Source organism: Entelurus aequoreus, linkage group LG17 (assembly GCF_033978785.1).
Source record: "Entelurus aequoreus isolate RoL-2023_Sb linkage group LG17, RoL_Eaeq_v1.1, whole genome shotgun sequence".
NCBI classification, from domain to species: Eukaryota; Metazoa; Chordata; class Actinopteri; order Syngnathiformes; family Syngnathidae; genus Entelurus; species Entelurus aequoreus.
Genome location: NC_084747.1, coordinates 35,082,100 through 35,226,278, shown reverse-complemented (window position 1 = coordinate 35,226,278; position 144,179 = coordinate 35,082,100). Strand labels below are relative to the sequence as shown.

The 144,179-nt window shown below is 39.8% G+C and overlaps 5 protein-coding genes and 1 long non-coding RNA gene across 9 annotated transcripts in view; 2 read left to right on the top strand and 4 right to left on the bottom strand.

Moving 5' to 3' along the window:
- The window catches only part of ark2cb (arkadia (RNF111) C-terminal like ring finger ubiquitin ligase 2Cb), a 33,706-nt gene extending 29,398 nt beyond the window's left edge, over positions 1 to 4,308 (bottom strand). Inside the window, exon 1 of one of the 2 annotated variants that reach the window (XM_062025579.1) lies at positions 4,072 to 4,308. In XM_062025579.1, the coding sequence (XP_061881563.1) occupies positions 4,072 to 4,132 (61 nt within the window). In that variant the 5' untranslated portion in view covers positions 4,133 to 4,308. The remainder of the gene's footprint in view (positions 1 to 4,071) is intronic. The other variant, XM_062025580.1, reaches the window with a different exon arrangement.
- A 31,987-nt stretch (positions 4,309 to 36,295) lies between these two features.
- Positions 36,296 to 45,866, top strand: LOC133632835 (ATP synthase subunit alpha, mitochondrial-like). Its single transcript, XM_062025576.1, has 11 exons — positions 36,296 to 36,451; positions 36,912 to 36,987; positions 40,615 to 40,784; positions 40,852 to 41,025; positions 41,116 to 41,282; positions 42,289 to 42,589; positions 42,658 to 42,882; positions 43,279 to 43,386; positions 43,455 to 43,599; positions 45,438 to 45,588; positions 45,663 to 45,866. The coding sequence occupies exons 1-11, from the start codon at positions 36,392 to 36,394 to the stop codon at positions 45,739 to 45,741; spliced, it is 1,656 nt and encodes a 551-aa protein (XP_061881560.1). The 5' UTR covers positions 36,296 to 36,391; the 3' UTR covers positions 45,742 to 45,866.
- A 9,199-nt stretch (positions 45,867 to 55,065) lies between these two features.
- LOC133631995 (phospholipid phosphatase 1-like) lies at positions 55,066 to 94,095 on the bottom strand. 2 transcript variants are annotated; one of them, XM_062024213.1, is made up of 8 exons: positions 93,980 to 94,095; positions 91,102 to 91,272; positions 88,544 to 88,695; positions 86,168 to 86,448; positions 80,359 to 80,416; positions 78,569 to 78,745; positions 78,362 to 78,498; positions 55,066 to 55,267 (listed from the first exon to the last, which is right to left on the bottom strand). In XM_062024213.1, exons 1-7 carry the CDS (start codon positions 94,041 to 94,043, stop codon positions 78,373 to 78,375), a joined length of 1,029 nt encoding a protein of 342 aa, XP_061880197.1. In that variant the 5' UTR covers positions 94,044 to 94,095; the 3' UTR covers positions 55,066 to 55,267; positions 78,362 to 78,372. The 2 variants fall into 2 exon arrangements, with proteins under 2 accessions (XP_061880197.1, XP_061880196.1); XM_062024212.1 differs by lacking the exon at positions 55,066 to 55,267 and having other exon boundaries at positions 77,943 to 78,498.
- A 1,409-nt stretch (positions 94,096 to 95,504) lies between these two features.
- Positions 95,505 to 113,822, bottom strand: LOC133631993 (chondroitin sulfate N-acetylgalactosaminyltransferase 1-like). Its single transcript, XM_062024211.1, has 9 exons — positions 113,338 to 113,822; positions 112,579 to 112,679; positions 105,047 to 105,225; positions 103,696 to 103,912; positions 103,512 to 103,613; positions 103,262 to 103,443; positions 99,068 to 99,156; positions 98,892 to 98,973; positions 95,505 to 95,779 (listed from the first exon to the last, which is right to left on the bottom strand). The coding sequence occupies exons 1-9, from the start codon at positions 113,698 to 113,700 to the stop codon at positions 95,505 to 95,507; spliced, it is 1,590 nt and encodes a 529-aa protein (XP_061880195.1). The 5' UTR covers positions 113,701 to 113,822.
- Positions 103,561 to 105,821, top strand: LOC133631994 (uncharacterized). Its single transcript, XR_009821640.1, has 3 exons — positions 103,561 to 103,832; positions 104,771 to 104,826; positions 105,179 to 105,821. It is a non-coding gene; the product is annotated as an uncharacterized LOC133631994 (long non-coding RNA).
- A 12,554-nt stretch (positions 113,823 to 126,376) lies between the features above and the next one.
- rnf122 (ring finger protein 122) overlaps positions 126,377 to 144,179 on the bottom strand; it is a 55,696-nt gene continuing 37,893 nt past the window's right edge. The window contains exons 3-6 of one of the 2 annotated variants that reach the window (XM_062025574.1): positions 133,596 to 133,641; positions 133,473 to 133,514; positions 133,308 to 133,390; positions 126,377 to 129,934 (exon numbers count right to left, since the gene is read on the bottom strand). In XM_062025574.1, coding sequence (XP_061881558.1) covers positions 129,820 to 129,934; positions 133,308 to 133,390; positions 133,473 to 133,514; positions 133,596 to 133,641 — 286 coding nt within the window. In that variant the 3' untranslated portion in view covers positions 126,377 to 129,819. The remainder of the gene's footprint in view (positions 129,935 to 133,307; positions 133,391 to 133,472; positions 133,515 to 133,595; positions 133,642 to 144,179) is intronic. The other variant, XM_062025575.1, reaches the window with a different exon arrangement.

The window sequence follows — 144,179 nt, the reverse complement described above, 5'->3', positions numbered from 1 at the left end:
AACTTGATGCAAGTTATAACACTTTTATTTGATTTATTATTGAACTTGATGCAAGTTATAACACTTTTGTTTTATTTATTATTGAACTTGATGCAAGTTATAACACTTTTATTTGATTTATTATTGAACTTGATGCAAGTTATAACACTTTTTTTTATTATTATTGAACTTGATGCAAGTTATAACACTTTTGTTTTATTTATTATTGAACTTGATGCAAGTTATAACACTTTTGTTTTATTTATTATTGAACTTTATGCAAGTTATTTGATTTATTATTGAACTTGATGCAAGTTATAACACTTTTATTTGATTTATTATTGAACTTGATGCAAGTTATAACACTTTTTTTGATTTATTATTGAACTTGATGCAAGTTATAACACTTTTTTTGATTTATTATTGAACTTGAAGCAAGTTATAACACTTTTGTTTTATTTATTATTGAATTGGTGCAAGTTATTTTATTTGATATTGAACTTGATGCAAGTTATACCACAGCTGCACAGTTATTGTATTTATTATTGAACTTGATTTTATTTTATGTTATTGAGTTTGAATGTATAAAACTTGATGTTACTTGATGTTCGATAAATTTGAAAATGTTAAGCTTGGCATTAGCGTTCTGTTGGGGCGATGGGGGCAGGTGGGGCTTGAAAACTCCCCCTTGTCCAAAGTGGGGGATGACAAAAAAAGTTTGAGAACCACTGCATTAAAGTCAGCTCTGGTTACTTCGGTTCATTTGGTCAAGTGTGAACACAATCACATGAACCCAAGCAAGTCAACCAAAAACGGGTCTCTGCCCGCTTGCAAGAGAGCACTGATGCAGTTCAGTACACTTGGTAAAGGTTTAATTTATTTCCATCATGCAAAACAATCTAAAAGGCAATACATTGCTACCTTGAACAATCCAACCGGAAAAGGAGTAGTAAGAAGTAGAGCTAATTGAATCAATCTATTGTTCAGCTACTGATAACAGTTGTTCACTTCCTGTGTTGAATAATGAACTCGTTTTATAGTACAGTTAGAGCTAGGGAATAACAAAATCTGTCATATTAATGAGTGGATGAAAGTACTTAGATGATAATAAATGATATAGTAAATATATTAGAAAATATATGGTAAGTAAATAAATATTGAAGCGCAGATGTAGTAGTATCTAGTATCTTTTTATTGTATTTTTGGTGCTGAATGGAGTACTGAACCAAAAGTGTGAAGGGAGCCTCCTTCTTTGTCTCATTTTGTCCACCAAAAGTTTTATACTGTGTGAATGCACAAAGGTGTGCTTTGTTGATGTTATTGACTTGTTGGGAGTTCTAATCAGGCTATTTAGGCTAGCTGTATGTACATATTGCATCATTATGCCTTATTTGTAGGTATGTTTGAGCTCATTTAATTTCCTTTACTTTTATCCTCTTTGTACATAATTTAGTTTTGCATGTTTCATGACACATTATCTGTATGTAATATTGGCTGCATTTTAGATAGTTGTGTGCCATGATGTTCCAGACCACAGCAAGCATTAGCCAAAGATTGTAATAAATATATAAAAGACAGCCTGCAGTCCAGTAATTTCCAGAAGTTATCTCACCTTCTAAGTAGTCTCTGATTTACTAATGGTTTTCTAATGTTGTAAAAATGTGTAGAATAAATATTACATTTCAACATTTCTGTCAACTAAGATTTGCTTCAGCCTGTGACACAGTCATTTTGATAGTAGGCTAGTATAACGTCATGTGTTGCCTTCATTATAACACTAATATACGGCTTTTAATTTTTTGCGGCTCCAGACAGATTTGTTTTTTAGTCCAATATGGCTCTTTTAACGTTTTGGGTTGCCGACCCCTGGGCTAGCTTATCTTATCATTAGTGGTTTAACAGAACACATTGACACATTTGACATTTTTAAATATTTTTCACAATTACTAAGTTAATGTATTTTTTTTTTTTAACCGGGCGGGATGATTGGTGTTTATGGCTGTCACTCACTCGGTTTCTTCAACACGTATGCACAGGGAGCGCGTGCACACATACAAAAGCAGTCAGAGATAAGCAATAGTCATGTTGTTGTAGTGTAGATATAGCCTAAGCCAGACCTGAGTAAATTAAGGCCCAGGGGCCACATGCGGCCCGTTAAGCTTTTCAATCCGGCCCGCCGGACATTCCCCAAAAATTATTTTAGATCTTTAAGATGTAAACTGTAGCTGCCATTATGATCTGCAGTGATGTTTTCACTTCAGATTTTTACAACAAAGTTCTAAAGCTTAGTGATATCAGATATATCAGATTGTAGGTGGGGTTTGCGTTCATATTTCTTTGTGTTTGTTGCATTTTTGTTGCATTGTTTCGCTTGATTGTAAAATATGTCTATAGAGAGGGGGTGTGACGTTCATATGTTGTCAATATTCAGTGTTTTATCATTCATAGTTAATATCGTAGATCCCACATTCTCTATTTTCATGTACATTTTGGATGTCCCATTTAGTAAAAAAAAAAAGTAAAATTCCATTCCGTTTTTTAAGGCGGTCTGTCATAACGTTTTTAGCATTCAATCAGACATTATTGTGAGGTTTTGTATTAGTGTTCCTAAAAATAGATATACCGGCCCCCAGGCACATTTTTTTCTCTAAATGTGGCCCCCCGAGGCAAAATAATTGCCCAGGCCTGGCCTAAGCGAATCATACCAAAACGCACCTAGTATCTTTTATTTTATTTTTGGTGCTGAGAGGAGTACCGAACCGAAATTGTGAAGGCAGCCTAAACTTTTTTTGCTCAATGAAAAGACGTACACTGCACCTTGAGTGAAGGAGAAGATGAGCCAAATTCTGGTGTTCAACAATGCAAGTGCAGCCGTTGTTTTTTGGTTTTTTTAGATCATGCAAAAATGTATCCACTTTACAGGAATTTACAGTGTGTTGTCTATCAAAGACTGGATGGGAAGGTACACAATGACATTCAATTAAAACACAAAAAAGGAAGCTAAATGTCCACTCGGGGTGCTACTACAGCAAATCTGACAAAAAATCAAAGACAAAAAAAGGTGCTCTATGATGTTAGCTATGTTTTTTTTTTAGTCGGCTTGACATGGTTGGAATACATCTTGAGTGGGGAGGAGGAGGAAGAAAGAGGGAACAGGAGGAGGAGAGGGGTGCTTTGTTTTGTAATACCAATGTCGTCTTCTGATGGAAAGAGGAAATGAAGAAGGGGTTCACAATACAGCTAAATGCAGAGAACAGGCAGAGGCCACGCCACACCACACAGCAGCAGATGATCATTAGCTACACAATGGGGGGGACGACAAAGATCTGATAAATGCAGAATGTAGAGCCAGCCTCCATACTATGAAACAGGGAAATAAGAACAGAAATAAAAGCACAATGAAAAATCACTGATGCCACTGTTGTCAAATTAATGTTACACTGGAGCTTTTACGTGTGTTTTTTAGCCGCTTGCTCGCAACTGTGATTCAATTTGTCAGAAAAATATATTAGGTTAGGAGCCAATTAAAATTAAAATATCGTTTTAAAAATCGCGGTGGTGACAGCAGATGATCTTCAAATGACATCATCCAGGCACAGATAAGCTCACTGGCTGTAGCGGCTTCGTGTATTTTGCGGTATTTTTACGGCTCAAGCACACCGTATTGTCTAAAAAAAATGATGTGTGTATTGTCATCATGTGTCACTAGAGCGATACAAGGACTTTAACTAGAGAATGAGTCCTGTGCAGGAATGTGATTAGCAAACACATTAGCGAGCGCACAACCGGCGCCGTGCGGAGTCCTTTGTGACAATCGATTCAGGATGTAGCCAGTTAGCCAGTTAGCATATCTGTAGTGGCGGTACTTATCGGGAAAATACAGCCGCCAAAACACACCATTCGGGTGGTTTACGCTCATCTGCAAACGATTTTAATCGTAGCTACGCCGAGTTGCGTTCGCTTTAGTGAGCAATTTGGAGCAGAATGTCATAGCTAGCAAGCTGGCTAAGTTGCGGCTAGCTGGTTAGCAAGCCGACAGCTGCAGTGCATATTAAGATAAACAGGGCAACATATGAACAAGCTACAGCCTACCTCGGTTTCTTACTGAGCCGAATACGGGGAGAACCAGGTATCCGACATGCACTAACACCATCCTGGGATCCTTATCTTACGACTCCGCGGGGTTATTAGGACGATGGCGTGGTAGTAGCCCATGCGGATCTACATTCAGGCGGCTGGCTGGCTAGCGGCACACGGTCAGAGCGAAGCCAGGCAACCGTCTGACTGACTTCACAAAGGCAGACATGTCATGGCGTCGACCTAGCGACGGAGGCGCTGTTTTGTCGCTAGACGACCCCATTGGACCCACACTGGGGAAATAACCACATACTGTACAGCAGTGGTTTTCAACCTTTTTTGAGCCAAGGCACATTTTTTGGTGTTGAAGAAAATCTAGAGGAGGTGCTGATTCTCCTCTAGCACCTCCAAGTCCGAGTCCGGGGGGGGGGGGGGGGCCTCACCTCCCAGGGGGTGAACAAGGGGATGGGTCAAATGCAGAGGACAAATTTCACCACACCTAGTGTGTGTGTGTGACTATCATTGGTACTTTAACTTAACTTTAACTTTACACATACAAACTGTAGCACACAAAAAAGAACATTTAATTAAAAAAAAACGTTATTATGGTCTTACCTTTGCTTATAAATGAAGTCCATGCGCCGCTCCTTCTGAACAAACGCATCGATAACTTGTTTATAGAAGTCTCCTTATCTTTCTTCAGTTTTAAAAGTCTCTCTGTCTCGATGGAGAGCTTCCTTTAATTATTACCTCCTGCTTCGATTGAAAGTCCAGTTTAGAAAACTGTTTTATTTTAGATATGTAATCCTCCATGTTAAAAGTCCAGGCGAGAGGAAAAAAATAAACTATCGCTGCTAACTGTTGCTGCTTGTTGTCACTTATTCTGCAGCCGAGTAGTCACAAGAATGATCCCTGGGATCACTAGCGCCCTCTACCACCAGGAGGCGGGATTACTGCGAGCCTCACCCAATGCGTCTTCGCAGCCGTTTTATGATTGCTCAGCACAAGAAATACGTTACACACATACAGTTGTTGACAAAATACACTGTACATTATATACCTCAGCTAACTAAACTATGGAAATGTATAATATAATTCATATAGCAATACGGTCTCACTGCACAGCAGGCCAGCAGTTAGCAGAGTCATTGCGCAATCCATGGTGAGGCTCAACTGGCTGGTGACTCACCGCAAGTCTCTTCTCAGTATTTGAACGGCAAATGTGAAAATTCAGCGATTTTGAATAAAAATAATCTAAAACTGGTGAAGTTAAATGGAAAATAACTTTATAGTATAATCACTGATACATATAACAATTGATGGCACGTGAGGCCCCGCCTCACCTGCCTCCCCTGACTGCACGTCACTGATATATATATATATATATATATATATATATATATATATATATATATATATATATATATATATATATATATATATATATATATATATATATATATATATATATATTTATTTATATATATATATATATATATATATATATATATATATATATATATATATATATATATATATACATATATATATATATATATATATATATATATATATATATATATATATATATATATATATATATATATATATATATATATATATATATATATATATATATATATATATATCCAATCCAATCCAATCCACTTTATTTATATAGCACAATTAAACAACAAAAGTGTTTCCAAAGTGCTGCACAACAATATTAAAAACAATATTCAAATATTATCCTTAGCTCCACCAATGACTGAATAAAAACAAAAATTAAATACATATTAAAATAAATATGATTAAAAAACGATTTTAAAGGGTAAAACCAATTAAAACAGTAAATAGAAATCAAAATGTATAAAAAATAAACAAGACTTAAAACACTCCACTGTGGGAGCAGTTTGAACATGGAGGGGCAGAGTGTTCCAGAGTTTAGGGCCGACCACAGAGAAGGCCCTGTCTCCCCTGGATTTAAGTTTGGTTTTGGGCACCACGAGCTGGAGCTGGCTCTCGGACCTCAGAGCGCAGGAGTGTGCATTTGGATGAGGTCCGAGATATACTGAGGTGCCAGTCCATGTAAAGCTTTAAAAACAAACAGCAAGGATTTAAAATCAATTCTAAAATGAACAGGGAGCCAGTGCAAACTCTGAAGAATTGGGGTTATAAGCTTGCATTTCCTGGCCCCTGTTAAAAGTCGTGCTGCCGCGTTCTGGACTTACTGCAACCGGGAGAGAGCTTTTTGTCTAATGCCAGCATAAAGTGCATTGCAGTAGTCCAGGCGACTTGAAATAAAAGCATGCACGACTTGTTCAAAAAGGTTAAAAGATAAAAACGGTTTTACCTTTACTAAAAGAATAAGATGATAAAAACACGATTTTAAAACGCCATTGACTTGTTTGTCAAGTTTAAAATCGCTGTCTATAGTGACGCCAAGGCTGGTGACTTTGGGACGCACATAATTTTGCAATGGCCCCAAGTCAGTGAGGGCCGGACCAAAAACTTAAATTTACATTTTCCGTGATATATATATATATATATATATATATATATATATATATATATATATATATATATATATATATATATATATATATATATATATATATATATATATATATATTAATAATCCGTTCATGAATGAGTATATCCGTTCGTCCACCGTGTTCAATGGAGAAGTCTGATCTACAAAATTTGCAGGCAGCATACCCCTTTCCATTCGAGTAGAGATGTCAGATATTATCGGCTGATAAATGCTTTAAAATGTAATATCGGAAATTATCAGTATCGGTTTCAACCTCCGGATTTTCCCGGGAGACTTTCGAATTTCAGTGCTCCTCCCGAAAATCTCGCTGGCAACCATTCTCCTGATTTCCACCTGGACAACATTATTGGGGGCAAGCTTTAAAGGCCTACTGAAATTAATTTTTTTTTATTTAAACGGGGATAGCAGATCCATTCTATGTGTCATACTTGATAATTTCGCGATATTGCCATATTTTTGCTGAAAGGATTTAGTATAGAACAACGACGATAAAGTTCGCAACTTTTGGTCTCTGATTTAAAAAAGCCTTGCCCCTACCGGAAGTAGCGTGACGTAGTCAGTTGTTCGCCTCCTCATATTTTCCTATTGTTTTCAATGCAGCTAGAGCGATTCGGACCAAGAAAGCGACGATTACCCCATTAATTTGAGCGAGGATGAAAGATTTGTGGATGAGGAACGTTAGAGTGACGGACTAGAATGCAGTGCAAGACATATCTTTTTTCGCTCTGACCGTAACTTAGGTACAAGCTGGCTCATTGGATTCCACACTCTCTCCTTTTTCTATTGTGGATCACGGATTTGTATTTTAAACCACCTCGGATACTTTATCCTCTTGAAAATGAGAGTCGAGAACGCGAAATGGACATTCACAGTGAGTTTTATCTCCACGACAATACATCGACGAAACACTTTAGCTACGGAGCTAACGTGATAGCATCGTGCTTAACTGCATATAGAAACAAAATAAATCAATCCCTGACTGGAAGGATAGACAGAAGATCAACAATACTATTAAACCAGGGACATGTAAATACACGGTTAATGCTTTCCAGCCTGGCGAAGGTTAACAATGCTGTTGCTAACGACGCCATTGAAGCTAACTTAGCAACCGGACCTCACAGAGCTATGCTAAAAACATTAGCTATCCACCTACGCCAGCCAGCCCTCATCTGCTCATCAACACCCGTGCTCACCTGCGTTCCAGCGATCGACGGTGCGACGAAGGACTTCACCCGATCACAGATGCGGTCGGCGAGACGGAGGAAGTTCGGCGGCTAACACGTCTGCTATCCATCTCTGTCTTCCTGGTTGTGTTGCTGCAGTCCGCCGCTAATACACCGATCCCACCTACAACTTTCTTCTTTGCAGTCTTCATTGTTCATTAAACAAATTGCAAAAGATTCACCAACACAGATGTCCAGAATACTGTGGAATTATGAGATAAAAACAGAGCTATTTTGTATTGGATTCAATGGGGTACCGATACTTCTGTTTCACTGGCTACGTCACGCGCATACGTCATCATCCAAAGGCGTTTTCAACCGGAAGTTTAGCGGGAAATTTAAAATTGCACTTTATAAATTAACCCGGCCGTATTGGCACGTGTTGCAATGTTAAGGTTTCATCATTGATGTATAAACTATCAGACTGCGTGGTCGGTAGTAGTGGGTTTCAGTAGGCCTTTAAAGGCACTGCCTTTAGCGTCCTCTACATCCTGTCGTCACGTCCGCTTTTTCTCCATACAAACAGCGTGCCGGATCAGTCACATAATATATGCGGCTTTTACACACACACCAGTGAATGCAAAGCATACTTGGTCAACAGCCATACAGGTCACACTGATGGTAGCCGTATAAACAACTTTAACACTGTTACAAATATGCGGCACACAGTGAACCCACACCAAACAAGAATGACAAACACATTTCAGGAGAACATCCGCACCGTAACACAACATAAACACAACAGAACAAATACCCAGAACCCCTTGCAGCACTAACTCTTCCGGGACGCTACAACATACACCTCCGCTACCACCATAACCCCCCCCCCCCCCCCCCCCATCACCCGAATTCGGAGGTCTCAAGGTTGGCAAGTATGCTCTAGTATACTCTGGACTGAAGCTGTGTGCCTTCATTGTTTTTGTAGCTGTTGTTTTGAGGCATATTTAAAAAAAATAATGCACTTTGTGAAAGTCAAAGTATAGTATTTCCCATTGTTGTAGTGGGTATCAGGATTATCTCAGGAAGAGCATGTCCCAAATTCCAAGCTGCTGTTTGAGGCATGTTAAAAAAAAAAAAAGCACTTTGTGACTTCAATAATAAATATGGCAGTGCCATGTTGGCACTTTTTTCCATAACTGGAGTTGAAGTTGTTCTCTTATTTTGGAAAACCTTGTTTTCGATTGATTGATTGAAAACTTTTATTAGTAGATTGTACAGTACAGTACATATTCCGTACAATTGACCACTAAATGGTAACACCCGAATAAGTTTTTCAACTTGTTTAATGCATCCAGCGGGGCATCACAACAAAATTAGGCATAATAATGTGTTAATTCCACGACTGTATATATCGTATCGGTTGATATCGGAATCGGTAATTAAGAGTTGCACAATATCGGAATATCGGATATCGGCAAAAAAGCCATTATCTGACATCTCTACCTTCTAGCTTTCCTGGATTAACTGAAATATTTTTTTCCAATCATTTTGTAACTTGCAAGCGTACGTTCCATCTTCAATCAACACACCCGGCACTGATGAGAGGGACGGCTACTTAAACAACCGCCACCAGAGATCCTTTGTCAGAACGTAGCAATCTGTACATCGTACCGTAAGCTCGTCTCCAGCTTCCTAGTTGCCTGATCTCTGTGTTTTTTTCCCTGCGCTAATTGTCGTGTCCTCCCTCACCCCGCAGCTCCCTGTGTGCGTCCCCGAGTCACGCTGTGTGTCGTGCGCTACTGGATCTTCCCTGTCTTCCTCCGTGCCTGCCTACTTTATGGGTTATAGATAAACTATGGATAACGGAGACATATATAATAGTCTCCTTTTCAGGTGAGAGAAGACGCTAAAGGCAGTGCCTTTAAGGCACGCCCCCAATATTGTTGTCCGGGTGGAAATCAGGAGAAATTCGGGAGGGGCACTGAAATTCGGGAGTCTCCCGGGAAAATCGGGAGGGTTGGCAATAAGGCTGCAGCTAACGATTATTTTTCTATCGATTAATCTATAGATTATTTTTTAGATTAATCGGTTAATTTATATCTTCTTTTTTTTTCGATTAATCCATAGATTATTTTTCCTTTTACCGATTATTTTTTTATTCAAAATGAAGAGGAAAAAATAAATGTAGGCCCGTTTTTTCAAAAGGCATGGTTTTTATTTACAAAAAAAAAGAAGTATGGCCACTCAGTCAACATTGACAACAACATGACTAAATATTCTGTAACAATGTAAACATTTAAAACTTTTAACATTTAACAAAATTAAAAGTAGCTTATTTGCTTTTTAATGTGCAAATATAAAAGTCAACATCCAGTGCAAATCTTAATATTCTGCAATAGTATAAGCATTTCAAAAGTAAAAGTATTGCTTATTTTTGCTTTTTAATGTGCAAAAATAAAGATAAACATCCAATACAAAAAAGTGCAAAACGAAATATTCTGTAACAACAGTGTAAACATTTCAACAAAAGTGAAAGTATTGCTTATTTGCTAAAATGTGCAAAAATAAAGATAAACATCCAATACAAAAAAGTGCCAATCTAAATATTCTGGAGCACTGTAAACATTAAGTATTGCTTTTAAAATGTGCAAAATAAACATCCAGTCCAACACAGTACACAATAACCAATTCTACTCATTCCAGTGAGTGACTAACAGTTGTAATGAAGAAAGGTTAGCATGTCTACATGCTCTGCTTCTTTTCTTGTTTACAATATTCCCAGCAGCTGAAAATAGGCGCTCAGAAGGGGTCGATGTGGCTGGAACTGAGAGCTAATTAGCCTTCACCTCAAGCCAGGACTGCGAGCGAGCTGAGCTGCAGTTTATATTTCTAGAAGGTCAACAGGCTCATAGTGATGTTACTAGTAGTTGACTGGGAGGTGTTTATTATCATTTGGGGAGAGTCCGCTGCCTGATGCTCACCTGCTAAACACCTATCTGCTCGACGCTGAAGCGCTGACTACATGCGCTCTGAATACGCACTGCTGATTGGCTGATATTGCTTCGTGTGTACCAATCAGATGGTTGTGTGGGTGGGACAATGCTGCGTGTGTACCAATCAGATGGTTGTGTGGGTGGGACAATGCTGCGTGCTGAGACAGAGGCAGAGGAGCGAAGCAGCTTGTTAAGACTTTAGCAGCTAAAGTTAGCTTTAGCTTAGAAACTCGTTCGGTACACCCCCGTACCGAACCGAAAGCCCCGTACCGAAACGGTTCAATACAAAACACGTACCGTTACACCCCTAGCAGATACAAATGACACATTCATGTTTTTGTGTAATGATGACAACGTATGCTCGCGCGGACGATTGACTAGTTGATGGTTTTCTTTTAAAATGTTCGTTCATAGCCGTTGTGCTGCTATGATAGGCCATTTCCGCTCGACACAGTGTGCATACAACAACATTATTAGGCCGTTTATTGAAATACTCCCACACTTTTGACCACTTTTGGCATGCTTTTCCCCCCTCGCTCGCACCGCTCTCATCGTCTGCTTTGATCGTCTGCTTTGCGCTTCGCCATGACGGTAGTGTGACGTAAATATGCAACGCGTCGACGCACAAAAACGGCGTCGACGTATTTACGTAACCGATGACGTCGACTACGTCGACGCGTCGTTTCAGCCTTAGTTGGCAAGTATGGTTGGGGAGGAGACCCTGCCCCAAGTGGAGGAGTTCAAGTACCTCGGAGTCTTGTTCACGAGTGAGGGAAGAGTGGATCGTGAGATCGACAGGCGGATCGGTGCGGCGTCTTCAGTAATGCGGACGCTGTGTCGATCCGTTGTGGTGAAGAAGGAGCTGAGCCGGAAGGCAAAGCTCTCAATTTACCGGTCGATCTACGTTCCCATCCTCACCTATGGTCATGAGCTTTGGGTTATGACCGAAAGGACAAGATCACGGGTACAAGCAGCCAAAAGGAGTTTCCTCCGCCGGGTGGCGGGGCTTAGAGATAGGGTGAGAAGCTCTGCCATCCGGGAGGAGCTCAAAGTCAAGCCGCTGCTCCTCCACATCGAGAGGAGCCAGTGAGGTGGTTCGGGCATCTGGTCAGGATGCCACCCGAACGCGTCCCTAGGGAGGTGTTTAGGGCACGTCCGACCGGTAGAAGGCCACGGGGAAGACCCAGGACACGTTGGGAAGACTATGTCTCCCGGCTGGCCTGGGAACGCCTCGGGATCCCCTGGGAAGAGCTGGGTGGCTGGGGAGAGGGAAGTCTGGGCTTCCCTGCTTAGGCTTCCCTTCTTAGGGGCACTCACCTTTTGTTTATTTTTGGTTTAAGCATTAGACACCTTTTTACCTGCACGCTGCCTCCCGCTGTTTCCGACATCTAGAAAGCAATTAGCTACCGGCTGCCACCTATTGATATGGAAGAGTATTACACGGTTACTATGCCGAGCTCGAGACAGCACCGATACTCAACAATGACACATAATTTACAGACTATAATTACTGGTTTGCAAAAAATATTTTTAACCCAAATAGGTGAAATTAGATAATTTCCCACGGCACACCAGACTGTATCTCATGATGTGCAGCGGCACAGTGGTTGAAAAACACTGCTGTACAGTACTGTACTGCATTTTTCATGATAATATTAGATAAAACACCAAGCTAATAAACTCAATTGTTATTGGGGGGCAATGTTTTACAATTACTTCACCCCTCTGACTCAGGCACGTACACGTTTTGTGTGGCGCGCAAGACACGAAAATAAGTTTGGTTCCACCCCCCATTTCTTTACGAGGATTATGAGTCATACTGTATCTAAATGTGAATCAATGAGCATCCTAGCAGTCGGCATCCTCATGACAGCAGACATTGCTGTCATGAGGATGTCACTCGGGCTGCCAGGCGCAAGTGTAGGATGGCAGAGAGAAAATGGAAAAAAAGACAGGCTGCATGTGTCCTTTGACATTTTTAAAGAAAGCCTGTTATCCTTTCAGATGACTGTAAAAGCAGAGATGAATATATATCTATCTCAGATTATATCTTCTAACTGTAACAACCCCAGAGTTCTGTTCAAAACTATCAACACTGTCATTGATGCTCCCAAATCTGTTGGTTTTGATGCTTCTTTTGAATTCTGTGAAAATTGTCTCCATTTTTTCACTGACAAAATTGTGTCAACTAGAGCCAGTTTATCTCAGCCTTCATATGACCCTTCTGTTCCTCTGCATTTCTCTTCTGTTTTCCATCAGTTTGAGCCGGTGTCCTTTTCTTTTTTACATGACACAGTGTCACGGCCCAGACGCACACTAGTGCGCAATCATCTGGGAGCCGCGCTGTCACTCAAGCTGCTGCAGGCAGCTGCGTACGTTCAATCTTCAATCAACACACCCGGCACTGATGAGAGGGACAGCTACTTAAACAACCGCCACCAGAGATCCTTTGCCAGAACGTAGCAATCTGTACATCGTACCGTAAGCTCGTCTCCAGCTTCCTAGTTGCCTGATCTCTGTGTTTTTTCCCCTGCGCTAATTGTCGTGTCCTCCCTCACCCCGCAGCTCCCTGTGTGCGTCCCCGAGTCACGCTGTGTGTCGTGCGCTACTGGATCTTCCCTGTCTTCCTCGTGCTTCCTGGTTCTCGACTCCTCGCTTGCCCCCGGACTACGACGACTCTCTCCTGCCTCCCGACCACGCTTCCGCCCCTGGACGAACCCTGCCTGCCTTCCCCTTGTCTGACAGCACCGCTCCTCTCAACACGCACCTCCAACACTTACGGTAAAACCCTCCAGTTAAATTCTACACATAGTCTGACACCCATTTCCTGTATGGTTACATGCACATCTGATATATACATATATTGATATATATAATATGTAATATAATATAATATGTTATACAATATAATATATTATGTAAATTATATATATATAATAATAATATATATATATTTATATAGAAATATAGAATTTTCCTTTTGAATAAATACGCCACAGGCTAAACGCTCTCCAAGCCTCAGTGCCGTCTCCTTCTACCCGGTACCATCACAGTACGTTCTGGCCATGTCGGAACCAGACGGCACAGGAAGAGCTCGCTCCACTTCCTCTCCCCGACCCCCCACAAAACCCGATCTTCCCACCGTGTACACTATTGTCCGGCAGCAACAGTCTCGCTTCAATCACTTGGAGACCCAGCTTAATGCTGCTTTTGCCAACCTGCTGTCAAGGCTGGACACCATTGAGCCAAGAACCCCCCCTACACAGGCGCTGGATACGGGTGCCTCCGCGGCTGCCTCAGCGGCTGCCACAACATGGAACACCTCCCTCCCCAGGGAACCCAAGATTGCCACACCCAAGACATTTGAGGGAGATTTTGAACTCTGCCGGGGATTTTTGGTCCAGTGCGAGCTCATATTTCAGCACCAGCCCTCTCGCTACTCGTCTGATGGGACCAAGATTGCCTTCCTGTTTTCCCTCCTGTCAGGCAGAGTGCTGCGATGGGCCACAGCGGCAATCGACCAGAGCAACGGACTTGGTACTGACTACTCAGCCTTCCGCGCCGAGTTCCGGGCTGTTTTTGACCACCCAGTGAACGGGGGAGATGCCGCCTCCCACCTCCACTACATTCAGCAGGGATCCCGCTCCGTTGCTGATTACACCCTGGAGTTTCGCACCCTCGCAGCTGACAGCGGGTGGGGGGACAAGGCACTCCAGAGCGCGTACCGACGCGGCCTCAGTGACTCAGTGAAGGACGGACTTCTTCGGGACCGACCAACGTCCTACCGGGCCTTAATTGACCTCGCTCTCCAGATGGACCAAAGACTAATCGAGCGAGCTGCAGAACGAGCGCACAGCAGGTCAAGCCCAAGTGCTCGCACCAGAACGCCCGCTGTCATGTGGCCACCACTATCGGCCCCTGGGGCCACCGGCACGGATGATCCCATGCAGCTAGGCAGATCCCGCCTGGCAGCCGAAGATCGGGAGAGGCGTTTCCGGCAACACCTCTGTCTCTACTGAGGGGTGGCAGGTCATGAGATTAGGAACTGCCCGATACGGCCAAAAGACAAGGCTCACCAGTCAGGGGAATCCTGGTGAGCCATACGTCCGTGCCCCACAAGCGGAAGAATCCAGGCATCCTCTTCCCAGCAACTTTATCATGGAACTCCAAGAACTTAACCATCGGGGCCTACTTGGATTCTGGAGCGGACGACAGTCTTATGGATCGGGAGTTCGCACAACAGGCTGGTATACAGCTTCTACCCCTTGAGACCCCCCTACCGGCTCAAGCCCTGGACGGACACCCCCTCGGTCCCATAACCCACCGGACGGAACCCCTCTCACTTACACTCTCAGGGAACCACACTGAGACCATTAGTCTCTGGGTTCTGGATGCCACCATTTCCCCCCTAGTCCTTGGTCGCTCTTGGCTCTGCAAGCACGATCCCCACATTGCCTGGTCTACAGGCAAGATCCTGGCCTGGAGTGCTACATGCCACGCTAACTGCCTTGGATCCGCAGTCCCACCGAGTGGCAGTCCCAAGGCCACCTTACCCCCCACAGACCTCTCTAATGTTCCCCCAGTCTATCACGACCTTGCCACGGTCTTCAACAAGGAACAGGCACTCTCCCTTTCCCCGCATCGACCATATAATTGCTCCATAGACTTAGTTCCCAATGCTGTCCTCCCATCTGGCCGTCTATACAATCTGTCCCTGCCCGAGAAGAAGGCCATGCAGGACTACATTTCGGACTCTCTCGCCTCCGGCATCATTACTCCCTCTAAGTCCCCGGTGGCAGCAGGATTCTTCTTTGTGGGCAAGAAGGACGGATCTCTACGCCCCTGTATTGACTACCGCCAACTAAATAACATCACGATCAAGAACAGATACCCCCTCCCCCTCCTGAGTTCTTCCTTCGAGCCACTCGCACCCGCCACAGTTTTCAGTAAATTGGATCTCCGCAACGCGTACCACCTGGTACGCATCAGGAAGGGGGACGAATGGAAGACAGCCTTCAATACGCACCTGGGCCACTTCGAGTACAGGGTAATGCCCTTCGGCCTGACAAACGCCCCGGCGGTTTTCCAGGCCCTGGTCAACGACGTACTGCAGGACATGTTGGACCAGTTTGTGGTGGTGTACCTTGATGACATTCTTATATTTTCTAAAACCCTACAAGAACACCAACAGCATGTCCGACTGGTCCTGCAGCGTCTACTGGAGAACCGCCTGTTCGTCAAGGCCGAGAAATGTGAGTTCCATAATTGTTCAGTTAACTTTCTTGGTCACATTATACAAAAGGGACACATCAAGGCGGACCCCAAGAAGGTTGAGGCAGTAATGGAGTGGCCACAGCCCTCCACACGGACGGAGTTGAGACGCTTTCTGGGCTTCGCAGGATTCTACCGCCGCTTCATAAAGGACTTCAGTAAGGTGGCTGCTCCTCTCCATAACCTCACTTCCACCCTCATCCCATTTCAATGGACCAAGGAAGCCAGTGTCTCCTTCCAGGGGCTGAAGAGGAGCTTCATTTCCTCACCTGTGCTCGTCCACCCCGATCCTGATTGTCCATTTATCGTCGAGGTGGACGCATCAGATTCGGGTATCGGGGCAGTACTCTCCCATCGTGCCCGAGAGAATAATGTCCTGCATCCATGTGCATTTTTTTCCAGAAGACTCACACCATCGGAGCGCAACTACGATGCAGGAAATCGGGAACTGCTGGCAGTACACGACGCCCTAACTGAGTGGAGACACTGGCTGGAGGGGGAAAAATATCCGTTCCTGGTACTCACCGATCATCACAACCTCATCCATATTCGCTCTGCCAAGAGACTTAATGATCGTCAGGCACGATGGACACAATTTTTTAGTAGATTTGACTACAAGCTCTCATTCAGACCAGGCTCCCGCAATACAAAGGCTGATGCCCTCTCCAGACAGTTCTCGGTGGAGACCATCAGCACACACTCAGCGGAACCCATTCTTCCCCCTGCCCGGGTGGTGGGGATGGTCACCTGGGGGATCGAGGCACTGGTAAAAGCGGCACTCATCGTGAACCCGGGACCGGGTGGTGGACCCCCCAACAGACTGTTTGTTCCACCTGACCTTCGATCCAAGGTACTGGACTGGGGTCACTCCAGTATCTTCGCTTGCCACCCGGGGGTCCACCGCTCGCTATCATTTATCCGACGCCAGGCCCGGCCCTAACCAATCTGGCGCCCTTGGCAAGATTTTAGGTGATGCCCCCCCACATCGGCAGTGAAGTGTATATACTCACAAAAAACCGAATAGCTTTGTCTTTGACCTTTTTTTTACTTGAAGAAAGCAAATTAACAATCAGAATAGTTAACAAGATAAAAAAAAAAAAGAATAAATAAATGAATACAAAAAATAAAAAATGAATATCTAACAATCAATTTATTGTTATCATTACAGTGAAATGCTGAATAGCAGAATGCAAAGTAACAGTATAAAATATTATATGAGAATGTTATGTTATGATTATCTTTAACCGAATCACAGCAGTGCTCAAATTAAAAAAACAGCATTCCCTCTCATGTAATATTGCTTAATTAACATTAATGATGTGCACTTTAACAACTAGACTTACAACTATACCTAATATATAAAGGGGTGGAAAAGTGACTATTACCTGCAGGGCAAACATTAGCTAACCAGAAGGCAATAACAATGTAAACAAAAAACACCTGCTTAAAAGATCTAATACAAATGTCTCTGAGGAATGTAAGGTGGGAGTACTGTAATTACCTAACGTTACATTATTATTTTCCATAACAATTTAGCCCCCTCCACAATGTTAACCCGACGTTAAAACAGAACTAGCTATTTATTGATTAGCAATTGCCAAATCATGTAACATTAGCTTAATGCTAAAAAGCCAGGTTACTATCACATTCTGTAACAGACAAATCATTTCATGTAGGCTAACGTTACCTACCTGCTACCTCTGTCTTTTTCTCGTTTCTCCTCCTCTTCTTTTCTACTTTTTCTTCCCTGGGCACCTGACAGTTTTGGCCGTTTTGACATCTTGTGTTGATTTTTTGATGAGGTGACGTCCAAAAAGAGTCATGATACGGGAAGGGAGGGGGGGCGTAATGTAACAAATAATATTTCTATTAAATAGGCTTTACTTTGCATTTTAATTAACGTGGGATTATTTTTTGTATTTAGAAATAATAGTACCAACTTTTCTTTTTGTTTTGTTTTTTTCTCCAACATTTGTGGCACTGGCGTGGCGCCCCCTGATGGACGGCGCCCTTAGCATTTGCCTATAAGGCCTATGCCACGGGCCGGCCCTGTCCGGCGCTCATTCTGGTGGCCATCTATGGAGACCGACACCAGAGAGTTCATCACCGCTTGTTCCACGTGTGCCCGCAACAAGGCTTCCCACAGCCCTCCGGCGGGACTCTTACACCCCCTACCTATTCCTGGTCGACCCTGGTCTCACATTGCTCTGGATTTTGTGACCGGATTCCCCGCCTCCCAAGGTAATACCACTATCCTAACCATAATTGATAGATTCTCCAAGGCTGCACATTTTGTCACCCTCCCCAAGCTTCCCTCCGCAGCTGAGACTGACGATTTACTCATCCGACATGTGGTCAGACTCCACGGCATCCCCCAGGACATCCTTTCTGACCGTGGCCCCCAGTTCACCTCCCGTGTGTGGCAGTCATTCTGCAAGGGAATTGGGGCAACGGTCAGCCTCACTTCTGGATATCACCCACAGAGTAACGGACAAGCAGAGAGAGCCAACCAGGGGTTAGAGACAATGCTCCGCTGCGTCGCCGCCCGCCAACCCTCTCACTGGAGCAAATACATACCCTGGGTGGAGTATGCCTTTAACTCCATGACCAGTTCTGCCACAGGTATGTCCCCTTTCGAGTGCTCTCTAGGCTACCAACCACCCATGTTTTTACAGCAAGAGGTCGAGGCAGCGGTACCTTCCACCCGGGCCCACCTTAAACGCTGCCAGACCATTTGGAGGACTGCTCGGGCTGCCTTAGTGAAGACATCGGACAGGATGCGCCGCACCGCATCCCGGCACCCTCCTATCAGCCCGGGCAGCAGGTGATGTTACGGGCCAAAGACCTCCACCTCAAGGTACAGTCCTCCAAATTGGCACCCCGCTACGTGGGACCTTTCCCCATCAACGCCATTGTCAACCTTGCTGCCGTTCGTCTCTCTCTTCCATGAAGATCCACCCAAGTTTTCATGTGTCCCAAATCAAGCCTGTGTCTATCAGCCCTCTCTCACCCCTCACCCCTGCCCCCCCCCCCCCCCCCCCCCTCCTCCCAGGGTCCTCAATAGCGGTGATCGGGTTTGGACAGTTAAGGAGAACCTCAGGGTTCGTCGGCAGGGTAGAGGGTTGGTCTACCTGGTCGACTGGGAAGGCTATGGACCGGAGGACCGATCCTGGGTGCCGGCCTCCTACCTCGCGGACCCCTCTCTTCTAGAAGATTTTTACCATGCCAACCCGGATGCACCCCGTAGCTCGTCTGGAGTCTCGCATAAGGTGGGGGGTACTGTCACGGCCCAGACGCACACTAGTGCGCAATCATCTGCGCTGAGCGCACCTCCAAGCGTGCTAGCGCGCGCATCACTCAAGCTGCTGCAGGCAGCTGCGTTCCATCTTCAATCAACACACGGATGAGAGGGACAGCTACTTAAACAACCGCCACCAGAGATCCTTTGCCAGAACGTAGCAATCTGTACATCGTACCGTAAGCTCGTCTCCAGCTTCCTAGTTGCCTGATCTCTGTTTTTTTCCCTGTGCTAATTGTCGTGTCCTCCCGCAGCTCCCTGTGTGCGTCCCCGAGTCACGCTGTGTGTCGTGCACTCCTGGATCTTCCCTGTCTTCCTCGTGCTTCCTGGTTCTCGACTCCTCGCTTGCCCCCGGACTACGACGACTCTCTCCCGCCTCCCGACCACGCTTCCGCCCCTGGACAAACCCTGCCTGCCTTCCCCTTGTCTGACAGCACCGCTCCTCTCAACACGCACCTCCAACACTTACGGTAAAACCCTCCAGTTAAATTCTACACATAGTCTGACACCCATTTCCTGTCTGGTTACATACACATCTGATATATACATATATTGATATAATATATAATATGTAATATAATATATTATGTAAATTATATATATATATATATAATAATATATATATATTTATATAGAAATATAGAATTTTCCTTTTGAATAAATACGCCCCAGGCTAAACGCTCTCCCAGCCTCAGTGCCATCTCCTTCTACCCGGTACCATCACACACAGTGAGTCATATGAAGCCCTCTGGTTCTCCTGCAGATGCCCTCCCACCTCGCCTGTTTAAGGAGGTACTTGCTACTATTGGATCAAGTGTCCTTAACATTATCAATAGTAGCCTCTCTTCTGGAATAGTTCCAGTAGAGTTTAAACATGCAGTGGTACGACCTCTACTTAAAAAACCAAGCCTCGACCCCTCTCTCCTCTCTAACCTTAGACCTATCTCTAATCTTCCATACATTTCCAAAATATCAGAGAAGGTTGTCTACAGTCAGTTGTTGCCCTTCTTAGAGGATAATGGTATCACTGAGCTGTTCCAGTCCGGTTTTAAAGCCCTCCACAGCACAGAGTCAGCGCTTTTAAAGTAAATATGTTGTCCTGGTGCTTTTAGATCTGTCTGCTGCGTTCGACACCGTCGACCACGCCACCTTAATCACTCGTCTTGAGAACTGTGTGGGCATTAAGGGCGCCGCCCTCAACTGGTTCCGGTCGTACCTAACCGACAGGAGTTTTTGTGTAAAAATAGACAGTTTTATGTCTTCCACAGCTCCTTTACGACATGGGGTTCCCCAGGGCTCAATCCTTGCCCCAATCTTATTTGCGCTTTACCTTCTCCCCCTTGGTTCTATTTTTAGGAAGTACGATATTTCATTTTCATGCCGATGATTGCCAGATTTATTTTCCCATGGCACAAAAGAACACGGTTCAACATCTTATTGGCTGCCTGCACGACATCAAAGCCTGGCTTTCAGCTAACTTCCTGAGCCTAAATGAAGACAAAACAGAAGTTGTTGTTCGGTCCAAGTCGCTCTCCCTCCCCCAACGTTGACCTCGGCACTCTGACCCCGTATCTCAGTGACTGTGTCACAAACCTGGGGGTAAAGTTCGACTCAGATTTTAAATTCGAAAAACAAATCAGCAGTGTCGTTCAAAAAAGCTTTTATCAATTACGCCAAATAGCGAAAGTGAAACCGCTTCTATCAGGACATGATCTCGAGAAATTAATCCACGCCTTTATCTGGACTCGTGTAGACTACTGCAATGCCCCGTATGTAGGCATTAGCCAGGCCTCCCTCGCCCGCCTGCAGCTCGTGCAGAACTCTGCTGCGCGTCTGCTAACACAGACCCGCAGACGTGAGCACATCACCCCTATATTAGCGTCCCTTCACTGGCACACTGTGCGTAACCGAATCAATTTTAAACTCCTTTTATTTGTTTTTAAATGTCTAAACAACCTCGCACCAACATCTCTCCGACCTCCTTCAGCCTTACTGCCCCACCCAATTCCTAAGATCAGCCGATCAGCTGCTACTGACGGTCCCAGACACAAGGCTGAAGCTTAGAGGTGACAGAGCTTTCGCCGCTGCTGCTCCCAAGCTCTGGAACGACCTACCTCTTAGTGTTAGACAAGCCTCCTCTCTTCCTGTTTTTAAATCTCTCTTAAAAACATACTTTTATTCCATGGCTTTTAACACTGAGTGATATCCATCCTGCAATGGCGCCCCATAATACACCTGCTGTGAACCTGTTTTTATGTTTTATTTATTTATTTATTTATTTTTTATCGTGTTCTGGTTGTGTTGTGTTTGCTCGGTTCTCGTATTATCTTTTAACCTGCCCATTGTACAGCACTTTGGCTACCCCTGTGGTAAATTTTAAATGTGCTTTATAAATAAAGTTGATTTGATTTGATTGTATAGTAAGTGATGTTATGTTTGTTGACTCCTATTAATTTTGCAGTGAGTAGTAATCAGGAATGTTGTTAGAAAAAAGCAAACGTTGTAATGCGTATTTTAAATTAATGCGCCACGTATGCTTAAAATATGTAGATATTAAATGTTAATATAAATGTGCTTGTTACTACATTTAATATATACTTACATCATGTACTGTATACAAAACTTTAATGGAGGTGTTTGGATGTTGTTTAAGGGCTTTATAGGTAGAATAGAGCGGCTCCCATAGGCTCCATTGTAAGTCGACATTTGATCCCATTTATTTGCTATTTAAAATGCTTTTTTTTTTTTTTTTTAAATACATCTGACCTCATGTCTTTCATAATGATTGTGAACAATAGGCAAAATTCCCCAAAAAAGTGTAGTTCCCCTTTAAGGCATCCACATTTTGTGGTATTAATGCATAAAACTGGTATCTAAACTGAAGTGTAGCTCCTTCTCTGAATGCAAGTGCTCCTTGAACATTATTATTGTATATTTTTTTAAATTGTTTTACTGTTTTCTGTTTTGTCTAATTTGTAAAACAGTATAGCTGTTGTAAAATTATTTGCCTACCTAATTAACATGGAGGCCTTGTGAGCGCCGTAGAACCGTTTGGAGAAGAAATGTAACAAGAACTCTAATAAATGCGTCATCAGATATCAAAATATATTTGGGTGGAAATAATGACAGAGAGTAATTTTTATTCATTAATAAATGGAGGGGGAAAAAACGGCTCCAGCAGAAAGGGCATTTTTCCTCATGCAGGGCATGAGTGTCATTTGTGCACATGCCTGCACTTACTGCTGTCCTTGTTTTGAATGTAATATTGACTCCTAATATATGCATGACCCCTTAAAATGTTACCTTACCAAATATATAATGTACGATGGTTCACAGGGGCAAACGCAAAACAACATCCAAACACTCTGGAAATCCAAAAAAAAACACAAACACCATCAAACAAACGCAACGGAAAAATGCTGCAACTGAGAAATGTTGCCAACTCATAAACGCTGCAAGATAATAAAATGCAGCCAAAAATGCTGTGAATGCCAAAAACACACACACAAAGCCCAAAAACAATACCCAAAAAATCTGCAAATTATTTTCTGAAAAGTTTACTAGCCTATTGGAGCAGTTAGACCTAAGGGTATCAGTTCAAAACCTGAGCAGAATGCACAGAGGAAAGTTGTCTTATTTTTTGAAAATGCAGAATAAAAATGTTTACTTTTGTTTGTCTTTGTTGAACATTTGCCGTGATATTTTACAATAATAAAGAGCAACCAGTTCACGTAGCTAACATTAGCGTAGCATAGATTGGATGGATGAATATTTGTGTGGGCCATATGTGTGTATCAGATCCTCTATCTGTGATTTCCAACCATTAATCTGCTGTAAAATATCGCATGATTATGCAATTTCTCATAATTGGTACAAAAATAATTTATTTACTACAAATAATGTACAGCGGAACCTCGATGTACAAACCTAATTGGTTCCTGAACAAGGTTTGTGAATTGAAAAGTTCGGATGGTGAAGCAAATTTCTCCATAAAACATAATGCAAATATGAATAATGGGTTACAGCCGTGAGAAAAGTCCATATTTTAGTAAAGGTTTGTACACTTTGAACATAACATGCAGCTGAGATAGGCTCCAGCGCCCCCCGCGACCCCGAAGGGAATAAGCGGTAGAAAATGGATGGATGGATGGATAAAGTGCAATACAGTACTGTATATCAAACAACATAACAGCGGGGTGATGGATCAACTTTCTCTTTATTTACAAAACCCAAAACCAGTGAAGTTGGCACTTTGTGTAAATCGTAAATAAAAACAAAATACACAATTTGCAACTTATATTCAATTGAATAGACAGCAAAGACAAAATATTTAACGTTCGAACTGAGAAACGTAATTTTTTTGTTGTTGCAAATAATCATTAACTAATGGCAGCAACACATTGCAAAAAAGTTGGCACATGGGGCGTTTTTACCACTGTGTTACATGGCCTTTCCTTTTAACAACAGTTTGGGAACTGAGGAGACCAATTTTTTAAGCTTTTCAGGTGGAATTTTTTCCCATTCTTGCTTGACGTACAGCTCAAGTTGTTCAGCAGTCCGGGGTCTCAGTTGTGGTATTTTAGGCTTCATATTGCGCCACACATTTTCAATGGGGGACAGGTCTGGACTACAGGCAGGCCAGTCTAGTACCCACCAGAGGTGGGACCAAGTCATTGCTTTGCAAGTCACAAGTAAGTCTCAAGTCTTTGCCCTCAAGTCTCGAGTCAAGTCCCGAGTCAAGACAGGCAAGTCCCGAGTCAAGTCCAAAGTCAAGACTGGAAAGTCTCAAGTCGAGTCCCAAGTCCTGCATTTTGAGTTTCGAGTCCTTTCAAGTCCTTTTAACCACAGACTAATATTTTTACACAGATTGTGTATGCTTTTAAAACGCTGTATTTATTTATTAAAACAAGTGCATTTGAAATTGCAAGAAAAAAAATAGTGCTGACATTGCAATTCATAATAGCACTATTAACAGTAATTTTAATAGTTTAAACAATTTTAAACATTTAACTTATTCCTTTACAGAATAAACACATTTGCAAAAACGAACATTAACATACTATTGGTTGTATTTTATGAAAATAATATTACCACAGAGTTGAGAAGGAGCAAAGATCTTCAATATTTGTATGTGAAAATCACAAATAAATCTTCTGGGGGAGGATGACGCCCCTACAGGGGTTTGGTTTACAAACTTTCAGCCCCACCTAAAACAAAATTCACCAGCCGCCACTGATTATGATGCATTCTCATTTTAGGCAAAATATAAGACAATACTTTCTTAACAGTATAATTGTAACCAGGAATAAGTCTTCAAGTAACAATATTCAAATACCAACATTGTTGGGTAAAACAGCATTTGGTTTTATTCTGAATGTAGTGAAACAAATTGGTGGTTTTAGCTGATATATATATCAGCTAAAACCACCAATTAACACATATTAACATATATAAACACCTGAAAGTCTTTACAAAGACTTTCAGGTGTTTATATATGTTTAAGTATTTGGCAGACGCTTTTATCCAAAGCGACATACATAAAAAATACATACATAACAATCACTGTAAACATGATCATTTAAGGGAAGAATGTAATATAAAATATCAATACAAAGTGTCAAGACAGAATAAACTCTCTGCTGCTGCAGCAACAGAGATACAGTCTATAGGTCCCTAAGATATATAGATATCTAATGTATTCATACATTGTTTATGTAGGATATACGCATGTATATATAACCTAATCATATTGTTTCTTCAATTTAAAAATATCTTACCGTTTTTTCCCCCTTCTCTGGGATTATATTCCCAGTTTTGATCTCGGACGTCTGGTCACTTGTAGCGTATAAGAATATTATATTACTGTTAAGCAAACTATGAATAATAAAACTTGCCCTGACAAATGAATTGCACTGAGTGGAGCGGATCACCACTCCAAGATGGCGGCCCCGCGTCTCGTCTGCGCCAGTAGGCAGTAGCGCTCCATGCTGCGTACCCTTAAAACATGTCTATGGTTATAACGTTAGCAGTGAGTTTACAGCCTCACTGATTTAACTACACAGCAAATAAAAGTCATGTTACTTAGCCAATAAACGTTATCTTACATTCAAAACTTACCCTTCTTTGTGCAACTTCAAATGTCGAACGAAGTTGGAAGTTGTTGCGTCTCCGTCTGTAATATTAGAACTGCGTGATTTGCATACGCAATTCGTTTTTTGTTGACCAAGTCGTAGTTTTTATACCCGAACGAAACCAACTTTGGCATAATTGTTTCTCTCTGCCGCATTGTTTGACAACTCTTGTTCGGTGGTTGTCCTGCAATTTGATTGGATGAATGCTGTGTGATGAATACAACGTATAACTAATTTGATTGGCTGTTGTACTGACAGCACACCAGCTGACAGGCAGCACACACGCTGATAGACAGACAGACACGTACAAAATGAAAGATACGGAGCGCTCCCAAATAACTTTTTAAGCTTTAGGTTTTGGGGAAAGTAGCAAGTAATGTCAAGTCAAAAGGCTCAAGTCCAAGTGAAGTCACAAGTCATTGATGTTAAAGTCTAAGTCGAGTTGCAAGTCTCTTTACATTTTGTCAAGTCGAGTCTAAAGTCATCAAATTCATGACTCGAGTCTGACTCGAGTCCAAGTCATGTGACTCGAGTCCACACCTCTGGTACCGACAGTCTTTTACTATGAAGCCACGCTGTTGTAACACGTGGATTGGCATTGTCTTGCTGAAATAAGCAGGGGTGTCCATGAAAAATACGTTGTTTGGATGGCAATATATGTTGCTCCAAAACCTGTATGTACCTTTCAGCATTAATGGTGCCTTAACAGATGTGTAAGTTACCCATGCCTTGGGCACTAATACACCCCCAACCATCACAGGTGCTGGCTTTTGAACTATGATCCTATAACAGTCCGGATGGTTCTTTTCCTCTTTGGTCCAGATAAATGGCTTTCGCTTTGCATAGTAGAGTTTTAACTTGCACTTACAGATGTAGCGACCAACTGTAGTTACTGACAGTGTTTTTCTGAAGTGTTCCTGAGCCCATGTGGTGATATCCTTTACACACTGATGTCGCTTTTTGATGCAGTGCCGCCTGAGGGATTGAGGGTCACGGTCATTGCCGCTTACATGCAGTGATTTCTCCAGATTTTCTGAACCTTTTGATGATATTACGGACCGTAGATGGTGAAATCCCTAAATTCCTTGCAATAGCTTGTTGAGAAATGTTGTTCTTAAACTGTTCGACAATTTGCTCACGCACTTGTTCACAAAGTGGTGACCCTCGCCCCATCCTTGTTTGTGAATGACTGAGCATTTCATGGAAGCTGCTTTTATACCCAATCATGGCACCCACATGTTCCCAATTTGCCTGTTCACCTGTGGGATGTTCCAAATAAGTGTTTGATGAGCATTCCTCAACGTTCTCAGTCTTTTTTGCCACTTGTACCAGCTTTTTTGAAACATGTTGCGGGCATCAAATTCCAAATGAGCTAATATTTGCAAAAAATAACAAAGTTTCTCAGTTCGAACGTTAAGTATCTTGTCCTTGCAGTCCATTCAATTGAATATAAGTTGAAAAGGATTTGCAAATCATTGTATTCTGTTTGTATTTACGATTTACACAGCGTGCCAACTTCACTGGTTTTGGGTTTTATACAAGCCAAAACGACAAGTTGCTGTCCTCTGTATACACTGCTGTGCCATACACACAGAGGTCGCTTTGGTGCACACAAAAAACAATCAGAATTCACAAAAATCCTTAAGTTTACCAACTATATTGCTATGATAAACGTTTTAAAAAGTAAAATTCACTTACATGAACATTGGCTAAGGAGCAGCTGACGAGGAAGGAGCAGACGGACAGAAGGAAAGAATGGAGGGATGGGGGGGACGGGACCGTGTGTGTGTGTGTGTGTGTGTGTGTGTGTGTGTGTGTGTGTGTGTGTGTGTGTGTGTGTGTGTGTGTGTGTGTGTGTGGTGCTGAAAGAGACTTCTCCGCTGTGAAACAAGGTTGCTTTGGCATATTTTTCCAGAAAAGTCCAGTCTCATCACATTTAAAACTTGCTGTAGTATGAAGCCTGCTTCATTGATTCTTCCATACTTGTCAGTGCCATTAATGTACTCATCGCAAATAGTCTTTTTTTTAACTCCTCAGTGATCTCATCCTTCTTTCCATGCTGGTCTGTTGTCTTTTTATGACTCATATTGAGCTAGCACAACGGACAAAAATTTTCTAAACTAAAAAGAAAAGGCAGACACGCTGAAGCGCTGAGAAATGACTGAGCAGCAAGTTACTCGGAGGTGCTGCGCCTCCCCAAAAAGGCTACATCCTGATTTTTGCTTGCAGGCGGCACACAAAATGAATGCATGGATGGAGCGTTCCTATCCAGAGATATGGTTCGCACATGGAGGCATAGTTAGCTAGAGCAAAAGTTTGTTAATCAAAACGTTTGCAAATAGAGAATAGAATAGAATGCCTTTTATTGTCACTAAACACAGGTACAATGAGATTAAAAGCAACTCCAGTATCAATGCGACAGTCTACAAATATGCAAAACATAGGAAGAAAAGAAAGAAAAATAGTGCAAAAGGAGGTAAGGTGCACAGTCCAGTCCTGAGAACGAATGATCAGAATGTGTTGTTTACAGGAATAAATATTATACTATATATATATATATATATATATATATATATATATATATATATATATATATATATATATATATATATATATATATTAACAGAAGCATTCAGATTGTGGGTGGAAAGTAAAAATTGCACACAAAGAGGTGCTAAACTATAAAATCAGTGCCTATGAGAGTTCACCGTGGTAAAAAACTGTTCTTGAGTCTGTTTGTCTTAGACCTGATGACCCTGTAGCGCCTTCCTGAGGGCAGCGCGTGAAACAAGGGGAGTTTAAATTGAAATTGAACTGTATATTTTTCATGTATGGCATGGATGACAAAAGATTCTATGCCAACGACATACAGTGACAGGCAGATCTCTAAATGCTTTTTCACTAGATGGAAGAAGGTATATAATTAATCTCACTCGATGCCAACTTGCCATTTATACAAGAGAATACAGTTTGTGGTGTATTACAATGTAAAATGTGTGCCTTGGTGCAACAAAGTTTGGGAAAAACTGTACTAAATGAAAGGACTTCTGCTGTTTTATGGGCCTACTGCCAAAAAAAGTAAAGATGCTATGTTTGTAACGGCGCAGTCTCGAACCCGCAATTCGCCGGCTGCGGGATCTTCCAACACTCTGCCTGGCAGCGTGCCGTGACACGCCCACGCAACGCAGCAGCTGCAGACTGTCAGCAATCTGCGCACCTGGAGATCATCAGCGTGGCAGCATAAAGACCAGTCGACCCTTGCAGTCTACGCCGGAACGTCGTTAACTCTCAGTAGTAAGCATTACGTTTCTGGTTTTCCCTCTGGATGTCCCTTTTTGTCTCGTTTACTCATGTCCCTTGTCTCCCTCGCAGTGCCCGCCTTGTTCCGTGTGCTCGAGCTCTGTGCCTCGACCGTCATCCGGATTTTGGACTGACTCCCTCGATCCTCGACCCTTGCCTGGACACGGACCTTGTCGCTTCTCTCCTACCCTCGACTTTCTCCCTGCCCCCGGACGTCCGTTGTGCCTCGCCCTCTTGGACTGACGAAGATTTCATCCATCACGCATGTACAACATCCTCTTGTATTATTTATATGGCTAATTTCACACTTAGCCCTGCAACCAACACATAGAGTAGCATACACCTACCACACAATCACCAAAGGTTACAATAAACCTGGTAACCTGAGCTTCTTCGGGGTGTCGTCTCCTTCCACCCCTCACGTACATAACAATGTTGTTACTAAAACGTGACAATACAAAAGAAAACTTTAGTAAGTGATTTAGTGAAAACTGTTACATTCATATTAATGGATTAGAATTTTACAGCACTTTTCTAGACACTCAAAGCGCTTTACCCATCATTCATTCACTCCACATTCACACTTTCATGGTAGTAAGCTACATTTTGTCCTGGGGTAAACTGACCAGAGAGCCCCTCCGGCCTCCGACCACCACCAAACATTCATTCACATTCATACACCGGTGTGAGTGGCACTGGGAGCAAGGTGGGCGAAGTGCCTTGCCCAAGGACACAACGACCGTGACTACGGTGGAAGATGGATTCAAACCAGGAACTCTCGAGTTGCTGGACGGCTGCTCTACCATCGGAGCCCTGCCGCAAGGTTTAGCAAGGCACAGAAGTGGCGTTCATCGGGCTCTCTGTCGCCACTCATCAGAGTCTTCAATAAAGTTAAAAAGTTAAAGTACCAATGATTGTCACACACACACTAGGTGTGGCGAAATTATTCTCTGCATTTGACCCATCACCCTTGATCACCCCCTGGGAGGTGAGGGGAGCAGTGAGCAGCAGCGGTGAAAGCTAAAAGAGATGTTTAATGTTCATTTATGGATTTAATTCTTGATTTATTTGCATTTTGCATTCTTTCGGTGTGTAAAACTACAAATATTCCCTGTAAAAAATTGCATTTTGTTAACATTTTTGGGTGTCTGGAATTGGATTTACATTTTTTTTTATGGTTTTGTTTTTCATTTTATTCGGTTATTAACTGACCCTTTGAAATGGATTACTAATTTCTACCGATTATTTACTTCTCTATAAAATTTTAACTATATAAAAACATGTTTGGCCTTTTTACTCTTGTGTACATTTAAATTAGTTACATTTTCAATTGAGGAGATTTTTACACCTTTGTTTTACTAAACTTGGACTGTATTAATATATAGTCTAATTGTAATGTATTATTCATGTATTTCATGTCATTTTAAGTAGATTGTTTTGATTTAAAATATATATTTTCCTGTACTCATTGAGTAATGTTTGTAAATACCGTAGTTTAAACCGGGGGTCAGCAACTCGCTGCTCTAGAGGCGCATGCGGCACTTTAGCGCCGCCCTAGTGTCTCCCTGTACCTTTTTCAGAGATGTGTGAAAACGGAAAACGTAGAAGAAAAAAAATATATTTTTTGCTTTAATATATTTTCTGTAGGAGGACAAACATGCACAAACCTTCTTAATTGTTAGAAATCCCACTGTTTATATTAAACATGCATTACTGATGAAAGTATTCGGCGTGCGCACTTTTGTCCTACTAATTTCAGCGATCCTTGAACTCACCGTAGTTTGTTCACATGTACAACTTTTGCTGATGCTGCCACTCCTTCCTTGTCTCATTTTGTCCACCCAACGTTTTGTACTGTGCGTGAATGCACAAAGGTGAGCTTCGTTGATGTTATTGATTTTGCTGGAGTGCTAATCAGGCATATTTGGTCAATCCATGACTGCAAGCTAATCGATGCTAACATGCTATTAAGGCTAGCTGTATGTACATATTGGCAGGTCCACTACTAACCACATTGTGAGAATATACGGACGACACAAAAGTAGTGGGCCTCGTCCGTGACAACAACGACATGAACTACAGGGAGGAGGTGAAACATCTGGTAGACTGGTGCAGAACCAACAACCTGGTCCTGAATGTCGACAAGACCAAGGAGATAATCGTCGACTTCAGGAGGCATCAGTCCAGCTGCACTCCACTCTTCATCAACGGCACAGCAGTGGAGATCGTAAGCAGCACCAAGTTCCTGGGGGTGCAGATAACTGACAATATGACATGGTCCCTACACACCGGAGCTCTTGTAAAAAGAGCTCAGCAGCGCATGCCCTTTTTGCGTCGGATTAAAAAAGCGCAGCTCCCTCCCCCCATACTCACCACATTCTACAGAGGCACTATAGAGAGCCTACTGACCAACTGCATCTCTGTCTGGACTGGAGCCTGCGGTGCCTCAGACTGGAAGTCTCTGCAGAGAGTGGTGAGGACGGCGGAAAAGATCATCAGGACTCCTTTTCCTCCAATCCAGGAAATCGCAAAAAGCCGCTGCCTGACCAGTGCTCAGAAAATCTGCAGAGACTCCTACCAACCCCACCAAGGACTGTTTTCACTGCTGGACTCTAGAAAGAGAACCTCCAGGTTTTGGAACAGCTTCTTCCCTCAGGCCATAAGACTCTTGAACGCATCATAATAATGCCCTCAATTCCCCCTCAAAACGGATTAACTCGCTGGAATATAAAGACAATATAACATACATCCATAAATGTGGATGCATATGCAAAACTGCAATATATTTATCTGTACAGTAATCTATTTATTTATGTCTGCACCTTATTGCTCTTTTATCCTGCACTACAACAAGCTAAAGCAATGAAATTTCGTTCTTAGCTGTACTGTAAAGTTCAAATTTAAATGACAATAAAAGGAAGTCTAGTCTAGTCTAGTCTAGTCTAGTCTATTATGCCTTGTTTGTAGGTATATTTGAGCTCATCACATGTGAATAATGCTGTATAATAGACTGTATTTATATTATTCACATGTGAATAATGCTGTATAATAGACTGTATTCATATTATTCACATGTAAACAATACCTAAGTGTTTATTGTTTATTGTTTATTGTGAGCGAACTGTGGTGCTGAATTTCCCCCAGGGATCAATAAAGTACTTTCTATTATATTCTATTTAATTTCCTTTACTTATGTCCTCTGTGTATTTAATTTATATTTGCATGTCTCATGACACATTATCTGTAGTAATATTGCCTGCATTTCTCATAGTTGTTTGTGTACCAGGTTGTTCCAGAACACAGCAAAAGCTAATATAGACAATTACATCATGTGTTGCCTTCATTATCATCGGCGGTCACTAAAACGAGTATGACGATCCTCCTGGTTGGGGTGTATCCCTTTATGGAAGATGCCTGTGCTTGACTTAGTTTAACATGGGGAGACTGGTGCACAGACAGTCACCACATGATCCTTGACAGACTCGGGTCAAGGTCCAGTGGCATGGAGTCCAAGACGACTGGGGACCCTTTTCTGCTGCAGCCTTCTTCCGCCATCGCAGCCGTTGTGGTAGTACTTAAATGTACCGTCTTCCGTCTGCTCCGCCGTTGGAGTCTTCACCGTATCCCTGGCTAGGGGGCAGTGAGGTACTAGGCCTTTGCCAAGGGCCACCTGGGGTAACAGTAGTAAAGGGGTTAACCTCCTAGTGCCCCAGGACCCCATAGAGCAGGCCTGGGCAATTACATTGACTCGGGGGCCACATTTAGAGAAAATGTGTCTGGGGGGCGGTATATCTATTTTTAGGGACACTAATACAAAACCTCACAATAATGTCTGATTGAATGCTAAAAACGTTATGACAGACCGCCTTAAAAAACATAATGGAATTTTACATTTTTCTATGAACGATAAAACACTAAATATTGACAAAATATGAATGTCACACCCCCTTTCGATCGACTGATTTTACAATCAAGTGAAACGCAACAAAAATGCAACAGTGAAATATGAACGCGAAGGGTACAAAATAAACCCACCTACAATCTGATATATCGGATATATCACTAAGCTTTAGAACTTTGTTGTGAAAATCTCCTTCTGCGTCTGTGGAAACGCTTCCCGCCCACACTGCTTTGTGCCTCGTCTGAGCTGCTGTGACGTAGATTACCATAGTAACTAATAAGGGTGTGGGAAAAAAATTGATTCCAATTCGAATCGCGATTCTCACGTTGTGCGATTCAGAATCGTTTCTCATTTTTTTTAAATCGATTTTTATTTTTTATTTTGTATTTTTTTTTTTTTTTTTTTTTTTTTTTTTTTAATTAATCAATTGAACAAAACAATACACAGCTAAACCATAACAATGCAATCCAATTCCAAAACCAAACCCGACCCAGCAACACTCAGAACTGCAATAAACAGAGCAATTGGGAGGAGACACAAACACGACACAGAACAAACCAAAAGTAGTGAAACAAAAATGAATATTATCAACAACAGTATCAATATTAGTTACAGTTTCAACATAGCAGTGATTAAAAATCCCTCATTGACATTATCATTAGACATTTATAAAAAATAAAAAAAAAGAACAATAATGTCACAGTGTCTTACACTTGCATCGCATCTCATAAGCTTGACAACACACTGTGTCCAATATTTTCACAAAGATAAAATAAGTCATATTTTTGGTTCATTTAATAGTTAAAACAAATTTACATTATTGCAATCAGTTGATAAAACATTGTCCTTTACAATTATAAAAGCTTTTTACAAAAATCTACTACTCTGCTTGCATGTCAGCAGACTGGGGTAGATCCTGCTGAAATCCTATGTATTGAATGAATAGAGAATCGTTTTGAATTGGGAAAAAAATCGTTTTGGAATCAAGAATCGTGTTGAATTGAAAAAAAAAATTGATTTTGAATCGAATCGTGACACCAAGAATCGATATTGAATCGAATTGTGGGACACCCAAAGATTCACAGCCTTAGTAACTAATTAGATGACCATAGTAACTATTTAGATTACCGTAGTAACTAATTAGATTACCATAGTAACTAGTATATCATCCAAAAGTGCAGATTCCAACCATTGAAATACTTTGTATAGTTCAAGACTTACGGTCATTAGAAAACATGACTGCACATCAGGGACGTGCACATGATTATAGAGGGGCCGGGGCTCAAAGTCAGAAAAGGGCAGGACATTTTTTTTTGGTCCTTTACACAATATGGAAATTAATGTAAAATTAAATTTGCTAATAGGAAGCTAACTACTTAGCTGTGTGTCCTTTGTAGGTAAAAGTGATTGCCATTTCTTTTGTGTCAAGAAATTATTGTCATAATGAGTTAATTCACATTATCATAGGTTTGGAAGACATGAAAAGCAACAAAACACTGGTTTATAGGCTATTTATTGTTAAAGAATCTTTAACAATTTTTGAAATGATCGTCCATCTGCATTTTTGGGACATCTAAGTACAGGTTGACATGGTCCTCTATCAACACACATTTTGACTTAGCTGGCATTACATTTTAGATCAAAAGCTTATTGGTGGGCAGGATCTGTAGGATACTTTAACAGTGCAATATTTGATAAGACCTCTTCTCCTACATCACTTGTAGCTCCTTCAACTTCCCCCTCATCTATGGCTTCCTCTGCAGTAGTATCATCTGCCTACCTTCCTGTGGATTCTTCCTCCCCAACATTTACCAGGATTTCTATGGCTTCCTCTGTGTCAGGAGTTGCATCTAAAGCCTCTTTTCTCTCAGGTGTTGCTTCTACACTCTCCTCCTCCTCTCTCTCAGGTGTTGCTTCTAAGGTCTCTGCCTCTCTCTCAGGTGTGACACTTTCTGAGGTCTGTGGTCTTTCTTGAATTCTGGTGCTAGTACTTGGTTTTAGAGGTCTGCTACCCTTAGCTGCTTCCTAGCGCTCCTTCTCCTTCCTTTTCTGTATCCTTTCTTTTTTTGGCATTGTGCTGCAGGCATAATCAACATGAATCAAGTTTAAATACAGATGGTTATATTCCCAAAAGATAACCTACATCTTATACCCCCAGAATTCTGAAATTATTATTATTATTAATAATAATAATAATAATAATTATTATTATCATTATTATTATTATTATTATTATTATTATTATTATTATTATCATTATTATTATTATTATTTTGTTAACCCACGCAGTAATAGCAAAGTCACAATAAACTTTATATCTAAACCTCTACTGTGAGAGAAATGTGATCCGCCGTAAACACAGTGCATTTTATTTTGAAAATTAACCCAGTGTTTTATTTTGTATTTGGTACACTACTTCCTGTCCCGCACGATCCGCTCTGCTCTGTGCAGAATTGATGTGCCGTGCTCAATTGATGTGCCGTGCTCCGACGTCCGGCAAAAACAGAAGCTGACACATTGAATGATAGAATAATACAGCGTTTTTCTGAAATATTACCCATATTAGATGCTGAATAAGTGGACGGCGACTAGACCATAACTCACAGCTTCAAGTTGCTCCACTGTCACGTCTCCTCAGGGGCGATGTCACGCCAAATGTCTTCCCTCTACAAAAACCTTCCCTCCCCCATTTACTTCCGGGGCTGCGTCCAATAAAATCACAAAGTTGCCGGGGGTCCTTAACCTGCACGCGACTGTCCTGTTTCGCGCCTGTACAAAAAAAAACAATAATCGATTTCTTCAGATTCCAGCAGCTGTCAAAGACGAAGTATCCTTCCAGCGACGGGCAGTCAAAGCCGAAGTGCTATCGATTGCTGTCAATGACGTAAGAGGAAACATGACCACGGAAGTAAATGGGGGAGGGAAGGTTTATGTAGAGGGAAGAAATTTGGCGTGACAGCGAAGTTGGCTCTCTCTCCTCTCACTTACTCACTCACTCGCCCTCTCTCTCTCTCTCTGGCGGAAGCGGCAGGCTCAAATAACCCGGTATTACAAGAAAAAGTGGAGTTTTTGTACCGCTGTTTTTTGTTTTGTTTTGTTTTTTTACATCCCTACATAATGTTGTTTAAAGAAAAAAAACAAAAAAAAAACCACACACACAGGCAGAGGGCACTTTTTAAGACGAGGCAAAAAAGGGCAGGGGCTCAAGCACCCATAGGGCCCTATGTGTGCACGTGCCTGCTGCACATCATAATGGCAGCTACACTTTCCATTTTAAAGATCTAAAAAAAATATTTGGGAATGTCCGGCGGGCCAGATTGAAAAGCTTAACGGGCCGCATGTGGCCCCCGGGCCTTAATTTGCCCAGGTCTGCAATAGAGGAGCCTCCACTTTAACGTCATGCCCAGGACACTGCCTTTATTATAACACTTATATAAGGCTTCTAATTTTTTGCAGCTCCAGACAGATTTTTTTTATTTTTATATTCCAATATGACTCGTTCATCATTTCGGGTTGCCGACCCCTGGTTTAAACAATAAACATTAAGGCTGAAAATTATTTCTGGCGCCTTTAAGACGTCACTTGTAATTACACTTTCGTGGCGACAGGGGGCGATAATGGGACGACTGGTAAATTGATAGAAGAAGAGTTCATTCAGCCATTACTCACTCAGCCAGGTCGTAGCCGCTAGTGGTGGAGGACAGATCATTATCAAGCAGACAAAATGCTTTCTGTGCGCGTTGCTTCAGCGTTGGTTAGGACTCTCCCTAGAAGGGCTGGATTAGTAAGTATTCAACAAGCATGCAAAACGTTCTCCAATTGCGTGAAGATAGAAGTATGCATTCGCTGTGTGCGTGAAGGGTAACGTCGCATTAATGTCAATGCCAGGAGGCCTCAAGCTGGCTTAGTTTGCTGTAGTAAACACTCTCTAAAATGCACGTTACATACATATAAGTACGTTTTACATTTGTAACCGTGAATTGGGCGTAAAATAAGTTTGTTATCAATGCCCTTGTGACACCAGTCTGCGCAGTCACGCAAATGTTAGCATGCATGCTAACTGTAGCACTAGCTAGCCACCCATTCAACCAAGCTCTGAAGGTCAGCAAGCCTAACAGTGGCTGTCAGTGCTGCAATCCGTTCCACCTTTTTACTCATTTATCGTGCATGCTTTTAAGGAATGTAAGATGCAATATTGTTTGCTGTGTGTGTATTTGCAATTGAATGTAACTTGTTTAATTCAGGTGTCAAAGACTCTGCCAGCTGTCTGCATTGGGGTCAACCACCTCCACACACACAGACCATGGCTGCAGAAAATTGGTGAGAAAGTCAACAAATATGATTAGAATGGCTATATAAAAGAATATTAATTTTTATTTTATTTTTTTTAAATAGACCATTGCTACTTCTCTTTTGGAATTGAATTGTAAAATATCAAAACTATCTCAGGCTATGTTTTTTGTTTGATTGATGGAGACTTTTATTAGTAGGTTGCACAGTGAAGTACATATTCCGTACAATTGACCACTAAATGGTAACACCCAAATAAGTTTTTCAACTCAATTGATTCATGATACAGATATATACTATCATATATACTATCATCATAATACAGTCATCACACAAGATAATCACATTGAATTATTTACATTATTTACAATCAGGGGTGTGGAGGGGGGGGGTAGGATATGGACAGCAAGTAGTGGACATAGAGAGAGAGAGAGAGAGATCAGAAGGCATAAGAAAAAGTATCTGCATTTGATTGTTTACATTTGATTATTAGCAATCCGGGGAGGGTGTTAGTTAAGGGTTGTAGCTGCCTGGAGGTGAACTTTTGTTGCGGTTAAGCCGGATAACCCCTTAAACCATCCATCCATTTTCTACCGCTTGTCCCTTTCGGGGTCACGGGGGGTGCTGGAGCCTATCTCAGCTGCATTCGGGCAGTAGGCGAGGTACACCCCGGGCAAGTCGCCACCTCATCGGTGCTTCTCAAATATTTTCAGTTGCGTGCCCCCAAGGAAGAAGAAAATATTGCGCGCCCCCCTCACTCTCCATTGTGACTATAAATAGTAGGGTTGTGGGGAAAAATCGATTCGAATTCGAATCGCAATTCTCACGTTGTGCGATTCAGAATCGATTCTCATTTTTAAAAAATCGATTTTTATTTTTATTTTTTTAATTAATCAGTCCAACAAAACAATACACAGCAATACCATAACAATGCAATCCAATTCCAAAACCAAACCCGACCCAGCAACACTCAGAACTGCAATAAACAGAGCAATTGAGAGGAGACACAAACACGTCACAGAACAAACCAAAAGTAGTGAAACAAAAATGAATATTATCAACAACAGTATCAATATTAGTTTCAATTTCAACATAGCAGTGATTAAAAATCCCTCATTGACATTATCATTAGACATTTACAAAAAAAAAAGAATAGCGTCACAGTGGTTTACACTTGCATCGCATCTCATAAGCTTGACAACACACTGTGTCCAATATTCTCACAAAGCTAAAATAAGTCATATTTTTGGTTCGTTTAATAGTTGAAACAAATTTACATTATTGCAATCAGTTGATAAAACATTGTCCTTTACAATTATAAAAGCTTTTTACAAAAATCTACTACTCTGCTTGCATGTCAGCAGACTGGGGTAGATCCTGCTGAAATCCTATGTATTGAATGAATAGAGAATCGTTTTGAATCGGGAAAAAATCGTTTTTGAATCGAGAATCGTGTTTAATTGAAAAAAAAATCAATTTTGAATCGATTTGTGACCCCAAGAATCGATATTGAATTGAATCGTGGGACACCCAAAGATTCACAGCCCTAATAAATAGTATAATTTGTCTATAAGTTGTTATAACTATACCTCTGCATAACATTGTAAGCTTATTAACATTAACGGATGTCTCCCACCGTTGTTACAGTGAAGCCAAGTGCTACATACGCTTCAACATATTCTGGTATGGCCAAAAAAAAGAAGCATGTTCTCCGAGATCACATGCGCCCCCCCCCTGGCATCGTACTGCGCCCCTCCCAGGGGGGCCCGCCCCACTGTTTAAGAGGGACTGCCTTAAACGAATAATTATTTAGCCTAAGCCCCGTTTCAGCCACACTAAACCATTGTTTAAGTTAACCCTCCTTAAATAATTTTTTACATGGGTAAGTGCGCCGTGTATTCCTTGAATCTCCGGCTCTTAGCTTTGTATGGACTCAATTGATCGTTTACAAACTGAGTTTGGAGAGGAAGGGAAGTCAGAAAGACCACGCCCCACACAGGAAGTGACGTCAGAAAGAACGCGCCACATAACAACCGGAGCTAACCACTGGAAATATGGAGGCGAGTCATCCAGACATGCCCGTATTTCTCATTCTTCTACATGTACAGACGCTTGTGGAAATCACACATGAATACCTTCTCAAATGGGGGTACGCGTACCCCTGGGGGTACTTGAAGGTATGCCAAGGGGTATGTGAGATTTTAAAAAAAATATTCTAAAAATAGCAACAATTCAAAAATCCTTTATAAATATATTTATTGAATAATACTTCAACAAAATATGAATGTAAGTTAATAAACTCAGTGAAGCACAAGGTCAGGTTTCTCACTATAATGTCTGTCAAAAAGAACTGTGAAAAGAAATGCAACAATGCAATATTCAGTGTTGAGAGCTAGATTTTTTGTGGACATGTCCCTTAAATATTGATGTTAAAGATTTCTTTTTTTGTGAAGAAATGTTTAGAATTAAGTTCATGAATCCATATGGATCTCTATTACAATCCCCAAAGAGGGCACTTTAAGTTGATGATTACTTCTATGTGTAGAAATCTTTATTTATAATTGAATCACTTGTTTATTTTTCAACAAGTTTTTAGTTATTTTTATATCTTTTTTTCCAAATAGTTCGAGAAAGACCACTACAAATGAGCAATATTTTGCACTGTTACACAATTTAATAAATCAGAAACTGATGACATAGTGCTGTATTTTACTTCTATATCTTTTTTTTTCAACCAAAAATGCTTTGCTCTGATTAGGGGGTACTTGAATTAAAAAAATGTTCACAGGGGGTACATCACTGAAAAAAGGTTGAGAACCACTGCCTTAAGAGAAAGCGATTGCAGCTATTTCGGATACAACACACCTTAGACGGCAAGAGAACGTTCGAATGTCGAGGTCAGCTGTGATTCTACTTACCGAAAAACTTAATCCATTTGTTGAAGGAGGGTCAACGAAAATGCGGTCTCCCGTGGATGTGATAAAAAAGGTAGCGTGGGCTTTGTGTTACTTGGCCGACTGGCAAAGCAGACTGTATCAGTTATTATCTGTCATGTATGTCGCAGACTCAACGTCTAGGTCCAGAGTATATGAAGTCACCAAAAAAGAACGGACAAAGAAGGCAAAATAGTGAGGAGTGTCCTGACCAAATATCTAGATCCCTAGATTGATTGTTGTAATATGTTCTTTGTCACATTGTTTACGTGTCTAATAAAGATTTGATTAATTTATGATGGCTCAGGTGTGATTCACTACAATAGGACTGGATTCCAGGTAATTGAAATACCACAACACTGGATATTGTTCAGATAAGTTAAATTCAAGAATTTGCACACAGAGCAACACTGGAGGTGACTATGACGTGCGCATGCGTACTAGGTCGCGTTGCGCCGGTGGACGGAGGGAGGGAGGAGGTCTTAAACGATCATTGTGGACAAGGATAAGGTTAGGTGGGATTTACCGGTACCCTGAATAACCTTAACCTTAATAACCTTAGTGTAAACAGGGCCTCAGTTTACAGAGTTAGTATCAATTTACAACAATGCAAACTTAGATTTTGTTACTTGAAACTAGAGGTTGAGTTACAATATTGAACTTATGCTTTCATATGTTTTATTTTAATTTTGACTTAGCGAATGCCTGTTTTTGTCGTTCAAAGGCACAGCTGAGGTGTCCTCTATTCTGGAAGAGAAGATCATGGGAGCAGACACCTCAGCAGACTTGGAAGAAACGGGACGTGTGCTGTCCATCGGTGACGGTATTGCTAGGGTGTATGGACTGAGAAACGTGCAGGCTGAAGAGATGGTGGAATTCTCCTCTGGACTCAAGGTATGTCTGGAAGGACGCTAAAACCCTGAAAGAATTGAGTAACATTTCTGCGGTTGTTACCCACCAGGGTATGTCTCTGAACTTGGAGCCCGACAACGTTGGTGTTGTCGTGTTTGGTAACGACAAGCTGATCAAGGAAGGTGACATTGTCAAGAGGACTGGCGCCATTGTGGACGTCCCCGTCGGTGAGGAGCTGCTTGGTCGCGTAGTGGACGCTCTGGGTAACGCCATTGATGGAAAGGTCAGTGAAGCCACTGACTTCAAGTAACGTGGGATATATCATTAAATTAGATTTTTAATTTTTTTTTTTCCTCCCATCATTTCTCCGTAGGGCCCTCTTGGATCTAAGATACGTAGGCGTGTAGGTCTGAAGGCCCCTGGTATCATCCCTCGTATCTCTGTGAGGGAGCCCATGCAGACGGGCATCAAGGCTGTTGACAGTCTGGTGCCCATTGGCAGAGGCCAGCGAGAGCTCATCATTGGTGACAGGCAGACTGGGTGAGGAACCTTTTAAAAAGACATGGTTACACTTAGAGCTGTGCATATTTACATTCAAACACCATCCTCTTAAACCACTGTATTTTTAATTATGTGCACCATCTGCTGGCTGGTGCCTACTGATATACTCCCACTTTGTACTTCTTTAACCAGCAACATAATACTAGGCCTGAGCCGATAACTTTTGCTGGACGATATATTGCTGTAAATTCAGCATATTGGCTGTTCGTTTGTGCTGATAGGTTTGATTTGGTTTGAAGCCGAAATATTCCCAATATGAGACAATTGCTTTGCAATTATCTTTCTCACCAGTATCAAGCATGGCTCTGTCGCTGTCAGAATCTAGCAGTCCCGCCTTCACTCACAAAGACCAATATTGTGAATGACTGACAAGAGGGTTTACTCTGTTCATCCAATTCTGCTGTTGAGCCAACAAGCTCAGGTGCTGAGAGCTTTGCAGAGTGAAACGTCTTACACCCTGTTGGGAAGCAAGACATGAAGAAAACACACACAGAACATGGCAATTTGTCAAGTTCATTTTTATTTATCGTTTGATTGATTGACCTTTTATTTGCCCCGGCCTACCTTTTTATATTACTCCAATTTGTCTATTGATTCAAAAATATAGCTAGCCATAGTTTTCTTAGGTAGCACACAGTTAGGAATCAATAGCACTCTCTGCTGGTTAATGCCAGTTGGTACACTCCAGTACTGACTACACTTCTTTAGCCAACAAACTATTTGAGATTGCTTCAACAGCAACTGGTGCATAATCCATCCATTTTCTACCGCTTGTCCCTTTCGGTGTCGCAAGGTGCTGAATAATTTACACAAATTTGTCTGTTGCCTCAAAGTATGGCTAACCGCCACTTCTTTGGCCAGTTGAGTTGTACATTTTTAAATGTGGACTGTAATTTTTATGTCGACAGCAAATTACTTGAATGTGTGTTAACAGTGACCACCAAATTGCACCTATGCGAAGTGTGACTGTTTCTTCCATCTGCAGCAAAACCGCCATTGCCATCGACACCATCATCAACCAGAAGCGTTTCAACGAAGGCACTGACGAGAAGAAGAAGCTCTACTGCATCTACGTGGCCATCGGACAGAAGAGGTCCACCGTGGCTCAGCTGGTCAAGAGGCTGACCGACGCCGACGCAATGAAGTACACTATTGTGGTCTCGGCTACCGCCTCCGACGCCGCCCCCCTGCAGTACCTGGCCCCGTATTCTGGCTGCTCCATGGGCGAGTACTTCAGGGACAACGGCAAGCACGGCCTCATCATCTATGACGATCTGTCCAAGCAGGTTAGTGTGACTTAAATACGTCTGCTTCCTGTGAGAGGACACATGACTCAAGTGTTCTGTCTCGCCAGGCCGTTGCCTACCGTCAAATGTCCCTGCTGCTGCGTCGGCCTCCCGGCCGCGAAGCCTACCCCGGCGACGTCTTCTACTTGCATTCGCGTCTGCTGGAGAGAGCCGCCAAAATGAATGACAACTTCGGAGGCGGCTCCCTCACAGCTCTCCCTGTCATCGAGACCCAGGCCGGCGACGTGTCCGCCTACATCCCCACCAACGTCATCTCCATCACAGACGGGCAGGTTTGTACCCCCACTTGTCTTTTGTCTAGGGCTGCAACAACTAATCGATTAAATCGATTATTAAAATAGTTGCCGATTAGTTTAGTCATCGATTCGTTGGATCTATGCTATGCGCAGTTTTTTGTTGTTGTTGTTTTTTTTAAATAAACCTTTATTTATAAACTGCAACATTTACATACAGCTGAGCAACAATAATCAAAATAAGTATGGTGCCAGTATGCTGGTTTTTTTCAATAAAATACTGGATAGGATAGAAATGTAGTTTGTCTCTTTTATTATTAATCAAAGTAATAATCGACAGATTAATCGATTATCAAATTAATCGTTAGTTGCAGCCCTACTTTTGTCCAATCGATTTCACTAGTCTTTTTACATGAACTTTCTTGACGGATATAGATTTTCTTGGAGACAGAGCTGTTCTACAAGGGTATCCGTCCTGCCATCAACGTGGGTCTCTCCGTGTCCAGAGTGGGTTCTGCTGCCCAGACCAAAGCCATGAAGCAGGTGAGTCCCAATGTTTCCTTTCGTTTAACTTTGGATGCTTTTATCTAGAACCATTCTAATCTTCTTAGGTGGCCGGTACCATGAAGCTTGAGCTGGCCCAGTACCGTGAGGTGGCCGCTTTTGCTCAGTTCGGTTCAGATTTGGACGCCGCCACGCAGCAGCTCCTCAACAGGGGCGTCAGGCTCACTGAGCTGCTCAAGCAAGGACAGTACTGTGAGTGTTGGCTAAATGATTTCTGTGGTTTTATTAAAAACAAAGACTGTGCAGTACAGCGGAACCTCGATTTACAAACTTAATTGGTTCCCAAACAGGGTTCATAAATCGAAAAGTTCATATAGTGAAGTACATTTCTCCATACAATGCTACACTGGGTTGAGGACATGTCAAATTTGCAGGACAACGCTAGAATGTGTCATCACTGTTTAGTATCACAATATAATGATCAAATTAAAAGCTCTGCAGTTGGCCACATTTATATTGTATATCGTCTTATCGCTCAACCCTATTAGGTATTCACGGGACGAGCAGGATTGCATTACCTTTACCCGTACATATACAATTCAGCATTTGTGACCTCACAGCAAGTGGCGATCTACTGTATACAACAGTGGTTCTCAAAAGGGGGTACGCGTACCCCTGGGGGTACTTGAAGGTATGCCAAGGGGTATGTGAGATTTTTTTTGAATATTCTAAAAATGGCAACAATTCAAAAATCCTTTATAAATATATTTATTGAATAATACTTCAACAAAATATGAATGTAAGTTCATAAACTGAACATCAAATCAAGTAGGCTATTTCATTCATTACAATGCAATATTCAGTGTTGACAGCTAGATTTTTTGTGGACATGTTCCATAAATATTGATGTTAAAGATTTCTTTTTTTGTGAAGAAATGTTTAGAATTAAGTTAATGAATCCAGGTGGATCTCTATTACAATCCCCAAAGAGGGCACTTTATTTTGATGATTACTTCTATGTGTAGAAATCTTTATTTATAATTGAATCACTTGTTTATTTTTCAACAAGTTTTTAGTTATTTTTATCTTTTTTTCCAAATAGTTCAAGAAAGACCACTACAAATGAGCAATATTTTGCACTGTTACACAATTTAATAAATCAGAAACTGATGACATAGTGCTGTATTTGACTTCTTTATCTCTTTTTTTCAACCAAAAATGCTTTGCTCTGATTAGGGGGTACTTGAATTTAAAAAAAATTCACAGGGGGTACATCACTGAAAAAAGGTTGAGAACCACTGGTATACAACAACTGTGGTTATATAACTAGGCAATTGGATGAAGTTGGTCCTCAGGCAAAAAATGCTAATTTCCTATTCTGTACATCATACTATAGAGCAGTGCTTCTAAATTGGGGGGCGGGCCACCCTGGGGAGGCACGGTGCGATTCCAGGGGGGGCGCGTGTAACCTCGGGGAACATGTTTTTTTTTGCCGTACCAGAATATGAAGAAGTGTATGGAGCACTTGGCTTCACTGTAACCACACTGGGAGATGAGGAAATACTGATGTGTGGTTTGCTCTTAATGTTATTAAGCTTACAATGCAGAGGTATATTGAAGTGAAGTGAATTATATTTATATAGCGCTTTTCTCTAGTGACTCAAAGCGCTTTTACATAGTGAAACCCAATATCTAAGTTACATTCAAACCAGTGTGGGTGGGCACTGGGAGCAGGTGGGTAAAGTGTCTTGCCCAAAGACACAACGGCAGTGACTAGGATGGCGGAAGCGGGGATCGAACCTGCAACTTTCAAGTTGCTGGCACGGCCGCTCTACCAACCGAGCTATACCGCCCCGTTATAACAATTTTGTAGACAAATGATACTATTTATGGTGGCGAGTGGGTGGGGCACGAAATATTTTCTTCTTTCTTCTTCCACGTAACAGAAAATGATTGAGAAGCACTGCAATAGAGGGATTTTAAAGATAAAATAAAAGCAAATCACGGTTAATTCAAACTTGAATGAACATACATTTACATGTTTAGTTGCATGAGTCAAACCCCTAAAGTCCCCTGTTTCCACCTTCTAGCTCCCATGGCCATCGAGGAGCAGGTGACAGTTATTTACGCCGGAGTCAGGGGTCACCTGGACAAGATGGAGCCCAGCAAGATCACAAAGTTCGAGAAGGCTTTCCTGCAGCACGTCCTCAGCCAGCAACAAGACCTGCTCGCTGCAATCAGGTAAGCCCTCTCACTGAACGTTTGTAGTTCTCACATTTGAACTTAAAATGTAAAAAAATAAAATGGTGTTTCAGGGCTGACGGCATGATCTCGGAGGCGTCCGATGCCAAACTGAAGCAGGTAGTTCTGACCTTCCTGTCCAGTTTTGAGTAAAAGCAGGTCAGCACTTGTCTTGCCTTCAGTGTCAGTCCCCCTTCTAAATATGACTTCTATGTATGTGAACACACTGAAGGCCTCCATGTACAGATATGTCAAAATAATAAAATTTTACAAACCTACCAAGCTGTTAAATTGTTGTTCTGAGCAGATTGCAGCTTAATTAGAGAACATGTTTGGATGATGTGAAGCACTTCAGAGCACACATAATGCACTCGGCTGATGTAGGGATGCAAACGTGTGCGGATGAAGTATGTTTCTCTTTGTGTTTTTAGAGGAAGAACTTATCCTACGACGGTGTCAAATGTGTTAATATGGTAATAAATTGTATAACATGAATAACATTGTTTAATGTCTTTACTGACTGGATGAAATAAAACAATGAAGTTGAGAAAATATATGTTATACTTGTAAATGCTCTAACTTTGACAGAGGCAAACAACTGATGCCTAACTGTATTGTATATTTTAAACACAAATACAATATACATAACTTTTTGAATGTTGTTGCTATCCACAAATTATTAGAAGCACAGTTCTATTTGCATATCATGCTGTTCCACATTAAGTCTTGTTACAGTGTCTTCCTGCTGGAAAACGTTGAAAGGACTTGTGAGAAAGTCCCTCTGCCGGATTAATATGAGAGCACTTTTTTTTTTTTGTCCATCCCCTGCAGATTGCACCAATAACTCACTTTCCGTTTGAGGTACCGTTGTAAAAGACACTTTAAAGCCGAGGAAAGCTAACAAGTATGCAGAGATAGAAGCAAATGCAATATAGACCACTATAGCGTCAAATAGTAAGATGTGTATCTGGGGCCGTACTTATCAAGCTTCTTAGAGTGCCATTTTACACTTAAGTCCTGAAAATTTGCAAAATTTAGTCCTACTCTCAAACTTAAGAATAAAAGCTTTTTATCAACGTTCTTAAGTCTAAGAATCACTCCTACTCTCCACGATATTTAAGAGACCTTCAGAGGTGTCTTAAGTGGTTAGGAGTTGCCAGCAGGGGATGGCACTGAGGCGAGAGAGACGTGCGCGAACGTTCATCTTTGTTTGATGACGAGCAGCTGATCAAACGGTATCGTTTAGACAGAGCGGGTATTATTTTTGTCACAGATTTAATAATTTTCGATTCCTTGTTGATTTCTGCATGTGGCTGCACTGGACTAGTATATATAGAGCCACCCACACCAGTTTCAAATTAGTTGCCTAATTAATGAATTGGAAAGAAAATTGTTATGAGAGTAGCGTATGTGTGTGGGGTTACAGCATGTGAGGTGAGTGACGTCAGTGAGTGTGTGGGCGAGAGAAGAGAGGGAGCGGTATTGTGAGTGCGAGCGGGGACTAGTTTGTTTTGTGTTGGATTGGCTGTGTGCAAGCAATCAATAAAGCAAGATTTGCAACTAATCGCCGGACTCATCATTCACTCTAAAGTCGTCCGCTGTGGAGACCCACTGCCGGGTAAAGTGAAGGGTGTTGCCCCGAGCATACATCCTGGAGAAGTGTCTCCCCTGCCTCTTTGTTATGGTCTGGGAGCAGGAAGCAGGAAAGGTGCAACAAAAAGGAAACATTTATTTTTGATTCATTGCCAATATTGTTTGTTTTGTATTATTTTGTAGTTTGTTGTCAAAATATACACTCCCATTGTCCACTTAAATATTTCTAAGATATTTATTTATTCTTAGACAAGGGATTCCCTTTCGTGATTGGTCATTTCTATGGACACAGAAATGACGTCACCTAAAATTCCGTTTACGGCACATAGTAATGTCGTAATTCAGCTCTGAGTGTGACACTTAAGATTCAGTCCTACACTTCGCTGAAAGTGTGAGTAAGACGCTTGATAACTAACTTTTAAGTGCAGCTTTCAGCGAAGAATTTATTTACTCTTAAGTCAACTCTTAGCAGACTTCTTAGGAGTAATTCTAAGAAGCTTGATAAGTACGGCCCCTGACTTGTTACTTTATATCAGTGCATCTAATATATAGTAATACTCCAGCGACCTCGAGAGGGACAAGTGGTAGAAAATGGATGGATGGATAATATTGATGAATACTAATTACTTAATGTTATTCCAGCTTCAGTCGTACAGTCAATTGCGTCACGCCTTCGTGAATGATTGAAACACTGAATGTCTGGCAAGATGTGTGAGTCATGTGACCAAGAGTCATGTGACTCAGTCATTGTGACAGCAGGAGAGATCTCCATGCAGCATCACATGACCGCTTGTACACTCAACCATCCATCCATCCATTTACTACCGCTTATCCCTAACCAGTCAGTTAAAATGTCATCAATGCTGATAGTCGGCTATAACATAATAATACATATAGGAGAGCATCTATTGACCACACACTCAGCTGCAAATACATATCACAAGAAGTGAAAGTGACACATTTTAAAAGGTATCAGACTGAGATGTTGGTTTAAAAAAAAAAAAAATTTCCTCTTCTGCCACCACAAAAAGATTTCACTTCGTCATTCTTAACCACGTGACATCCCACCATTTTCTGACTACCGGTACTTCTATAACCACTTACCACTTCTTGAATATACTTTATTGCAGTTACACCACTTTAAAGTGGCAGTTTACAATATTTGATCAAATTAATGAATATATTTAGTCATTCCTCGCCACATCCCGCTTCAAATATTACGGCTTCCCTAACAATTTTTTTTAAAGCATATTGTAATTTTTTGGGGATAAATAGGCAAAATAATATAAATTCCACGTTTGTACCTAACCAATCAGAGCGTGCTGTTCAGGAAGTATTACTAGAGTGTAAAGGTGACTAAAAGGTGCTTTTTAACGTCTAGATGGCTCTAGTATATAGAAGGTCGAGAAAAGGTTTTTTATGTTTTAGCTATTAAAAAAATAAAATAATTATAGTTAATATTGATATTTCACATAAATTAATTTATCATGTCATGTTCGAACCGATAAACGAGGGACAACTGCCTATATGCATTTTTTTTTTTAAATAAAACATTTGGAAAAAAATACTTTGTAATAGTTTGAATTTGTGTGCATATATGGAAAATATAATTGGGTACAACAAAAATACAGTGTAATATGTATACATTTCAGCAATGTATTATCTAGATTAAACATGATCAAATATTCTAAAAATAAATCCTGCCAAAAGTAAAATGGCCCACTCAGGAAAGCACAACTAAATATGCAGTAGTGTAAAATATGTTGTAATAATATACCATTTTGATGATACAACAATATAAATTCCAAAATAAATGGACTGGACAAAATTATTGGCACCTTTTCAAAATTGTAAGAAATAGTTATACTCTAAGCATGTGATGCTCCTTTTAAAGGCCTACTGAAATGAATTGTTTTTATTTAAACGGGGATAGCAGATCCATTCTATGTGTCGTACTTGATCATTTCGCGATATTGCCATATTTTTGCTGAAAGGATTTAGTAGAGAACATTGACGATAAAGTCTGCAACTTTTGATCGCTGATAAAAAAAAAAGCCTTGCCTGTACCGGAAGTAGCGTGACGTCACAGGCTGAAGGGCTCCTCACATTTCCCCATTGTTTACACCAGCAGCGAGAGCGATTCGGACCGAGAAAGCGACAATTACCCCATTAATTTGAGCGAGGATGAAAGATTTGTGGATGAGGAACGTGAGAGTGAAGGATTAGAGTGCAGTGCAGGACGTATCTTTTTACGCTCTGACCGTAACTTAGGTACAAGCTGGCTCATTGGATCCCACACTTTCTCCTTTTTCTATTGTGGATCACGGATTTATATTTTAAACCACCTCGGACACTATATCCTCTTGAAAATGAGAGTCGAGAACGCGAAATGAACATTCACAGTGACTTTTATCTCCACGACAATACATCGGCGAAGCTCTTTAGCTACGGAGCTAACGTGATAGCATCGTGCTTAAATGCAGATAGAAACAAAAGAAATAAACCCCTGACTGGAAGGATAGACAGAAAATCAACAATACTATTAAACCATGGACATGTAACTACACGGTTAATGCTTTCCAGGCTGGCGAAGCTTAACAATGCTGTTGCTAACGACGCCATTGAAGCTAACTTAGCAACAGGACCTCACAGAGCTATGATAAAAACATTAGCGCTCCACCTACGCCAGCCAGCCCTCATCTGCTCATCAACACCCGTGCTCACCTGCGTTCCAGCGATCGATGGAAGGACGAAGGACTTCACCCGATCATCCGTGCGGTCGGCGGCTAGCGTTGGATAGCGCGTCTGCTATCCAAGTCAAAGTCCTCCTGGTTGTGTTGCTGCAGCCAGCCGCTAATACACCGAACCCACCTACAGCTTTCTTCTTTGCAGTCTTCATTGTTCATTAAACAAATTGCAAAAGATTCACCAACACAGATGTCCAGAATACTGTGGAATTTTGAGATGAAAACAGAGCTTTTTTGTATTGGATTCAATGGTGTACCAATACTTCCGTTTAACTATTGACGTCACGCGCATACGTCATCATACATAGACGTTTTCAACCGGAAGTTTAGCGGGAAATTTAAAATTGCACTTTATAAGTTAACCCGGCCGTATTGGCATGTGTTGCAATGTTAAGATTTCATCATTGATGTATAAACTATCAGACTGCGTGGTCGGTAGTAGTGGCTTTCAGTAGGCCTTTAATTTGTAATTAAACTCACCTCTAGCAAGTGACAGGTGCTGGCAATACCGAAATCACACTTGCACCCAGGAGAACATTTGACTCAACCTTTGTGTTGTGTGTACCACACTGAGCCCATCCATCCATTTTCTACCGCTTGTCCCTTTTGGGGTCGCTGGAGCCTATCTCAGCTGCATTTGGGCGGTAGGCGGGGTACACCCTGAGCATGGAGGGAAAAAAGAAGAGCAAAGAACTCTCAGAAGATTTGAGAGCCCAAATTGTGGAAAAGCGTGGACAATCTCAAGGCTTCAAGTCCATCTCCAGAGATCTACATGTTCCTGTGTCTACTGTGTGCAAAGTCATCAAGAAGTTTAAAGCCCATGGCACTGTAGCTAACCGAACCTGGATGTGGACGGAAGAGAAAAATGGATGAAAGACTACAACGAAGGATTGTAAGAATTGTGGATAAAGAACCTCGATCCACTTCCAAACAAATTCAAGCTGACCTGCAGACACGGGGTACAACAGTGTCAGCTCGCACTATCCATCGCCAGCTCAATGAAAAGGGATGCCAGGAGAACCCCGTTGCTGACACAGAGACATAAAAAAACAAGACTGGAGTTTGCAAAAAACTTACCTTAGGAAGCCAAAATAGTTCTGGGAGAACATCCTTTGGACAGATGAGAGTAAAGTGGAGCTTTTTGGTAAAGCACATCACACTTTTTACAGGAGACAAAATGAGGCCTTCAAATAAAAGAACACCATTCCTACAGTCAAACATGGTGGAGGTTCACTGATAGAGAGAACAAGGATAAACCTTTAGTCAAAAAAAGATTTACGACCTTAAGGTCAAAAGGTCATAGGGGGTGGGGTGAAGGGGAGGTCAGAAGGAGGCGGGGCTGAGGGGGAGACACCTTATGTCAAAATGTGATTGATGGCCCTGTAAGAGGAGGGGTGGGGTGAAGGGGAGGTCAGAGGAAGGTGGGGCTATGGGGGGAGACACTTTATGTCAAAATGCGATTTACGACTTTTTGAGTATTAACACATGTACGTACACACACACACATACACTGGTATATGTGAATGGTAAGTCTTTGTTAGTACGAGCATTAAGAGAAAATGGAAAAGATGGAGAAAGCTGTTGTTTTAGTAGGCATGATTAGCGAAACGGCAGTTTCAATTTATAAAAATGATAAAACTTACTACGACGCTCCTCGAAAAAGTAGGATTTTTTGGAATCGTACTCAAATTCCTCCAACCGAGTCTTTGCGGGAGAAGTGGTGCTTGGAGGGTTATGGAATGATTGGATCTTTTGGATACGTTTTCCGATACCAGATGGGAGATATCTGTTTGTTTCAGCTGAAAGAGAGAAGAGACGAAAGCCCTTTTTCGATTGCATCGTCGCTATCAACCGTGGATTGGGATGTTTTAAGTTTGACAATGCCTGATATTTTGTGGCATGATCGTTCTCCGATGGAAAAACGTGTAAAAGGAAGCTTGTTTACTTACCCGACGCTGGATGAGTTGCGTGAGAGAAGAATTCTGTTTAGCGCTACTTGGGAGACGAAATCTTCTGCCTCAGGTCGTTGGTTTTTTCGTGCCAGTCTCCGTGCTCCTAAAATCAACGGATCCTATCAGCCTCAGTCGACCGAACCAGACGTCTTTTCTTTGGAGTCTTTTAACTCTGAATGCGGGGTGTTTACTCCGGTGGTGGTGGTTCCTATAGCGGCATGGCGAGAGTGTATGGGAGAAATGAAGGAGAAGATAGACGTCTTGTTTCGAAGCAGTCGAAATTGGAAATGCGTACTGACGACGAAAAGAAGGTTGTCCTTTGAGACCACACCCCCGACGGAGTACGAAAGGACCTCCCCTGCCAATACATCAACCAATAGTATTTGAAAACAATCTTTCTACTAGTCTGATTGGTCGAAACTTTTTACGGGGCTCCTCCCCTTTAAAAACAATACGCCCCGTAATTTTTTGACTAATTTGTTGGAAAAGTGGTCAAAAGTCATGAAAATGTTCAAAATGACACTGATACCATTACCATAAGTCTCACCGCTGACCTCGTGAGTCTATGAATGCCCAATATGTACAGAATAATCTAAAAATATCTAAAAAATTAGGGGGCCGGATTTTGGACGTCGGCGTACCGCGTTTGGGGTAGGGCCGTAGTTTGGAGACCGATGGTAAAAATTTACCATTGTTGGTTAGTTTTTTTCTTTGGATTAAATAGAGAGTAAATCTAGCAGAAAATATGCATTATAAACAGAGAGAGAGAGTTTGGAGGGGTAAGAACACCCTTTAGGGACTTTCACAGCAGCACAGCAGCAGTGAGAAGACATACACAGCAAAAGTCATGAAAATGTTTAAAAAATACACACATAAGAAACAGCACAATTAGGGTATGAATAAATATTTTAAGCAAAGTTACCATCTTTATTGTTAGTTTTATTTTTTTTTATTTTTGGCGGGCTGAAATCACACACACACACACACACACACACACACACACACAAGTTATAAAAAACCTCCCCCATCGCGATCGTAGCAATGCCGAGTACATTATGAAAAAATTATCCGAGAATGATAAGGGGTGGACCGCCAAAGGAGAGTTTGTTCAAAGCGGAACACCGGTGCAAGGATCTCATATGATCGATTTACTAAAACACCTAATGCAACGGACCAAAAGACCACAGAACCGTCCACCCGAGGGATGGAAAACATTTTTAACAGCGTTGTCGGAGCTAAACGTCCCTGTTGGACGGTTCTGTGGTCTTTTGGTCCGTTGCATTAGGTGTTTTAGTAAATCGATCATATGAGATCCTTGCACCGGTGTTCCGCTTTGAACAAACTCTCCTTTGGCGGTCCACCCCTTATCATTCTCGGATAATTTTTTCATAATGTACTCGGCATTGCTACGATCGCGATGGGGGAGGTTTTTTATAACTTGTGTGTGTGTGTGTGTGTGTGTGTGTGTGTGTGTGATTTCAGCCCGCCAAAAATAAAAAAAAATAAAACTAACCATAAAGATGGTAACTTTGCTTAAAATATTTATTCATACCCTAATTGTGCTGTTTCTTATGTGTGTATTTTTTAAACATTTTCATGACTTTTGCTGTGTATGTCTTCTCACTGCTGCTGTGCTGCTGTGAAAGTCCCTAAAGGGTGTTCTTACCCCTCCAAACTCTCTCTCTCTGTTTATAATGCATATTTTCTGCTAGATTTACTCTCTATTTAATCCAAAGAAAAAAACTAACCAACAATGGTAAATTTTTACCATCGGTCTCCAAACTACGGCCCTACCCCAAACGCGGTACGCCGACGTCCAAAATCCGGCCCCCTAATTTTTTAGATATTTTTAGATTATTCTGTACATATTGGGCATTCATAGACTCACGAGGTCAGCGGTGAGACTTATGGTAATGGTATCAGTGTCATTTTGAACATTTTCATGACTTTTGACCACTTTTCCAACAAATTAGTCAAAAAATTACGGGGCGTATTGTTTTTAAAGGGGAGGAGCCCCGTAAAAAGTTTCGACCAATCAGACTAGTAGAAAGATTGTTTTCAAATACTATTGGTTGATGTATTGGCAGGGGAGGTCCTTTCGTACTCCGTCGGGGGTGTGGTCTCAAAGGACAACCTTCTTTTCGTCGTCAGTACGCATTTCCAATTTCGACTGCTTCGAAACAAGACGTCTATCTTCTCCTTCATTTCTCCCATACACTCTCGCCATGCCGCTATAGGAACCACCACCACCGGAGTAAACACCCCGCATTCAGAGTTAAAAGACTCCAAAGAAAAGACGTCTGGTTCGGTCGACTGAGGCTGATAGGATCCGTTGATTTTAGGAGCACGGAGACTGGCACGAAAAAACCAACGACCTGAGGCAGAAGATTTCGTCTCCCAAGTAGCGCTAAACAGAATTCTTCTCTCACGCAACTCATCCAGCGTCGGGTAAGTAAACAAGCTTCCTTTTACACGTTTTTCCATCGGAGAACGATCATGCCACAAAATATCAGGCATTGTCAAACTTAAAACATCCCAATCCACGGTTGATAGCGACGATGCAATCGAAAAAGGGCTTTCGTCTCTTCTCTCTTTCAGCTGAAACAAACAGATATCTCCCATCTGGTATCGGAAAACGTATCCAAAAGATCCAATCATTCCATAACCCTCCAAGCACCACTTCTCCCGCAAAGACTCGGTTAGAGGAATTTGAGTACAATTCAAAAAAATCCTACTTTTTCGAGGAGCGTCGTAGTAAGTTTTATCATTTTTATAAATTGAAACTGGCGTTTCGCTAATCATGCCTACTAAAACAACAGCTTTCTCCATCTTTTCCATTTTCTCTTAATGCTCGTACTAACAAAGACTTACCATTCACATATACCAGTGTATGTGTGTGTGTGTACGTACATGTGTTAATACTCAAAAAGTCGTAAATCGCATTTTGACATAAAGTGTCTCCCCCCATAGCCCCACCTTCCTCTGACCTCCCCTTCACCCCACCCCTCCTCTTACAGGGCCATCAATCACATTTTGACATAAGGTGTCTCCCCCTCAGCCCCGCCTCCTTCTGACCTCCCCTTCACCCCACCCCCCTATGACCTTTTGACCTTAAGGTCGTAAATCTTTTTTTGACTAAAGGTTTATCCTTGTTCTCTCTACTGATGTTTTGGGGTTGCTTCGCTGCTTCTGGTAGCGGAAGCCTTGACTGTGTGCATGATGGCATCATGACATCTGAGGACTACAAACCGTCAGAGGTCATGGGTTTTCCAGCAGGACAACGACCCAAAGCATACTTCAAAAAGTACACAAAAATGGCTTAAGACAAAGCGCTGGAGAGTTCTGAAGAGGCCATCAATGAGTCCAGATCTCAATCCTATAGAACATCTGTAGAGAGAAGAAAAAACAGCAGTTGGGAGAAGGCACCCTTCAAATCTGAGAGACCTGAATCAGTTTGCAAAAGAAGAGTGGTCCACAATTCCAGTAGCAAGGTGTAAGAAACTCATTGATGGTTACAGGAAATCATTGATTTCAGGTTGTTTTTTTTGCTACCAAAATTTTAAGTTGAGGGTGCCAATAATTTTGTCCAGTCCATTTTTGGAGTTCTGTGTAAAATAATATTAGATTTGGCTTTTTTTGGGGGGGGGGGAGGGTTGTGTTGTTTCAATGCAAACAAAATAAATAAACAACCCCGAAATGGACAAGCCGTAGAAAATGGATGGATGGATAATTAGCTAATACAGCCTTACAGATTACAGATGACTACCGCATTTTTCGGAGTATAAGTCGCTCCGGAGTATAAATCGCACCGGCCGAAAATGCATAATAAAGAAGGAAAAAAACATATATAAGTCGCACTAGAGTATAAGTCGCATTTTTGGGGGAAATTTATTTGATAAAACCCAACACCAAGAATAGACATTTGAAAGGCAATTTAAAATAAAGAAAGAATAGTGAACAACAGGCTGAATAAGTATACGTTATATGACGCATAAATAACCAACTGAGAACGTGCCTGGTATGTTAACGTAACATATTATGGTAAGAGTCATTCAAATAACTATAACATATAGAACATGCTATACGTTTACCAAACAATCTGTCACTCCTAATCGCTAAATCCCGTGAAATCTTATACGTCTAGTCTCTTACGTGAATGAGCTAAATAATATTATTTGATATTTTACGGTAATGTGTTAATAATTTCACACATAAGTCGCTCCTGAGTATAAGTCGCACCCAAACTATAAAAAAAACTGCGACTTATAGTCCGAAAAATACGGTAATTCTGAAAGAAAAACAATGACAAAAATGTCTTATAACTGTAGTAGAATTTCTGACCTTTTGACCTATATTTCTTGTCTTTTAAGAATGTCCGCTCATTTTCAATACTCTTGTATTTTTGTGCCATTGAATGGTCCAGTTGTGGGACAAAAGTGAATATTAAGTCGTGCCAACCTGTCTATAGAATGTGTTGACTGTCTAAAGGATTCGAGTTGTTATGGAACAGATAGGAAAAGCAAAACAAGACACTGACGCACTCGATAAGGAACGATGACGCACAAGAGACATATAAAAAATGGCAGAAGACCGGAACTCGGGAGTGATTTTGGCTTGTGTGTGTCTTGTTGGCTCCGGAGTAACTTGTGGTTTGTCTGCACGGCCAACTCAATTCAACCTGCACTTCTGATAATGGGTAAATAAATGTGTTGTACTAAACTACTTTTGTTGCCTGCTTAAGCTTCGGACAATCCACTACACAAATTGGCGTCACGAACAGGATGGTTTAGAAGCTACAGGTCGACAGCCGCTCTTGCTCTCTCTGTCAGGCAGACAGTGTGCTGCACGCGCGCATCTAATACAAGGTAAGCGTTTTGCTTAAAGTGTAAACATTTTCTGCCTGGAGAGAGCCGGATCGATAAGACTAATTGCTGAATCTATTTTTGATAAAAGATAGGTTTAGTCAGGTTCTCCAAAAACAACCTGGAATGGGGTAAATTATGGTTGGATTGAGTTGTTTTATATGTGATCATTTGTCTGTGTGTTTGTTGAAAACTTGTAATCTCTTGTTTTTAACAAATGGGGATTGTTGATAGAATTTTGGTGGTTTGGAGTGTAGAAGCATAGACGATGTGAGACGAAAAATTTCTTTTAACCTCTTCATCCTCTGTCGTTGTTGGCAGAGGATGCTTTTTTCTGCAAGTACATTAGGTTAGCCGGAGTTGGACACAGCGAAATTTAAGGCAAGGTTGGCTAAACTGGTGTGACATTTGGCCCACACAAATTTATGACGTCTATGAAGGTCCTACGTATCTGTCTATGTGGAAGCTGCAGCCGGGTAAAAAGCCTGATATAAGGTGATCGTTCAGTGACTCCGGTAAAGGAGATCAACTGAGCCAAGTTGTCACGAATTTGGAAATTTGCTGCAGTATAGATGGATAGAGTAAGGGCTCCATATGGTAGAGCCTTGGTGAAACTATATGGACTGACCAGACACGATGTACTGTAGGATTGAAGGGTGATTCCTGGTGATTCTACAGCGCCTTAGGCTGTTATCCGTGTTGGTCAGGAAGGAAAAGCAGGGTTTGCTCCGCTGAATGGGTTAATCGCCGTTATATGAGTAAGAATGACCTGCGTGTGTGTGTTATGAGACGGCCGATTCCACAAAAGCACGCGTGCATTAGTTGTTTATATTGGTCCGGACCAGGGGGGAGTGGTTTGTGGGATAAAAATGTGTGTTTTTTAAATTTATATATATATATATCTGCGTATTGTAATAACATTTGTGTAGCACCTGTTTTTCTTATCTGTTTTAATTCCCCTCTGAAAAAATCAACCTCTCCCCTCACGCTTTTTTCGCACCCACGCTGATCTGCAAGAGCTGGGAAATTGTCGGTTATGTGTGTGCGTGTGAGAAAATAGACAAAGTTATGTACAGAAAACACATGAGTGAATGATCCATCCATATAATTATTTTCTTTCGCTTATCAAGAGGTTGGATCGCGGAGGCAGCAGCCTAAGCAGGGAGGCTCCCCCTCGTGGGCGCTGCGAGCGAATTCCAGTCATTTGAATTTGTTTTTAACTATACTGGTGATTGTGACTGTGCGATAATACAGTTGTTTTACACACTGAGATTTTGAGTATGGGAAAAAAGGCTCTTGCTCGCTGGTAAATTCTCTGTGTGTGAGTGACTGTGTGACGCATATAAAAAAAAAAGCTGGGAGACATTTTGAGATAAGAGTGTGTGCGTGTGACGAGGCTGTGTGAGTGACAGCTGCGTGAGGCATTGGTTCGAAGAGGAGTGACACTGATAGCATTGAGCTAGGTTGGCATTGTGTTAGCATAGCATTGAGCTAGGTTAGCATTGTGTTAGCATAGCATTGGGCTAGGTTAGCAAAAGTTTGCTTACTGAGGCATAGTAAGGCTAAGTTAGCATCTAGCTTGGCATTACTAAGTGTGGTTGAACAGTTATTCTCGGTCTGTAGAGTGTGCTAGTAGTAGGTGCTTGCTAAGTCCAGTAAAATAATAGATATATGGAAAATTACACGTTTAAATATCAATAAATAAATACGGATTGTGGGACATTGAAACATTGTTTAATTCATCATTCATTTATATGTCTAGTATACTTTTTTTTGGTACAGCCTTGTTGCTTATCTGATCTATCCAGTTTCTGTGTGGAAGTTGAGACAAACACACGCGCACGAACATCATAGATTAGGACACATTGTAACTTTGAATTAATAGTTATACAACAAATAAATTAATAATATTGAATTTAAATTTGATAAAGATAAATTGATCATACATTGACATTTTAATTTTTTTTAGGAATAAACACACAATAAAATAAAAGTTAAATTTATATTCTAATACATCTAAGGGCATCTGTGAAACATAGAGTCTGAAGAAGTACAGATAAGAGCCACTCAGCACCATTGTCAAAACAAAACATAGAGAAGCGTTAAACAAATTCTAATCAGAAGGAAGACAGACCAAAATATGATAACTTAAGTAAACAGACAGCAAGTAAACCAGAAATAATAATGTAAATAAATAACAAAGAAAGCACATTTCTATGTGACATTGGTGCATGTAGAATAACAAAATGGAATAAAACTATGAGTACGATAGATAATGAATGAATAAATGAAATAGGTTTATTTTGGTCATATAATCAACCATCAACCAATTTGTGTGAGCAGTTTAACAGTAAATTAGACATATTAACAATCATACACATTTACACACAGAAAAGAAAAGAAAAAAGAATGACCGAAAAAAAATAATAGGCGGAAGCCAAAGCTTATATTGGCCTATAATATACAATTACTGAACATTAAATTACCTGGAACATTAACGTTAAAAGATGAAAGTAATTGTTACTATATTTTATAATGTTGAGAAAACTTTACTTTTCAAGGGTCTTTTAAACCATAACAAAAAACTACATGTGTTCAGCTCATCACTGAGGATGGTCCATCATTTAACTCCTAAAACTGAAATACATTTGTGTTTTTATTTTTATTTTACCTGACCTATTTTAAAAATCAATATCCCCCGTAAATGATAGTGTCTCCTCATAATCAGGGGCGGATTAAGAAATTTTGGCCCCCTGGGCCTGACATGGTCTTGGCCCCTCAACCCCCCGCGCGTGTGGGCGCACACACACGCACGCACTATGCAAGAAATACTGTATACTGTGAACAGACATGCACACTGTACTGTACAGAAGAGTGCACATACTGCACACACACTATTAGGTATACCACACAGACACTGACAAGCACAGGTTTCACACAGACACAGGGGGAGGGGATAAATGGCCTAAAAATAAACATTTTGGAAAATGATTACGCCCACTTCAGTGATGGTGCATTGGGTCATTTGAGAGATATTATGTATTGGAAGTTGGTAGCTATCATGAAATAAACCCCCCACCCCACCCAAAAAACTAAATCGGACATGATTTTTGCCCCCTTTTCCTCCCTTCTATCATTAAAAATAAAATAATATCTTAGGAAAACACTTTGGCATAACGGCAGCTGTGCAGCAAATTGAGGCTCAAAGTCTGTATCTATTTGTGGTTAAGCTTGAGGAGAAGGAGAAAGGTAAAATGATAACATGCATCGGAGAGCACCACAAAGAAAGGTGTAGGCCAGTTCATGGTACAAGGGCTGCATGCAGGTCAAGATAGCCCATTTCCAAGAATGCTATAGTGGCTGGACAGGCACTGGACATGTCCTGAACTCAGTGTCAGACGTGGCTGCCGAATACTTGGATGAAGTGAAGCAGCTGACAGATCTCATGCTGCCCCATCTGAAGACTGTCCTGGCCAGGCAGAGGATGGATGAGGAGACCTTCCCAATGGACCCTGTCAGTGAACAGGCTAGTAACATTGATGGCACCCCTGTGCACAACATTGGGATGGAGAGACAATGTGGCAAGGTGGACTACAAACTGAAGAAGTTGGGCACACTGAACGCAGTCAATAGGTCAATAATTTTACAGAAGAGCCAGGAGCTTCAGAGGTTTCAAGGCAGCAGCACAAGCAAAAAGGGAGGTTGAACTCAACTGGAGTAAATTCATGAAGGCAAAATTCGAGAGTAGGGCAGATGAGAAACAAGAGATGGCTCAAAGAAAGGAGAGTAAGAGACTAGACATGCTGGACACACTGAAATCTTTTGATGGCCCCTTCACGATAGTGGGGAAGTTGAAAAGTTCCTTGTGGATGAAAGTCTGCACAAGAATGCAAAGCTGCAGAGAATGAAGCTTGAGGTTCAGTTTGCCAGAGAAAGCACCAAGCTTCTGCCTAAAGTCAATCCTATCTTCACAATCCAGGTGACACTTCCCAGAAATGGCAAAAGTGCAATTCTCCAAGTCATAATGGATACTTAGAATTTTATGGTGGTGGTAAGTATTCATGAAAACAGGTAGCCTAACATTAGTGAATGGGTGAATTCTGGAAATAACCTAAAAATCTTACACAGTGCACCTTTAAGCAAGGGGTTTCTTTCGTGCTTTCAATTTTGCAAAATCATCCACCACATCATTGAAGTCCAACTCTCTTGTCAGCTCACTCTCAATTGCCATTAGAGATAACGCATTTAATCTTTTCTGAGTCATTCTTGTGCGCAGCTCATTTTTTACTCTTGACAAAAGAGAGAATGAGCGTTCTCCCTCACAGTTACTGACCGGTAGAGTGAGAAAAATCTGTAGCGCAATGTATGTATTAGGAAACGTAGGCTGTAGTCCAAAATGTATTATTGTTTTGAGCAGTCCTGAAGGGGTCCTCTCCTCATCAGTGTTGTTGAGCTGTATAAAAGATTTGAACTGTATAAGCTCCTGTCCAAGACTTTCATTGAGGTCAGATGGGTATGATTCAGTGAGAATCTTGGCCTTGTGAAGGACTGAAGCATTGGACTCTGTATCCAAAGAGAAAAGGACACTGAACAAATTGTTCAGATGTTTGTAGGCCTCCAGACGGTGATTAAGGCTTGAACTCAGTTGATCAATAGAGGCAATACATGTCTCTATTTGAAACAGTTGCCTTCCCTCAAGCACAACATCTGGGGATGCTGATTCATCAGCAAACTTTTTACGTTTCCTCGTCCGTTCAGCCCTGTAAGATGGGGTGCCACCCAACATGTTTAAGGCTTTCTGCTCAAAATGATCAAATAGATCTCTTTGGGAGAGAACAAAGGTGCGCAGAGATTCCAGCAATCTAACTGCTGTACCAAGGTCCATGTCTGCTTTTTGAAGTTGCAGACTTGTGGCCTGAAATCTGGACAGAACAGTGTCCCAAAAGCCTGCCATGAAGGCCATCTCAAGTGAATCCAGCTTCCGCACTAGACTGTCAGCTTCAGTTCGTGTGTCTCGTTTCTCTGTGTCATCAGTGGAAATAACCTGTAGTGCTGCTTTTATTTTACTGTAGTTCTGCCACAGTGCTTTGGTAGATTCTGCACGGCAACTCCAACGCGTGTTGGATAAAGCTTTAAGTGTGAGATCTATGTTGGAATTGCCAAATACCCTGTCCCATCGGTGTGTGGATGCAGTTGTGAAGTTGTAAATAGACTGAATCAAGTCAAAATACTTAGAGACTTCATTTCCACATCTGTCAATGCTGTTGACTCCCACCAAATTCAAAGAGTGAGCTGCACATGGAATATAGTGTATTAATGGGTTGCTTTTCTTTAAGTGAGCCTGCAACCCATTATACCTCCCTGACATGTTGCTGGCATTATCATAAGCCTGCCCCCTGCAATTTGACAGCTCTAACCCTAGATTTTCCAACACAGACATGACACAGTTAGCCAAACTTTCACCTGTATGGCTAGTAATGGGCTCAAAACCCACAAAGCGTTCAACAACACTGCCCTCTTTGCTAACAAAACGGAATATGAATGTCAATTGGTCCACATGAGATAAATCTGGGGTTGAATCCACAATGATAGAGTAGTATTTGCTTGCTTGCAGTTCATCTGCTATAGCCTGTTTGGTTTTTGCACCCATCAATTCAATGAATTCCTCACAAATGGTGGAGGACAGATATGAGGTATTACCTCGACCCATCTGCCCAAACTTTCTGATGTGATCCTTTAGAAAGGGATCAAATTCAGCCAGGACCTCCAGAATACCAAGGTAGTTCCCATTGAGAGGAGACCCTAACGATTCATTTTTACCCCTAAATGCAAGGCCCCTTTCTGCAAGGAATTTAATGACTGCAACAACTCTTTGTAACACCTGCCTCCAATAGCTGCTCTCTGCCTGAAACTGTTTGAACAGGTCTGCATCAACTGTGGCACCTTTGGCGCGGTTCAAGACTGCTTGCATGCAGGTTATGTGCTCAGCACTTCGCTCATGTTCACCAAATCTTTCTGAGTGTTTCCAATCACAATAGCCTGTCACAAAAGAATGCGTTTTTGGGGAAAACAGTTTGCATGCAAAGCAGTAAACATTACCAGTAGAGGGAGAGTACATCAGCCACTCTCTTTGTACTCGTTGTCCATTGGGCAAGTGTGAAGTAAAATGTTCATTGTTTAGGCATCGGGTTTTGCCTCCTAGCCCACTGTTCCTCACAGAAGCTGGATAATGGCTGTGACGGTTGTGAAATGATTTTGCACCTCTTTGAATAAGAACTTCCTTCATTGACTCAGTGAGGGTCTCAGCCCATTTAGCGGGATCACTAGGTAGAGTTGTCACTGTAGATGGTGTTGAAGAAAGATTCAGCTCATTTTCTATGCTGTCCAGAGGTGCAGTGACCTCACATTCATCCGAGCAACTGGCTACTGCTGAATTGGTTGAATCATAAGCATCAGAAGCATTTGGTTCAGTGTCTACACTTGTAGTGGTCTCAGGATCTTGGGAGCTACATGCTAGCTCAGGTGCATTGCTAACCTTAGCTGAATTTGCAGTAGCATTTATAGAATTGCTTTCAGCAGATGTCTTTGTACTGAAGAAGCTGGAGATATTTGGAACACTCTCAAGTAAAACTGATTCCTTTTTTTTCTTTTCTTGCTGAATTTTTTTTCTAGCTCCTCCACTTAAACGTTTATGATCCATATTTCCCTTCTTTCTTTGCACATTGGCTCTTTGCCTATCACAACAGATAAACCAACTATGTGTGTGTGTGTGTGTGTGTGTGTGTGTGTGTGTGAGTTTGTTTGTGTGTTTATGATCGGTGCTGCTTCCTTCAAGTGTGTGAGGTGATTTAGAAAACTAGCAACCCAGCATCAACACTCCAAAGCAGAGAATAACAGCTTACTAGCATAGACAATTGAGAGCAGAGAATCAACTGATTCGTCTGATAGACAGCAGGAGAGCAGAGTGGTCAGTGATGATCGAATCAAGAAAATGTCTAAATGGCAAGGGAACAGACTGATTTGTACTGAGGAGAAAGAGAGAGAGAGCCAATTACAGTGAAATATATTCCAAAAGAGCCAAGTGACTAGCTGAAGGCAGGGACAAATGCCTTGGAGTGACCAACAAGAGTGCAAAGTACCAAATGGCAAAATGTGGAAAGACCAACAGGCAGATCTGCTTTTACCTCTTATCTTCACAACCAAAAAGTTGCTAAATGATGTTTTCAGTCGCTAGCCAGGTATGGCCAAAAGACGCGAAATCTAGCGGCAAAGTCGGTCAATCACACTGACAGTGAAACAAATATTTTGAAAAGATAATAATTGTACACCTTTGTGCACTTTAGTCTTCTATCTAAATATTTTCACAAAGGACACCAAGGCAGCTTGCTAGCTATGATGGGAGCAACAATGTCTGATAGACAGCAGGAGAGCAGAGTGGTCAGTGATGATCCAATCAAGAAAATGTCTAAATGGTTAGGGAACAGACTGATTTGTACTGAGGAGAAAGAGAGAGCCAAGTACAGTTAAATATATTCCAGAGCCAAGTGACTAACTGAAGGCAAAGACAACAGCCAGATACCTTAGCAGAGACCAACAAGAATTCAAAGTACCTAATAGCAAGATGGCGAGACCAACACAATAAATTGTATTAGGATTTAATTTATTAACGTTAATCTTAACAGCCAAAAAGTTGCTGAATAATGTTTGTAGTCGCTAGCCAGGTATGCCCAAAACAAGAGTCGCTAAACCTAGCAGCAAAGTTGCTTAATTGCAACACACTCTAGGATTCAGGGGAATTAAGGATAATAAAGATATTAATTGTACAACTTTTTGTACTTTTTTTCTAGTTTTTTGAGTCGCCAGCCATGTATGGCCAAAAGTCGCTAATTGAATGCCAACGTTGCTTAATCGCCAACACACTGGGACTCACTGAAGGACTGACTGAATAAAAAAGATAATTAAGATAATTGTGTACTTTTCTCTTCTGATATTTTCTCTAAGGACCCCAAGCTATCTGCAAGCAGCAATAATGTCTGACAGACAGGAGAGCAGAGTGGTCAGTGATGAATGGCAAGGGAACAGGCTGATTTGTACTGAGGAGAAAGAGAGAGAGAGAGCCAATTACAGTGAAATATATTCCAAAAGAGCCAAGTGACTAGCTGAAGGCAGGGACAAATGCCTTGGAGTGACCAAGAAGAGTGCAAAGTACCAAATGGCAAAATGTGGGAAGACCAACAGGAAGATCTGCTTTTACCACTTATCTTCACAACCAAAAAGTCGCTAAATGATGTTTTTAGTCGCTAGCCAGGTATGGCCAAATGACGCGAAATCTAGCGGCAAAGTCGGTCAATCACACAGTGAAACAAATAATTTTAAAAAGATAGTAATCGTACAATGTCTTGTACTTTTGTCTTCTTTCTTAATATTTCTCAAAGGACACCAAAATGTCGCTATCTGCAGGCAGCTTGCTAGCTATGATGGCAGCAACAATGTACCTTAGAGTGACTGACCAACAAGAGCTCAAAGTACCTAATGGCAAAATGTGGAGAGACAGACACAATAAATTGCATTAAGATGAAGAGAACTGTTGCTATTATTAATCTTAACATCAACCAGAAAGTCGCTAAATGTCACCAGCCAGGTATGGCCAAAAGTCGCTTAATTGGCCACACACAGTAACAGAGAAACTAACAAAAAAAAGATCATAAAGATAATAGTTGTACAACTGTGTGTACTTTTGTCTTCTTTCTAAATATTTTCCCAAAGGACACCAAAATGTTGCTATCTGCAGGCGGGAGCGTGCCTATGTTCCCCGGGTCCTATGTTCCCCGGGTCCTATGTTCCCCGGTTGTTCCTGGGTCTTTGTATGCGACCGGGGAACTTAGGACCCTTTTTCTAAAAAAGGGTCCTATGTTCCCTGCATTGTATCTGGCGAAATTGCGAAATTGTGCCCTGACCAAAACCATCCCTAAACCTAACCTGTCACAGGGCGTTGTGGAGCACTTTTTTTTGGCGAAATTGTGCCCTGACCAAAACTATCCCTAAACCTAACCTGTCACAGGGCGTTGTGGAGCACTTTTTTGGCGAAATTGTGCCCTGACCAAAACCATCCCTAAACCTAACCTGTCACAGGGCGTGCGGCAGCAGATAGAGCAACTCAAACGCGAACTTCCTTCCTTCGACAACTTAAACGCGTCTCTGTCATGAGTGTCTGCGTGCGTCTTACTTAGTCGCGCATTGGAAGCAGCGGGGCCAAGTTGGCCTGGCCCCTTGGGGGCCTCTGACCGTCTATGGATCATGGCCGCGGGGCCATGTTGGCCTGGCCCCTTGGGGCCTCTGGCCCTCTGTGGGTCGCGGCCGCGGGGCCAAGTTGACCTGGCCCCTTGGGGCCTCTTACCCTCTATGGATCATGGCCGCGGGGCCAAGTTGGCCTGGCCCCTTGGGGCTTAAGATTATTATTTTTGCAAAAGTAGTTTTGCTTGGGTCGCGGCCGCGGGGCCAAGTTGGCCTGGCCCCTTGGGGCCTCTGGCCCCCTGGGCCTGGGCCCGGTAGGCCCGGTCATTAATCCACCTATGCTCATAATGTAAACAAGCTAAGAATACAAACTGGAAGGCTGTTGTTCTTTACTTGGAAACATAATTGCCATTGTTTTAAAATTAAATTATCTGAACATTTAACACATTATGACTTAAAAAATGGATTGATATGATCATAATAATAATGATTTGTGTATTATTGAAATGAGCCTTTTAAGTTTAAGTATTGGGTCTATAATTCTTCTATAAACATTTCCCCAAACTTCAAAACAATATTACATATGGAAAAATAAATGAATAATATAACATGTGCAGACATTGCTTATTCAGCATGTGTTTAACTTTATACCGAATAGCAATGGATTTGGATATTTTTCTTTAATATGTTCAATATGCGGCTTCCAACATATTAATGATCAATTACTATTCTCAAGAATGTAGTTCATATACTCTGTCAATTTCCACTAGATTCAACTTTAATTTTTGTTTCACAATTTGACTTTGCACCCTGGACAGGTCGCCACCTCATCACAGGGCCAACACAGATAGATAGACAGACAACATTCACACACTAGGGCAAATTTAGTCTTATTAATTTCTACATATTGAGATCTATTACTTAAAATAACTACTTAACCACTGTTGTGAAACACCTTTCTAATTTATGGGAGTATTGGGATAGGATTGAGGAAGATGTCTGCTGTGGTGGTGGTTAGTTTGGAAATTAATTTAATAAAAGTAACTTTGAAGTGCAGTCTGACATTTTAGTTTGGAGTAATTTATATTTTTATTTAGACATTGCAGTACACCATACTTCTGGATGTTGAGCTAGAAGAGGATAATGGCATGACAGAATAAAGTTAGAATTAAAGTTGGGGTGCCAGTGATTGTCACACACACACTGGGTGTGGTGGAATTTGTCCTCTGCATTTGGCCCATCCCCCGTGATTGCCCCTGGGAGGTGGGGGAATCATGTTTGGTGATTTGGCTCCCAAATTTTTTGTAGTCTTTGGTGTGACTCGACCGGGGTTTTGAACTTGCGACCTGCCGATCTCAGGGCGGACACTCTAACCACTAGGCCACTGAGATGAAGTAGGCAAACCAAATCTCAACAGCTGTCAGTTAGCTATAGATTTTGAGAGTATAATGCGAATAACTATAACTTTACAACTGTTTGCTGTGAATAGTGTTGAATAATAATTACAAATAACAGCCTACATTAATAATTAGAATAAGAGCCGATATGTAAAGTTAAAAAAAAAAAAAAAGAGGAGAAGTGTGATTAGGCATGGCGCTTAGAGCATGGCCTTGTGTGCTTGTTATGACTAAGTTGGATAACCAGTCGGAGACGGGCAAGGCAAGGATATGTTTGTGTGGCGTTTTTCATGCAACAAAGTGAAATGAAAGAAAATAAAAACAAAATTAAAATGCAGACAATAAAAATAAACACAGTACGGACGTTAAAAGTTAAAAGATTAAAAGATTTAGCTGAAAGATAAGGAGAAACGTGAATAAAAACATTCCTTTGTTTTGGAGAGTATCACGCACAGCGGGAGGTCAGAGTGCAAGCATGACAGCTTGCTCGCGCCTACTGATAGACAAATGATAGTTTAAATTAACTTATAGATAATCTTTAAGTGAATTAAAAGGGTACTTAAATACACATGAAGTAGTACGTATAATCTTTGAATTAAGGTTTTTGATTAGCAATTAATGGGATAGTTAAGACTGTAATTTTAAAACGTGATATGCAAATTGAACTAACCGAGAGGATATGAAAACGATGGGTGTACATGTTTTGAGTTCCAAATTCTGGAGGAAAAAACCTCAACAAAACGTAAAACCATACAGACGGACTTGGGTGGTAGCCACGGTTGTGCTAGGTCAAGCGAGGGTGGAAAGGATATGCAGCCGGGGGACTGCCAGCTTCTCTGAACAAGACAAGCTCCAAGGTGTAGCCAGAACATGCTCACAAAAAATACAGGTGTGACAGCAGGACGAACAGCAGGATACAAACAGACCCCTGCTGGACATAAGTGTCAACGGACAATGTTCAACACAATCTTTGAAGCATTCCTTTGTGGTCAACCTGCACACACCTTGTAATGACCTGCTTACGAACTGTGCCCTGACAATTCAATACTGCACAGAAGGAACTTCCTGATGTTGCCTGACAGCACGACATCAGCTGACAACTACTAGGGACGCCTCCCAGGAATGAGTGGAAGACGGGGACTGCTCCTACTGTCCTAGCACTGGCTGACGGAGGTGCGTCCGTGTGTCCTGCCACCCAAACCGCCAAAGTGTATGATCACCAATTAGACGACTCATAATAGGAGCCTTTTGACTCTTATATATGGTGGGACTCAAGGTATGGCCGCTCATTTGAACTATCCTTACAACAATTAGAATGGTATAAGATGGACAACTAATGACCCACATTGTTCCTTTGCTCTCTGTATTTGCGTATTGAACCGATACGCAAATACCACATTTTCAATTATTTCGGTTGTCTGTTAAAAACATAGCTATTGGTTGCAATTTGGACATTCCTGCTGTAGGCTACAAAGAGCTAGCAGCTATACAAAAGCTGAGCTAAAATCAAATTTAAGCATATCAAAAAATTATAGTTGCTTATTACATACACAAAGTCGCAGAGAGACAGAAGTCTGTAGTGAAGTGAAGTGAATTACATTTATATAGCGCTTTTTCTCAAGTGACTCAAAGCGCTTTACATTGCGAAACCCAATATCTAAGTTACATTTAAACCAGTAGAAAGTATTCAGTAACAAACGTGTCCGCATTATTAAACTTTCTACCACAGGAAACATACTGAACAAATACAAAATAAGCAAGATTACCTTGTCTATCAGAGACATGGTTAAAACCCACAACACCTTTCGTTCTAATTAATGTCCCGGGGGACAAGATTACAGAAAAGACAGATCGAGTAACAAAGGGGGGGAGGAATTATGATTTATGAAAGGGAAAACATTAAAAGTAGATCAATTTGAGTATGTTGAAATTAAAATCAAATTTTTCTCAGAAATGTATTTCAAGGTAATTGTAGTATACCGACCGACCAAAGCTAAAGACATTTTTCTTGATTCATTTTCAGACATCCTCAAACAGCATAGTATGAAAGAAGTAACGTCATGGAGGACGTTAATCTGGACTGGTTAAATAAAACACGTAGAAAGAAACTTAAGGATATTATAAACGGCTTCTATATGATACAAATGATAAGCAGCCCTACTAGAATTACAATTGGATGACAAAAATCAAAGAGAACATCTGTAAATACACTAATACAAAACCAGAAAGAAGAGTGCTAAAATAAAAATACCATTGGATTCTAATAAAGACATGAGGACTCAGCTCTCATAAGAGCAATTAAAAAACAGGTCTAAATACAGATCGTATGATTTAAAAGTTTGGAGGAACAAAAGTTACAATGTTTATGCGGAAGTCTAAGGCTGACTTTCACTTAGAATTAATTAAAGCTGCAAAAAGGAACAATAGAGAGTTATGGAAAACCAGATACAAACTTACGGAAAGAGAGCAAACAAGAAACAACACTATAATATTAAATATCAATGGCGCTACTATCGCAGACAGTCTGGACATAAGTGGTAATTTTGATGAACATTTCATCCAGTCTGTACAAACCCTGAATAAAAAATCCCTCAAAATCAGTGCAAATAATTGTCATTTATTCAGGATGGACTAATTTTAGAATTAACAAATGAAACAAAGTTAAACAAAATCTTCGCTGCATTATCAGACTCACGATCTAGAGATATATATATGGGTTGGACACTATCTTCCTAAAAACATATAAGGATTGTATTATTGCTCGTATAACAACGATTGATAAATAAATCAATAACGGAAAACACTTTCCCTACCACGTTGAGAAACTGCTACTATAATTTAATCCATAAAGCAGGAAATAAAGAAGACCAGAACATGTACAGACCAATTAGCCTTTTCCACGTTAGAACAAGAGGAATAGAAAATTTGAAATTAAAAAGTGGCTTTGGAGCAATCAAGGCTGCTCACACGGTCACTAAGAGGGGCATTATGTTGACACATCAATTTAATGAGTATTATATTTATCCATGAGAGCATTTTTGTTGTAAATTGTGAGGTATGGCTGTTAAAATCTTGGTTGTTTTTACGAATGATGACAGATGTGAACAAGAGCATGTATGGTCTTTGTGTGATGATGTCAATAAGGTGTGGTTGTATTGTATGGTAAGTATGTGTCCATGAAGGGGCATTTGGTGACTTTTCTTATAATTGAATACATGCTACAGTATGATTATTTTTGATTAATTATTGATTATTATGAATGTATATATTTATTATGATTAATTAGTGTCATAATTTTAGTGCTTGATTTTTGGATCCCTTTAATTTAGGTAGCCAGGGACTGCAGATGGAAAGTAGCTATTTAGATATAATCTGGTACAGAACATATCTGTTTCTGAACTTAATGTTTCTGTGCATTGTCCCATCATAGATAGACTAAATTAAATACAACTATTTAGTGAATTATTGAGGCCACAATAATTCACTAGGTGTTGTAAAATATCAAAGTACTATTGCAAAAGCGAACAGTGACCTCAAACATGACCTGTCCTCCGCCTCTGTTCTTGCTGCGCTTGACTATCAGCTGCCTTTTCTTTTTATTGGATGTTTCTGAAAACTACTAATACTACTACTACTATTACTATTACTATTACTACGACTAACACTGTCCCTGTGAGAGGGACAGAGGGGGGAGGTGAGTTTGGATTGGGTCAAGTTTGAGCGTGTTGAGGTTTTATTTAATCGATATGATCAAGGATAAAGGAACGTAATGATTTAGATTGACAATTGCAGTGGTTGGCGGAAGCAACCCCAACCTCAAAGGAGGGTGCCAATTCAGTAATTAAATGTTTTGTGAATGATCTAATATCCCGACATGGTTTCCCCAAAAAGATTAGGTCAAACAACGGCACCTATTTTAAGAAAACAGGTTATCGTCTTCAGTCACAAGATCAGCACTTCTCAGGACCAGCAGCTTCCTAGGAAGGTGGAAAGACCATAAGACCAAAATGGTAAGTTTGCAAAATGTAGAATTTGTGTGCCAGTTCCTCTGTGCAGATTTGAGGATGAAAGCAGCCACTCCAGATTCCCTTGCACTCGCTAAGAGGGGCACGGTCAAAGCCAATCCCGGACCAACACCCGATACCTGACTGGAAGGAACCGAGAGGAGAGACAACACCTTGCCAGCGATGACGAGAACAACTAAGGTTGCCAGCCAATGTGTCCACCGGGACTCCAGCAGCTGTGGAAAGAAGTGTCGGGAGTGCCGAAGCAGCGAGGAAGCCTGAAGCAAGCCGAGGGCCTGGACCAAAGCCCCACGCCCCATACTCTGCCCCAGCCTTCCCCAAAGCCCCCACAGGTCCAACTCTACCTGAGTTTTCCCCAATTTCGGCCAGCACGCACATGCCACTGAACAGTCTGCCCAATGGACTGAACCACACTCCAAGAAGAGACAGAGACAGACTGTTTGAGTGGATCTCTTTCTTCACCAAGGCAGCCAAAAGCCCAACGAGGTGTCGGCAGGCCACCAGCCTGAGGCACCACCGAGCCATCTATACGAGCACTAATCGAACATGGACTCATACGAAATTCAGTTGTGTGTTAATAACCAATTGATAATTAACAATATTGGTAACTACATTCATTGTATATGCCGGGAAAAATATTTTTGAAAATGTCTTATAGTCATAAGTCTATATACATTCATCTATTTATGTTCAATGATGTTCATGATCAAAGTATTTGTTTTTCCTTTACTAAATCAAAGGGTAGGCCACTAATTGTGTTCTGTGAGATGGTTTTACTGCAGGCTGGTAACAGCGATCGCTCTGAAGGAGGGTCATAGACGGAATTTTTGCCTCGTATAAAAACATTGAGGTTTTTGCCTCTATCTGCGGTAGAGATTTAAGTTAGTGGTCTATATCAGAAATTGTTTTGGTCCAGGGTCTTAAGACCCTGGAAGGCGGGTATGTAGTAGAATTTCTGACCTTTTGACCTATATTTCTTGTCTTTTAAGAATGTCCGCTCATTTTCAATACTCTTGTATTTTTGTGCCATTGAATGGTCCAGTTGTGGGACAAAAGTGAATATTAAGTCGTGCCAACCTGTCTATAGAATGTGTTGACTGTCTAAAGGATTCGAGTTGTTATGGAACAGATAGGAAAAGCAAAACAAGACACTGACGCACTCGATAAGGAATGATGACGCACAAGAGACATATAAAAAATGGCAGAAGACCGGAACTCGGGAGTGATTTTGGCTTGTGTGTGTCTTGTTGGCTCCGGAGTAACTTGTGGTTTGTCTGCACGGCCAACTCAATTCAACCTGCACTTCTGATAATGGGTAAATAAATGTGTTGTACTAAGCTACTTTTGTTGCCTGCTTAAGCTTCGGACAATCCACTACATAACGTACTTGTAAAGGAACCAAATATATTTTTATATAAATATATTTCAACATTTTAAATATATTATGCTAAATATGCAAAAAATGACATCCATCGTCATTTTTAGTTTGTCTGATATTCTGAATCTCCTTTTGAATAACTGACAAACCATGGAAGGGACATTTAAGTATGTCCTACAAAGTGTACTGTAGTATATATATTTTTTTAAAGACTATACTTATAATTAGATATTAAAATCAAACAAAACATACAATGGGCTTATGATACTTTCTAACAATTAATACAAATGATGTGCCTTATAAAGACCTAATTCATGTTTACAATGGTGATGCGTTCACTTCCCCTCATGCATACCTTCACAAACCTACAAATAACCAAATAGCACGGCTCCCTAAACACTTTTTTTTTTTTTACACAAGCTTGTGTTTCATGTGTTACACAACAACAAGAACAGCAGTAGATGTCTTCAGGCTTTTACTGCTATACTTTTCTGCATGGCTAAGCTGTGAGTCTGACTGAAACCAACACAGCTGAACTGTTATGACAGTAACAAGACAAACACGCTCATGATTGCATGCAAGTGGTTTCTGTGGTCCAAAAACTCACTGAACAGTAAAAAACTGCTGTTGCTGAAAGACAACTTAATACAATAACACAGTGATTCTCAAACTGTGGTATACATGCTCCACCTAGTAGTACGCCGAAAAATCACCTAATTGAATATTAAAACACAGTGTTACTGTTCAAACTGTGTGTAATGTTACATTGGCCAAAACTATTAAATATACTGTACTTGTTAAATAAAACCACTGCCTTGTTTTTAATGAATAATTAAGCGTACTACGCTACTGTATGTTAATGTTAGTCATTATGCCGGTACTTGGAGAGCCAAGTGTTTTCTGAGAACCACTGCACTAACAGGATCCTTTTACTATTTTAGAAAGTTTTAAATTTAGCAAGTTTTTTGACGTCTTTGTAGTTCTACTTCTTTTTAACGATACACACTAAAAAAATGCTGGGTTATTTTGATAACCCAATTTATGAGTTGCTAGAGTTGGGTTGAATTGGAGTTATTTTCATGAAGAGCAATCAATGTTTTGGGTTATAAGGGTATTATTTAACTACATTTCTGGGTTTTCAAAATTATGAACCATTTTTGGGTTGTTTTTCAAAAAAATTTGGTAACAGGTTTTTTTTTTTTAAAGTAACTTTTTTCTTGAAGGGAATTTTATAATGGATTAATCTCATTAACGTTATTTACAATCACCCAACATTGAGTCAGCATAACTCAACTTTTGGGTTAAATAATTCAACCCAATAGTTTGGTTGGGAATAACCCAACATTAAGTTATCATAACTCAACTTTTTGGTGAAATAATTTAACGCAACAGTTGGGTTGAAAAAAATTAACCCAAAATGTTGAGTTAAAAAAACTCAAATAAGGGGTTCGTCCTTTTCTGAACCAGCAGTTGGGTTAAAATTGGGTTATTTTTTAACCCAACATTTTTTAGTGTGTATGCTTATGTGGAGGGAGATGTGGCCAGCGCTGCCTGCAGGAGCAAAGGTCACCGCCTCTGTCCATGGTGCTGAAGGCGAGACACAGCTGGCAGGTGATTAGATTTCACAGGTGGTACGTGTTAATCTAATCATGTGTTGTCTTTAACAGTAAGCGGCCGGGAGCAGGAGGGGAGAGAGGATACGGACGTGGCTGAAAAGTCGCGTCCTGCTGGAGAGAGAACTTTGCTAAAACAGATGATTATTAAAACCTTGTTAAAACCTGCACGCTGGGCTCCTGGGCCGTGTCTGACAGTGGGACTGCGAGGAAGCAACTTCCACAGCTTATTTATCTGCGTAATAGAGAATTGTACTTCATCACAAATACATCAATAGTTCAAATACAATTACATCTACATTATAAATATAAATATGCAGACGAACAACTTGACTGTTTAACTTTGATCATGTTTTGGAGTGCGTGAGAAAGTGGAAAGTAAAATGTAGCTCTCTTTGACCAAATAGTCATTTAATAGTCATGTAACACGTTTCATGCCAACCGCTGACTATCACAATTGACTTTTTAAAGCACATACAGAGGTAAATGTGCAGCTATTGCCATCTTGAAGAGTTACATTAAATACAATTCCACAGGTAGGTTGCCTACAGCCAAAGCTGCTTTTTTGACCCGGCTGTTATTTTATTTCATTATAGTTTTTGTAGTCCTCATATTGTATACTGTAAGACTATGTAAGAAATTATCTTTGTAAATGCATTTTTTTTTATATCAGACTTTTGTGCGAATGAGATACACTATATTGCCAAAAGTATTTGGCCACCTGCCTTGACTCACATATGAACTTCAAGTGCCATCCCATTCCTAACCCATAGGGTTTAATATGATGTCGGTCCACCTTTTGCAGCTATTACAGCTTCAACTCTTCTGGGAAGGCTGTCCACAAGGTTGCGGAGTGTGTTTATAGGAATTTTCGACCACTCTTCCAAAAGCGCTTTGGTGAGGTCACACACTGATGTTGGTCGAGAAGGCCTGACTCTCAATCTCCGCTCTAATCGGGTTCAGGTCAGGACTCTGTGCAGGCCAGTCAAGTTCATCCACACCAGACTCTGTCATCCATGTCTTTATGGACCTTGCTTTGTGCACTGGTGCACAGTCATGTTGGAAGAGGAAGAGGCTAATTGGAAGGTCACATGAAGTTTGTCTGCATTTTAATTTTGCTTTTATTTTCTTTCATTTCACTTTGTTGTCTGTGAAGCACTTTGAGTCTGCCTTGTGTATGAAAAGCGCTATACAAATAAAGTTGCCTTGCCTTGCCTTGCCTTGCCTCTGTAGCAAGTGACTGTGCAGAAAGTATTTGCACTATGCGCTTCAGCATCCGCTGACCCCTCTCTGTCAGTTTACGTGGCCTACCACTTGGTGGCTGAGTTGCTGTTGTTCCCAAACTCTTCCAGTTTCTTATGATAAAGCCGACAGTTGACTTTGGAATATTTAAGAGCGAGGAAATTTCACGACTGGATTTGTTGCACAGGTGGCATCCTATGACAGTTCCACGCTGGAAATCACTGAGAGCGGCCCATTCTTTCACAAATGTTGGTAGAAACAGTCTCCATGCCTAAGTGCTTGATTTTAGACACATGTGGCCGGGCCACGTGATTAGGACACCTGATTCTGATCAGTATATCAAAATACTTTTGGCAATATAGTGTATTTTTAAGTGTTCTTTCTTAATCCATAGTCATGTTTGAAGCAGCGAATATTTTCCCATGTCAACATTTTGGATCTTTATCTTATGTCCGCGTGTAAACTCTTTGTTTCACCTTGAAGTTGCTAGGAGTATAACATACTCCCTTTCTGTGGAAAAGGCCTTATCTGTTTGGAACAACAGCTTTATTTAATTCTGGGCAAGAGGGGCTGTTTTCGCTCTACATAACCTGACACTTTTTGTTTGAATGTAGACCTCTTCTTGCTATTGCTATTGTCGGGTTGTAAGGGCTGCTCTCCTAAAGCTTTAGTAAAACTTGGCCAAGTACTATTCTGTCTCGGTGGTCCTTCTTACTCAACATATACACTATATTGCCAAAGGTATTTGGCCACCCATCCAAATGATGACAATCCGGTGTCCTAATCACTTGGCCCGGCCACAGGTGTATAAAATCAAGCACTTAGGCATGGAGACTGTTTCTACAAACATTTGTGAAATAATGGACCGCTCTCAGTGATTTCCAGCGTGGAACTGTCATAGGATGCCACCTGTGCAACAAATCCAGTCGTGAAATTTCCTCGCTCCTAAATATTCCAAAGTCAACTGTCTGCTTTATTTTAAGAAAATGGAAGAGTTTGGGAACAACAGCAACTCAGCCATGAAGTGGTAGGCCACGTAAACTGACAGAGAGGGGTCAGCGGATGCTGAGGGAGTTGGCCCCTTAGTTCTAGTGAAAGGAACTTTGAATGCTCCAGTATACCAAAACATTTTGGACAATTCCATGCTCCCAACATGGTGGGAAAAGTTTGGAGTGGGCTCCTTCCTCTTCCAACATGACTGTGCACCAGTGCAAAAAGCAAGGTACATAAAGACATGGATGACAGAGTCTGGTGTGGATGAACTTGACTGGCCTCCACAGAGTCCTGACCTGAACCCGATAGAACACCTTTGGGATGATTTAGAACGGAGACTGAGAGCCAGGCCTTCTCGACCAACGTCACCAATGCGCTTTTGGTAGAATGGTCGAAAATTCCTACAAACGCACTCTGCAACCTTGTGGACAGCTGTTAGAATAATTGTTTCTAAGTTATCACAAAAAACTTTGTGTTACATTTGAGTGCCCGGCAAGAAGACAAAAGCTGTCTTTGAACCTACCAAGAGTAAGGCTCGTAAAACTCCACTGTGTAGGGGGGAAGCAAGATGAAGGTGTTCCTGTTGTCTTTCATGTATTATAAACAAACAGAAAGATATTGTCTGACCCAAGGACTATAAAAGCGAAGAGGAAGCAGGACCAGAATCCCCTCCAGGTGACTTACTTTTTGAACTGTTTTACGAACGACTTTTTGAACTGTTGTACGAACCTCTTTTTGAACTCGTTTACGACCTTTTCTCTTGAACTGTTCTGTAACCAAAGGCAACGCTGTTTACGACCCACTTCCCTCTGGAAGCAGCTGTGGTCATGTGGTTGGGAAGGGCAAATAAAGGAGGAGTTGTACAATCTTTCGCCAGAGCGTGCTGAGATACTGTACAAGGGTACAGTGTGTCCAGGCGTCTCTCCTCAATTGAGTCCAAAATGAATTCTGTCTCTGTTTAATTCCTTGCTTCTTGTCTTGTTTAATAGATGTCATCAGTGTTTGAACCTGACAACAGCCTTCCCAGAAGAGTTGAAGCTGTAATAGCTGCAAAGGGGGGACCGATATCCTATTGAACCCTATGGGTTAGGAATGGGATGGCACTTCAAGTTCATATGTGAGTCAAGGCAGGTGGCCAAATACTTTTGGCAATATAGTGTATGTCATCCAAAAGAATTTGGGATTGACCAGTGTGTTTTATTCCCTGGGAGGAAGACTGGTCGCGCACAACACTTTCCATTGTATACTTATGTTCATGGGGTGTATTGCAAATGAAACCCACACACACACACACCAAAATTAGAAAAATGGAAGCCGTTTTAATTCCTCACCTTCTCCAACAGCATCCTCACAATATAAACATATTCAGTACGAGCTTCCAACGGTAAAAGTTGAAGTATTTTGAATATAAATGACAAAAAAAGATGACACCATGTAACAGCAGTCACGATCTAAGGCAGGAAATGATGTAAAATACATATAATATTCATGTTTTTTTTGGTTTCATTTAAGACAGTGGAGGTTTTTGTGAGTCATTGACAGTCTCTCAGACAAGCCTGCTTGCAGCGAGAACACAAGACTCCATTCTGGTCGCAGCCAATGGAATTCCATTCATTCTGAACATGTCCACCTATAGCGCATGCATGAACTGTAAAAAGCCACTCCTCCTATAGGTAACATGCCCCCACCCAATCCACTGTAACTCTGCAGTAAAGTGCATAAGCAGCTTGGGTGCACCTTTGATCTGTTTAGCCAGTGCTGCCGTAGTGGTTGGAGTTGGGTGGGTTCTCCTGCAAGCAGGTGTGCCGTCCCTTTTCCTCCTGGGTGACCCCCGCCTCAACGGGTTGCTCGAAGAAGTTGGACACACAGCACACCTGCGGTGTTAAAATGGATCGTGTCATTCCCCAAACAGGGAGCTGGACAAAAAAAAGGGCGTTAACTCACAGCGAAGATGGCAACGGCGCCGCCCTGCAGGAGGCCGGCGAGCACGTCGCTCCAATGGTGCTTGTAGTCAGACACGCGGGACAGACCCACGTATATGGCGGTGGCGAGCAGGAAGAACTGCAGGGTGGGGCGCAGGAGTCTTACCCACTTGGCCTTCAACCTGGCTTGTATGTACAGCTGCGGAAAATGATTTTAAAATTATTATATACAGTATATTAAAAAACACTTTCATTTACACTATATTGCCAAAAGTATTTGGCCACCCATCTAAATGATCAGAATCAGGTGTCCTAATCACTTGGCCCGGTCCCAGGTGTATACAATCAAGCACTTAGGCATGGAGACTGTTTCTACAAACATTTGTGAAAGAATGGGCCACTCAGTGATTTCCAGCGTGGAACTGTCATAGGATGCCACCTGTGCAACAAATCCAGTCGTGAAATTTCCTCGCTCCTAAATATTCCAAAGTCAACTGTCGGCTTTATTATAAGAAAATGGAAGAGTTTGGGAACAACAGCAACTCAGCCACCAAGTGGTAGGCCACGTAAACTGACAGAGAGGCAAAGAGGTCGCAGACTTTCTGCACAGTCAGTTGCCACAGAGCTCAAAACTTCATGTGACCTTCCAATTAGCCCACGTACAGTACGCAGAGAGCTTCATGGAATGGGTTTCCATGGCCGAGCAGCTGCATCTAAGCCATACATCACCAAGTCCAATGCAAAGCGTTGGATGCAGTGGTGTAAAGCACGTCGCCACTGGACTCTATAGCAGTGGAGACGCGTTCTCTGGAGTGATGAATCACGCTTTTCCATCTGGCAAGTCTGGGTTTGGAGGTTGCCAGGAGAACGATACATTTCGGACTGTATTGTGCGTGAAATTTGGTGGAGGAGGAATTATGGTGTGGAGTTGTTTTTCAGGAGTTGGGCTTGGCCCCTTAGTTCCAGTGAAAGGAACTTTGAATGCGACAGGATACCAAAACGTTTTGGACAATTCCATGCTCCCAACCATGTGGGAACAGTTTGGAGCGGGCCCCTTCCTCTTCCAACATGACTGTGCACCAGTGCACAAAGCAAAGTCCATAAATACCTGGATGGCAGAGTCTGGTGTGGATGAACTTGACTGGCCTGCACAGAGTCCTAACCTGAACCCGATAGAACACCTTTGGGATGAATTAGAACGGAGACTGAGAGCCAGGCCTTCTTGATCAACATCTGTGTGTGACCTCACCAATGCGCTTTTGGAAGAATGGTCGAAAATTCCTATAAACACACTCTGCAACCTTGTGGACAGCCTTCCCAGAAGAGTTAAAGCTGTAATAGCTGCAAAATGTGGACCAACATCATATTGAACCCTATGGGTTAGGAATGGGATGGCACTTCAAGTTCATATGTGAGTCAAGGCAGGTGGCCAAATACTTTTGGCAATATAGTGTATTACAAGTCACATTTTTTAATATGAAAAAGAACAATGAATTGTCAAATAAAGCAACAAAAAAATTCTGTTCGCATGTCACTTGTTGCTAGGCAGAATGCACCATCACTTCAGCGCCCAAACACAATTTTCAAAAATGCTGTTTACAGGCTTGTTTCCTTAGGGGCAGAGGGCTCTACTGCCTCACACAGCCAAGAAAAGACAGCAAAAGGTGGCATGGAAGGAAATTACTCCAAAACAAAAAACACAAAGGATTATTCAATTTTATAGAAGCTGTTTGTTGTGTACTATACAAGTATACATACATACAAGTGAAAATTATTTCTAGTTTGCGTATGTTGTGAAAAGATTGTACTTACAACAAGAAACAACATGCAGTACATGGAGAAAGATGAATGACCAGAATAGAAGGACAGTCTGCAAAAGATCAAGAATAATTAACGTTATGTATTCTTTTACACCTGGAAAACAAAGTTGATTTGCTGGGATTTTCGTTCACCTAGAATTTATGTAATCGGAATATTGGTGCTATTATATATTATACATTATAATACATATATTTCATATGACTTTTAATTACTGTATGTTTTTATAATATGATCAATGTATATTTAGTAATTATTGGATAAGATTTATTCCTTTTTCCAAATCAAAATCGAGGTTAAAAAGCCACATGGCAATGTGTTTCTTCAAGCATTTTGTGTAAAATTATAATCAATATTTGATTAATATATAATTTTAATTTAATAAATATATTTTACTAATACAGTAATTCTCAAACTCTGGTACGTAGGGCTGTGAATCTTTGGGCACCACATGATTCGATTCGATTCTCGGCGGTAAAGATTCGATTCAGAATTGATTTTTGATTCAAAGCGATTCTCGATTCAAAATCAATACTTTTTTAATAACATTGGGTGCCAGTTCTATGATTAAGTACATTCCTCCATGAAATACATAAACATCTCTGAATAATTGTATATTACTTAAAGGAAAATGCAATTTGTTTATTAAAATTCTAGCCAAATATTTACAAAAGTAGCTAGAAAGGACAGATGTTGGAGAATTGTGACACATAAGAATCTTTTTTTTTTTTACACCCTTTTTACCTCATCTGGCAGCCTATGCAATTATTTTGACTCGGAAGCCACATTGAGAGAAAAAATTGTGTATACACGCATATACATATACATATATATATACATATATACATACATATACGTATATACATATATAAATATGTACATATATATACATATACATATATAAATATATACATATATGCATATATACACATATATATATATACAGTACGTGTGTATATATGTATATATATATACGTGTGTATATATATATATATATATATATATATGTATATATATACACGTGTGTATATATATATACATGTATATGTATGAGACATTGAGAGAAAGAATGTGTATACACACATACATACATACATACATACATACGGGGCGGCATGGCGTAGTGGGTAGAGCGCCCGTGTCAGAAACCTGAGGGCTGCGGGTTCGCTCCCCGCCTCTTACCATGCCGTTGTGTCCTTGGGCAGGACACTTCACCCTTGCCCCCGGTGCCACTCACACCGGTGAATGAATGTTGAATGAATGATAGGTGGTGGTCGGAGGGGCCGTAGGCGCAAATTGGCAGCCACACTTCCGTCAGTCTACCCCAGGGCAGCTGTGGCTACGAAAATAGCTTACCACCACCAGGTGTGAATGAATGATGGGTTTTTAACATGTAAAGCGACTTTGGGTACTTAGAAAAGCGCTATATAAATCTCAGGTATTATTATTATTATATATACATACATACACATATATACATATACCTGTATATATGTATATATATATATATATATATATATATATATATATATATATATATATATATATATATATATATATATATATATATATATATATATATATATATATATATACCAGTGGCGTGCCGTCACTAGAGGCAGGGGAGGCACGGCCTCACCTGCCATCATGGAAAGAAAGAAAAAAGAAAAAAAAATTAGTTAAATTGTTATATGTATCCAGTGATTATACTAAAGTTATTTTCCATTTAACTTCACCAGTTTTAGATTATTTTTATTTTTATTTTCACATTTGCCGTTCAAATACTGAGAAGAGACAGTGCGGTGATCAGCAGCCAGTTGAATAGACTGCAAAGACAAGGTACTTAACGTTCGAACTGAGAAACTTTGTTATTTTTTGCAAATATTAGCTCATTTGGAATTTGATGCCTGTAATGTGTTTCAAAAAAGCCGGCACAAGTGGCAAAAAAGACTGAGAAAGTTGAGAAATGCTCATCAAACACTTATTTGGAACATCCCACAGGTGAACAGGTTAATTGGGAACAGGTGGGTGCCATGATTGGGTATAAAAGCAGCTTCCATGAAATGCTCAGTCATTCACAAACACGGATGGGGCGAGGGTCACCACTTTGTGAACAAATGCGTGAGCAAATTGTCGAACAGTTTAAGAACAAAATTTCTCAACAATCTATTGTAAGGAATTTAGGGATTTCACTATCTACCATCTACGGAAATCATTGCATGTAAGCGGCAAGGTCGAAAACCCACATTGAATGCCTGTGACCTTCGATCCCTTGTACTGCATCAAAAAGCGACATCAGTGTGTAAAGGATATCACCACATGGGCTCAGGAACACTTCAGAAAACCACTGTCAGTAACTATCATGCACAAAAGTGCACTCATAGCTTGTTTTAAAATGTCTCTGACAATCTTGCACTTTCTGTTTTGAAATGACATGAATGTTTCCCTCTCTGCATGAAAGTTTAAAACGAGCATATATTAATGCAGTATGAACAAGAATGTTTTAATGTAGACACATAGAATCATCACACTGCTGTGATTATATGCATCCAGTGTTCATTCAAGGCTAAGGCAAAATATCGAGATATTAATAAAAGGCCATATCGCCCAGCCCTAGTTAAAACTCTACTATGCAAAGCGAAAGCCATTTATCAACAACACCCAGAAACGCCGCCGGCTTCGCTGGGCCCAAGCTCATCCAGGATGGACTGATGCAAAGTGGAAAAGTGTTCTGAAGTCTGACGAGTCCACATTTCAAATTGTTTTTGGAAACTGTGGACGTCATGTCCTCCGGACCAAAGAGGTAAAGAACCATCCGGACTGGCGCAAAGTTCAAAAGCCAGCATCTGTGATGGGTGTATTAGTGCCCAAGGCATAGGTAACTTACACATTTGTGAAATCACCATTAATGCTGAAAGGTACATACAGGTTTTGGAGCAACAAATGTTGCCATCCAAGCTACATCTTTTTCATGGACGCCCCTGCTTATTTCAGCAAGACAATGCCAAGCCACATTCTGCACGTGTTACAACAGCGTGGCTTCGTAGTAAAAGAGTGTGGGTACTAGACTGGCCTGCCTGTAGTCCAGACCTGTCTCCCATTAAAAATGTGTGCCGCATTATGAAGCATCAAATACCACAACGGAGACCCCGGACTGTTGAACAATTTAAGCTGTACATCAAGCAAGAATGGGAAAGAATTCCACCTGAAAAGCTTCAAAAATTGGTCTCCTCAGTTCCCAAACATTTACTGAGTGTTGTTAAAAGGAAAGGCCATGTAACAGTGGTAAAAATGCCCCTGTGCCAACTTTTTTGCAATGTGTACCTGCCATTAAATATGAACATTAAATATCTTGTCTTTGCAGTGTATTCAATTGAATATAAGTTGAAAAGGATTTGCAAATCATTGTATTTCGTTTTTATTTATGATTTACACAACTTGCCAACTTTGCTGGTTTTGGGTTTTGTACATACATATATACACATACTGTTGTTTTTTTTTTTACTTGACTTTATTTATTCATGTTTGCAGTGGAGCCAAGGCCCCACTGAAAAAACAGCTGAACTTTACAATGAATATTAAACAAACAAAGATTTTTTTAAAAATGAAAAGAACAGACAGTATTTTATATAAAAAAAAACATTTTCATTTTCAGGGCAACAGCAGCATGGAAACTATTAGCATTCTGGTATATGACTGTATTACTTATTTAATTAGATAGTATTATTATACAGTTCAATTGCAGTATGCAGGGTAGAGTTTTTAAGTCTCTTTGTCTTGGCTTTGGGCTCGGGTTCAGCCAGCGTATGTTGGTTCCTCAATGTCCTGGCAGTGCGGCTGCCTCGTGTTGGAGGTAGCAGGTCATGCAGAGGGTGTTGCTCATCATGCATATCTCTGACCAGCTTCACTGCAGCCTCCTCTCTCCTGGTCTGGAGTGTGATGGTAGGGGTTGTGAGATGTTTCCAGCTCTCCTCGTAATGATTTTACAGGCACGTTTCTGGACTCGGTCTAGCTCTGCCTGTTGTTTTTTGGAGCAGCCCACTAAGAGCACTGAGCTATATTCCAGACACGGCCTGATGAGAGTGGTGTAGATGGTAACAAGGTCGTCTGCAGGTAGTCCATGTCTCGCCATGACTGTGAGGTAGTGCAGCCGCTTGGAGGCGGTTTTTATTGCCTTCTCCATGTGCACATCTCCAGTCAGGTTTTGATCGAGGTGGTATATGTGTATATACATACACATATATACATACATATATATACATGCATATATATACATAAATAATATACACATATATACATGCATATATATATATATATATAAACACATATATACACACACATATACTGTATATACATATATACATACATTAAAACACATACGTACATACATATATACATGCATATACTGTATATACAAACACACATGTATATATACACACACATATATACACAGTATACACACACACACACACACACACATACATACATACATATATATATATATATATATATATATATATATATATATATATATATATATATATATATATATATATATATATATATATATATATATATATATATATATATATATATATATATATATATATATATATATATATATATAGGGTTGGGTATCGTTTGAATTTGAACGATTCCGATTCCGATTCCTTGTTTCGATTCCGATTCCTGACGATTCTCGCTTACGATTCTTTTAAGAGGCAGGGTCAAAAAAAAGTTTAGGATATTTTAAATGAGCTAGCTAACCTACAGTCTTTCTGAATGAAATAGTCTTTTTATGAACTTTACTATAAATTCCTCACAGGGCTGTTTTCAACTAGAATATAAATATAAAATCTATGAACTTGAATATAAATATGAATATACACACATATATTTATATATATATATATATATATATATATATATATATATATATATATATATATATATATATATATATATATATACACACATATATATATATACACATATACTGTATATACACGTATATATATATATAAATATATATATATATATATATATATATATATATATATATATATATATATATATATACACACATATAGTTTTATATATATATATACACATATGTAAATTACAGTATACAGTATGTGGGCTTGGGTTCATTTTTTTAGGAACACTAACACAATACAATGTCCGATAGAATGCTACAAACGTTATGACAGACCACCTCAAAAAACGGTATGGAATTTTTTATTTTTTTTTAACTGAATGAGAAACCCAGAATGTATATTAAAATAAAGAATGTGGGATTTAAAATATTGACTGTGACTGATAAAACACTGAATATTAACAACATATGAACGTCACTCCTCTTTTACCTATCACACGAGGAGGTGGTGTGGTGCAATATTTGTTTAATGTATAATTTTACGATTTGATTTACTATAAATACATAGTTTACTAAAGAAAAATATATTTTATCTTTGTAGTATTTTTGTAGTTAATAAACTCCTACGATATCACCCATTAAGTAGTACTAGATAAGGTTAAGGGTTTTTTTGTAGCCAAAAGAGCTAAAAGGACACATTTTTCCACAAGAATTTAGTGGAAAATTACAATCAATATTTTTTAATATATAATTTTTTATATTAATTGACATTGACATATTTTTAATTGACATATTACTATTACTGATGTGTAGCACAATATGGTCATAAGTTTACTTTTGAACAGAAATAACACAGAAGGAGATACATACGACTGTTTTCTACTAATTACTGTGATTTTTTTTTTTGGTACAAAAAAAGCTGTTTACCTGGCCTCTTCCACTAGGAACGTGTCCCCAGTGCAGGTGAAGTTCTGCACGTATCCTCCTGCTTTGCAGTTGATGCGATCCCACTGCGGCTCGCACACTGCCAAGAAGTGCGGCCGCAGACGCCCTATGGAGTACTTGGCGATGTCCGTCAGCGACTGACTGGCTGCCGCCCCGAACAAGTAGCAGCCTACCGCCTTGTAGACGCATGCCACGTATTTGGGGCCCAGGGTCTGGTTCGTGATGCGAGACAGGTACACGGATAGACACTCGCCACAGACGATCTAGTAATGGAGGACACAGAATGAATCATTATTGTAAAAATAGCTGGCAACACAAGTGAGTAACAAAACAATTGTCTCTTGTCGTCAAGCATGGTGGCGGTGCTGTAACATTATGATCCGGGGATGCATGCGTGCTGCCAGTACTTGGGAGCTGCGGTATTTTGACATTGCAAAGCAGAGTATGACTCCCTTCCCTTGGAAAACTGATATGCATGGCAGTTTTGTAACATGATAAAAAGCCTCCAGGATGATACTGCTTCCGAATCTGTACACTGGCTACTCTAAAGTATAATTAAAGGGGGACTTTTAAAAAAATGTCCCTATCGTTCACAATCATTATTAAAGACATGACGACAAGATTTTTTTTTTTTACGCATCCTAACTCGGAAATACACGTAAATAAAAGTCGGCTTACAGCGGAGCCAATGGGAAGTCCTCTATTCCGCCCATGAAACCCAATAAAAAACATCCAAAAACCACTAAAAATACTCCATTTACATTTTGTGACTTGAATATTAACCAAGTAATAGTGATATTGTTATTATAAGCGCTAACGCAGACAAACTATTTATAGAGGCGCCGTGATCACGAGCTTGTGTGCCAATGTTGACACGGTCGACTGATCAGCTGCTTCCTCGTTTCCTTGCATGTCAAACTTTGAGGACGTATTCCGAAAAGTTGGTACACTTTGACAGCTAATTTGGACCCGGAAATGGCGATAACGAGACGAAAAGACGCTTGGTTCCACCCCCCTTTTCTTTGCGAGGATTATGAGTCATTCTTCATCTAAATGGGAGTAAATGAACATCCTAGCAGTCTGCATCCTAATGACAGCAGACATTGTACAGTAAGTAATGTTAAATTATGTTTGTGGTCTCTCAAAGTTTGCAGTGAGTAATAATCAGTGATGTTGTTAAAGAAAAAGCAAACGTCGTGATGGATTTTTTAAATTAATGCACCGCGTATGCTTAAAATTAGCAAAATACATACCGTATTTTTCGGACTATAAGGCGCACTTAAAATCCTTTCATTTTCTCAAAACTCGACAGTGCACCTTATAACCCGGTACACCTAATGTACGGAATGATATTGGTTGTGCTTACCGACCTCGAAGCTATTTTATTTGGTACATGGTGAAATAATAAGTGTGACCAGTAGATGGCAGTCTAAGTGTAAACTGCAATATGACTCAAGTAAACAACACCAAAATGTTATATGTTCCATTGAAAATATAGAACATTACACACGGTTCTCAAAAATCTATCAAAATGTTTTAGTACGACTTTGGTAAGCTATGAAGCTGCACCGCTTGATGGATTGTACTGTGCTTCAACATACGAGTATTATTATGGTGTGTGTGTTAGGTAAGACATATTATCTGGCGTTTTGTTTCGCAATATTATGCAAAAGCAACTTTTCTTACCCTCTGATACCTGCTGATCTGTATTTGGGATGTGCATGAGTTCTTGAAATTTGCGCGGGTCCGCCTTTGTAGTTTGACACCGTAGTCGTTAAGCTTCTACTTTTTCTCGATCTTCTTGTTATGTGACATTCATCCTCCGCTGTTGCCATTTCTAATATAAAGTAGTGTAAAGTTCCTACTTATATCTGTCAGTAAACTCGCCATGAAAGCGCTAAAACATACCGGTGTAGTAAGTTTACATTATTCACCCAAGGAACTTTAGTTATTAGAGAGTTTCGGTCGGACGTTTTTTCACAGGACACATTTCCCGCTCACCGGCAGTGCGCCTTATAATCTGGTGCGCACTAGGTCCGGAAAATACGGTAAATATTAAATGTTATTATAAATGTGCCCGTTACTACATTACATATACACTTACATTATGTATATAAAACCTCAATGGAGGTGTTTGGATGTTTTTTAAAGAGCCTTATAGGAAGAATACAGCTGCTTACATAGGCTTCATTGTAAGATGACTTTTAATCGCATTTATTTACCATTTTAAATACATAAAAAAAAAACATCCGTCGTCATTTCTTTCATAATGATTGTGAATGTTAGGCAAAATTCCCCAAAAAGTGCAATTCCCCTTTGAAATGTACCTTTTAGAGTATTGTCCCTTTCCATACTTACAACAATGAGCGTGAAGGGGATCATGACACCCCCCAGCAGTTGGTAGGATATGGTGTCCTCTTTGAGAGGGTAGCGGATGGACTTGTCGTCACAAAAGAAGCCTCGTTTGAACGGACTGTGCTGAGGAGTCAGGACGAAAAAGGGAAGTCCCACTAGGAAAGATGAAGAAAAATACAGTGTAGTGGGTTTACATATAGTATCCACAGAATTTTAGTTATGGTTTAAGAGTTTCAGTCAGGTTATGGTTAGTCGGTTTTTGCTGAGGGACACATATGCTGTGTTGTGGTTGTGGTACTAAGAGGCCACTGCGATACACTGCTCTGTTCCTGCTTAAAAAGACTAAGTGTTAATGTCATGGAAACCACTAGCTCCGTCTTTTGAGACTCCTCCTTCAACTCCCGTCCTCACGCACTACAACATTATGATTAGACCATTTATGATACACAGTATCAGAAGCAATGGGGTGTTGCCCGATGAGATACATGGTGGTAGTCTACAAACACATCCTTTGAGTTATAGTACTACAAACATATTTTGGGGGACTATTTACCAGTCAAAAAAGCAAAAAAAATGCTTACATTAAACGAATACAAACACAATAACCTAATTACAACATCAAATTAATTAATTGTATTTAAAAAACACGCCCCTTTACAAAAGGAATACAAAGTGAGTTAAAAAAAAATGTATATACAGTATATACTGTATATATATATATATATATATACACACAAATATACACTCACACACACACATATATATATATATATATATATATATATATATATATATATATATATATATATATATATATATATATACACACACATTATATATATATATATATATATATATATATATATATATATATATATATATATATATATATATATTAATCCCCAAGGGTGTACACATATACAGGATATGACTATGTATAAGACAAAACTAAATTAAAATAACATTGAAAATACAGAGCACAACTAATTATCAAAATATACAAAACAAATAAAATGTTATATAATATTAATACAAAACTGCTTAGAACTGGCTCATAAATAAACTAATAAAAATAAAACTGCATAGGGCTATTTAAAAAACAAAACCTTAATTAATCCAGAATACAGCTAAATCTCAAGACATACAAAACAAATACAATAACAAATGTAAAGAACATAAAAATACATAACTGAATAGAACTTACGAACAAAAAATAAAACTGCTGTACAAAATAACATTTTAAAAATAAATATTATTTTAAAGAACACATTTTTTTTTTTAATACATTGAAGTCAATGTTTAAATTTTTTTAAAGTAAGGAATATAAAAAAATAAATGTATCTTTTCAATTGGAGCTCATCAGAGTACGTTGCATGTGTACCTAATGTTGTGGGATTTGCACATGACCGCATCACCGGAGCATCTCAAATTAATATAATTATACCGTGCAATGTGACTGTCCTTGTAAAAATATTCGATCCAAATGAGAAGGGCCTGACATTTGAGTTGATTTAATTATGTCACATTTCTGACTGATGGGCTTTCATTAAAAAAGTGCCATTGCAGCAGACAGAACACAACAAAGGCGTTTTGTATAACTGGAGGCCACTTTTATAGACAATGACTAACTATGTCATCAAACTTGTGTCATGCTTATGCTTTATTGTGACATTTGAAAAATTCTGCAGGTAACATCTGTATAACTGGAGGCCACTTTTATAAACAATAACTAATTATATAATCAGTCTATTGTCATAATTATGCCTTATTGTGACATTAGAAACATTCTGCAGGTAACATCTGTATTACTGGAGGCCACTTTTATAGACAATGACTAACTAATAATCAGTCTTGTGTCATAATTACGCCTTATTGTGACAAACATTCTACAGGCAACATAAATGTTTATTACTGGAAGGCTCTTTTACAGACAATTACTAACGTTTGAGTGCTGTAGTCATGATTACTCATTTCTGTGACATTGCAAAACATACTGCAGATAAGATTTGATGACAAGACTTAAACACATAAGCATGAGAAAAAAACATTGATAAGTCAAAGTGAAATGCATGTGCTGCACTGATTTTATATACACACACACATATATATATATATATATATATATATATATATATATATATATATATATATATATATATATATATATATATATATATATATATATATGTGTGTGTGTGTGTGCGTGTGTGTGTGTGTGTGTGTGTGTGTGTGTGTGTGTGTGTGTGTGTGTGTGTGTGTGTGTGTGTGTGTGCGTGCTATATTATATAATTATATAAATATAATTACTATATTATATATTTTTTTATGGGCCAGTCTTATGCAGTTTTTTTTTTTTAACTCACTGCAGCCTGGCAGGTTTTTTTATGGTTACAAACCAAACAGTGAACTAAAAATACTACTTTGACTGGGGGGGGGGAAACACACAGGGTTTAACTTTTCCATCTTGCTGGCTGCTATTCCCCACATTAAGCTTTCATGGTGCAAATAAGGTTCGACTAATATACTGACAAAATAGTAGTTTTGAGAATATTTATACATACCAAGGATGAGACAAGTGATGTCCAACAGGATGAATGGCACTCCAGAAGCTTCAAACATCTTGTAGCCTCTTCTTCCTCCCCTTGTTTTTCGGAAAAAATACAAATAGAAAATAAAATTGTATTTAAAAAAACAACAATCTTCCTCTGTCTGTGTCTCCGTTTCTCCTACTCCTGCCAAGACCACAAACACATCACTGTCATGGCACTTCAACAACACTACGCGACAGGATCTTTCTTAGCCCCCCAAAAAGTTAAAATCCACGTAAAAAGGAATTCACGCAGGTAGCTTTATTCTTCGCCTCACTCTTGTGAAAAATGTTCCGGGGTGAGCATCGCTTACTCGCCAGTACTTGAGGAGAAGTCACCGGTGTGACACAGAAACTGGCGTATGGTTCCTGTCCGATTAATGGTGCCTTCGCTGAAAAATGGGAAATAATAGAATTTCTATCTGCTACCGCCTTTGCATGACGTTAAAATAAAATAAAAATAATGGTAATAAAATATTCAATACATGTGAAATTTTCAGCTTTACTGGACTTAATTAATTTAATTCAATTGAATCTGGACACAGCATGTCTGAGCTATAAAAATGTCTGTGGCGTATTTTCCGTTGTATTACTTTCTATAGAATGCACCACGGAACGCTGTGCCGCCCGGGAGCCAATCAGATGCCAGTACGACACTTATCGGCCCATCCTGACAGCGAGTCCCCGCCCTCCTAGCCTGTCAATCAACCTGAGCTTCAGTCACTATTATTAGAAAAGCGCTAACGTTGCACTCTTTTGATTAGATTGAACCAGCAGGGAATTCCATGCGTGTTTCCCCATTGTCACTCTTTCTAAAATGTTGCTGTTGATTGAAGCTCAATGTTGCACACTTGCAAGGACGCGCCATTCGTGACACTGTGTTGCAAAGTTTAACACGTGGAAGGCAACTGCGGTTGATGTGTGTGTTGCAAAAGGTCACCTTCAAATCAAACCTGATGCATTTTGACTGCAAGCTGCATTTATAACCTCATAATTTTTAGTATGTAGTATAAATATTGTCATTCTTGTTGGAAAGATGCAAGAAAACTGTTGGTTGGTTGAAGTTTATTTCGAACTAGTGTTGTCCAATATTTTGGTACCGGTACCGGTACTAAAATTATTTCGATACTTTTCGGTACTTTTCTAAATAAAGGTGACCACAAAAAATAGCACTATTGGCTTTATTTTACCGAAAAATCTTACGGTACATTAGACATATGTTTTTTTATTGCAAGTTTGTCCTTAAAGGCCTACTGAAACCCACTACTACCGACCACGCAGTCTGATAGTTTATATATCAATGATGAAATCTTAACATTGCAAGACATGCCAATACGGCCGGGTTAGATTAGTAAAGTGCAATTTTAAATTTCCAGTGAAATATCCTGCTGAAAACGTCTCAGTATGATGACGTTTGCGCGTGACGTCACGGATTGTAGCGGACATTTTGGGACAGCATTGTGGCCAGCTATTAAGTCGTCTGTTTTCATCGCAAAATTCCACAGTATTCTGGACATCTGTGTTGGTGAATCTTTTGCAATTTGTTTAATGAACGATGAAGACATGCAGCAAAGAAGAAAGCTGTAGGTGGGAAGCGGTGTATTAGCGGCCGGCTGCAGCAACACAAACACGTAGCGGCTACGTCGTAGCGGCTACGTCATAGCCGGTGTTTCATTGTTTACATTCCCGAACGATGACAGTCAAGCTTTACCATTGGCCTGTGGAGAACTGGGACAACATAGACTCTTATCAGGAGGACTTTGAGTTGGATACACATTGGCCTGTGGAGAACTGGGACAACAGAGACTCTTACCAGGAGGACTTTGAGTTGGATACGCGCAGCTGCGGCTTCCAAACATTTGATCGCTTGCCCGTACGTGCGTGCCGCTATGTGCATGTCACGTACGTAACTTTGGGGAAATATATGTGCTGTAAAACTTTGCGGAGGTGAACAGTACTTTGGGCTGTGGGATTGAGTGTGTTGTGCGGGTGTTTGATTTGTATTGGCGGGTTATATGGACGGGAGGGTGTTTGTTATGCGTTAATTTGTGGCATATTAAATATAAGCCTGGTTGTGTTGTGGCTAATAGAGTATATATATGTCTTGTGTTTATTTACTGTTTTAGTCATTCCCAGCTGAATATCAGGTCCCACCCCCCTCTCACAGCATCTTCCCTATCTGAATCGCTTCCACTGCCCTCTAATCCTTCACTCTCCCTTTCCTCATCCACAAATCTTTCATCCTCGCTCAAATTAATGGGGTAATCGTCGCTTTCTCGGTCCGAATCGCTCTCGCTGCTGGTGGCCATGATAGTAAACAATGTGCAGATGTGAGGAGCTCCACAACCTGTGACGTCACGCTACTTCCGGTACAGGCAAGGCTTTTTTATCAGCGACCAAAAGTTGTAAACTTTATCGTCGATGTTCTCTACTAAATCCTTTCAGCAAAAATATGGAAATATCACGAAATGATCAAGTATTACACATAGAATGGACCTGCTATCCCCGTTTAAATAAGAAAATCTCATTTCAGTAGGCCTTTAAATAAAATAGTGAACATACAAGACAAATTGTCTTTTAGTAGTAAGTAATCAAACAAAGGCTCCTAATTTAGTCTGCTGACATATGCAGTAACATATTGTGTCATTTATCATTCTATTATTTTGTCAAAATTATTAAGGACAAGTGGTAGAAAATGAATGATTAATCTACTTGTTCATGTACTGTTAATATCTGCTTACTTTCTCTTTTAAAAAGTACCAATGATTGTCACACACACACTAGGTGTGGCGAAATTATCCTCTGCATTTGACCCATCACCCTTGATCTGTCACGGCGGGGTTGCAGCTTACTGCGAGGTTCGTTCTCTCGGGATGCAAACGGACGACTCCGGACAGGACTTGCAGGTAGGAACATGATTTAATCTTGAAAAGTCAAAACAGCACCACAAACAGAAAAGTAACAGGAGCATGACGCAAAGAATGACGCCAGACTGAGGGTGGCGAGCAAGGTGACTAAATAGCTCTCTGATTAGTGGTTGACAGCAGCTGAGCGTGGGACCACTAACCAGAGGCAGGTGAACCCAATTAATCCCCATGGTGACCAAAATAAACCCAGGAGTGCACAAACTGGAACTAAGGGAGTCCAAAATTAACAGAACATAACAAAACACGATCAGGACCACAGATCATGACATGATCACCCCCTGGGAGGTGAGGGGAGCAGTGAGAAGCAGCAGTGGCCACGCCCGGGTATAATTTTGGTGATTTAACCCCCAATTCCAACACTTGATGCTGGGTGTCAAGCAGGGAGGTAATGGGTCCCATTTTTATAGTCTTTGGTATGACTCGGCCGGGATTTGAACTCACGACCTACCGATCTCAGGGCGTACACTCTAACCACAAGACCACTGAACATGTTCTATCTACACTTCTGTTAAAATGTAATAATCATTTATTATTCTGATGTTTGGATACTTTACATTAGTTTTGGATGATACCACAAATTTGGGTAACAAACTGATACCAAGTCGTTACAGGATCACACATTGGTCATATCCAAAGTCCTCATGTGTCCAGGGACATATTTACTGAGTTTATAAACAGAATATAAAAAAACAAAAAACAAAAGATGTTTTGATGCCAAAAGATATCGACGTAATCATAGTAGTATCGACTAGATTTGCACCTGTACTTGGTATCATTACAGTGGATGTTAGGTGTAGATCCACCAATGGCGTTTGTTTACATTTTGACGCCGGTGAGCTACGGTGTGTAGTGAAGCATGTTTCGCTATTCCTCGTCCTGCAGGGATGATACTTGTAAGAAACTTACTTTATTTGTCGCCATGGAGACAAGGATTAGTGATTTAGAAGTAGCTAAAACACTGCCGACTGGGGCTGGACTGTAGCCGCTAGCTAGCTAGCCATGTCTTAAAGCACCTCTTCCGGTGGGCGTTTCAGTGTTATAACTTCACCTTTATTGTTAGTTTTTAAGCCAAAATGCGTCCGTTCTCCCTTTTCTGTCTACACACTGTGTCTGCTTGTAAGTACTCCGTGATTGTGCGCTGCCGAACATGCTCCTCTGCTCGTAAACAAGCAATGACACCGGTACTTTTTAGAGGCGGTATACTACCGAATATGATTCATTAGTATCGGGGTACTATACTAATACCGGTATACCGTACAACCCTATTTCGAACATGTATCCAATTTCAATATGATACATTACATACTTATCATTTTTCTTTACAACATTTACTGTGGTAGTTAATGAGTGAACGTGAGTTAATAGATTGCAGACAGTAAGAGAAACACACCTTCGTATTTCTAACCAATTATTTATTTAATTTTAATTCGACCACATGGCCTTGCCTGAGTCATGAACTTCTTCTGCTCATGTTTTGGTGCGCTTCTATCTCCTGTCTGAAGATGAGCTCCCCCAGCTGGCCGTGCGAGGCCTCGCTCATGGCCTTGGTCTGCATGCACATCTTGTACTTGTCCGGGGGCAGGTTGTCCGCACACGTCTTCTCGTGCCACAGGTGGAAAAGGCCACGTGACGGCGAGCGGATCACCATCAGCTTGCTGTGGAGGTACTTGCGGTACAGGTGGACATCTTCCAGACCCCAGCCTTTGATGCTACGGTCGAAACCACCTGTATAAAAGGGAAAGGGATTGAATAAATTGAAGGACAAAAATGGACACTGTTAAATACATCCTTCTTTAGTATCACTTCCCTTTATTCGTCTTTTGTTGTAGGCACCCACATCTTGCAATAATTGCCTCATAAATTATGTTGAAAACTTTCAACAGTAATGAAGCCAACTGTGAAATTAAGGGGGAACAAAAACTAGGAAGAATTCTTAAAATAATGTTGTGTGCCCCGATTATTAAATTAAATTATTTTGCTGTATGCACTGTGATTGATAAGTGCACTTTGATAAACTCACAGACTGACTGGTGCCAGCTTGCTAGCCTAAATGCTAACATGAAAACAAGAGACAATAATGTATTTCCCTATTAAAAAAGGACATAACCCAATCTAAATTCATATAAACACATTACTGTCTGAATGTGAATGATTGTTTATATACGTGCACTGCTAATTTTGGTTAGCCTGTCAATAAGCTAGTCCATTGTACTTTAGCAATAAGCTAAAGGGACAAGCAGTAGAAAATGGATGGATTGATGGATGGATGGATGCAGTGTCCACAAATAATAGCTGGATCAATAGGAAAAATATGATATTAGATTGATTATATTTTAAAAATCAGATTAATCACACTTTTGCATTTTGATTAATCGCAGTAAATTACTTGCATGCATATTTTAAATTAACCCCAAAAGACCCCAATGTGTTGACACAAATACAATTTTCTTGTCAGAATGTCAGACAACAGGGGTGTCAAACTCCTTTTTATTGAGGGCCAGTTATGGCTGCCCTCTGAGGGCCGCTTGTAACAGTAAATAATATGTGAATATTAATGTCTAAGGATTATCCTTGTGATATTGTTACACCTATGCATTTTAACAAAATGTCTTTATTTATTTATGGTGTTTTTTTACAGCTTATTACTTTACTGTGAATTGAAAAATGTTTTTTATTACAGCAAGATTCTGCGGAGTGAAGTGAGAGGGTTTTTTTTTATTGTAAAATCTAAGGTTGTTGTTTTTATAGTACATCACTGTAAATAGAAAAACTGTATCACTTTTTTTAAATGGTAAAATTTAGTCTGACGACTGAGCTGACAGTTTTTGTTTTTTGAATACAATTCCAAGGATGTAGTTTTTACAGTATATTACTGTAAATGGAATAACATGACCACATTTCTTATTTTACAGTACAATTCTGGCGACTGAGCTGCCAGTCTTGTTTAGTTTTTTACCGTAAAATCCAATGTCATTTTTACAGTACACATTTTGATGGATAACTTGCTTTGCAATTTTAAGTCATGCAGATATTTAGGTTTTTTATTTTTATCTTAACAAAACATATGTTTGAATGTATAATAATTAATTTATTGCATCATGAGCAAAAATGAACGTTTTAAAAGACACGCAAGCAGTAACTGCATTTCTTTTTGTCAAAATGGATAAATATGGTACCTTTTTGACGCCTATAATCTCAAAGCTTTTGCAAGCCATATAAAATGATGTGGCCCACAGGCCTTAAGTTTGACACTTGTGTCATACAGGGATATTTTTTTAAATGTTTTACTTAAATGCACATTATTTATTTGCTCAAAACTTGCTATAACAGTTTTATCTAATGTACAGTCTGGATGCATTTTGAAGTGAAATTTACCAGTCGGAGTCTCCTCACTCATCCTTGCACTGATGCATTCATTGACCTGATCATCACTGACAGTAAAGTGACTTGCTCCACCTTTTAGGTAACCATCCATGGTTAAGGTGAAGGAGCATATGTAGTCAAAATTAATTGCATGATTAATTTGCATTCATAGATGATTATTGTGATTATGTTTTGTGATTAATCGCATGAGTTAACGCGATAACTTTGACAACCCAATACAAATGTTGTATTTATTTGTAGAAAAAAAATGATAAACTAGCATCTAATGTTCTTTAATAATATAACATTGAAATATATTATGCAATCAAAATGAACAGTTGTATTGTCAACTACTTGTATAAATTAAAGCCATACCGCATGTCCTTCATCTCAGGAAAAAAGGAGGTTCCAAAAAGAATAAAATGTTTACATTTGTCAAAACACATATTTTATTGTATTTCATATTATTTAGCATCTTGTTTTGTATGCTAAATGATAAATGATAAATGGGTTATACTTGTATAGCGCTTTTCTACCTTCAAGGTACTCAAAGCGCTTTGACAGTATTTCCACATTCACCCATTCACACACACATTCACACACTGATGGCGGGAGCTGCCATGCAAGGCGCTAACCAGCAGCCATCAGGAGCAAGGGTGAAGTGTCTTGCCCAAGGACACAACGGACGTGACTAGGATGGTAGAAGGTGGGGATTGAACCCCAGTAACCAGCAACACTCCGATTGCTGACACGGCCACTCTACCAACTTCTGTTTGATATTATTTTAAAAATCACTGTTTTCTGCTAGAAAAAAATAAATGTCACACCCCAATCACCAAAGGCACCAAAACACATTAAGAATATTATTATAAAAAAGTGTACACACTATATTGTGTTGTACATTTTTTTTTATCAATTCATCATGTTTTAATTTGTGAAAAAAACAAACCAAAAAAAACTATTTATAAATGCAGTCATTTCAATAGTGCCATCTAACTTGAACAAATAAACGCCACACCCCAGATAGATGCCTCCTTGTCCTTCCCCAAAAAATAAACAAGCGGTGCCACAATGAACAATATTATATTGTATTTTAAGAAATACATATTTGATTTTAATCATGTAATTGTTTGTGGAAAAATATTATCAAAATAACTGCGCATGCCTGGTACTCTCCACACTCGCGTAAATAAAACCCCATGCCGTTATATGAAGGTGTACAGTATTACAATTCATCAGTGTGGGATGAATGTGGGAAAGGGGTAGGATTAAATAAGCTTTCCTTCTTTCTACTCCTTTTTGGACATGATGTAAAGAAAAATTATACGAAATTGTGTGATGTACTATACTGTAAGTGTGTTCATGTTTGAAAAAAACTTTTAAAAAAAAGAAAGAAAGAAAAGAAAGTGTGTCATCAATGACCACAGCAAAGAAACCACTTTTCTGTCACTGTCTAGTCGTCTTGAGTCATTACCGATATTGAGGAAATCCGACCTGTACTGGCACGTCATCCCAAAACCAAAGTCTCTCCAGAAGCCTGTTTCCTTTCTTATCACCTGAAAAAACAACAACATTTAAAACCCTTAGGCAGGAAATCAAACAAGACAACTTTGGTGCATTGTTCTTAATATCTATACAGTATTAACTCACCGGCTGGATGCTTGTTAGCTGACTGTGATTAGTGTAGATGATGGATGGATTGTACTGGCTGAAGAGGACTGGGTAGTACACTTTTTTACCTGAATGAAAACACAATTTCCTATCAGAGTGTTGTCATGGTGACTTTAGTTAAAAACTGTGCAAAAATGTGAAGCATTTTATCTGCCAGCATTGGAACCACAAACTATGATAAGGTAGGACTTCAAATGCAAATATTCACTTAGACATAAGACAACCCTGACTGTATGACAAAGTTTTTCAAGACGCGTTTAGGAACATATTTTTCAAGATAAGATTACCGTATTTTTCGCACTATAAGTGGCAGTTTTTTTCATAGTTTGGTCGGGGGTGCGACTTATACTCAGGAGCGACTTGTGTGAAATTATTAACACATTACCGTAAAATATCAAATAATATTATTTAGCTCATTCACGTAAGAGACTAGACGTACAAGATTTCATGGGATTTAGCGATTAGGAGTGACAGATTGTTTGGTAAACGTATAGCATGTTCTATATGTTATAGTTATTTGAATGACTCTTACCATAATATGTTACGTTAACATACCAGGCACGTTCTCAGTTGGTTATTTATGCGTCATATAACATACACTTATTCAGCCTGTTGTTCACTATTCTTTATTTCAAATTGCCTTTCAAATGTCTATTCTTGGTGTTGGGTTTTATCAAATAAATTTCCCCAAACAATGCGACTTATACTCCAGTGCGACTTATATATGTTTTTTTCCTTCTTTATTATGCATTTTCGGCCGGTGCGACTTATACTTCGGAGCGATTTATACTCCGAAAAATACGGTAAGTATTTTTATTTATATTCATGTTTACCATTGAAGTAAAAATAACAAGTGGTAGATTACAAACAACAACTATTTCTTAGCTACTGGACAGTTGTTTAATGACTCTTCAGTTGCTTGCTGAGTTAATTGCTAACTCGTTTTTCATGTGTACACGTTCACTAGTGTGTGTGAGTGACAGGAAGAAAATCTCAGATTCCATCTGTTAGTTGGTGTTCTAAAATGTATAAGACTGCAAACGGACGCACAACCTGTCCTAATGTATGTTTAGTTTTCGATTCCCTCACTTCCTGTTTTGAGCACCCCTGTGTTTGTGTTTTAGTTGCCATGACTGCAGATTGTTTTCACCTGCCTCTGATTAGTGTTCGGACGTTCACCTGCTCCTGGGCACTAATCAGACAGCTATTTATTCCCGCTGTTCACCACACTCAGTCTGGTTTCCTTCTGTTACGATTGGGTTGCATGTTTATGCGTGGATCGTTCTCCCGAGATGCAGACGGAAAACTCCAGAGTCAAGGTACAGGTAAGGAAATTATTTAATTGTTATAGGTCACACTCCTGCTGCCTCTCATTCTGCTGTGCGCTCCACTGAGCGCACCGCGGGCCACGCCCACGGACGTTCCCCTTCGGCTGTGGTCGTGCCTCCGCACGGCTGTATTGAATCTGCAATCAAAACACCTGCCCTAAATGAGAGACCTGCCTTCATAAGTCAGCGCATCCTGAGATCCCGTGCCAGAACGTAGCTTCTCGTATCCGTACAGTAAGCCAATACGTCTCCAGCATTCTCGCATATGCAGATCCTCTCTCTGTGTTCCCTCCCCGTCATGTTCATTGTGTATCATGTCGTGTCGTTCTCCAGCTTCCCGTCGCCCTTCCTCGTCATTGAGATGTGTGTCTCATCTCCCTGGATCCCCTCTGGACTTCTTCTTGCCTCTCTGGACTTTGACCTCACTGGCCACTGACCACGACTCCTCGCGCCCGTCCTCGACCTTCCGCCTGTCTTTCGACTTCCGAGCCTGCCTTGCCCCTTTTGGACTTCTGCCTCGATCTCAACACAAACCTTCAACACCCGCTGGTAACCACTCGCATATAATTACCACACATAGTCACACTTCATATATTTGGATTACGTACACACCTCACGCACATATCAAGCTGTCAATAAATACACTGACAGCTGACGACGTCACTGTCTCACTGCCGTCTCCTTCTCCCGCTGCATCGTCACATCCATCCATCCATTCATTTTTTACCGGTTGTCCCTTTCGGGGTCGCGGGGGGTGCTGGAGCCTATCTCAGCTGCATTCGTCACATTAATGTCCATAAATCATGCGGGATACAAATCAAAAGAGCACAGGCGTGCCGATAGCACGGGAAGCTAACGAAATAGCGAACAAGAGGTGCTTAGCATATGAATCCAAAGGTAAATCAATGATGTAACTTGTTGCATAGAAGCAAATAAACAAACCAGACTGAGTGTGGTGAACAGCAGGAATAAGTAGCTCTCTGATTAGTGCCCAGGAGCAGGTGAGCGTCCCGAACATTAATCAGAGGCAGGTAAAAACAATCTGCAGTCATGGCAACTAAAACACAAACCCAGGGGTGCTCAAAACAGGAAGTGAGGGAATCGAAAACTAAACAAACATGATCCGGGCAGCGGATTATGACATCTTTTTCGAGACTTTTATCAAGACTTATATTAGTGTTCATAATGTATATTAATTTTGACACAAAGAGGTGTATTTTATCGTAATTTTGGTAACACTTTAGTATGGGGAACACATATTCACCATTAATTAGTTGCTTATTAACATGCAAATTAGTAACATATTGGCTCTTAATTAGTCATTATTAAGTACTTATTAATGCCTTATTCTGCATGGCCGTATTATACAACCAGTAAGCCATTAACTAGGAGTCTTTCCTCAATAACCTCAGAATTATTGCTTATTAGTGTCCTGACGTGGACTTTTACGCAGCTTGCTGCGAGGATTATTTTCCCGGGACGCAATCGGACTAGACCAGTCATGGCTTGAAGGTAGGAACATTATTTATTCTTGAACTTAAAGTGTTGCAAAAACCGAAAACAACCCGAAGGCGAGCGGGCCTGACGCACGTGAAAGCAAAGGCAAAAAATCTTAGGACATGAAACTAAAAAACTCATTAAACTGTGGCTTGAATAAACAAAACTTACGTGGCAAGAACTATGGCATGGACAGAGCAAACACAGAGTACATCCAACATGGGCAGAGCAAGAAATGAACAATGTCAATGTCGCCAGGCAGACTAACTGGCAACCAAAGGCTTAAATAGTCTCTTTGATTAAAACAAGTGCGTGAGTCCAAACAAATGAGGCAGGTGAAACTAACGAGTTGCCATGGTGACCAAACAAGGGAGCGCAAAAACAGGAACTATGGAGTCATCATGGAAACTAAAACAAACAAGGGTGCACAAAAACAGGAACTAATAGAGTCCAAAACTAGCAGAAAATAACAAAACATAATCCAGACCAACCCAACCCCAACCCTAACCCTTATATCAGTGGTTCTTAACCTGGGTTCGATCGAACCCTGGGGGTTCGGCGAGTCGGGCTCAGGGGTTCGGCGGAGGTCAAGACACACCCGGACTCATCGTGTAAATAAAAACTTCTCCCTATCGGCGTATTACGGATACGGCAACAGCAGAAGTCACACTGATTTGCAGGTGTGTAATTTGTTGTGAGTTTATGCACTGTGTTGGTTTTGTTCTATAAACAAAGTGATGTTCATGCACGGTTCATTTTGTGCACCAGTAATAAAACATGGTAACACTTTAGTATGGGGAACATATTCACCATTAATTAGTTGCTTATTAACATGCAAATTAGTAACATATTGGCTCTTAACTAGTCATTATTAAGTACTTATTAATGCCTTATTCGGCATGGCCTTATTATAATCCTAACCCTGGCCCTAACCCTCTAACCCTAACCCTAATCAAATAACTCTAAATGAAGTCTTTGTTACTTAGAATATGTTCCCCTAGTGTCCAAAAAACTCAAAATTAAGTCTTTGTTACTTAGAATATGTTCCCCATACTAAAGTGTTACCAAAAACATAACTTTGTCTTGAATTTGAAAAAAAAAAACATTGTATTTTTCACTAAAGAAGGGTTTGGTGAATGCGCATATGAAACTGGTGGGGTTTGGTACCTCCAACAAGGTTAAGAACCACTGCCTTATATGTTCCCCTAGTGTCCAAATAACTCTAAATTACTTTAATAAGCAACTAATTAAAGGTGAATATGTTCCCCATACTAAAGTGTTACCGTAATTTTAAAATGCTGGGGCTTTAATATCACCATTAAGTCAATAAGATGCACATCTGACCCACCAGGCTCCGCATTGAGGCGACAAGACGTCAAGAAGTCTGCTGTGAAGTGAACGTCGACGTCGCAGAAAAAGAGCAACACGTTCTGGCTCTGCCTCCAAGCCCTGGCGCCCACGTCTAAGCCCCGCCCACGTGAGAACTCCTCATTGAGTTGGATCAGCGTGAAGCTCCTGAAGCGCGTCTCCCTGCAGAGAGAACGTAGTACAATCATCATGTTGCTGTGTTCTGCACTTCCTGGTGCCTGCACTTTTACCTGGTGGTCTGATCCAGTGCAGCTTTCACCTGGTCAATCTGATCCCGCCCAAAGTAGACCACCGTTAGATGGACCTTGCCGTCCAGGTGGACGCACACTTCCCTGGACAAAACATCACGAGGATGTTGACAGAAACGCTGAGCTCCATGACGTCATGACGCTGTTTTTTTTCCAGGTTGTATACCTGAAGTTACGGATGAACTGTCGGAATGCGTCGGCCCTCTTGGAGAGCGGTACGATGAAGTTGATGAGCGTGTTCCGCGTGTCCACTCGCTCGCTCTTCACCTTCACCACAGGGCCGAAAGGCCTGAAGAGCACCAGGTTGGTGAAGTCCCTAGGGCCGTCGCCTTTGAACGTCAACTCATACACGGTGCCCTTGTCACGCTCGGTGCGAGTCAGCCCTGTGACCACAATGCACCACTTTTACCATACGTTCATTACAACCAACATTGTGGGTAAATTAGGGGTTTTTAGCCTTTTTTTGCAACATGTTTCAAGTTTTGCTAGCTCAGGGGTCGGCAACCCGCGGCTCTGGAGCCGCATGCGGCTCTTTAGCGCCGCCCTAGTGGCTCTCTGGAGCTTTTTCAAAAATGTATGAAAAATGGAAAAAGATGAGGGGAAAAAATATATTTTTTGTTTTAATATGGTTTCTGTAGGATGACAAACATGACACTAATTGTTATAACACAGTGTTTATATTAAACATGCTTCACTGATTCGAGTATTTGGCGAGCGCCGTTTTGTCCTACTAATTTTGGCGGTCCTTGAACTCACCTTAGTTTGTTTCCATGTATAACTTTCTCCGGCTTTCTAGGACGTGTTTTATGCCACTTCTTTTTCTCTCTCATTTTGTCCACCCAACTGTTAACGTGGTGCGTGAAGGCACAAAGGTGAGTTTTGTTGATGTTATTGACTTGTGTGGAGTGCTAATCAGACATATTTGGTTACTGCATTAATGCTAGCTAATCGATGCTAACATGCTATTTAGGCTAGCTATATGTACATATTGCATCATTATGCCTCATTTGTAGCTATATTTGAGCTCATTTAGTTTCCTTTAAGTCCTTTAAATGTATATCTCTGGACACACTATCTGTATGTAATATGGCTTTTAATTTTTTGCGGCTCCAGACAGATTTGTTTTTGTATTTTTGGTCCAATATGGCTCTTTCAACATTTTGGGTTGCCGACCCCTGTGCTAGCTCAATATAAGTCCAAAAAAAGCAATGGAGGAGTAATGTGTGGTTTGAAACATTCAGGGAGTATCCACAGCGTTGTTGACACTGCCTTCCCCCCTTCCTCCTCTCTCGATAAGGTAAAGTGGATTTTTTTAAATGTTTTTTTAATCATTGTACCTGGTTGTTAAAGTTAAGGAGTTTTGTGATTTGAAACTGTGAGTGCAGGACGGCTGCAAATGAAGACAGCTCAGCGCTTTATATTGTGTTCAAAGTATAGAAACTTTTAATAAAATACACTATATTGCCAAAAGTACTTGCAAAACCCAATAAAAATATTTTAGATCAGTAAACGCTCACCCTCTATGAAGTCCGAAGGGGAGAATGTGTACTTCCTCCTGCTGCTGTCCACATGTTGCTGAGGCCCATTGAGGACATGCAGCGCCGTCTCCACCGCTCCTATCAGCTCATCCCTGCGATCCTTCCTCACAGGTCTCTCCTCAGGGTGTCTGCTCAGGCCTGTCTCCAGCTGAAACACCCTGCGTGAAAACACACGTCACACAGTCAGTCTTCCAGCCACCTGCTCAGTGGCCTAGTGGTTAGAGTGTCCGCCCTGAGATTGGTAGGTTGTGAGTTCAAACCCCGGCCCAGTCATACCAAAGACTACATAAAATAGGACCCATTACCTCCCTGCTTGGCACTCAGCATCAAGGGTTGGAATTGGGGGTTAAATCACCAAAATGATTCCCAGGCGCAGCCACTGCTGCTGCTCACTGCTCCCCTCACCTCCCAGGGGTGAACAAGGGGATGGGTCAAATGCAGAGGACACATTTCACCACACCTAGTGTGTGTGTGTGACAATCATTGGTACTTTAACTTTAACCATTGAATGTGGTAGTGTGTTTTTTTAAGTCACTTCATGAATTTAGTTGGATTAGATTGTTGACTCTCATTTTACAACAGATATTCCCTCAGATATGTTAAGAGTTTGAAATGCAGTAATGCCCCCTAAATGCTCATCACTATCATCTATAATTTCCTAGCATGTACATCTCGTGGCCGCAGGCCCATATTTTGTGGCCCTCTTCTTTACTTAACAGCTTATTGTAATAAAGTGCTAATAGTCTCTCTTGGATCCTACTAGAAAGAACACTAACTACTGTTACTATTTAAAAGGCTGTGTGTGATTGCTAATTAAATATCCATGCTCAATAAAAGGTTAGTTTACAAAGTATTTCAATGTCGCTTATATATTGATGATGCTTATTGTATATACATGCATAATAGGTTGAACATCTGTTGAAATGTCGCAGGTGTAGAAATTTAGGCTAAACTTTAAGACAGACTGTGATTCCTTTTGTAAAACAAGCTGAAGAGGTAAACAAAGTGGGTAGAGCAAGGCCAGGGATTTTTGGAGATTAGCTATAGACTGATTGTCATTACAACCACGTTGATGGATAGACACTTTGCTCAAAATAAACAGGAATAAACCAATAAAAGAGACGCATAAGGCTAACAAATTCTGGCAACATTAACATCCTTGATAGTGATGTGTATTTCACGGCAGTGAGCCTGGATCAAAAGAGACGTCGGAGACGCTGTACTGAACCATTTACTACAAGCAAGCGTCATTATACAGGACTGCAGCTCCTGGAGGAGGTCAGGTCAAAAATGAAGCACTCCTAACTTGGAGAAGCCAAACCATCAGTTTTAGATTCCTACCTCCTGTCTGTGTGTGTGTGTGTGTGTCTGTGTGTGTGTCTGTGTGTGTGTGTGTGTGCTAAGTCAGGAAAGCGCATCCTGGCCATAAAGGGGATGTTTGTGTGTAAGTGACTGAGAAGAAAAAAGGGGCCGGTCGTATCTTAGATGCCATCATTAAGCTAAACAGTCTCTTCTCACGGATAGGGCTATCACTTTTGCATACCTAGGCCCAATTTCATTGTCTTTTCTTCTGCGAGAACTAATCCAATTCACACACAAATGTCAGTACTAAAGGGCCCTCTGTTATGATGTGCCCAAACTGAAATGCCTACTATTTAAACTGGTGGTTTGCTTTCTCCCCGATGAATATAAACATTCACCATATGCAAAACATAATATGAGTTAATGAATTCACTTCAATATTTTAAACTCCCCCCAACTTGCTATGAGAAGTAAGAGAATTTGCCTATTGGGGTTATTGTCTCTCACACCATCCAACATGCATGCGTGATGACGGTTTTGACATCACATGGACAAAGATAAGACCTTCTGGAAGAAAGTTCTGTGGTCAGATGAAACTAAAATTGAGCTGTTTGGCCACAATACCCAGCAATATGTTTGGAGGAGAAAAGGTGAGGTCTTTAATCCCAGGAACACCAAACCTACCGTCAAGCATGGTGAAAGCACCTTATTGCAGTGAAACTTGCCAAGGGACATGTAACCAAATATTAACATTGCTGTATGTATACTTTTGACCCAGCAGATTTGGCCACATTTTCAGTAGACCCATAATAAATTCATAAAAGATCCAAACTTCATGAATGTTTTTTGTGACCAACAAGTATGTGCTCCAATCACTCTTACACAAAAAAATAAGAGTTGTAGAAAGTATTGGAAACTCAAGACAGCCATGACATTATGTGCTTTACAAGTGTATGTCAACTTTTGATCGCGACTGTGTGTGTTTGTGTTGATGTAACTGATTGAATATGGAAATGAGTGTCTGACAACTTTCTTCTCTCTCTAATCAAAACAACAACACACGGCGAGTGGAAGGAGTCCAGGTGAAGGAATGCATTGCCGAACACTACACACATAAGTGAAGTGAATTGAAGTGAATTATATTTATATAGCGCTTTTCTCTAGTGACTCAAAGCGCTTTACATAGTGAAACCCAATATCTAAGTTACATTTAAACCAGTGTGGGTGGCACTGGGAGCAGGTGGGTAAAGTGTCTTGCCCAAGGACACAACGGCAGCGACTAAGATGGCGGAACCGGGGATCAAACTTGGAACCCTCAAGTTACTGGCACGGCCACTCTACCAACCGAGCTATACCGCCCCCACGTACAAATGACAGCACAACAAAACACATTGGGCAACACAAAGGGCAAGCTAAAGTGTCTCTGACCATCTTGGGGAACTCAATAGTGTCAAAATATTAAGCATTAAATTTTACATTTATAATTACTTAAGGTCGACTAAGGTTGTGCGATATAAACCACATAAATGATGTAAATTTGGCGGACAATAGAGCTTTTAATACTATTGTCATATCGTGATTATGCAGGTTGATAACAAATGATGTCAGCAATCCTCGTCTCCATTGCAGCAAATAAACTATGTTTCTTAAGGTACCATTATCACTGGAGGACGAGGAATAGCTTAACATGCTACACTACACGCCGTAAGAGATTGGGGTGGGTAGCGGGGGGTGCATAATGTAGCGTCCCGGAAGAGTTAGTGCTGCAAGGGGTTCTGGGTATTTGTTCTGTTGTGTTTATGTTGTGTTACGGTGTGGATGTTCTCCCGAAATGTGTTTGTCATTCTTGTTTGGTGTGGGTTCACAGTGTGGCGCATATTTGTAACAGTGTTAAAGTTGTTTATACGGCCGCCCTCAGTGTGACCTGTATGGCTGTTGACCAAGTATGCTTTGCATTCACTTGTGTGTGTGAAAAGCCGTAGATATTATGTGACTGGGCCGGCATGCAAAGACAGTGCTTTTAAGGTTTATTGGCGCTCTGTACTTCTCTCTACGTCCGTGTACACAGCGGCATTTTAAAAAGTCATACATTTTACTTTTTGAAACCGATAATTTTGAAACCGATACCGATCATTTCTGATATTACATTTTAAAGCATTTATCGGCCAATAATATCGGCAGTCCGATATAATCGGACATCCCTAGTTTCAATGATTCAATGATGTTGAACATTTGAGGTATCAGTATCAGCATCGATATGACCAATACTGCCGCTGTAACTACTTGGTATTTGTTTGATGCACAAATGTGTTGTATCGCCCAAAGCTAATGTAATGTATATTCAAACAACATTAAAATAAGCGGTCTGTAGGTTTTAACAGAAGAGTAGATGGAACCATGTTGCAGCAAAAAAGTAGCGAGTAGAATTGTAATTATTTTGAGAAAGTACAAACAGGAATGATGCAATATGTTACTGCACATGATAGTAGCCAAATTAGGAAGCCTCCGTTACCCGTTTTGAAATAATTCTATTACAATCGATGTACCAAATAAAATATTGTGATATATATTCTTATCACAGGAGGCTGCAATACAGTGGCGGGCCGTGCGTTTCTCACCTAGGCCTTCAGTGATGTCCTACTGAGTCCGACTTCACCTCTCAAAATACCGTACTTTACGTCACCACATGGACACGGCTGGACATACTATACAGAAACACACTTGCACACTACTGAGTATTGAAACCCCTCAACGGTGTACAAAACTGTCTATTTTTTTCCGGCTTATTTAACATTCAATAAACCCACTTCAGCAATTAAAACATATCTTATGTCGTACTGTCAAAATTAAAAGAATTGTATAAAACAAATAAAACATGGAAAAATAAAGAAATAAAATATTGTAACTCACAATTTGTAGCACCCATCCGACGCCGTATAAGCCAGTGGTACCGCTCTTAGTCGGTTGATTGGTGTGAAAGTGGCGGGCAAACCATTTCACCGCCGGGACAGCTGAGCTACACTATATTGCCAAAAGTATTTGGCCACCTGCCTTTACTCACATATGAACTTGAAGTGCCATCCCATGGAATTGTCCAAAATGTTTTGGTATCCTGGAGCCTTCAAAGTTCCTTTCCACTGGAACTAAGAGGCCAAACCCAACTCCTGAAAAACCAACCCCACACCATAATTCCTCCTCCACCAGATTTCACACTCGGCACAATGCAGTCCGAAATGTATCGTTCTCCTGGCAACTTTCAAACTCAGACTCGTCCATCAGATTGCCAGATGGAAAAGCGTGATTCATCACTCCAGAGAAGGCGTCTCCACTGCTCTAGAGTCCAGTGGCGACGTGCTTTACACCACTGCATCCCACGCTTTGCATTGGACATGGTGATGTATGGCTTAGATGCAGCTGCTCGGCCATGGAAACCCATTCCATGAAGCTCTCTGCGTACTGTACGTGGGCTAATTGGAAGGTCACATGAAGTTTGGCGCTCTGTAGCAACTGACTGTGCAGAAAGTATTTGCACTATGTGCTTTAGCATCCGCTGACCCCTCTCTGTCAGTTTACGTGGCCTACCACTTCATGGCTGAGTTGCTGTTGTTCCCAAACTCTTCACTTTTCTTATAATAAAGTTGATTTTGTAATATTTAGGAGCGAGGAAATTTCACGACTGGATTTGTTGCACAGGTGGCATCCTATGACAGTTCCACGCTGGAAATCACTGAGAGCGGCCCGTTCTTTCACAAATGTTTATAGAAACAGTCTCCATGCCTAAGTGCTTGATTTTATACACCGGGCCAAGTGATTAGGACACTTAGAAATTACTTTTATCTTTAATTATGATCAGGATTTCTGGTTATGTTAGGCCAACAGAGAAGGCCTTGCTGGCACCACTGCTGCAATATATATATTGCAATTTAGATTTTAAGCCTTATCGCCCATCCCTAAGGCCTACCATAGTTCAGGGTTAAAATAGCTGCTGGTAGAAGTAGTTAACACATTTAGTCACTGGTGGTTAAAACCTAATTCTGAAGTAACTGACTCTGGTGACTCAACCTCCAGTGGCCCCCTGGTAAATTGAGTTTGAGACTCCTGTCGTCATTATTTACTGTCATTGTTCTATTGTGTACATAACAATGTTGTTCTTGTTTAGCATTCATAAATGCAGTTAAGAGTGAGTAATTGGGAGCGGCCCCTTTAAGTGACCGTCGGGAGATTCTCCCAAAGGTGGGGGTTTGTTGTGGCCGCCATTTTGAGTCGCTCGATGTTAGGAGTCATTCATTCTCGTCTTTGATGAATAAACGACGCACACGTTTTTGTGTGTCAAACGATACTTCAAGTTGTCTTGCTTTCACGCTACAAGCGCAACAATATACTATTAACCGCAACAGGTAAGTGTAAAAAAAAAAACCCCAACAACATTATGATTTGTACAATTTCAGAATGTACTTGTTCTATTTTTAAACAAAGAAAACAATCTGAAGTTGTCTTTATTTTTAAGTTATCGTGCCGTGATTTTACCAGTCCGGCCCACTTGGGAGTAGATTTTTCTCCATGTGGTCCCCAATCTAAAATGAGTTTGACACCCCTGCTTTAGGGGATGTTTAACTTTTACAAAAACTCAAACGACAAACTGAGCCAACAGGTTGTTTTGACTATTTATTTGAAATAATATTGCAGTTGAAAACTGAACTTGTACTGGGCTAAAAACATGCCATCCATCCATACTGTACATTGTACAGTAATGTTAAACATCTCCTAAAAGTCACCATTTTAACACTTTTCCTCTTGGTGGCGCTAAAAGCTCCATTTTATTTTTCGGGGCAGGTAATAGAGGTCAAAGGTGAGCTCAGTAAATGTTTGTCTTGGGTGCGCTCTTGGTCCCAAACTTTACATTTTAGGGACAGAAATCTAAAAAAATCACGTCGGTTGATTTAAGCCAGGGGTCTGGCGCAGTCTGTTGAGGTCAAAGGTCAGATGAATCCACATCTTGCATCTGGGATAGGCTCCTGCACCCTCCGCGACCCCGACGGGGAGAAGCGGCAGAAAATGGATGGATGGCATGTTTTTAGCCCAGTACAAGTTCAGTTTTCAACTGCAATATTATTTCAAATAAATAGTCAAAACAACCTGTTGGCTCAGTTTGTCGTTTGAGTTTTTGTAAAAGTTAAACATCCCCTAAAGCAGGGGTGTCAAACTCATTTTAGATTGGGGACCACATGGAGAAAAATCTACTCCCAAGTGGGCCGGACTGGTAAAATCACGGCACGATAACTTAAAAATAAAGACAACTTCAGATTGTTTTCTTTGTTTAAAAATAGAACAAGTACATTCTGAAATTGTACAAATCATAATGTTGTCGGGGTTTTTTTTTTTACACTTACCTGTTGCGGTTAATAGTATATTGTTGCGCTTGTAGCGTGAAAGCAAGACAACTTGAAGTATCGTTTGACACACAAAAACGTGTGCGTCGTTTATTCATCAAAGACGAGAATGAATGACTCCTAACATCGAGCGACTCAAAATGGCGGTCACAACAAACCCCCACCTTTGGGAGAATCTCCTGACGGTCACTTAAAGGGGGCGCTCCCAATTACTCACTCTTAACTGCATTTATGAATGCTAAACAAGAACAACATTGTTATGTACACAATAGAACAATGACAGTAAATAATGACGACAAAGTCAAGTAAACAGGTGTGGTGAATTATGTCCTTAAAGCAACCGCCACAATATATACTTTATTTGTGGTTATTTATATTTTCTGAATAAATTATGTGATGATATTCATCATGGTGTTAACTCATTGGTGTTAATTTTCAATATATCAAGATAAAAAAATAATATCAAAATCAAATTACAGTACTATTACAGATTATGTAGTTTGATAATTTTCCTCGACCGATGTACTAACATCATGTGGTTTATTTTGTACATTTGTAGCAACATCTAAAAAGATACAAATAATTGCTATTGCGACATCCAGTGGACACATTTAGAACAGCTGTTTTTTTCATTCAAAAATTTCAGGGTCATTTTTATACTTAGCAAACTCATCCCGCGGGCAGGATAAAACCTGTTCGCGGGCCTGATCCGGCCCTCTGGCCGTACATTTGACACCCCTGCCCTAGAGCCATTAGTGTAATACCTTTCCTCCCAAGGGGCACTCAAAGCAAAACTTTTTCCCCAATGACGAAGCTCACCTGCGCAGGGTGAAAGCGTCAAAAGGAACAACGGCGTACTCGTCGGGTAGCGCCATGCCAGTGTTGACCTCGGCTTGCTTCAGCTGTGAGCGGAAGAACTCCTGCAAGACCACAAGGACGTCGCTTTACTCCTCTTATCGTTTAAACCAGGGGTCGGCAACCCGCGGCTCCGGAGCCACATGCGGCTCCTTGACCACTCTGATGCGGCTCAGCTACATACATGCACATCAACCCCCCCCCCTCTCCGTGCGTTGGTTGAGCGGAAGAGTTAGGGCTGCATGGGATTCTGGGTATTGGCACCGTCAGTGTAAGATGTGTGGCTGCTGAGTTAGTACGCCTTGCTGTCACTTTCGTGAGCAAGTTGAAATTGCAGTCTACGTGTGGTTGAGCAGGTACACTGTTGGGGCGGACTGTAGAGGGCGCCAAATGCAGCGTCATCACGCTCTGATATTCGGGAGTCTCCCGGGAAAAATGAGAGGGTTGGTAAGTATGACGCTGTCAAGTGCCATTCATTCAAAACTCGCGGGCTGCACTAACATCAAATTTCCACATTAAAGTGCGTGCCGGTGCGTGTGTCGGAGACCCCTGGTTAACATAGCACAAAGCATTTAAGCTTTGTATGCGGTGTTTTTCATTTTAAATTTAACATTTTTTTTTGTGGCTCCCATTACTTTCTTTAATTTGTGAAACTTGCCAAAATGGCTCTTTGAGTGGTAAAGGTTGCCGACCCCTGGTTTAAACCATACTTGGTGGTGCTACCTTCAGGTCAGACTGTGTGGGGGTTTTGTGCAGACTCTCCAAGCCCAGGGGCAATATCCCTTTGGTTTTGGCTTTCTCCAGAGACTCCTGCAGCTGCTGAGTCCTCTCCTGGAGCGCCTCCTTGAGCTCTGCTATCTGCTTGGTCAGGCTGTCTATGTAATGCTTATGGGAGTCCTCCCTCTCCTGCAGCAGTGCCATGTACCCCTCCTTGCTGGTGGTGCCTGAGGACCACAGGGGATGGTCCTGGAGGCTCCTGGATCCAGGCCTGCAGGTCAGGAGGTAGAACAAAGCCATGCAGCAGCAGAGGCCCAGCACGACCAAGCCGACCCGGGCGAGCAGGGCCAGCAGCCATCTTTTAAACATGGTTAAATCATAAGATGACAAATCAATCGGTCATCCATAACTCGTTGAGCACGACAGTACTGATAAAGATGTGACTTTGATTAGGTTGTTACTTTCACACAGGCAACATCTTCACCGTGTGTCCATTTTTCCGGCGTCATATCAAGTCCGGGTATCATCAACGAGCAGTTGAAGCTCCTAAAATGAGAGAACATGTATTTAAAAGCCTGGCAATTAACAATACAAATAAATAAAAAAATTAATTCAGTCATGAAAACTGAGCAGTATTATTTGGTACCTGTCAAAAGTTTGTTGCTTATACTTTTTGAATGAGGATTTTTTCCAAACTTTTGACTGTTGCTTTATTTGTTAAGGCACACAGAAAATATAACTCTTATATTTATTTGTAACATTTGTATGTATTTATAATCAGATTTAAGTAAATGTATTGAAAAGTGTTCTAAATAAACATTTGTCTTAGGTTCATAATGTTTTATATTTTTATATTTAGTTTTTCCTATTTGGAATTAACATTATATTTTATCCAGGGCTGTCAAATGATTAGATTTCTTTAATCAGATTAATGACACTTTTGAATTTGGATTAATCATGTTTATATATATATATATATATATATATATATATATATATATATATATATATATATATATATATATATATATATATATATATATATATATATATATATATATATATATATATATATATATATATATATATATAATTATTATTATTTTTTATTTTTAATTTTTATTATATATATATATTTTAATAATCCACACACAGATGTATTTCTAATATATATATATATATATATATATATATATATATATATATATATATATATATATATATATATATATATATATATATATATATAAATATATATATATATATATATATATATATATATATATATATATATATATGTATGTATTCTATAGAAATACATCTGTATATTCAAGAATCAATTAAGTTCGTAAATTGAGTTTCCATTGTATATGCAAATGTATTTCTATAGAATATATATATATATATATATATATATATATATATATATATATATATATATATATATATATATATATATATATATATATATATATATATATATATATATATATACATATATATATATATATATATTTGATTGGCTTGTTGATGAAGACAAAGTTGATCCATCCCCCCGTTATTATGTTGTTTGATATACAGTACTGTATAGCACTTTATATTGTGTTCAAAGTGTACAAACCTTCACCAAAATATGGAATTTTGTCTAGGCTAGAACCCATTATTCATATTTCCATTATTTTTAATGGAGAAATGTGCTTCACTATACAAACTTTTTATATTCAAGAATATATATATATATATATATATATATATATATATATATATATATATATATATATATATATATATATATATATATATATATATATATATATATATATATATATATATATATATATATATATATATATATATATATATATATATATATATATATATATATATATATATATATATATATATTTATATTTATATTTATATTCTATCTATTCTATTAAATCGAGTTTCCATTGTATATTCAAATGTATTTCTATAGAATATATATATATATATATATTCTATAGAAATACATCTGTATATACAATGGAACCTCGATTTACAAACTTAATTGATTCTTGAATATGAAAAGTTTGTATAGTGAAGCACATTTCTCCATAAAAAATAATGGAAATATGAATAATGGGTTCTAGCCTTGACAAAAGTCCATATTTTGGTGAAGGTTTGTACACTTGTACTACAAGGGACGGCGTGGCGAAGTTGGTAGAGTGGCTGTGCCAGCAATTGGAGTGTTGCTGGTTACTGGGGTTCAATTCCCGCCTTCTACCTTCCTAGTCACGTCCGTTGTGTCCTTGGGCAAGACACTTCACCCTTTGCCTCTGATGGCTGCTGGTTAGCGCCTTGCATGGCAGCTCCCGCCATCAGTGTGTGAATGTGTGTGTAAATGTGGAAATACTGTCAAAGCGCTTTGAGTACCTTGAAGGTAGAAAAGCGCTATACAAGTATAACCCATTTATCATTATTTATTTACACTTTGAACACAATATAAAGTGCTATACAGCAGAGGTGTGGACTCGAGTCACATGACTTGGACTCGAGTCAGACTCGAGTCATGAATTTGATGACTTTAGACTCGACTTGACAAAATGTAAAGAGACTTGCAACTCGACTTAGACTTTAACATCAATGACTTGTGACTTCACTTGGACTTGAGCCTTTTGACTTGACATGACTTGCTACTTTCCCCAAAACCTAAAGTTTAAAAAGTTATTTGGGAGCGCTCCGTAGCTTTCATTTTGTACGTGTCTGTCCATCAGCGTGTGTGCTGCGTGTCAGCGTGTGTGCTCTCAGTACAACAGCCAATCAAATTAGATCTACATTGTTTTCATCACACAGCATTCAGCCAATCAAATTGCAGGACAACCAATGAACAAGAGTTGTCAAACAACGCGCCAGTGAGAAAGATTTATACCAAAGTTGGTTTCGTTCGGGTATAAAAACTACGACTTGGTCAACAAAAAACGAATTGCCGTATGCAAATCACGCAGTTCGAATATTACAGACGGAGACACAACAACTTCCAACTTCGTTCGACATTTGAAGTTGCACAAAGAAGGGTAAGTTTTGAATGTAAGCTAACGTTTATTGGCTAAGTAACATGACTTTTATTTGCTGTGTAGTTAAATCAGTGAGGCTGTAAACTCACTGCTAACGTCATAACCATAGACATCTTTTAAGGGTACACAGCATCGAGCGCTACTGCCTACTGGCGCAGACGAGACACGGGGCCGCCATCTTGGAGTGGTGATCCGCTCCACTCAGTGCAATTCATTTGGCAGGAGCAATGAACTGTCAGCGCATTTAATTCATTTTACCTCACTGAATACCACTCATTTTCACACGCTTTTTTGTCATACGTGTAGCTATGATAACGGACACATGTTTTATTATTCATTGTTTGCTTAACAGTAATAGAATATTCTTATATGCTATAAGTGACCAGACGTCCGAGATCAAAACTGGGAATATAAACCCAGAGAAGGGGGAAAAAAACGGTCAGCTATTTTTAAGTTGAAGAAACAATATAATTACGTTATATATACATGCGTACATCCTACATAAACAATGTATGAATACATTAGATATCTATATATCTTATAGACCGTATCTCTGTTGCTGCAGCAGCAGAGAGTTTATTCTGTCTTGACACTTTGTATTGATATTTTGTATTACATTCTTCCCTTAAATGATAATGTTTACAGTGATTGTTATATATGTATTTTTTATGTATGTCGCTTTGGATAAAAGCGTCTGCCAAATACTTAAACATATATAAACACCTGAAAGTCTTTACATCAGCTAAAACCACCAATCTGTTTCACTGGATTCAGAATAAAACCAAATGCTGTCTTACCCAACAATGTTAGTATTTGAATATTGTTACTTGAAGACTTATTCCTGGTTAAAATTATACTGTTAAGAAAGTATTGTCTTATATTTTGCCTAAAATGAGAATGCATCATAATCAGTGGCGGCTGGTGAATTTTGTTTTAGGTGGGGCTGAAAGTTTGTAAACCAAACCCCTGTAGGGGTGTCATCCTCCCCCAGAAGATTTGTTTGTGATTTTCACACACAAATATTGAAGATCTTTGCTCCTTCTTAACTCTGTGGTAATGTTATTTTCATAAAATACAACCAAAAGTACATTAATGTTAAATCTTACTTGTGAAAAGTAATCCCCCGATTCCTATTTTCAACAGTCCGCTCATTTGAGCAGGAAAACGCTGAACACCAGCCCGGCATCTTTGTTTTCTACCTGTCAACTGTCAGGTTAGGCTGCTCGCCGGCTCCTCATCACCACTTCAAGATGCAATTTGCTCGCGTCACAGCAACCAATACTGCGTCTACTTATAAGATGTCTATGGTTATAACATCATTTCAAACACAGCAATATGTTGCGTCCACTGCAGTTTGCTTCCTTATTCATACTTTTTGTCAAGTGATTTTTTTAAGCAGGGTTGCATGAGGTACCTAAACATAACGTTACGTTAGTCATTGTATCACACACAGTAACATAACGTTAGACGGCGGTCAGCAGCACCGCATATTTTAGCCACCTACAAAAAGACAAACATAGTCAAATAAAGGTCAGTTAAAATGTATACTATATTAAGAATATGTGTACATATTGCATAGGGCCCTGACATCTAAAAAGTACAACTCTGTTCATTGTTACGTTCATGTATTTGTTATGTTTTTCATGTGTACGCACACATAAACACACATACAGTATGAGATGAGATCAATGAGATAAGGTAAGAACAGAATAGAAACTGCTGTGGAACTAGTTACAATGCAATATGCCATGGAAATACAATGTTAACACTTTTGTACAAATAAGTACAGTTGCACTTGTTTTTGCAAATGTGTTTATTCTGTAAAGGAATGAGTTAAATGTTTAAAATTGTTTAAACTATTAAAATGACTGGTTAATAGTGCTATTATGAATTGCAATGTCAGTACCATTTTTTTTCCTGCTATTTCAAATGCACTTGTTTTAATAAATAAATACAGCGGTTTAAAAGCATACATAATCTGTGTAAAAATATTAGTCTGTGGTTAAAAGGACTTGAAAGGACTCGAAACTCAAAATGCAGGACTTGTGACTTGACTTGAGACTTTCCAGTCTTGACTTTGGACTTGACTCGGGACTTGCCTGTCTTGACTCGGGACTTGACTCGAGACTTGAGGGCAAAGACTTGAGACTTACTTGTGACTTGCAAAGCAATGACTTGGTCCCACCTCTGCTATACAGTACTGTATATCAAACAACATAACACCGGGGGGATGGATCAACTTTGTCTTCATCAACAATCCAAAACAATGACAAGCTGCTGTGCTCTGCATGCGCTGTTCTGTCAACAGGCGCACACATAGAAGCCCCTTTGCTGCCCTCACAAACTATCAGAAATCACAAAAATCCTTTACCTTAACAACCATATTGCTACAACAATAAACATTTAAAAAAGTGTGTGTGTGTGTGTGTGCGTGCGTGCGTGCGTGTTGAAAGAGACGAGTGCCTTCTCCTACAATGTGAAATAAGTCTGCTTTGGCATATTTATCCAGAAAAGTCCGCTGTGGTATGAAGTGGTATGTCGATTCTTCCATACCTTTGAGCGCCATTAATGTACTCCTCACAAATAGTCTCATTTAAAGGCCTACTGAAATGAATTTTTTTTATTTAAACGGGGATAGCAGATCTATTCTATGTGTCATACTTGATCATTTTGCGATATTGCCATATTTTTGCTGAAAGGATTTAGTAGAGAACAACGGCGATAAAGATCGCAACTTTTGGTATCTGACAAAAAAAAGCCTTGCCCCTACCGGAAGTAGCGTGACGTAGTCAGTTGAACATTTCCGCAAAGTTCCCTATTGTTTACAGTGATGGCGGCCAGAAGTGAGAGCGATTCGGACCGAGAAAGCGACGATTTCCCCATTAATTTGAGCGAGGATGAAAGATTTGTGGATGAGGAAAGTGCAAGTGAAGGACTAGTGGGGAGTGGAAGCGATTCAGATAGGTAAGATGCTGTGAGAGCCGGGGGTGACCTGATATTCAGCTGGGAATGACTACAACAGTAAATAAACACAAGACATATATATACTCTATTAGCCACAACACAACCAGGCTTATATTTAATATGCCACAAATTAATCCCGCATAAAAACACCTAGGTGTTTATTATGCTAGCTCCTAGCTACTAGCTACTAGCTCCCGTCCATATAACCCGCCAATACAATTCAAACACCTGCACAACACACACAATCACTCAGCCCAAAGGACCGTTCACCTAACCCAAGGTTCATAAAGCTTATATATTTAACCAAAGTTACGTACGTGACATGCACGTACTGGCAAGCGATCAAATGTTTGGAAGCGCAGCTGCGTACTCACGGTACCGCGTCTGCATCTGTGTATCCAAATCAAAGTAATCCTGGTAAGAGTTTGTGTTGTCCCAGTTCTCTACAGGCGTCTGTGTATCGAAGTCAAAGTCCTCCTGGTAAGAGTCTCTGTTGTCCGAGTTCTTCGATCTTGACTGCATCTTTCGGGAATGTAAACAATGAAACGCCGGCTGTGTTGTGTTGCTGACTTCCATCAGTGTGTGAATGTGTGTGTGAATGGGTGAATGTGGAAATACTGTCAAAGCGCTTTGGGCTCCTTAAAAAGGGGTAGAAAAGCGCTATACAAGTACAACCATTTACCATTCCCTCGCAAAATACTCCGCTTTGCACCGACAACTTTCTTCTTTGCTTGCTCAGCTTCTTTCTGCATAATGCAATGAACAAATTGCAACAGATTCACCAACACAGATGTCCAGAATACTGTGGAATAATGAGATGAAAACAGAGCTATTTTGTATTGGCTTCAATGGGGGAGCCATACCTCTGTTTCACTGGCTACGTCACGCGCATACGTCATCCTCCAAAGGAGTTTTCAACCGGAAGTTTAGCGGGAAATTTAAAATTGCACTTTATAAGTTAACCCGGCCGTATTGGCATGTGTTGCAATGTTAAGATTTCATCATTGATATATAAACTATCAGACTGCGTGGTCGGTAGTAGTGGGTTTCAGTAGGCCTTTAATGTATTTGGATTTACTCTATTGTACAATATTGTAAAAAAAAAAAGTAATTCCCTCACTACATGCTGCTACTTTTCCCCCATGCTTTCAACCCTGCCGCTTATACAATGCTGTGGCTAATTTACGGATTTTTCCGGGTCCACAAACCTCACATGCCGCCAATAAATTTAGCCTTGTCACATCAGACCAATGGATTTGCCGAACGGGTTACGGTTGACCAATTACATTTTTTCACATTAATTCAAACGCACTCACACAATAATTTAATCAGCCATTAAGCCCATTATGCACTCATCCTCATCATGGCGAAGAAACAGCGAAATGCACACGATGCAGCCCCAAATCCCAAGGAAATCGAAAAAGGAAAAAGAACAGCCACGCATAAAAAGGAAATCCACCACCAACAACAGGCCTCGAAAAGCCGGACCACCGTCTGTCAAAAAAGACAGCACAAACTCAGAGGCGACCCATCCCGAGACAAATGTGAAAGCAAAAATGAGACCGTTTGTGCAGCCAGTATACGTACAAAATATTAATACAATTAAGTGGCTGCAGCTTATATCTAGGTGCGCTCTATAGTCCGAAAATTACGGTACTATATTTTTCTCAGCGCAATTCATGACATTGTGTTATTTTTTATTTATGTGCAATACGAATGATTACATTTGAAGACAATTGCATTACATAATAAGTACTAGAGCAAGTTTCTGTGTTCGATGTTTTATGATCAAATTTAAACTCAATGATCCATCAAGTTTGAAATGGGTTTTGCAGCTCTGCATAATCACACAAACATAAAACGTTCACTTTTTTTTGCCCTCTGAACGCTACCATGCTGAAATGACAAACACAATCTTGTCTCTGTGTGTGTTGCCATCCTCAGCTTATTCCTAGCACAGTTGCCTCTTTATTACACAGGTAGAGGCCCATCTCATGAAAGAGCTGCCTATGTTTCCAGATCCACCCATGTATAGCCCACTCCCTGTTTGTGTGTGTGTGTGTGCGTGTGTGTGTGTGTGTGTGTGTGTGTGTGTGTGTGTGTGTGTGTGTGTGTGTGTGTGTGTGTGTGTGTGTGTGTGTGTGTGTGTGTGTGTGTGTTCTTGTATTTCTCCCCTTCTTGAGACATCAACAAGGAAAAGGACCTTCCATATGAGGACCGGTGAACAAGTTAGGACCGAAATCATGGTCCCAATACGGAAAACCATTGCATCTAATAGAGATGCCAAATACTAGAGTATGTGAACATTGCTCCAAAGTCAGGATTTTGTGTTGATTTAATGTGCGTACAAAAGTAAACATTGACAGGTGCAAAGGCAGCAATATATGATAAAACAAGAAGGACTTCCCTATTCATCCCCGGAAAAAAACCCGCCAGGTGAAGAGCTGACTTTTGTCATAATTTTGCCAAATTATTATTATATATATATATATATATTATATATGATTATTATTATGATATTGCCAAAGTTTTAAAGTTTTCTTATAAAATTGTGACTTTTGTCGAGTAAAATTACGACTCTTTTCATAAAATTGCCAAAATGTTAAGCTTTTCTTGTAAAATTGCGACTGTTATTCAGTAAAATTCCAACTTTTATCATTATATTGCACAAATATTCCGTTTTTCTTGTAAAATTTTGACTTGCGTTGAGTAAAAATACGACTTTTATCAAAATAGGCATTTTTCTGCTCGATGGCCTTGTGGGTAGAGTGTCCGCACTGAGATCGGTAGGCCGTGAGTTCAAACCCCGGCCGAGTCATACCAAAGACTATAAAAATGGGACTCATTACCTCCCTGCTTGGCACTCAGCACAAAGGGTTGGAATTGCGGGTTAAATCACCAAAATGATTCCCGGGCGCGGCCACCGCTGATGCTCACTGCTCCCCTCACCTCCCAGGGGGTGAACAAGGGGATGGGTCAAATGCAGAGGACAAATTTCACCACACCTAGTGTGTGTGTGTGACAATCATTGGTACCTTAACTTTAACTAAGCATTTTTCGGCGGTCTCAAGACGGTAAGAAATACAAGAATGTGTGTGTGTGTGTGTGTGTGTGTGTGTGTGTGTGTGTGTGTGTGTGTGTGTGTGTGTGTGTGTGTGTGTGTGTGTGTGTGTGTGTGTGTGTGTGTGTGTGTGTGGCTGCAAGAGAGAAGAATGTTGTAGACACATATGTTTTTACAATGCAGACTTTTTCACACTGTTTACCAACATGAACAGTTCTAACATTTTTGACATTGATATTAGTAAAATATGTAAATAGCTTTAGCTGGATGCTTTATAAGTGAGTGAGCAGCGAAAAATATGTGTACTCACCATCTGATGGAAACCTGTCACTGTCCTGGTAATCACAACAAAACAAGTAAAAACAACAAATCCCAACGTTTGCTAGTGTTCAAGTAAAGGTGACATGAGGTTTTAAGTGTTCCTGCAGGAGCAAAGTGAGCTTCTGCATGCATCTTTGTAAACAATCCTTCAGTCTCCACCTTTTCCCCAGCACCTCCCTCATGCTTGCATGGCGCTGCAGTTTTGGGTAATTGGGGTCTTGCACTTTCCATGTGGCAATGTACACATACAGATTGACCTTTTTTCACCTGCGCTTAACCCATACTTTTGCCTATTTTTATATATTTATGTTTTGAGATAGGCCTCAGCCCCCCTCGCCCTCTCCCCGACCCAGAGAGTGACAAGCGGTAGGAAATTGATGGATGGATGGATGTTACTACAGGAAGCTTGTGTTGGTTTAGGCATGTTTCATTGCTTGCAACTGCAGTACTGTGCAAACATCTTCGGCCGTCGTTAGATTTAGCAGTGCTAAAATGTGTAATTAACACATACAGTCGTGGTCAAAAGTTGACATACACTTGTAAAGAACATAATGTCATGGCTGTCTCGAGTTTGCAATACTTTCTACAATTCTTTTTTTTTTGTGATAGAGTGATTGGAGCACATACTTGTTGGTCACAAAAACATTCATGAAGTTTGGTTCTTTTATGAATTTATTATGGGTCTACTGAAAATGTGAGCAAATCTGCTGGGTCAAAAGTATACATACAGCAATGTTAATATTTGGTTACATGTCCCTTGGCAAGTTTTACTGCAATAAGGCGCTTTTGTTAGCCATCCACAAGCTTCTGGCAAGTTTCTGGTTGAATTTTTGACCACTCTCCTTGACAAAATTGGTGCAGTTCAGCTAAATGTGTTGGTTTTCTGACATGGACTTGTTTCTTCAGCATTGTCCACACGTTTAAGTCAGGACTTTGGGAAGGCCATTCTAAAACCTTAATTCTAGCCTGATTTAGCCATTCCTTTACCACTTTTGATGTGAGTTTGGGGTCATTGTCCTGTTGGAACACCCAACTGCGCCCAAGACCCAACCTCCGGGCTGATGATTTTAGGTTATCCTGAAGAATTTGGAGGTAATCCTCCTTTTTCATTGTCCCATTTAAAGCACCAGCTCCTTTAGCAGCAAAACAGGCCCAGAGCATAATACTACCACCACCATGCTTGACGGTAGGAATGGTGTTCCTGGGATTAAAGGCCTCACCTTTTCTCCTCCAAACATATTGCTGGGTATTGTGCCCAAACAGCTCAATTTTTGTTTCATCTGACCACAGAACTTTCCTCCAGAAAGTCTTATCTTTGTCTATGTGATGTCAGGCTCTGTCACGTGACCAAACACCGGCTATTTCAGTGTATTCTGGGAGTTGCATTATCAATTGGTACCTTCTCTATCCTAATACTGTACGAACTGGCTATTTTATATGGGGTGCCGAATGTAAAAGTTCAGTCAGACTTTTGTAGCAGTTATATTTCTCATATTTAGCTGACTTTTCTCACATTTAACTCACTTTTTTCACATTTAACACACTTTTCTCAAATTTAGCTCATTTTCATCACATTTAAGTTTAAATTAAATGTTGACTAAATATTATATCTAAATGTTGAATCTAAATCTAAATGTTAAATCTAAATCATATATCTAAATTTAAATGTTGTATATTAACCTAAATCTTAAATCTAAATCTGGATGTTAAATATAAATCCAAATGTTAAATTTGAGCCTATATGTTAACTCTAAATATAAATGTTGAATCTAAATCCGAATCTTAAATGTAAATCTAAATGTTAAATCTAAACCTAATTTTTAAGTCTAGATGGGAATGTTAAACCTAAATCTAAATGTTGAATCTAAATCTAAATCTTGACTCTAAATCTAAATCTTAAATATAAATCAATATCTAAATGTGAGTGCCAAATGTTAAGTTGAAGCCTAACTGTTAAATCTAAATATTATGTTATAATTATTATTTCTTCTTCGGTCTTCGGTCAACAAAATAAACACAATCAGTTTTACAGCCATAAATTCATAAATTGACAATTTTAAAGGCCAAAACGGTTTAGGCTGAATTTAAGCAATAATTTCACCAAACCCTTGAATACTTAAATTTAAATACAAGATGCAGTAAAACCAGGAAACATCAGTCTCTGATTTTGAGCTTCATAAAAATTTGAAAATTTGTGAAAACACCTTTTTTAAGGAGCGCCGTAAGTGGCTGATCCGTTGGCGGTCCTGTTCTTGTCTCCCTGTAACGTATGTCTGCTCTTAGTGGGACTGTGCCGAAAATGTAATTTCAGTTCTTATATGTGTTGTACATGTTAAAGAATGGACAATAATAAAGCAAAGCATCCTGAATCCATCCTTCTCTAGGGACTCAAAGTGCTTTACATAGTGAAACCCAATATCTAAGTTACATTTTTTAAACCAGTGTGGGTGGCACTGGGAGCAGGTGGGTAAAGTGTCTTGCCAAAGGACACAATGGCAGTGACTAAGATGGCAGAATCGGGAATCGAACCTGGAACCCTCAAGTTGCTGGCACGCCCACTCTACCAACCGAACTATACCGCCACCGAAAAGCACCTTATAAATAAAATGTATTATTAACATTTAGATTTAGATCCAAAATATGTTTAGATTTAACATTTAGGTTTAAAGTCAACGTTTAGATTTAACATTTAGATTTAACACTTAGATATAATATTTTGAGTCAACAATTAATTCAAAATTACATGTGATGAAAATAATGTAAAATGTGACTAATGTAAGTTAAGTGTGAGAAAAGTGAGCTAAATGTGAGAAATATATTTGTTAGAAAGGTATGACGGAACTTTTACATTCGGCACCCCATAAGTTTACACATAAAAAATAAAATTATAATTTTAAAAAAAAGTATATATATATATATATATATATATATATATATATATATATATATATATATATATATATATATATATATATTTTATTTTATTTATTTTTTTTATTTTTATTTTTTTTTAAGGGTTACAACACTGTTAGAATATAATACATTTATAATTAAATTAATAGAATACATTTATTAGATAATAAATACATTTTAATAAATTAATTAATTAGATTAAAACCTCTTAAGGCCTTAGTGGCCACATGCGTGGACAGCACCTTTTAGCTCTTATTTCCAAAATTGTGTATACTACTGAATTGGGGTCTTATGGCCCTTATGTGGACACTTATACTGCCACCTGGTGGTGTCAGAAGAGTATAACATACAATGGAATTTGGAAAAAAAAAAGTGTAAAAATAAGAATTAGCACGTCACTAAACATGAAGTACACGTTTGTTACTTATGGACTAAGTAAATCATATAAAAAGATTATTCTTAGTTTTTTATTCTAATTAGGGTCCAATAAGCCCAAATAGCAAAGAGAAATAAAAAAAAAAGCATGTAAACAAACAGCTTGGGCCTTAAGAGGTTAAATTAATAAAATATTATAAATCATAATATATAATTACTTTATATAGCCTAATACAACAGTATAAATATTTGTAAACTCAACTCAGGACATGCATTGTAGTATATTACAGGCAAATCATGTAAAATATCACTTATAGATAAGCCAGCAGTGCACCAAACAGAAACAAAAACCACATATGAATACAAAACCATTTTAATATCTGATCTGACCTGAGGATGGCGCCACATGCATTCTGCATATCAACACATCAACAAGCTGAGTGAAATAGACAAGTGGGTTTCTTGTGGCTTCCAGTTATTTACATCAGTTAGTTTACAAAAATATGGAACTTGTTTGGCTTCATATTATCATTAGTACTAATAATGTGCTTTGTGAAATTTGTGATCAGGTCAGGCAGTGTTTTGCGTCATAATTTACACTTTTTTTTGTTAAAAAACAAAACAAAACAAAAAACAGCAGTGGAATGTACAGAAGAACCAACAATATTGTCTCAAAACACTGCAGACTCTGCAGCCTTATAATCCCAACGATCTGATATGTTTCTTTTTAAAATATGAACTCAAAGTGCATTTATCTTCAAAATACGACATCACAGAACCGCACAACTATATTGTAGTTAGGGCATATCTGCCCCTTCATCAGGTACACCTGCACAATCTAACGAGACCCAACAAAGCTGCAAAATTTTACTGTGGATAAGAAGAAAAAAAAATCAGTAATATTTATTAGTGGTTGTGGTGTATCAAATCAGAGCTGTACTGCATCATACTGACAGCTATCATTTTGATATTTAGCCACATGTGACAGTGTGGTCATTCACCACTGCCTGCAAACCACAAGTAGTAAAATAAATTGCTAAATTCAAGCATTATTATCTTCATTATTTCAGTTCTTGTATTGGATCACATTATATTTTGCAGGTAACACTGTTGCCATTGAGTGTGTGATAAGTGATAACACAATAAAAACATGTTAAGAGACAATAATGTGCAACATTAACCCTCTATGGAGCAAGTTGAACCCTATATAATTATTATAGTAATTTCAGTAACATTTAAAAAAAAAAGATTTGTCATAATAGTTTTTTTCCATTTGGTTACACACTAAATTTTAAATTTTCACAGTTAAAGTCTGCACACAGTAAACAAAACCACTGTGCAGATTTGTCTAATATTAGGCATAGACTCTGCTTCACAGTTTTTGCGAAATATTACACACAATGCTTTACACACACCTTCCCATCTTGCACATGTGATGTGGATGAGATACTATGGCCTGATCCAGCTAGACAGATTTTTTTTCCCAAACCTTTTTATTTGTCTCAGATTTTAATTTGTACTGCATGTCATTATTGACTACTGTGATATGTTACTTTACCTGACAGTGGTAAAAAAAAAAAAACAACATATTTTCAGTTTGCAGCATCATTGTTGAGCACTTCTTGAAAAGATTACAGGATATTTTGACTTTCTGTTTAGGTCCTTACGTATAGGCCCACTTCAAAGTAAACAATGACGATTGCTGTGGATTTGCCCATATATTTTGTCAAGTTACAGTAATCATTCATCACATATGTTAAAAAGGTCGGGCAAAATGACGCAAACATGTGATTTCTTATAGTAAAATACGTTTTTTTTATAAATGTGTTTTGTATTCATCACTGTTCTGGGTAACTCACTCCAATAGTGTCTTATCATTTGAAGTCTGTGTGAGTGAGATGACAATAAAACTGAATTTTTACAAATGCTTGCTTTATTTTGAGGAATGGGCATATGTTTTGACCAGGGGTGTCCAAACTTTTTCCACTGAGGGCTGTACACGGAAAAATTTAAGCATGCGGGGGCCATTTTGATATTTTTCCTTTTCAAATCTTAACAAAATATATGGATTTTTTTTTTTTTTTAACCTTTAGGGCTCCTGGGGACTATAAAGGGTCTCAGTCATTAAACTGTTGAAAATAAGTCAAATTATTATTTTTTATTATTATTTAACGCTTACAGTAAATCTCTATATCAACTTGAGGTTGATATAAAGTAAAAAAAAAAAAAAAAAAAGGTTTTCTGTCAAAGACAAATTTGTTTTTTATAGTAAAACTGAAATATGCAGTATTTAGTAATTAGAGCCTTAAAAGATCAATAATGCAGGACACCATTGATTTTAATTCTTTAATATTTTTGAGTAATCACAGTGAAAAGTTAAATAAAATCCTACTAAATATATTTGGGATCCAAAAGGTCCCCCACTCATAAAGTGATACATTTTTATTAGTTTTTTTTTTACTTTTAACACTTAAATTACGAGATCAACTTCAGATATATCTGTCGATTTTACGTTTGAACTATTATTTTGTTTGTTTTATGCTCTTTTGTCAAATAAAACTTTGATGTTTTTATATGGCAACCACACAATATATGCAATATTTTTTCCACATAAAACATTTTAAAGTGATATTTTTAACTAATAATTCATTATAACATAGATTTTTTTTTAGTAATGGCAAAAAAAAGAAAAAGAAACGAAGACAAAAGAAAAAAAACAGCCTGCATGTCAGCTTTGTGTCAACATTGCAACTTTTTCTTGTTAGATTTCACCTCATTACACTTTTTTTAAATGTTTTTTTAAATTTTTGCAATATTATCAATTTTGCAATTTTTGCAGAATGTGTGGCGGGCCGGTAAACAATTACTGCGGGCCGCAAATGGCCCCTGGGCCGCACTTTCAAAACCAGGACACCCCTGGTTTTGACCAAAGTATGTCATTTTGCAAATAATCTAGGAATTAAGAAAATTGAATGTGGTGTTTGGAAAAGTGTGTAAATCCTTTTGAAAAAAGACACAGTTAGTAAAATTGTGTGTAAGCAAATGGACAGAACGGTAATACAAGTGCATGTACGTTTCTTTAACCATAATTAATATTTTTCAATGATCATTTAGTATTAGTTGATATCATGCCGCACCTTTGTCAAATATATATTTTTAAAATGTTTAATTTTTCACTCATTTGATGATGTAACGATTTGTTTACATTATTTCATAAATGTTTTTTGTTATTATCATTACCTTGATTTGCTGATTGGTCACTTGCACCATAAAGGGTGAATTAATGTGTTGGTGTGTGATTGCTACAATTGAACTTTGTAGTTCAAATTAGGTATTTAAAAAAAAAAAAAAAAGAAGAACCTCCATCTCCTTTAAGCCACATTTGATCGCCATGTCCTTGCTACAAAGCTTTGTCCTCATCTTTTTCACATTACGCGGATGTACACTCATGCGGTCGTCTCATTGGTCCCACGGGAGTCAACTGAACACTTCTGGCTGTAAAAACAAAACAAAACCGTTGACCTCAGTGGAGGGAAGATGTGTGGAGAGAAATAGATGTGGAGTGAAGGCTGATTAAGCACGGATGTGTGGGTGGTTGAAGATTATGAAGAAGGTGCCTCCGTGTTGCCATCTTAGGGTTGGGTTGCTAGGTAACAACATCCCTCAACAGAATCTTTGTCTGGTTGGTTAGCCAGACCCAAAGTTCCCTTATGATGTCCTTGCAGCAGCCAAACACTGGTCCTTCTCCCCTGTTGGTGCCTACCACCACTACAACCAAGGTGAGATGCGGTTGCTAGGTTACACCAGTTCATCCAGCAGGGTACCGATGCTGTGGTGCTGCACCGGGGGGCCGGCGATGGGTTTGTTGCACATGGGGCACACACAGCGCACCTCCAGCCACTTGACAAGACATCTGCAGAGACACACGCACACACACACATGCACACGTGAAGATTTTTGAAGTGTGTGTGTTGTTTGTTTCTTTTCTTTGCACCAAATAACAACAAATGCAACAAAAACACAATTTGGTCAATGTCTAATTTGTCTGTATCACAACATAAACAACTGGACACAACATTATTATAGGTTACACAATACAGAACCATTACTTAACAATAAGATCAATACAAACCCTGGAACAAAAATTCTACAAAACTAATACAATAAAAAAAAGGTAACACTTTAGTATGGGGAACACATATTCACCATTAATTAGTTGCTTATTAACATGCAAATTAGTAACATATTGGCTCTTAATTAGTCTCTATTAAGTACTTAATAATGCCTTATTCTGCATGGCCTTATTATACAACCAGTAAGCCATTAACTAAGAGTCTTCCCTCAATAACCTCAGAATTATTGTTTATTAGTAACCCTAACCCTAACCCTTATATGTTTCTCTAGTGTACAAATAACTTTAAATTAATTCTTTGTTACTTTAATAAGCAACTAATTAATGGTGAATATGTTTCCCATACTAAAGTGTTACCAAAAAAATGTCATATAATTTAATATTAATGTACAACATTTAATTTAATGGAATTGAATTGAACTTAATACAAATGGGCCACAATAATAAAAATGATACATGGCAGTACTGTACATTAAATGTTGCATTAATACCTCTCGAAACTGAGCATTATTCAATCATTCAATCAAAATTTATTTACATAGCTCTTAATCACAAATGCCTCACAAACCACTAGATGAGCCCACATCGGGGCAATAATTTTTAAGTTTGCAAAGTGTCAATACAGCTTTTATAAAAGCCCAAAATGATGTAACATGCTGGAAACGTCCTCCGACATCAGGAGACAAAGGGACTATTTTAAGCATTTGCCGCGGAAATGAAATTGACCCAAACCAACTGACCTTGCCAAAATAATAAAGGAAGCCGTTTGATGAGCTTTTAATAGTTTAACTCAACAATGGAGGCCATCTGAGTAGAATAATGTCAGTCCAGAGGCCCTGTTTGTTTGAGGGGTCATATCCCTCTTGATTGAACATACATACAACATATACAACACAACATGTTAAAAAAAAGACAGGTGTAATTTACAAACCCCCAAACCAGTGAAGTTGGCATGTTGTGTAAATGGTAAATAAAAACAGAATACAATGATTTGCAAATCATTTTCAACTTATATTCAATTGAATAGACTGCAAAGACAAGATATTTCATGTTTGAACTGAGAACTTTTTTTTTTTTTTGCAAATAATAATTAACTTAGAATTTAACGGCAGCAACGCATTGCAAAAAAGTTGGCACAGGGGCATGTTCACCACTGTGTTACATGGCCTTTCCTTTTAACAACACTCAGTAAACATTTGGGAACTGAGGAGACCAATTTTTGAAGCTTTTCAGGTGGAATTATTTCCCATTCTTGCTTGATGTACAGCTTAAGTTGTTCAACAGTCCAGGGTCTCCGTAGTGGTATTTTACGCTTCATAATGCGCCACACATTTTCAATGGGGCACAGGTCTGGACTACAAGCAGGCCAGTCTAGTACCCGCACTCTTTTACTATGAAGCCACGTTGATGTAACACGTGGCTTGGCATTATCTTGCTGAAATAAGCAGGGGGCGTCCATGATAACGTTGCTTGGATGGCAACATATGTTGCTCCAAAACCTGTATGTACCTTTCAGCATTAATGGTGCTTTCACAGATGTGTACGTTACCCATGCCTTGGGCACTAATACACATGCTGGCTTTTCAACTTTGCGCCTATAACAATCCGGATGGTTCTTTTCCTCTTTGGTCCAGAGGACACGACGTCCACAGTTTCCAAAAACAATTTGAAATGTGGACTCGTCAGACCACAGAACACTTTTCCACTTTGTATCAGTCCATCTTAGATGAGCTCGGGCCCAGCGAAGCCGACGGCGTTTCTGGGTGTTGTTGATAAATGGCTTTGGCTTTGCACAGTATAGTTTTAACTTGCACTTACAGATGTAGCAATGTACTGTAGTTACTGACAGTGGTTTTCTGAAGTGTTCCTGAGCCCATGTGGGGATATCCTTTAAACACTGATGGCGCTTTTTGATGCAGTACCGCCTGAGGGATTGAAGGTCTGTAATATCATCGCTTACGTGCAGTGATTTCTCCAGATTCTTGGAACCTTTTGATGATATTACGGACCGTAGATGGTGAAATCCCTAAATTCTTTGCAATAGCAAGCTGTGAAATGTTGTTCCTAAACTGTCCGACAATTTGCTCACGCATTTGTTCACAAAGTGGTGACCCTCGCCCCATCCTTATTTGTGAATGACTGAGCATTTCATGGAAGATGCTTTTATACCCAAGCATGGCACCCACCTGTTCCCAATTAGCCTGTTCACCTGTGGGATGTTCCAAATAAGTGTTTGATTGTCATGATCCTGGGTCCGGATCATGTTTGTTTTGTTTTTTGTTAGTTTGGGACTCCTTTTGTTATTGCCTGTGCACCTGTGAGTTTGTTTCATCACCATGGTTACTTATGATTTTCACCTGCCTCTCTTGTTTGGGACACACCTGTGTCTAATCATCAGAGACTCTATTTAAGCCTGCTTTTCCCGGTCACTCATTGTAGCTTCGTTGTTTGCTGTATGCAACAGTCACGCTTGTTTATTCCTGTTCTTGATTCCTGATTCTTGATTCCGGTGCTAAGTAAGTTTTTGTTTTAGCTTCTCGTGCGAACGCCACGCTTTCCTTTTGTTTTTGTCTGTTTGTATCCATTTACTATTTATGTTAAATAAACCAAATCTTACCTGCACGCTGTCGTCCGGAGTAGTCCGGGTAGCATTGGAGCAACGATCCCGCAGCAAGCTGCAACCCCAACCGTGACATTGATGAGCATTCCTCAACTTTCTCAGTCGTTTTTGCCACTTGTGCCAGCTTTTTTGGAACATATCGCAGGCATCAAATTCCAAATTAGCTAATATTTGCAAAAAATAACAATGTTTTCCAGTTTGAACGTTAAGTATCTTGTCTTTGCAGTCTATTCTATTGAATATAGGTTGAAAAGGATTTGCTAATCATTAGTGTGTGAATGTGAGTGTGAATGTTGTCTATCTGTGTTAGCCCTGCGATGAGGTGGCCACTTGTCCAGGGTGTACCCCGCCTTCCGCCCGAATGCAGCTGAGATAGGCTCCAGCACCCCCCCGCGACCCCGAAAGGGACAAGCGGTAGAAAATGGATGGATGGATATATTCTGTTTTTATTTACAATTTACACAAGGTGCCAACTCCACTGGTTTTGGGTTTTGTAAAACAAACAACCTGCCTTTTTTATGTACCGATACTCACTTTCGATGAAAAGCATGTTGGCATGGTAACACTCCGAGCTCGTCTTTAAACTTAAAGTCCTCCAGACACACGGCGCACGTCTGCTGTGTGAGTGACGGACAGCACACTCAACCTTTTGACATTCACGTTGATTGTTTTTGAAATGAAGTGCATGCGCATTCTTACCCCGTGCAGATTCAACCTTTTGGGATCTCCTTTCAAAACCACCTGTGGAGACAAAATCATGTTTAAATGTCAGTACATGTAGGAGATAGTGGGATGTGTTGATGTGTTGTTCTTCAGGCCCACCTCTCTGTATCCAAACCGCTCACTCTGGGCTTGGTGTCGAAGTTTGCTAAGGAACAATTGACACACACAATACTAAATATTGGTAAAAGACCAGTGTGACACAACAGAATATAAAAAAAAGAGATTGATTGTCAAGTACGTGATCAGACTTTTTTATAATTAATCATTATAATACCATTGATACCATATAAGACGACCCTCTTTTGAGAGACCAATCTTTGGGAAAATATTTTTTAAACAAAAATCATATTTTTAAAAACATTTGAAACACAAAGCTTAGACTCTCGTAGAAGAAGTTTTTCAAGGACTCTCTGGGAATAAAAGACAGAACGACCCATGGCACAGCTTAGGATGACCACAGTTGATGCGCTAGCTGTTCAAAGTCAGGACCCGGGGTGGACCACTCATCTGTGCCTCAGTTGATGACATCTCTGCGCTGCTGACTTGTCTCCACCCAAGACGATCTCCGGCTGGCCCCACTATGGACTGGACTCTCACACTATTACCGTATTTTTCGGACTATAAGTCGCAGTTTTTTTCATAGTTTGGCCGGGGGTGCAACTTATACTCAGGAGCGACTTATGTGTGAAATTATTAACACATTACCGTAAAATATCAAATTATATTATTTAGCTCAGTCACGTAAGAGACTAGACGTATAAGATTTCATGGGATTTAGCGATTAGGAGTGACAGATTGTTTGGTAAACGTATAGCATGTTCTATATGTTATAGTTATTTGAATGACTTTTACCATAATATGTTACGTTAACATACCAGGCACGTTCTCAGTTGGTTATTTATGCCTCATATAACGTACACTTATTCAGCCTGTTGTTCACTATTCTTTATTTATTTTAAATTGCCTTTCAAATGTCTATTTTTGGTGTTGGGTTTTATCAAATAAATTTCCCCCAAAAATGCGACTTATATATTGTGCATTTTGGGCCGGTGCGACTTATACTCCGGAGCGACTTACAGTATACTCCGAAAAATAGGGTAACTAGATCCTCTCGACCGACGTTCATTGCACCGGTCGGGGGGGGGGGGGGGGGGGGGGGGGGGGGGGGTCCCCCTCCAAGGTTTCTCATTGTATCCCATTGGGTTGAGTTTTTTCTTGCCCTGATGTGGGATCTGAGCCGAGGATGTTGTTGTGGCTTGTGCAGCCCTTTGAGACACAGGTGATTTAGGGCTATATAAATAAACTTTGATTGATTGATTGATTGATTGATTTTTAGTTTGTTTTCTAGGGGAAAAATGGTGCCCTATTTTTGGGGGATTTAACAGCCTTTTGGAATCGACTGCGTTTAAGACTCCACTGCTCTCTGATAATGAACAGTCATATCCACTATTCAAGCAATTACTTCTTGTTCAGAACCGGTTCCCAGTGTATTAATTCCTTGGAATCGCTTCCCGTTTTTTCAAACGGTTCCCTTAACGATTCTTCCGGGTGAGGGTGACGTCATTACTCTACGTGTGTGGTGACGTCAGAGGGCAAAATGGCGGTGCCTGGGCACAACAAACGCTCTAAAGTTGACTACATTTTACAAGAAAAGATTGCAACAGCACTACTTGTAGTGATGGTCAGATGAAGCCTCATCAGGCATCGAACCACATGAGCCAGTTGGTTCAAGAATTTCTCGAAGCTTCAATGCATGCTTCGGCACAAGACTCCACCTGCTGGTCAAATGTATCATTACAAACAGTTGCATCTTAACCACATATTGTGTGATGCATTGAAATTCCGCGTCTATTATGGCTTTTGGAAATGACAATGGATGGAATGAATCACAATAAATGTTTGACAAAATGATTTTGCTAGGTAAATCAAGAAGGTATAATGAAATATGTTTTTTGGGATATATATGTACATATATTGTGTGTTTGTATAATACCAACACGGTAGAATCATATGATAAGGCAGGTTGTTTAATGTTTTTCTTCACCTTGAGGAAATGGCATGAAGAGGAAGATGACAATATAATGTAACTTGGACAATGGTGTACAGAACAGAGGAGATTTAGTTCTTTTTTTTGTTGTTGTTGACAAAACCTCCCTATTATCCAGCTATTGATTTCTGGTAGCTGGCTAAGAAGAATAAATACAGCATGCTTTACTTTAATAAATGTCATGTTTACAGTGATAACCACATTTGAGAACTGACGTTGCCAAGAATTGAACCCATGTCTTGTAGAATAAAATTTGAATGCGCGAACCTAATTTCTGATGACATCACCGATACATGTGGTAATTAGATATTTATTAAATGGACGTCACGTTTGCCGTTAGGGTTCAGTTTGTCATCCTTCTTTGATTCTAGCGGCATTTAAAAAAAAACTATTTGTATTCTCTATCCATATTCCAAACTGACCACAAGTCTCAAAAGCTCACATTTTCAATGGAGCTTGGGCGGTTTATGAGTTGACGAATCTCCCGGTAAACTGAACCACTTCCCGAAACAGTCACGTGGTACAACTTGGCAACGAGCCTTAAAACGTCATTATTTCAGCTGTCGTGCGAAATATTTTGTATCCCCTACGGCAGTGTTTTTCAACCACTAGTGTGCCGTGAGATACAGTCTGGTGTGCCGTGGGAGATTACGTAGTTTCACCTATTTGGGTTAAAAATATTTTTAGCAAACCAGTAATTATAATCCGCAAATAATGTGCCATTGTTGAGTGTCGGTGCTGTCTAAAGCTCAGCAGAGTAACCATGTTATTCTCTTTAATATCAGTAGTTGGCAGTCGGTAGCTAATTGCTTTGTAGATGTCGGTAACACGTTGTGTGAGACGACGATAGTTTGTCGTGATCACAATATGCAGGCGACGATTTTAATTTTCCTGAGGGAACTCTCCTGAAGGAATCAATAAAGTACTATCTATCTACAGCGGGAGGCAATGTGCAGGTAAAAAGGTGTCTGAAGCTTACACCAAAAATAAACAAAAGGTGAGTGCCCCTAAGAAAAGGCATTGAAGCATAGGAATGGCTATGCAGAACGAAACTAAAACTCAACTGGCTACAAATTAAACAAAAACAGAATGCTGGACGACAGCAAAGACTTACTGTGGAGCAAAGACGGCGTCCGTACATGACATGACAATCCACAATGTCCCCACAAAAAAAGATAGCAACAATTTAAATATTCTTGATTGCTAAAACAAAGCAGGTGCGGGGAATATCGCTCAAAGGAAGACATGAAACTGCAACAGGAAAATACCAAGTAAAGAGAAAAAGCCACCAAAATAAGCGCGCAAGACAAGAACTAAAACACTACGCACGGGAAAACAGCAAAAAACTCAAAATAAGTCACAGTGTGATGTGACAGGTCGTGACAGTACACCTACTTTGAGACAAGAGCTATAGTGATGCATGCTTGTTTATGGTTTAAAGTCATATACAACAATTGCAACAACTACTTTTTATTGTCCACTACAGGGGTCACCAACCTTTTTGAAACCAAGAGCTACTTCTTGGGTACTGATTAATGCGAAGGGCTACCAGTTTGATACACACTTAAATAAATTGCCAGAAATAGCCAATTTGCTCAATTTACCTTTAACTCTATTATTAATAATTAATTATATTTACACTTAATTGAACGGTTTAAAAGAGGAGAAAACATGAAAAAAAATGACAATTACATTTTGAAACATAGTTTATCTTCAATTTCGACTCTTTAAAATTCAAAATTCAACCGAAAAAAAGGAGACAAAAACTAGCTGTACGAAAGCCTATTGTGTGCCTTTAACCAGTTTTGTAATGTTCCCATGCCTTTAAATTCCTAGGTCAATCTGTGACGTCATTTCCCCTTTAAAGCACGTCTTAGTCAAATAGCCGGTTTCAATCAGTGGTGGCAGCCAGCCTTGTGTGCGTTGACGACTAAATACCACACACAAAACCACACACATTCACATCTACCTTTCAGCAATAAAGATGATTAAAGGATTCTCTGACCGGAATCTGTCCATCGTGTCCCAACTCTAAAAGAACTACTATCCCCTCCTTACACTAGCTAATTCAAATCTTTTTGAAAAAATTTAAAAAATAATTTATGGAACATCATTAGTCATTTTTCCTGATTAAGATTAATTTTAGAATTTTGATGACATGTTTTAAATAGGTTCAAATCCAATCTGCACTTTGTTAGAATATATAACACATTGGATCAAGCTATATTTCTAACAAAGACAAATCATTATTTCTTCTAGATTTTCCAAAAAAAATTTTTTTTAACAAATTCAAAAGACTTTGAAATAAGATTTAAATTTGATTCTACAGATTTTCTAGATTTTCCAGAATTATTTTTTTGAATTTTAATCATAATAAGTTTGAAGAAATATTTCACAAATATTCTTCGTCAAAAAAACAGAAGCTAAAATGAAGAATTAAATTAAAATGTATTTATTATTCTTTACAATAATAAAAAAAAATGTTACTTGAACATTGATTTAAATTGTCACAAAAGAAAAGGAAGGAATTTAAAAGGTAAAAAGGTATATGTGTTTAAAAATCCTAAAATCATTTTTAAGGTTGTATTTTTTCTCTAAAATTGTCTTTCTGAAAGTTATAAGAAGCAAAGTAAAATTTATTTTATTTATTTAAACAAGTGAAGACCAAGTCTTTAAAATATTTTCTTGGATTTTCAAATTCTATTTGAGTTTTGTTTCTCTTAGAATTAAAAATGTCGGGCAAAGCGAGACCAGCTTGCTAGTAAATAAATACAATTTTAAAAATAGAGGCAGCTCACTGGTAAGTGCTGCTATTTGAGCTATTTTTAGAACAGGCCAGCGGGCTACTCATCTGGTCCTTACGGGCTACCTGGTGCCCGCGGGCACCGCGTTGGTGACTCCTGGTCTACTAAGTTTAATTTTTTAATGATTTCTGCTGCTGGTGTGCCTCCGGATTTTTTCAAAGAAAAAATGCGCTTGGCTCAAAAAAGGTTGAAAAACACTGCCCTACAGCGGTAGCGCGCACGGGGGCGGAGCTCTTTGCCTTGTTCAGACAGCGGAAGCACTTCCGTGTTATTAGCGATGTCAATGATTATGAATATTATGTATCCCCTACTAACTTTTTTTGTAATTAATAAAATGAGTCCAAATTCACAAGTTTTGTAAGTTTGTACAATGCCAAGTCTGTACATATATCCACATGTTAGTACATAGTTTGAGTTTTCTTGTGTTGTTGTTGTTGTTTTTTTAACATGGAATTGGTTCTACACTGTGGTGTTTGTTACCATTATATTGGTGTTATTTTATAATCTATCAGACAATGAAATAACTAATACATCAAATTACTGCATGTTATTGTCATTTGCAGAAAATAGGCAGGCTGACCAACCGCTCTGCAGCATGACACCGTACACAATAGAGAAGCTTGTGCAGCGATGTGAATACAAGTACAACACGTCATGTACGGATGATCAAATGCATTTATTCGGGTGGGAATGTCGCATGTTACACCAACGCCCTGAGATCGGTAGGTCGTGAGTTCAAACCCCGGCCGAGTCATACCAAAGACTATAAAAATGGGACCCATTACCTCCCTGCTTGGCATGCAGCATCAAGGGTTGGAATTGGGGGTTAAATCACCAAAAATGATTCCCGGGCGCGGCCACCGCTGCTGCTCACTGCTCCCCTCACCTCCCAGGGGAGTGATCAAGGGTGATGGGTCAAATGCAGAGACTAATTTCACCACACCTAGTGTGTGTGTGACAATCATTGGTACTTTAACAACATTTTTGACCATCAAAGCATGATCGTAATAATCCACATTTTGCATCATTGACATCGCTAATATCACGGAAGCATACTGGCCAACACTCCCAATTTTCCCGGGAGACTCCCGAATTTCAGTGCCCCACCCGAAAATCTCCCGGGGCAACCATTCTCCCGAATTTCTCCCGATTTCCACCCGGACAACAATATTGGGGGCGTGCCTTAAAGGCACTGCCTTTAGCGTCCTCTACAACCTGTCGTCACGTCCGCTTGTCCTCCATACAAACAGCGTGCCGGCCCAGTCACATAATATACGCGGCTTTTACACACACATATGTGAATGCAAGGCATACTTGATCAACAGCCATACAGGTCACACTGAGGGTAGCCGTATAAACAACTTTAACACTGTTACAAATATGCGCCACACTGTGAACCCACACCAAACAAGAATGACAAAAACATTTCGGGAGAACATCCGCACCGTAACACAACATAAACACAACAGAGCAAATACCCAGAACCCCTTGCAGCACTAACTCTTCCGGGACGCTACAATATACACCCCCAGCTACCACCAAACTCCGCCCACCTCAACCTCCTAATGCTCTCTCAGGGAGAGCATGTCCCAAATTCCAAGCTGCTGTTTTGAGGCATGTTAAAAAAAAAAAAAGCACTTTGTGACTTAAATAATAAATAAGGAAATGCCATGTTTGCATTTTTTTCCATAACTTGAGTTGAAGTTGTTCTCTTATTTTGGAAAACCTTGTTACATTGTTTAATGCATCCAGCAGGGCATCACAACAAAATTAGGCATAATAATGTGTTAATTCCACAACTGTATATATCGGTATCGATTGATATCGGTATCGGTATTTAAGAGTTGGACAATATCGGAATATCGGATATCCGCAAAAAAAGCCATTATCGGACATTTCTAATCGTAATAATCCATATTTTGTATCATTGACATCGCTAATATCACTGAAGTGCTGCCGCTGTCTGAACAAGGCAAATATTTCAGGGATACAGAGTTTCGCACGACACCAGCTCCTCCCCTAAATGAAGCGAGCCTCAATACGCGCTTCGCGGAAACACCCCCTCCATTACTCGACGTGCGCCTGAAATCCGCGGCACATTTGGTCCCATCACTTGTAATAATCATAAGGCGGCGAGTTCATCAAGAGGAGGACATACGAGCAATATGCTGAAACATTTGAACACACAGCATGCAATAATTATAAATGAAGGTCACGTTTTTAACCGCTCCCATCTAATCCCAACAGCAGTAACGCTAGCACGTCATATAAATACAACAGGTGCTAACTAACATTTCCTATCATTTTAGCACAGATCATTGGTGACTGTAGGCCACTTCACATTAGCAACACACAGGCACCGCACGTGACCTATGGTGGCCTAGGATGGTCAAACAAGACAACTTCACAACAGACCACAACTCTTTTGTTCTCTAACATTCCCACAGTAAATAAATAACAGTTTTTTCAGCTGCATGACTTTATAAATAACTTGCTATCTAATGTACCCATTTAGACAACTGAGAGGGTGTAAAATACAGCCTATTCAATATATATCACTTTATTCGTAATGCATCCAAAGGGCTTATTTGCATTTTCCTAAATATAATTACATGACATGTCTTTTTCTGAAATGTTTAAATCAGGGGTGTCAAACGTACGGCCCGAGGGCCGGATCAGGCCCGCGAACAGGTTTTATCCGGCCCGAGGGATGAGTTTGCTAAGTATAAAAATTAACCTGAAATTTTTGAATGACATAAACAGCTGTTCTAAATGTGTCCACTGGATGTCGCAATAGGAATTCTTTGTATCTTTGTAGATGATGCTACATATGTAAAAAAAATAAAATAAACCACATGATGTTAGTACATCAGTCGAAGAAAATGATCAAACTACATAAATAACATACTGTAATTTGATTTTGATATAATTTTTTTTATCTCGATAGATTGAAAATGAACACCAATGAGTTGAATGATGAACCTTATCACATAATTTATTCAGAAAATATAAATAACGACAAATAAAGATAGTATAATGTTAACCGCAACATTTAAGTGTAAAAAAACAACAACATTATGATTTGTACAATTTCAGAATTTGCTTGTTCTATTTTTAAACAAAGAAAACAATCTGAAGTTGTCTTTATTTTTAAGTTTTCGTGCTGTGATTTTACCAGTCCGGCCCACTTGGGAGTAGATTTTTCTCCATGTGGCCCCCGATCTATAATGAGTTTGACACCCCTGGTTTAAATCAATCATCTACTTCCAAACTAAGGGTGTAACGGTACATGTATTTGTATTGAACCGTTTCGGTACGTGGGTTTCGGTTCGGTTCGGAGGTGTACCAAATGAGTTTCCACATGGACATATTAAGTAGCGTAGCGCACGTTGTGTAAACAACAGTGTTGGGTTAGTTACTGAAAAACCAGTAACTAGTTACAGTTACTAGTTACTTTATTTCAAAAGTAACTCAGTTACTAACTCAGTTACTTACACCAAAAAGTAATGTGTTACTGTGAAAAGTAACTATTTAGTTACTTCTTTTTCCCCCCCTTTTTTTTTTAAGGCTCCCATTAATGCCCTTTTAGCCTTCATTTCAGTAGTTATTGCACTGGAGAATAATACAATGTGTTGATCAACTTGACATGCATTTGCATCACTGAACTCTGCTAAGCAATGTGGTCTACATACAACACACAAACAATGTGGTCTACATACAACACACAAACAATGTGGTCTACATACAACACACAAACAATGTGGTCTACATACAACACACAAACAATGTGGTCTACATACAACACACAAACAATGTGGTCTACATACAACACACAAAGACAAAGATATGTTACAAAGGGCCAATTTATTTCAGAGTAGAACAAATTGACAAAACTATTTTAAATAGTTGCAACATAATGACACTTTAACTTTAAGTAGATAGGATCTTTGATCCAAGACACAACTTACATTTAACTAAAATGTTATTTTCTTTGTGCTCGACAAAAGAAAAGTAGTGAGAATGTTAAGACACTCGACTTCTGGCTCCACCATGATGTCTTGTTAGTTGTTATGAGAGTAGCGTGTGTGTGTGTGAGTGTGGCCCTTTAAGATATGACAACATGTGAGGTGAGTGACGTCAGTGAGTGAGTGGGCGAGAGAAGTGAGGGACCGGCGACAGTGAGTGCGTGCAGGTGTTCTAGCTTGGTGGATGGCTGCGTCCAATAAAGTCACAAAGTTGCAAAAAACCGCCGGCCTCGTCATTCACCCTCAGCTGTAAAGACCCACTTCCGGGTAAAGTGAAGGTTGTTAGCCCCGAAGTACATAGGCCCTGGAGGAACGTCTCCCCCCCCAGCCCCCACCCACAGAAAGCACGCCTCTTCTTTTCCACCGCGGTCCGCAGCGCTCCAAAAAAACACACTCCGATCTTCTGTTTCTAGCCGATACAACATACAAAATAACGTAAAATAATGCAGTAACGCATCATGTAGTAACGGTAACTGAGTTACTGAACATAAAAAATAACACGTTAGATTACTAGTTACCGCCGAAACTAACGGCGTTACAGAAGTCCCAACATTGGTAAACAATGCACACCGAGGCACAACACACGGCATGCTAGCAGCGACCGGGCTACGACAACAAAGCAAAAGCGGTTTGCCGACATTGTTCAGCAGCAGTAGGGTATGCTTCTGGCAACACGTCAAACATGCTAACCCATTTGAAGCGTCACCACCCCCAAGTGAACATCGCTTCAACGACGAGAAAGACGAGCGTCGTGCAAACACAGCATTCAAGCAGCCTCTCCCCGGTGAGTCAGGCAGGGCTAAAGCAATAACAAATGCCGTTGGTGTTTTTATAGCAGCAGATTTAAGACCATATTGCATTAAAACTAGATTTTGACCCACTTCTTCTTTCTGCAGACATTGTGGATAAACTGATTTTTCTGGCAAAAAACATGAAGATTGAGTGAAAGTCACCAGGGTTAAAGGCTGGGGGGGTAAAGAAAAGTTAATCTGAGGCTGAGTTGACTTGAAACTGTTTAATGTTGCACTTTTTATATGTAGAAGAAAAGTTTTGTTATTTTAATTAATCTGAGCAACAACTTGAGGCAGTTTAATGTTGATTAACGTGGACCCCGACTTAAACAAGTTGAAAAACGTATTCGGGTGTTACCATTTAGTGGTCAATTGTACGGAATATGTACTGTACTGTGCAATCAACTAATAAAAGTCTCAATCAATCAATCAAAAAAAGCACTTTATATGTAGAAAGGTTTTGTTAAGAAACCATTCTGAGCCTTATCTTATTTAGTTTTTATTTTATATGTGTTGACTGCATTAACCCTGGCAATGGACCCTGTGTGTATATGTATGTTATTGTTATGCTTAGCATTCATGACTGCCTGCTGTTGCACTCATCAGCCTAGTGGTGGCTCACATCCATCACACACAGAGCTATTTCTATTTTTGGACAGAATTATTATAGTGCTCCCAATGTTAAAAGGATAAAGCCATTGTTTACAATTTGGTAAATAAATAACCAAAACATTTATATTTTGTTGTTTTCTTACTGTACCGAAAATGAACCTAACTGTGACCTCTAAACCGAGGTACGTACTGAACCGAAATTTTTGTGTACCGTTACACCCTTATTCCGAACACAAGCATCATTTGCATTCCTCGTATGATGTTAATTTATTATTCCGTAAAACCTTTTAACTATTTTTTTAAAAACTGTATCCTGATTAAAAACATATCCTCCAGTTAGTGGCTATTATAAATCTTACTTTCAGAGAATATGCATTTTACAGCATGTTTTGAAGGTATAGAAT

Excerpts from the sequence above, each read along its gene's own strand:
- LOC133631995 (XM_062024213.1), bottom strand. The coding sequence starts at position 94,043 with ATGTTCCTACCTGCAAGTCCTGTCCGGAGTCGTCCGTTTGCATCCCGA. Across the intron at positions 86,449-88,543 it reads TCCCCTTCACGCTCATTGTT|ATCGTCTGTGGCGAGTGTCT; the intron begins GTAAGTATGGAA and ends CTCCATTACTAG. Across the intron at positions 78,499-78,568 it reads GCGCCGTTGCCATCTTCGCT|GTGTGCTGTGTGTCCAACTT; the intron begins GTGAGTTAACGC and ends TTAACACCGCAG.
- LOC133632835 (XM_062025576.1), top strand. The coding sequence starts at position 36,392 with ATGCTTTCTGTGCGCGTTGCTTCAGCGTTGGTTAGGACTCTCCCTAGA. Across the intron at positions 43,387-43,454 it reads AGACCAAAGCCATGAAGCAG|GTGGCCGGTACCATGAAGCT; the intron begins GTGAGTCCCAAT and ends TAATCTTCTTAG. Across the intron at positions 45,589-45,662 it reads GACCTGCTCGCTGCAATCAG|GGCTGACGGCATGATCTCGG; the intron begins GTAAGCCCTCTC and ends ATGGTGTTTCAG.
- LOC133631993 (XM_062024211.1), bottom strand. The coding sequence starts at position 113,700 with ATGTTTAAAAGATGGCTGCTGGCCCTGCTCGCCCGGGTCGGCTTGGTC. Across the intron at positions 103,614-103,695 it reads CAGTTCATCCGTAACTTCAG|GGAAGTGTGCGTCCACCTGG; the intron begins GTATACAACCTG and ends TGTTTTGTCCAG. Across the intron at positions 95,780-98,891 it reads GTCGGATTTCCTCAATATCG|GTGGTTTCGACCGTAGCATC; the intron begins GTAATGACTCAA and ends CCTTTTATACAG.